Source organism: Anas platyrhynchos, chromosome 2 (genome assembly GCF_047663525.1).
Source record: "Anas platyrhynchos isolate ZD024472 breed Pekin duck chromosome 2, IASCAAS_PekinDuck_T2T, whole genome shotgun sequence".
NCBI lineage: Eukaryota > Metazoa > Chordata > Aves > Anseriformes > Anatidae > Anas > Anas platyrhynchos.
The window spans coordinates 14,936,425-15,080,603 of record NC_092588.1 but is presented as its reverse complement, the minus strand read 5'-3'; the positions used below and the strand labels follow the sequence as shown (position 1 = coordinate 15,080,603).

The following is a 144,179-nucleotide window of genomic DNA, read 5'->3' as shown; positions in this document are numbered from 1 at the left end:
CTTACTGCCAAGGAAGTTATACAGTGTTTTCATGTTACCCCTTATATCTCTTTATCTTATTCTGTGTGCTGGCCTTTCTCATTTTGTCCTACATACTTGTGCTATTCTCTTGTACTCATCCTTAATTTCTTGACCTGGATTTCACTTTTTGAGTATTTACTTTCAGGTTTTACAGTTGCTACAGAATTTCTGACTTAGCCAGACTGGTGTGTTACTAGACATTGTACCTTTTCCTTCCACTGAGTGAATTTGAAATATAGGCTTAATTTCTTTAACTAATGCCAATTCTTCTGTTCAAATCAAGAACTATAGACATTTTTCTCTTGGTTGTCTGTGCTCATATCTATCAATTTTATGAGTGTGTTCAGACTTTCTTAACACTTTCTCTTATTAGTTCACAAAGATTATGAATTCTCCCCTAAAAGACACTACTGTTAAAAATATATATATATATATATATATATATATATATATATAAATTTGGGTCATCTTTGAATATGCATTGGCATATGACTTTGCAGGAATCCAAGTCAAATGAGCACAGTCTTGCCTTCAGTCTTGAACTATTAATATATATGATTCATCCACAAAAAAGACAGCCCAAGAAAGGTGATTCAGAGAACTTCAGTAATGATGTAAATGAAACAGTTAATGATCTTATTAGATCTAAATGCTGGAGCAAGGTTAGATATGCCTGATGGATTTGTTAATGATAATGATTTGGCTGATGGTTATACATGGGACCCTAATGAAGATCTATTGCTTTCTGGTTTTCCCTTTTTTATTTAGAGAGGTTAAGAAAGCATTACTTCAAATGGGTTTGAGTAAAAGTGCAGTGGCAAGCAACCTTGACCACAAATTATTTAAAATAATTGCTTCATCCACAGTAAAATTAGTAGTTGATTTATATCACGTCTTTCTTCATTGCAAAATATTATAGTGTCACTGTAAACTGTAGCAATTTCTACAGAGGTGGCATAAAAGCAAATGCGCTCTGTTCCTCAGCTGTCAAAGATTCTGAGGCAGGCCCCAGTTTATACTTTATCAAAAGAGTTTTGAATTAGCAGAATGAAGGCTTTAAGGCATTCTGCTACTCCACTTGCAATAAGAACACAGAGGGAACTCTTTATCTGTTGAGGAAATTTAGGTTGATTGCAGCTGTTTGGAGCAGGCCAGTTGCATGAATTGGGTGCAGGTAGTACCTTACCACATTCATTTGGATATCTGTAGAGTCATCTTTGTACCCAAAACAGACATTTTCAGTGGGCAAGTCAAATCTTGGGAAGGTTGAACCTTTTCTGAGAGTAAAGAGGGAGTTTAAGGTTCTAACCTGCCTGAGGCATCTCTGTCAAGGGTCTTAAACAGACCCTTCCTGGAGGCCAGTGTTGGATCTGTGCTGTTTTGTGAAAATCAGCCTTATTACCTGGTGTTCAGGCCTGGAGAAACTGGTGGTGCATGGATAAAGACCTCTCTTGAGAACTCAGATCCGTGGCCTAACTGGTATGGCTGTAAGAGTCAACAGCAAAGCTCCACTGGCTTCACTTTTGCACTGCTGAATAAAAATAAAGGAGATGCTGGAAGGGGAAAAGGAGTGACACCCAAGATCATGGACACCATCAACTGTCCCCAGGAGGAGAGGCTGGTACCCAAGTCTCGGTTTTGTAGACTACACCAGTTTCCCTACCATGTGCCTGTTGTAGTCTGTAGGACTCATACTGATAGCAGAGCTTTTTCCTGTGCATTTATCCAAAAATAGCTAGAGTTCTTTCCCAGGAGATACTGACTTTGGCATAAATTGCAACAAATGCCATCACTGCTTAAGACTTTTAAAACTCTGAAAAATAATATGCTGCATGTTTTTCCCCTGTTGAAAAAGAAGCTTGAGATATAATAGCTATGGAATAACAGACAGAATTATTTTTGTCTCTTTAACGGTCTGTGGGTAGTTTGCATATATATATTTGTATTTGTGTGGGTCTGTGTGTGTGTTTGTGTGTACATGCCCATATGTTGTTAGTTTTCAGTTCCTTATCTTTGTAGAAAATGACCATGAAAACTCGTTAAGTTGGTCTATGCATGCTTCATAGCTAACAGGGAGGACTGATTTCCTTATCACAAGCTAAATAACAAAACCTCTCACACTTTATTAACATTGACAGGAAAGTGAGAATCCCTCACGTCACCTTACTATTAAACAGCTAGCAACATTTGTGGTACTCAGTATTAATCTAAAGGGATATTAGACTTATCTGATGTTTAATTCTCACTTAGTATTAAAATAAGCATCTATTCGTGTTCAGCATTGCAATAAGGGAGCAAGGGGGGCTATTCCTGCAGATGGGAATCAGATTTCTCCCCAGGTTTTGTAGCTGCAATAAGACTGTGGTTTTGCAGTTCAGCCCTTAAGCCCAGGATGCCATGTAAACCAGTACAATATCTGCCACCTTGCTTGAGGCTGCATGCGCCAGCTCAGAAATGGAGCCGATTCTTCCCAGGAAATCAAACCCGTCCATACCTCATTGTGCAACTGAACAGTGTTATTCATTGTATACGGAGATATTACACAGCAACATCCTGAATCTCCATGATGCAAGGCATGAGTGACGCTGAGATGCTGCTCAGTTCCCACCAAGGTGAACAGGAGCAGAGGATATTCAGGACATCCCAGGAAGACATCCAATGCCTTCGAGATTTTATCTGAATCTTGATGTGCATTAGAAAGCTTCGTTGACAGAGTGTATTGTGGGCAGATGTGAGCTTGCTCAGCTGGTATGTGGAGCCAAGAAAGCTGTGTGACCATGTTAGTACAGAACCATCCAGTGTGGGTAAGCCCTGATGAGAGGCTAGGGGTGTTACTTCAGGCTTAGCACCCTGCTACCACTATCACCTTTTTTTTCCTTCAGCTCAAAGGACAGGCACCAGGAAGCCCCATTCCACACCGAGCAGCAGCAAGGGCAATCTCACATCTGCAGATTTCCTTTTTCTTCCAGGCTCTGTGTGATCACACACTTCTAGCTTATAAGAAAGAGAAACATGCACTAAACCCTCATCCCTGTGTGTACTCTGACAGAAGTGCCAGTCTGCACACCATGGGCAAATAGGGACTGGGCAAATCCTACTGCTACAGACAGAATCCTCCTCATACGCTTGTGCTGTGCACACATACATGAGTTGTGGGAGGACAGACTATACCAAAGGCTGCACATACCTGACATCACCTGCACCAAGGCCCTGAGAGCTGCTTCTGGCCAGTTTTAGCTGAAATAGTTGCTCAGCAAATATCTCCCCCAGTGCTGTGCATTGCCTGCTGCAGCCACAATTTTGAGTCTGCTCACTGAGATTTAGTTGATCACTGGCCGCACTTCCCCATACCTTTTTAAAATCCCATTTTGAGTTGGAAGAAATATTTTCCTGAGAGGCTCTGGATGTTAGCAGGTACATTCATCGTACAACAAAGAGAAAACACACGAAACCCTTGCTCCTCTCCAGAGTCAGGAAGAAGCAGCACTTTTTAGACCCTGAGGGATTAGGGGTTGGATAAATCCCACTCTCCTGAACCTGCAGGGATAAAAATACACTTCAAGAAACAGGAGGAGGCATGGGCTTCAGAGGAGTGAAGCAATATGAGACCAGGTCAGCTCAGGACCAAGTGTTTTTACCACAGTAACAAGGGGAGGAAAGGATGCAAGACATGGACTCCTGATGGCTCTTGAACAGGAGATATTTATTGCCCTTTTTCACTACTACATATACTTTCCCCATAGCCCTACATTGTGTACACACGCCTGAATTTGTCATACAAGTGGTTAGAGACCCTCAGACATGGGCCTCAAGCCAGACAGCAATTGGCCACTGCCCTAAAGCTCATCTTTAACACTGTACCCAGTTTTCTTTATCTCGACCTTGCTCAAGTTTTTGCTTCTACCACTTGTTTCCTCATTAACTCTAATCCAGGGACATGTGAAACAGTGCGGAGCACCTGAAAATTCCTTTCCCACAGGGGAAAGATATAGTTGAATAAAATTTGTGAATCCATCGTAATCATATGCCCTCACCACAAGAAGTCCCTCCTGACTGTGACCACCCTGAGGGTGCCTCCAGGCTCTAAAGAGAAGAGAGCACCCTTCTGGGGTGAAAAAAAAAAAAAAAAAAAAAAAAAAAAAAAAAAAAAGATTACAAAGATCCTTTTGCTGTGAAGGTCCCAAGCAGAAGAGTCAAAGCCATGACTGTGGTCAAATCCAGTATGCAGCGTGCAAAGGGGGAAAAGAAGACAAAAAAAATATCTCCTTTCCCTCATACCATGAGATTTCCTTCAGTCAGCAATGTCAGTAAACTATTTATTTGAAAGTAAGTCCTTTCTTAGACACAGCACAAATTTTCTGTTAAAACCTTCTCAAAAATCTGCCTCAAGTGTGTGCCTCTGAGCACCTTCCTCTGTAAATCACATCACTGCTTGTCAGCCATTGCCAAAGGTGCCAGCGTCTGCATTGCAGGAAGTAAGGATCCTTCTTCTTCATGAACTCGGGAACATTTTGGGAGTTATAGGGGAGCGGAGCATGTGTCCTGACATTTGCCCATACACATACTCAGGGAACTCCATCATCTCAAACTTCTCCAACATTTCCTCCATGTTTTTCAGAGCCCCAGCTTTGCCCAGGATGGGATGTCCTGGGCTATTGTGGAACTTCCTGACCTCAGCTGGTTTCCACAAAGTGTCAGCAGTCAATGGAGTCAGTATTTCCACAGCAGAGCAGCACCAGCTTCTTAGCAAACACATCTGGTCCCATGCTTGTGGCAGTGGCAATGGTGTATGCTTCCAGAGAAGTTGCTTTCATCATTTCAAAGTTTTTCATCCATGTATCATAATAGATGCGTCTCCATTGCATGGCAGATGTTTTTCCCACTTTGTGTTGCAATCCTAGTTATCCAGCCCAACAGACCTGCTGGGACACAGCACATGTCTCTCTTTCCTTTCTCAGGCAGATGGGTTACCGTCCGATAGAGAAGCGGTGCTTTGCAAGATCCCATTGCAACACTCATGCCACCAGGGTGAGACTGGATGGTGCAGCTGCACCCTGGACCTGGGAGGTCAGACATACCCGTGCTATTTCCACGAGCCTAAAAGCGATGTCAACTGGGGATGTTTCAGTCACATCCAGTTCTGCACAGTAAAGAGTTGGAGAGGCAGAGAGAATTGCACAATGGCAAAGATGTCCCCAAGCACCCACAAACCCTTCATGCAACTGTACCTCCCATAAAGCAATATGCTATATACCAGAACGTATGGCATCTAATATTGCCATGAAAGTCCCTGGAATATGGATATGCTTTGTAGTCCATCTTCATTTAGTTTGCCAGTGATGAAGATGCACAGTGTCCTCACATATGCATGCTGACAGCTCAGTGCTAATGGCAGTGACACATTTTTGGATGAAATTGTGAAATATAAATGTATTTGAATTTTCAAAGTTTTACATCACACTGCCTTGAGCCTTTGGGATTCTGGGTGCATCTCTCCAGATTTCTTTAAGCTGAGAGGGGAGAGCTTCCCAGCCTCCCCTGTACTATCTCAGTCCTACAGCCAGACGCAGACTGGCTCTGCCCATGCTCCGTCCCACAGCTGCCCCAGTTACACCACTAGGAACGACCAGCAGCCATCTACCAGGAGGGAATTGCCAGAGTCTGGCATGCACAAGCCATGCCTCCTGCATATGGGGTGGTGGGAGCCAGTGCTGGGGAACGTACGTCTGGAAAGCAGGAGGGGTGCCTACATGGTATGGCACAGCGCTGTGCAGGCAGCCTGGAGAGGTCCTACGCGTGTAAACTTAAACACATACCAGCAGTGGATGGCTTCAGAGAGCAATCACTTATTCTTTTGAAAGTACCCTACCAACTTGTTTTAATTGTGGAGAAATAATCAGAGGGAACGAGTTTGAGAGAGTTAGTCTATTAATCATTTATTGTGTTATTTTTATATGGCATTGTGCTGCTGCTATGATATGTTAAATATTGCAGCTTGATGTGTGGTCCCCAGGCCCAAGGAGTCCTATAAATTAGATGGATTTTTCTAAAGTTCTCTCAGTGAGAAAAGTTCCAGAAAAAGTGAGAATAGCTCCATATTGTTCTATCTCCTTAGATGCAAAATAACCCTGGTTGACTGTGTATTATCCTAACTACGCAATATTCCCATGGGAATTGTATCCATCGTCTTGTATCCAAAGTCTTTTTTTTTAATGGGGTTTAGAGCAGGAAAACTAATCTGCATGGCTATTGTGAGGTACAGCATCAAAATGAAAGAAAAGCTTCTCAGGCCATTGTAAAAATCTGTTAAAAACAGAGCAAAAATTAACTTTGTCTTTCCCAGAGTGAGGTCTGAGAAAAGCTAGCAATGTTCCTGGCCTCAACCTTCTTTATTAATGAGTTGGAATCAATGTGTATTTTTTCCTACAAAACATACGAGGGGAGAATCCTTCATCCACCCAGGTAGGTCAGAAGGAAAGCTCCAACCTTCTGTGCACTTCAGATGTGTCATCTGAGGGACCCCAAGCCCTGCCACTGCTTTTGCAGAGCTTATAAACGTCTGACCCGCTGCATAGGTATCCATCTCCAGCCAAAGTCATGAAGAATCAAGTTTCCTCCTGTCCAATCTGGGGACTAATTTTGGCCCAAGGAAGCCATTCTCTGTGCAAAATGATTATGTCACTGTCCTGACAGCAGCAAATGCAGCTGTACGCCTGAAACAGCTGCTGCTGGAGTGGGGTGAAAAATAGGTTTGCCATTTGCTGAGAAACAGAGCTTTCCCCATGTCTTTTTCTCTTTAGTTTTTATCCAGAACAACATCAGGTCCCAATGTATTAACAAATCAAAACTGATTGCACTCAGCACCTCTCAGGAAAGCCCCAAGTTACAGGAAACACCCTTGGAAGAGATGTCAGAATTACCAAGCCTCATATGAATGGGTAATACTGGAACTTGCAAAAAGATTAACAAAAATCAGTTTCCGTATTTAAAAATAAACCTGCTTCACTCCAGAGTCCATGAAAAAAAAAAAAAAAAAGATACATGGAACTCTATACAAAGTTTGTAGGGTTTGCTGCCCTATAAATCAGTACTATATTTTTTCTTTAAAAAAAAAAAAAAAAAAAAAAAGAAGGAAGAAAAAGAAGGAAGAGAAGAGAAGAGAAGAGAAGAGAAGAGAAGAGAAGAGAAGAGAAGAGAAGAGAAGAGAAGAGAAGAGAAGAGAAGAGAAGAGAAGAGAAGAGAAGAGAAGAAAAGAAAAGAAAAGAAAAGAAAAGAAAAGAAAAGAAAAGAAAAGAAAAGAAAAGAAAAGAAAAGAAAAGAAAAGAAAAGAAAAGAAAAGAAAAGAAAAGAAAAGAAAAGAAAAGAAAAGAAAAGAAAAGAAAAGAAAAGAAAAGAAAAGAAAAGAAAAGAAAAGAAAAAAGAAAATCTGGGCTTGCAATCTTTACGCCAAGTTTTCACTCAGACAATCGGAAGAATCAGAGTTTGAAGGAGTATAATGAAGTATAATTTGGTGCAGTAAATTATCAATATTAAAAATACTATGAGAAATAGCTGCTAAAAATACTATCACAAGAATGGGATGATTCCAATGGCTTTTTCTCTGGTAAATCTCTCAGTTGATTTACAGTGAAAGATTTGCCTGAAAATGGGCCGACACTGCAAGATTTTGATGGCTGCTTTTAGTTGTATGGAAAAAAAATGAATGAATATGATCCAACTTTCATCGAAGTCAACGGAAAACTCCTATTTGAGGAACAGGCTTACTGTGGCCAAAGAGTAAACCCTAAAATCCATCAGTACAATCATTCATAGAGCATCTTCAGCCAAATTGAATAGATGTAACTTGGGAAAAAAAAAATGGTTATTATTCTCTACAGAGGTGTGTCATGTTCTCATTAGTCACAGTTTCAAGATGACCACAGTGTTGTTTTTTTTTTGGCTGAGGCCACAATGGGTGCCCTTCAGTCACTTGAACCCATCTTGTGATGCTTGTTAAGGTCTGAATTGGAGCATCCTTGAGTACACCCACAAAAAATACTATGCAGTGCTTCCTGATTGCTCCTCAGAAAATAAGTAAACAATAAATAAAAGGAAAAATAAAAAAAAAGTCTAGATTTACGTGATGGCATGTTCCTGACTGGAGTGTTGCTACACAATTAGGCAAAACTGACATAATGGCTTGTGTGTACAGCAGAAGTTGTCACACTTGAGTCCCCCTGCCTGGCCTTGGAGCTGGTAGGATGCTTGCCAGCTTCATGCAGACACTGCACAGTCCCGTCAGTGCAGTATGGCTCTCCCGCTAATGTTTCCTGCCTCTCCACGGGGCTTAATGCACTACACACGAGGCAGATGCGCAGACTGCCTGGGTTCTGGCACTTAGCAGGGCTTGACATGCATTTTAACTTAAAGCATGACTCCCAGGGCAAGCAGAACATATGGCTTCCCAAGACGGGTTACATCTATCAACTCAGAGCATGGGTAGAGCAAGCTCAGGTCTTGCTGCATTAATTAGGCTACAGGGCCAAGCCCATGAAGAAGAGAAGATTAAGGCTGTCTGAGCTGCTGCTTCAGTGCAAGCATTACCATACTATTTTAAAGGAAGGGACCATTTGGAAGCTGGATACCTGCTCAGGTTTGCTTAGGTGTCTTGATGTGGTTCTATTTGATGTTGGTTGGTGAAAAGTGTTAATTACCATCCAGAGTCAGAGTTGTCAAAGGCTGGCTCATTTCAGTCCTTCTTCCCTCTGCCGCCCATGTGCTCCCCACACCTGGAACTGAACAAAGAATGAAATGTAATTTCTAGTCTATGCTAGGAACATGTTTCTCCTCTCAGAGGACTGAGGACATATTCGTCCTTTATTGGTTCCCTTCGGTAGACAGAGGCTACAGACGTGGTAGGAAATTAAACCATGCCACGATGCATGCCTGGGTATACAATGCTGCCATTGCTGCTGTCGCTTTGCTGGAACGGTCCCTGGCACGGATAGGGGATGGGGCAAGGAGCATATTCCCAAGCCATTCCCAGGCATGGTTTGGAGAGGCCAAAGATCAGGAGCCACTCTCAGTTGGCAGTTTGCATCCAACCTTTCACATTTTTGGAGGCTACAAGCTCAAAGACATGGACAAAAGCCCCTTGTGCAAGCTGGCATCAGAGAACAGTGCCAGAACTGTCTAATTTATTGTTGTAGATGTAGCCAGAGCATCCGTGTGAAGTAGGGAAGCTAACTTTATAACCATACTATTGTGCAGAAGGCAAATGAGGTTAGAAAATGGAGGGCTACCCTCAGATTGTTAGCACTACTGTTTACCTTTGGCAAGGCAATTGCAGTAGCATCTCAAGTCAAAAGGGAAGTGATGTTCAGGTCTCTGCCCTCAGCTCTGCTAGATCCTAGCTCCCCATGCTGGTGAGGGAGACAAACATGCTCAGGGCTCTCCAAATGTGGCTCTTGCTGTCTTGGGCAAAATGAAACAGAAAGTCTGAAAAAAATCTAGTGGAACCTGAATTCGGATCTTTTTTAAGACCTTTCTTCACTCTGGTGCTTGATGTACAACATCAACCACCCAAGACCTCAAACTCCCAGAGTGGCCCCACATCTGCAGGTTTTATTGACTACAGCTGCTTTCGTGAAAATCAGACTCCAATGCCCTACATGGAATTTGCCAAAAATAATGAAGAAAATGCTAGCAGCTACTTCCAAAAATTTGAGGGGAAACTTAAGTTCAAATTCCCACAGGAACTTTATGACAGAAACAGAGATAAAAGCTGCTTCTAGATCACAGCCAATTACCTTAACCACAAGACTATCCCATTTCTTCCTGCTTCATGCATGACACAGGTCTGCTTCATTCTCTATCCATCACAGATACACTGGAAGAATCAGGGGTTCTGTGGAAAAATGGAGTAAGATAAAATAAATAGAGTGCCACATCCTGTGTGTACTGAAGGTCGGGCAGTGAAAGGTCTGTAGGCAATGTGTCAGCTTTGTCCAGCCTAGAGGAAAAGCCATGCAAAGGGTATATTTAATTAGCAAGGCCTAATTCAGGATAAGACAATACATCCTACATACACATGAAGAAATGGGATGAATTTAAGTCCACCTCTCCCAGTTCACATTAACTACAGCATGACCATTTTTCTAATCCAGGCAAGACTCCTGTTCCCTGCAAAGCAATGAAGGACTCTCTGCCTCTTGGTGCATGAGCCGCCCTCAATTTAATGCAAATAGAAACCAGTGGTATTAGAATAGAGTATTAGTACTGCTCCAGCAGAGCACAGCTGTCAGTTCTCTGGCTGCACTCATAGTGATGCGCGTGTTGATGGAAATGGAGATATTAATGTTGCAGACAATGAAAAGAGAAAAAAAAAAAAAAAAAGACAGTAGCAAAACAAAGCAAACAGGGATTATTGACTTAATTTTGACCTCAGTTTCACCTACAGAAAAAGAGTGATGCCAAAGCAGGTCGTTAGAGTTGCTACGGTGATGGAAGACTTTCACCTGAAAGGCTCTGTTAAAAACACGCCACTGCCCCAAGGTAAGGGCACCTTCCCTGCAATACTGTGCCTGAAATAAAATCTGAGCAGGGACATTCAGCAGCTTAAACTGTCTATAATGAAATGTAGGGGGATTAGTCAGGAGTGGCCCTGCAGGTGGCCATGGGGTCAGTAATGCCCACAGGACTTTTTCACCCCGTTGCCACCTTTTGCAAGAGACCCCATGAACGCACCATTGGCACCCATGTGCCCCTGCTGCCATGCCCAGCCAGGCCCTCAGTGCCCATGCAGGTGGAAAGGGAACAAGAATTACAGCAGCATGATCCCGAGAGGATCCCCAGCATTGGCTCTGGGCCCTGTGGTTGGTTCGTCTACCACAGTAAGCATACACATGTGTCCCGTGCCCTTCCTGATCTTCCAGCCACAGCTGCATGGCATTGGTGAGAGCCCTGTGCCACCTCCTGCCTTCACACACACTCTCAGGTCCTTAGCTCTGCACAGGAGCTGCCTTGGGAGAAATATTGCATTAGTCCAGCTGAGGTCTGCAGCCTGCTGTTAATATGGCATGGGTATGAAAACAAATAAAAAAATAAATAGTCTGAACTTGCATTAACCTACCTGTACACTCTGCAGATGCTAAAAGGGCCCAGAAACCTAGGACCTGCCTCACCTATGGCCTACATGTGCCAAGAACAAAGGGGAGTGATGGCTTTCACTTTGAGAGGTTTTTTTAAAGAACAACCACAGGTGACAGGCACTTTCCCTTTTGAATGGTCTCCATACTGTGGCTGGGTTATTGACTGGAATCTAGGAGCCCCTCCTCAAAAATACAGTTGCAACTGCAGGCCTGATCATCACCTATGCCTATATAATCAATACTTGTACATACACATTTGCATGTGTGAATGGCCTGATAAGTCTGTACAATAGATGTTTGGTAACCAAACTGTTTATACCTGAAGTGTTTCCACTGCTTTGGCTTCTCTGCTACACAGACCACACAACCTTCCAGGCTGGAACCTCTCTGGGGCACTGCTCCTTTACTTTAGCATCCTAGAGGATTTGCAACGTTTAGTAACATAAGCACAAGAAACAGCATTTTCTTTTGAGATCATACTTAGTTTCCTATCATATTTTGCATGAACAATTGGAAAAATTTGGAAGAAAAGCTGTTTCAGACTGATTTGTCAACCACACAAAGTTCAAAGCTCTAGTTATCTCTTGTATTAAAATGTTCTGTTGTTCCCTAAGGAAGAATTTTTCATTTCTGATAGGGCCCTTGTCAAATAAAAAATTGCCAGTGAGGGTAAGCCTTTGAAAAAATATGTTTTATTCATTAATTATTTTCTCTCATAACCTCTCTAAGGAAAATCAAAGAGGGAAAATCTGTGTTATGAAACTGCAACTTTGCTCTTTCTAACAGAGGTAAAAATGTTGTAATACAGCACATTTCTTCTTCCTACACCAAACCAGTCTTTATCTTGAAGGAAACAAAGTAACTCATAGAAGATACCGTGCCTCAAAACTATATTATTCCAAAAGTATTTTCCTTATTTATCTGATTAAAGGATCATGTGTACAGTAATGCCTACCCCACGATTCACATTAAGTTAGTTTTAAAATAATTTGCCATTTACATATGTTTTCACTAGATTGAAAATTAAAAACCCACATTTTATGTAATTCCAGAAATAAACAATAGAAAGAGTCACATATATCTCCCGGGTTTAGTTCAGCAGGCCTGTGCTAGATCCTTGTGCCTCGGAAAGTGATATGTTTTCAATGGTGAAGGGTTAAAAGAGGATACCAAACTATCTTCTGGAAATCATTAACTTACAAAGCCCCAAGAAGATAAAAGTTTCCATTTTCTAAAATGTAAATCTAAAACATATTCATTAGTATTGCAAAACAAACATGCAAATCTTCACCACTTGAAAAGCTCAGCTAAATATGTACAAGGGCAATACCCAAAAATACATCTGGTCCTTGGTTAGAAAACTTGCCTTTTTGGTTTTATCTAAAGAGCTTGTCTGTCTTCCATGGTTGGCTTCTTGGATTATTGCAATTCATAATAAGCCTTTTAGCTAAGGATGAAATAAACAAAGATAAAGTCTACGTCCTCGTTTTAAATGGTCCAGATGGGATGATTTTTCCATATGTTTAGCACACCAAATGTTTATTAATCATTACGAGCAGAACTCAGAAAATTGCAACAGTTTATTAAAGAGGGCAGGGGATAACATTTACAGTTTGTATAATTTCTGCCCACCTTCCTAATCCTCCATTAGCACGGGTTTTCACTTAGTACTCACTCAGGTTGGGGTGGGGGTGAGCATGTGCATGTGCGTGTGCAGTTGTTGTTACAAGGCAGGGAATTTCGGTTAACTGATCAAGAGAAGGTTTTGTGCCCTAATTTGGATACAATATCAGTCATGAGGAATGTGTTACATCATAACAATGACAGTGTGGGTAAAACTGGCAGTACTTGACTCGTTCCTCATCAGAGTGATTTACTTAGTGTCTGGCAATCTGTTTTTCACATGATGTTTGTTTCCCATAAACAGTTTCAACATGGGAGAGTATGGTGTCAAGATAACAGTCATATCATCCGTCATCGCAGAACATCTACGTGGGCTGCCAAGAAAATGAGACTCTTTTATCTCTGGCTTCTCTAAGTGCTTGCGTTTTAGCGATTGTTTCTCATAACGTGCTTGATTGTTTTCTGAAACCTGACCGTCAGCAGCTCCATTATGTTGTCACCTCAACCTAAAGTGAATTGAAGGCTCTCAAGGAAGCAGGGCTGCCTGGAGAAACCAGGGGAAGGCAGCGGAGGGAGTGTCTTCCAGAGGCACTGGGGAAGTGGTGCTTAGAAAGTAGCACAACAATAGAGAGGCTGGAAACGAAACCGCAGGCGGACAGTGAAGAATCTGCGAGAGGTGCATTGCACCACACTGCTCCTCTGTGACCTTTTGATTCAAAAGGTTTGGGGCATTAGTCAGATAGGATGTGAAATTTTCCATGGCATTAGGTATTCCTTGCACTTAAAAACATTCTACATTTGTTAGAAGCAGGATGAATGTGACTTTAAATAGCAAGTAGGCAGCTAACGACTGCATCTCAAGGCATGTTTTGATGGAACATAGCCATGACTTGAACTATAAACAAGAGAAAATAAGGGCACAATCCTACTATTTCAATGAAATAACTCACCCTTTTATTGGGGATAATTTACATAAGCTTTGAGGGAGATTTATCTCATCCAAGCAGAACTGACACATAGCTAGATATAGAAGACGCAATGTGTACTTCTGATTTTAAAGAAAGGTATTGTGATCCCTGCACACGGCTGTGAAAATGAGTCTCCTGCAAACAGAGAGTTGTCAGTAAACTCAACACCTGATGAACACACATCTGTTCAGGACAATTAACCTGCCCAGATCTGAGTTTCTGACTTAACAAAGGGAACCACTGACTGCAAATGAGATTTCAGTGCTTCTGAAGATGTTACTGCTCATGGACCACATAGCCACTGTGGCCCAAGGCAGGAAATAACTGAGTCATATCCCTTTCAGTCCTTTTTCCTTAAAATGCTGATTTCCACTACACCTCTGCTGCAACAGCAGAACATGGCCGGCATGTCATTTTTAAGAAAGAGCAAGCCTTTAAAGCGTCCAGTCATGTCCTGGCACCTGCAGAAGAGCTGGCTGGATAAGAACCTCTGAGTGGATCTTAATCTTGGCAAAAGAAAAAAATAAAACTTTGGACAAAATCAGTGTAGCTCTGGTATGAAATCTCCACCCCATATGCCAGATGAAATGGAAAGTCCTCAGGACAGCCTATTCAGAACTGTCTGCTCAGGCTCGAGGAAAGCAGCAGCTGCAGTTGTCCAAAAGAGAAGCTTTTGGCTTGGCTTCTGATTCATTTCTATAGCCTCTACTTCTGGGGCTTAGAAATATCTTGGCATCTTCTGGCTCCTCAATGTCCAAGAAGAACAGGACCTAATTTCCTATCCCAAAACATAGAAGTGCTGATACAAATCTCAAGAAAAAAATTACTATCATCTCTGGCATTGAAGCCAGCGATGAAATTCCTGTCAGCAAACAAAAGTATGGCCATGATCGAGGTTTTCTCCAGGCCATTATCTAACAATTGTATATAAATTATTGCATATAAATATTATGGTCAGCTTGCAAAACCCACAGCTCTTTACCTCTAGCATCAGTATATGCAGAGCCTAGATGTCATGGCACTTCAGTGGGCATGCTATGTTGAGGTCCTCTCACCAAAAGTAGGACCACGAAGGGTGCAAGCAGAGAAGAGTGAAAACTCCAGCACAGGCCTGTCCACTTCGCCTGTCAGTGACTGGTGGCAGAGCTTTGCCACCTTGTGCACAAGCCTGCCACCACTGTGAGCATTTGACAATTTTGCTAGCAACTTCCCAGTTTGTGCCTACTGGGGCAGGGTTGGGCTGTTTGGGATGCGAGAGCTGCATGCTCTGCTGCTGCCACAGAGGAGGCAGAGGACCACATGCAGATGGCCTACACTATCCTCATCCCACTGTCCCCCTCATTCATCTCATGAGTTCTCCCACCTCCATCCTCACTCCAGTCATCCCTCACACCCTCAGCCCTAAAAGCTTTGGACCTCCATCTTCCTTTCTCTACCCCATCATTTTCCAACCCAGCTCTTACACTGATCCCTTCATCTCTTCCTGCCCAAGAGGATCAGCATTGCTCCACCTGGAGTTAAGGGCAGGTCATTTTCTCATTCTCATCCATTTTAATCCTCGGTGCCAGTAGTAGGAAGAGTAAGGACCCAATGGAGAATATCTCCATGTTTTCAGCTCCAAATATCACAGTAGGCCCTGGAGATAACAGGAGTAATTGCCTGGAAAGTCCTACTCCATCCAGGAATGGAATATGCCCAATACATAATTTACATAGTGAAACAATCCTAGTTTGAAATTTCATTATAATCTACAAGGCCAAGTGCAACAACATTTGCAAAGAAGCCAAGATTCGAGTGAAACTGGACCAATTTACCATCTGGGGTGGAAAACTCATTTTTTTCTGCTGAGTTTTGCTCTGCATCATGGGATTTCTTTGAAGCCAAAACAGAAGGTAAACTCATATGATAGGGACCCTCATCAGTTGAAACATAAGAAAAATTTGCATGATCTTATAGAGATTATCTACAGCTCAGTGTCTCTCTCCATTTCCAGAAAGAACTTTTGCAGGTGAAGACAGAATAGGTGAAGGCAGAGGAATGTATTAATTCTGACGTATTTTACAAAGGACTCATACATGGGACGCAGCAAACTGGCCATTGAGTAACATGTGTGCACAAAATTTTCATTAATAAAAGCAAAATGTTACAAAAGAACAGAATACCCAATCATTTGGGGATTTTGTCATTCCTTCCTGTGATTCTCTATAACAGCATGTTACAATTATTTGTCAAGACCTCCTAATTTTTCCCAGAGATGAAACCTCTGAGCCCCAGGCAAGTCTTGGCATTGCAGGCAGCGCAGAGATCCACCAAGCCTTTGGACGTGGTTGCCTCCTTACAATTTCACCTGGATGCCAGCAGAGAACCAGCTGCTGCTCTTCAGTCAGCCGTGAAAAACAGGAATGTCAGAGGAGCCGCAGAGCCACCTTCCTCTCCGCACACCAGTCTTAAACTGAAATAGCTGTTTCCAGGGAAAGATGAAGAATTATCTCCAGCTGTTTCTGGTGAAAACTATCTCAAAGTAGTGATTTTGTAAGGCCCGTTTCCAGTCTCTGTTGCGTAGTGTCACTAGTGCCGTCAGCCTGAGAGCTTATAAACCTTCAGTGAGGGCTCCCCAAAAGCACAATGTGAAAAGCCTTGTGCTTTTAATTCCTTTTATGTGATTTACAGTACTGCAAGCGTGGTGTTTTCTGTTCACATTCCCCAGCCTTTCCCCACATGCAGGCGTGAGATGATCCCTGTACCAAGGGACTCCAGAAAAGCCAAATATCAAATACCCTGTAGACTTGCCACGATGCTTCTTGTCTCTGTTGCCCCCTCAGACCCTGATAAGAGTTGGGCATTTACATCAACTAATGTGGTACCCCCTGTCCTCGCTGTGAATAATTTCATTACCACTTGAACTCCCTGGCTATCAAAAATCTTGTATTTGCTCAAAAGCCCCCTGCTTCAGGATCTCCGTGTGTCTCTTTTTCCTAACCCCAGCTGGTATCCTGCTATTGTATTATATCACCTGGGCTATGTCCCTTGCCATGGCCAGTTTAATGGGAATGCTCTGAACATACACCTGAGCTTGAAACAGCATGCTGTAGCTTTTGGCATAAAACCAGAACAAAAGAGGAAGAGGAGAGTTGTGGAATCTTTTTTTTTTTTTTTTTTTTCTTCTTTTTTTTTCTTTCAATAACTCTCTTGTTAAAAGAGACCTGGGCTGCACAGAGGAACAAAAGCAGCTCAGGTTGAGCTGACTTGAGCCATCCTATTTTACATGCATCGAAGTGTTACTTTTTAATCAACAGCAAGGACTTATTCCCACATTGGGAACGATTTCACATAACCAAACCATACTCCTTCTGCCTCAGACTCACAACATACAAAAAATGTATTGCTGAAACAGAAGAATGACTAATACAAGGATGTAAGTAATTTGTGTGCAAATAGCATGCAAAGAGCAGGACTGAGACTGCGTCTGAAGCCAAGTGTTCCATAAGTCAAGTCATACGGAGTGGGAAGTGATAAAGGGTGTGACCCATGAGAGAAAAGTCTAAATTAATTAGGAGGATCTCCTGCTGAATGATATATTGAAGACTTGACATTTAAAAAGAGGGAATGATGTTTCAAATTTCAAGTTCAGTGTTTCAAGTACCACTACTGTGCGAGGGGTGCTTGCAGCCTGTTTGCTCCGAACACACTTTTCAAATACCCATGTCAGATCTATCTCAGCTTTGATCATTTTTGCAGAAACACCCTTTTGCTTTATATCAAATTTGGAAATTGACAGTGTTGGCCTTCATTTCCTGGTATGAGTCTCCTGACGACAGACATCATCATGGCAACACCCCTGTCTTAATGCTCCTGGGGCTGTGACTAACAAAACGGAGGAGAGTAATAGACTTTTTAGGCCAAATAAATTATTAAGATCACCTACCCTGACCTCCTCTGTGCTGCATGCCACAGAGTCCAAGCAGGGACTGAGCCCAGCACAAGAACACCTCTTTAGGAAGGAGTGAGTGGTGAGTTTCCACCAGAGATGACCCAGCACTGGCCACGGAAGCACTTGGCCGTGCTCCCTCCCCTGTAGTTGCCTGCAGGGACATGGTGGGCAGGAGGAGGGAGCGGCTGCAACGAGCAGCAATGAAGCACCAGTGTCAGTGGGTGACACACATGGTGGTGTACAACATGTTGGTTGGGATGCAGTTGTTATCAGGCAACAAAGGCAGTCTGTGGTGAAAGGTCAGATGTTGTGGCTCTCCAGGATAGATGTCTTCCAAATGGTGTATCCATGTCAGATGTGCACCTCGGGTAATTGCAAATCTGTGATCCCTGGATGCTACAAATGATGCTCAGAGTCCAGAGTTGCTCCATGCCAGTAATGGGGGCTGACAAAGAAAATCTGGACTCAGGAAAGAAAATCACAGAGGAGAACCAAGAGAGATCCTTCTTTACTTACATTACTCCGTGTTACAATAAGACGTTTTTATTTTTCATTCTTCAGAAAGACTTTTAGGAGATAAACCTTAAAAAGAGAATCAAAGTCACCTATGACATGGTGGCCCTCAGTTCAATAACCTCTCATGTCCCAGAAATATTGTATATATTGCATGGCGTTTCTAACTGCTAATATTTTTCTAGAAGCACTGGAAATCATGCATGAAAAATGAGATGGAAGTACGAAACATTGCTGTCAGATGCATGGTGTTTGCAGTCATATCTGATCCATTTGCTGAGCACAGCCTGCCTGAGCAGCTCTCAGCACTGGTAGGAGGTTGGACCTTCAGAGATGGCTGCAGATCCGTTTCTGACACTGACTCCAGACACCATGCATTGTACTGAGCAGGATACAGATCAGTATGCTATAGGTGAATGAGGCTGTGATCTTTCTTAAGAGACTTGATCTGGATTTCAGGAAAACATCACCATCATTTTCCTTAAAAAGTATATAAAAAGAAGAAGAAAATGCTTAGCATTTAAAACTCAAAAAAGTAAATACAAAAGGCTGTTTAAAACCCTAGTCATTACCAGAATAGAAGCATAATCTTTAAAATTACAAATATGTACATAATTGCTCAGACCTGATTATAGCTTTCTCTGTTTGCCTGGCTACAGATCTGACAACTTTGGGAGACCTTGAGCACTCAGATTGCTTTTTTTTAATCAAATCACTGAGTTAAGTGTCTACATATAAACTCCTTGGAGCCTAAGTTTAGTGACCTATTTTTGAAAATCTTGTTCTATTTGCACCCAAACAAAATTACCATCAGCGTAGCACAAAAAGCTGTTATAGTTGGCCCAAACAGAGAAAAACACGAATTCTCATCACAGCTACTCAGTGGTGATGAACTGCCCCGAGCTGAGCAGCCTGTAGGAGATGCTCCTCTGAAGTCAGAGAGGCAGGCGTTTCCCCCATTTTATTACCAATCAGCTGATGCTACCTTATGTGGGCTGGCTACTGCTTCTTTTTCCTCCTCGTTATGGCCCCTACCATCTCCTTTTGACTGTCTTCAGCTATCACCAGACTCGGAGCATCCTAAGGTGAGGTGGGATCCCCACCTGTGATCTTCAGACAAAAGTTCCTCAACAGAGGTGAAGAGGACCCCAGAGGCTTTCTGAGTCCTGGGCAGCTCTTTACAAAAGTTTCTCTCTGCCCTCTCCAGGACTTTCCAGAGGGCTGCTGTGAAGGTGGCAGAGCCAGCATCTGCAGCCTCCCCAACCACACGAGGTCCAGGGGTCCGTGAGCTATTCCTGCTTAATCCTCACTGAAGGGGGAAGAACAATTTTAGTGCATAGTAAAGCATTTGTTTAATTCCTCTTAGGTGCATGGTGCATTTTAATGAATAAAATATTGGATTACCTCATATAAACAAAGTTTAACACGATCATGAATCGAGGCCTGAGAGTACTCTCTGCAAGCTCTGAAATTGCCTTTGGGAAACTGGCAATGTTTGGCATTTCCTGACTGTATATATTTTATGGAGTATATTATTCACAAACATAAAATGTGCATTAAATAAATGTAAAACTGTGTCCAAAGCAGTGGGGTCATTAAAGATCCCATGGCACTTTATACTTATTGTGGGTGTTAGCCCTGGTCTTCTGGCCAAAATCAATTTGGCCATTACAGGCTGTTTAACTAAATTCCCAAGCAGTTTCAGTCAGATGCCATATTCCTCACTTCCTCCTGAGACCATTGAGTAGCAGCATTGTGTGCTGCTCAACTGTTTCTGTGTTTCATCTTCTAAATTGCTGTAGTGACCATGTCAGAAATGGGTGCTTAAAAGCTAGGAAAGATTAGTGGACACTTGGAAGGTTTTATTTGTTTTGGGTGTGGCTTTTTTGTTTGTTTGTTTTTGTTTTTTAATTATTATTTATCTGGTTTAAAAGTAAAACCAAATAGAATGAAGGCATCCTCAAAATAAGGATCCAACTACTCTGCAGCCACATTGGAAAAATATGGTTACAAAATGTTCTTCAGCCTTGACCCAGTTACAACCTGAATTTCATTTGCTGCCTACATTGCCCATGGCTGTAATACATCTCAGGAGCATGTTATTCACATGATAGGGTCCAATCCAACACCCGTTCCTTTCTGTGAGAGTCAGGCTGCCGCTGCTAATAAGGATGGCATAATTCTCTCCTCGTCGTTATGGCTGCTATCGTGTGCCAGAGTTTACATGTTCCCTTTAGGCACATGCTTTTAAAGAAAGAGTTTATTGTGCACTTCAGTGGAATCTGGAGCTGAAGCACAGAAGCCATATGTCAGGGTCTAGCTGTTTTTATATGGAGGTTTGCCATAGTTACAGCTGTAGGTAATTATTACAAATAATAATGACTAACATTTATGTAACAGCTTTCTCCAAGCATCTCAGATCACTCAGTAAGCCTTGTATATTGATTACAAATCCTGAGCCAAATTCTGCTTTCATTCATATATGTGCAACATTGATGGAAATCTCCACTGGGATTTATTTACGTAGCTGAGGGCAGAAGTTGGTCCTACGCATACATGTATGTACACATGCAACATATAGACTGGTTCACTTACTGGCTGAAATTGGAGAATGATACATTTTAAGCAACATTCAGCAAGAGGAAAAACAAGTTGGTATTAATAAACATTTTCCACAGAAGAGTTTTCTTTTAAAAATTGGGCTTCATTTTAATCAAAAATGTCACTGGGACAAATAAGCCAATCTACAAAGAAACCAGAAAAAGTTCAGCTTGCCTTTTTGATTTTTTCTGAAAAACAAAACATCTCCACCATATCAAAACAAGATATTTCCATATTACCAAAACAAAACACTTTTACTATAATTAAAAAAAAAAAAAACATTTTCTATTCTAGATTTTGTATACTTTCCCCTGACTAGATGACGTGTGAGAAAATGGAGAACTAACTTTCTCATTGACAACAAAAACAATCTAGAAGAGTAAAATTTCCCATGAAAAGAAATTCAGTTTTCCAACCAGACCTACTCAGCAAAGAGATCGGGACAAAGATAATGAGCCTGAAGCCTTTGTTCTCTGCTGTTTACATAACCCAGGAGGAATGGACAGAGAAGATTTTGCATCATCTTTGAACTCCCCACCTCTTTTAACCTTAGTTTAGCTAAAGTTTGCACTTGCGGGTTGCTCTAATACCTGCTGGCTGGTAAGAGAGAGGAAAACCAACTGTTTTTAAGTGAAGCGCCTATACAGGAGAATTTTGGATGAGCAGAGCATAATCACCATAATTATGAGTTAATCAAGAAGCTGGAATAAGCAGTGCAGCTACTGAGAAAAGTCCAGCAGTGAAAATTTTCCCCAGCATTACAAGAGGCTTTCAGTTCCAGGATAAACCGGGGAGAAGAGAGTCAGGACCTGAATATATGACACTGTTTCCTACCACATATGTTTTCGGAGATTTCCCATAGATGCATTGAGCAGGCCCAAGTCTGCTTAATGGAAAGAAAAAGATGAGTGCTTGAGGCAACATGGCAGCAGACAAGCGTGACAAATCTCAAGATTCTGGACAGCTTCAGAAACCAAAACCAAACAACACAAATCCGCGAGACAAAAAGTGCAGAGTATTTACTCTGATACAATGATAAGAACATTTGGATTCCGAAACAACAGCCGCCTCCTGCAATATCTATTAAAATGAATGGCACTAAATTATTTATTTTAGAAATTAAAAAACACCCTAGTGAATTATTCATCTCTTTCTGTGACTTGAGAGGAGATGGCATGGTACAGCACAGCTTGTTATAATACACAGCAGCATTTTGATTTGCAGATTTAAAGAATTTCAGATTGCTTAGAGATACATGAGGCTCCATGGTGGTATGTAACATAATTTCTCACACAGTCTACCCATTGGAACAACTCTTGCCTTAGAGGAGGTAAGTGGTAATGTGAAACATGTTGTTTCCTATTGTGAAGTTTTAAAGAAATGCATTAACCACAAATACTTAGACTTTTCCCTTCATTAATATTCTAGTTCAATATATGCTACTAACGGGCAATTCTGGGACAGCTCAGACAGCCTGGCTGATACATAATAAAAACAAGGGCCCTTGCTAACTCAAGCATTGAAGTTTTTCAGCAGAATAATTCCAGTGATTTCAGAAGAATTCCTCCTCACTTACCGAGGTACATGTGACAAGAAAGTCAAACTCAAAGCAATTGTATTGACAGTTTGACAAACCTCACTTTAATCTCCACAGAGAAACAAAATACTTGAGATTTCCATTTAAAATATATCTGTTTTGATGAAATATAAAAGAATATGCTTTAACAAGTTGCTGTACCGTTTTCAATCAACACAAAAGCACAGATCACATTTTAGAGAAGTATTGTGAAATATTTTTAATGAAACTTGCACAGAAGTCCTCCCTCTGAGAAAACTCAACCTACCAGACTAATACATCAATAGAAAAGGAAAATGAGACATGAAAACAAACTCTGGTTAGATGACAATAGGAAATGTTAGCTGGCCTAGAGGAAAGGAAAGGTTTGAAATGTAATGCAAAATTTGACTCTTCTTTTTACACAGGCAATTTTCAATGCTTCTTTAGTTGCAAACTCTATGGATGTGAAGACTATTTGTTGAGGAGTTGGGGGTAAAATAAATGATTCTAGGAAAGCTCTCAGGCCTGAAAAATCAAGTCAATTATTAAGGACTGTAAAGAGAGGCCTATCTCCAAGTTTGATCTTTTTCCAACATTCTTGATCTCAAATCATCCATGAAAAAATAAATTTTCTTCCTGCAACATTTTTACTTGTCCAGTTAGTGTCTGAGTCATCAGCTGCATTTGTGATGGGAGAACATATACAAGGAATTTTATGCTACCATGTCCTCATTTGAGTTATTTCATGAAAGCAGTCTGCCATAAGAAGGGATGAGGTGGGACTGGTGCAGAGGTCTCAGGCCTCATACTGATAATCTGCAAGAGCATGTCAGGGACTGATCTGGAGCAGAACTTGCTGTCAGGTTGGGCTAAGCACCTCTGCTCCCACATGACCACCACACACAGGAAAAAGACCCTTCATCCTGCAGAGCCTCAGATCCTCAGCCATGAAATGGAGATAGTAAACCTTCCCTTATTACTGACCTAGTCCTCTCCTACCAGTTTTAATATAAAATATTTTGTGGGAATTGATTCTTACAGAATAACTGAGCTGCACTTCACACAGTGAAGTCCCCAGTCTCCAGTGGTGCCTCTTGTAATACAAATAAACTATAGTGATAAATACGTCTCCTGAGGAACAAGTTTCCCTGAGCCAATGGAGCTCTGAGCAGCCCCTTAGGCAAATTCACCCTTTCATGCTTAGCATTTAAAACTCATTTTATGAGCTGGTTATAAGCTTATAATGTTTAATCTTTGCCTAATACTTTTTATGGGGTCCTTGTGGATGAAGGGTACACTTAGAGGAAAAGTCAGGCTATGTGAAAACTGCTGAATGCAAGAGCTAGGAGGACTGGTTAGATGAGAATTTGGGAATAATCCTGCAGGTCCTTAACACCAGAACTTGAAAATGAGCAAATTAAGACTTTTTATGGCCATTCTGCATTTTTTTCCCAGCTTCTGTTTTGGGCCACGAACATTTCCCTATAGCCAAGGTAGACAGATATGCTAATGGCTGGATGGTCCATTCAGTTATTATACTGTTTCAGAATAAAAGCAACATTAACTTGCCTTATCAAAGCTTTAACTTTGTTAAGTGAGGATATTCAGACCTTAAAACTCCCACTGACTGCTCCTAGAGGGACCCACACAGGAGGCTGACCTTTAGTCCTATTGCATCATTTGCAAGGTGACTGTGTTCACCTCTTTGTAGTGGCTGGTTCTCACGGGAAGCATCACTATAATGCTTACCCACTATGAAAAGCTCCTTGTTTTAGCTCAAAGGAAAGAAGTTTGTGCTTTTTGCAGTGGTGGGGTACAACCCTGTCTCAGTCCCTACTGATGACCCACAGTGGGATCACTCCACTCATCTGCAGAAAGGTCCTTTCTTCCCCCCTCATCCAGTCCTTTCTGGATTGCCTCTGTGAGCTTGTAACGGGTAAGACCCCCAGGAAAAAAGCAGAGCTCATGTCCTTTCAAAAAGGAAGGCACTGCTGACTTCCAGAGACTTTGCATCACGGCCTTTGCACTCCTGTCCTTCACTTCTGCTCATTGTTCCCTGTATGTAAATGCATTTGTTCCCACACTCTGGGTGGCATACAGTGCACGCACCCATGGGCATCCTCTACACACCTTCACAGAAAAGCAATCACTTGCTGCTTTCTGCACCTATACAAGCATCTTCCTGCAACACCACCTCTTCACAGCACTTTGTAAACACCAGTAAATCCATGTGGCAGACTCTGCCAACCCACCAAAGACTGAGAGCTCACAAAACAGAGCTCTGTGAGATGAGCCTTCACAGAGGACTCCAAGCCTTCTATAAATCCATTATCACCACACAGGGAAAGCCCTCTGGCTTCTCCAGCATTACTCTGAGCTAACATTGGAGCCTTCAGTCCCAACCACAGCTCTCACACATAAGGGGAACCAAGACATTCAGCCACATGAACCCAAATCCCTCATCCATCATGGCTTTCTATTCAACATTGCTGCTTCTGGTGATCACACAAACACTGCAAGACCCTCTACCCTTTGTTCTGTCCAAGTACAGCCCACTTTCAGAAAAAAAAAAAAAAAGAAGAAAAAAAAAAAGAAAAAAAATATACTTTTGGAAACATGAGCTAAATCTGGCTCTCTTTTATGGAAAACAACACATTATTTCAATGCCTCTGGCTCTTCGTGTATCAAGCTCATCTAATGTTTTGATCACAAATAAATATCTGCCTTTGTTTTTAACTCATTTGTGCTGACTACTCCCCATAGCCATCTGCAGCACAATGCAGTGTGAAGGTGTCCATGTGAATAGGAAATCTTAACTTTTACTTTTATAGGTTTCAGTGAATATTGCAGGCTCTTAGTTCAGACCAAAATGACACTTGTGACGGACAAAAACACAATGCACTAGTATAGGTCTGCTACAGTGACAGAGCAGAAAGCCTCTGGATACTCACTCAAGATGTCTACCTGGGTGAAAATAAGCAGGAATTACTTGGATGATTCAGATCAAATGCTGAAAAAAAAAAAAAAAAAAAAAAAAAAAAAAAAGCAGAGATTATTTACACGGCAAAGAAAAACTTTGGCTCATACAATACTTTTAAGCAATTTTCCTCATACCATAGTCACAGGTTTGCAATACACAGTAATTATTCCAGTCTTTAATACAGACTTTATTCCCCCTCCTTCTTCTCCTCCCGCAGAGAAAAAAAAAAATAATATAGGTAGTAATTTTCTTTCATTGGCCAACACACGGCTGTGTGTGAAGAATACTCTCTGGATATCCAGCACGATGTAGGCTTTGATGGATGGAAATAAAAGATCATTCTCTGCAAGCTGGAGCTGAAATGTTAGCCTTTGAGAGCAAAGGTTATTTTATCAGGAAATAAATCAGAGCCCTCTTTCATTACTGTTTTTTTCCGAGCTCATCTCAGTGATGACTAGGGTGTGTGTTCAGACCACAGGAATCTGAAGAACCACCCAGTCGCTTCATCAGTCCTAGAAGACGACAGGGCTCAGAGTCAAAGCAGCACCATCCTGGATTATTTTTTTTTTTCTCCTTCGGTCTTATTCCTGTTTGTTTGTTTGGATGTTCTCATTTATAGGCTGGTGGTTACAGTTCATTTTGTGGATCCCGAGCCAAGAAGTGCTGGGTTTTGCTCCCAGCAGCCGGTCCCCTGTGCCGCTGCGCCGCGAGATGCCATCCCGGAGCTCTTCCTGATGGGTCCCCAGGGAGCCACTGGCCCCCAGGCATCCGAGGCCCTTTCTGCAGATTAATATTCACGGCTCTCCAGTGCTTGTCTTCAAAGGAGAGGCTGTGCCCTATTGTCTGACACAGCTTCTCCCCTTGGCATGCAGCTCGCTCATGTGTGACACAGAGATAGCGTGCAGGCCACAGAGGTGGCTGCCCCACCAGCAGTAGGCCCTGGGGACATGGCTTTGGAGCCTACAGACCCCCACAGAAGAAGAAGACATGCTTTAGGCCTTTCCTCCTCATGGGAGGAGGAAGGACACCAGTGGGAGAGGAAATGGGAAAGAGGGCACAGCAGGGAGACATCGCTCCCTGTCTGTGTGCCTAAAGCTGGGGAAAGGGAGGGTCCAAAGGCAGCAGCAAGTGAGGAGAGGAAATGGGAAGAATATGGGGAGGAACACGTTGATGGCAGAGATGCCACCACGACCAGCCAGCTCCTACACTGACATCTTGGAGGGTGGTGGAACATCGGCACAAGCACACTCTGGCAGCCAGCAGAACAAAACAGTCCAGGGGTGGCCTTGGAAGGATAGGATCTGGGTACGTGAGCAAGCAAGGAGGGTAAATAAAGTGCTTGGCCAGGGAGCCAGGCCCATGAAGCTTCCACAGCCCGTGGCCTGTAGCGCTTTCCTACCTCAAAACCTGAAATAAACTTGGACACCACACCTTCAAGAAAAGATACAACTATTTATAAACATTCCAGCTATGCCTTTGATGCTATTTCAAAACCCTAAGATATAATTTAGTTTAAAAAAAAAATGAAAGTATGAGAGAAGAGGGGAAAAAAAGAGTTTAAAAACAGCAATAAAGTCCTACCATCACATTTCACTGCTGACCTACAGGCCTCACTCAGCCCCAGTTTCTCAGCAATCAGATTTTTTAATTCACTGATTTATCACTGAATTTTTATACAATTAAATGTGTATTTTTTCAGATATAAATTTTACACTTATCAGCTTTTAAACATGCATCCCCCTTGCCCTTTTGGGAAAGAGAATAGATATCACCATTTTACACATGGCAAAACTAAAGCATCAACACCCTAGATGACATGTCAAGTCTGCCAAGGCAAGCCAATGTCAGAGATAAGACAAGAGCACATGACTGCTTCATTTTCAGCTCTGATGCTAAATGTCAAGCTTTTCTTTTTAATCTATTTTACTGCAACCTGGCAATGATTGTAAGTCTGACTGGAGAAATAAGATCTTCAAACTGAATGTCTCTCGGTGAGTTCTCCGAGAGACTCCTACATTTATCTCACTCCAATATCCTGCCAGAAATGGAGCTTTTGCCTGATCTTGACAAGACTGTAGATTAAATAATGTCTTAATTATTAGACATATCTATATCTTTTTGTAGGTCTCCTTGTTACATCACAAAGGTCACAAAGGAGCTGCAACATCCAAGATTTAGAAGTGCCATTGATCGAGATCCATGCAATGATATTAGCCACCAAAGAAGGCTCCTTTGGATGAGCTATGAAGAATTTGTGTGGGTGCAAATGGGTCATCACATTAGGACCTCTTCTGTTTACCCGTATTTTGCACAGCTTGTAGACATTCTGTTTGGTGAAGTCCTCTGACTATCTCCTTATACACGAATACACATAGGAACTCATTAGCACCCTCCCTGTCATAAGCAATACTCGGTATTTGAAAGCTCTCTGAAATGACACACTGCAGCTATCCAAATGTCATTAAAGAAAGGATAGCAACAACTTTGAGACTCACTGGCTTAAAAATTACAGAAGATGGATGCACATGCTCTGAGTATTCCCATCTGTCCTGAAAACTCTCTGATTAAATTTCTCTGGTGCAGGAAACAACCTGTTTGGGACTGATCTTCCCCAGCCTCTTTAGTTGAGGTGAGAGGAGAATCTGACCCAGCATGTCACTGTCCTGAGGAAACACATCAGATCTGGTACATTTTAGAAGATGGCATTTTAACCACAGCTTTGACCTTTTCTGGTCCTGGCCTTGTGCCTGCTATATCAATCACATGCTATGAGAACAGCAGCTGGGTTTATCACAGCATACATTTTCCTCTATCTAATTACAGTCCTGCAGCCTAAATTATCTGCACAGCTTTGTTTGAAGTTTATAATGCATGCTTTTGAGCATCCCTTAAATTCCCGCCGGTCTTGGAAACTTTCCTTTGATTGCTCTGGAAGGCTTCTGGAGCACCCATGATACTGAGCAGGAAATAACAAAATCAGCATCCTCAGTGAAGTGTAAGAGACAGAGACTAATATGCCAAAACTCAGCAGTTGCATCTATGTGATGCATATTACATTATGTTACATTTGTACCCATTCACTCCAGACGTACAGTCTCAATTATTCTTTTCCTTTAAGGCCTGTATACTGCACTGCTTATACAAAATATAATCTTCCAGGCATCAGAGCCCTGGGAAATGCAGATGTGGCTCCACAGCTTCATGGAGGGTCCCCCATCCATCCCATGCTCCTGCATGGGGCTGCCTCCATACCTGCTAAGTTTAACATTTATGATAGACTGAGTGCATGTGTAACTGTGGGATGGAGGGGTGGGAAGAGACACCAAAATACACTGTGAGCAGACATCTCTTAAACACCATTTTCAAAATGCCTCAAGGATTATTCACCTCATTTTAAATACACACTGTATTTTAGACCTGCTTAAATATATCTTTCACTGAGGACTGGACAAGTTCCAACAAAGTCATCCGTGTAGTTGAGGTAAATGATACGCAATTTATGACTGTCTGTTATTTTATTAAATAAGGAGAAAAAAAAAAAAAAAAAAAAAAAAAAGGAAAAAAACCTGTCATTGACAGAAAAAAAAAATCTTCCCAGAAGAAAACATGTATTTATTTAATATTATGGCTGCAATACAAGTAAAGAGAAGCCAAGAGATTCAAAGTGAAGGCTACCCTTTATGCTTTTGCCCCAGCAGCTATATGAGGTAAGAGCCAAGTGCCAGCCATAACTTGCATTTCTTGTCCAGTGCTGGTTAATGTACCAATTTGTTCATTATGGAAACAGGCTTCCTCTGTTCAGCCAAACCCTTTCCTGCTTTGGCAGTGCCCACAATAAGCACCCAGCAGTATCCTTTTCCTGATTCTTTTATCTATCACCCTTTTTAAGCATATTCCTGCAGATTTGGACAACTCTGGGCACCAGCTCCATCCCCTGACATCTCTGGACTCAGGTACGTGGGCTCAGAGATCCTCTCAGTGCACAGTCCTGGCCCTACAGACACTAATATGAAGCCCTACCCTGTCCTGAACCAGTTAAGGGCTTTCCTGGCCATTTTACAAAGGGCCCAGCAGGAATGAGAGCAATATATGGTCATACTGGTGTCAGCAGAATGGTATTTTTCCTGTTTGCTCTGATTTCTCTCTTCCCCCATAGCCCAGATGAATCTCAGCATTTCACAGGTCCTGCCCAACCTGAACACTTGACACAGCAGCAGCTTTCAAGCCCCCATCCACAAACTCAACTATTATTTACCATAATATTTGATAGTATGTGATATTTCATGAAATTAACACCTGGACAATGGACCAGGACCCTGCTGTGCTAGGTGCCATACAACCTCAGAAATGGTGGATGATTCCTACTCTGACAAGCATACTGGGAGGAAAGGCTGACCCTGCAGCTGCAAATGAACATCGCTCATTGCCCTCAACCAGTATCACCACGTACCAGCAAATATTTCCCGATAAATTTTCCAGAGCCCTGTCCAGGGAATTTGTTCTCACAGCAGCACAAGGGGAGGTGAGAAGGGTATGTGCAGGGGGTGAGAGGAGGTGCCCCTGTTAAGGGTTTGTGGGAGTAATGGCTTGCACTTGAATTCAGTGCATGCTGGCTGACAGGCAAGAGGATTAAAGGGTTGCATACCAAGTGGAATTAAGAAGTGCTAGTTTTCCTAGCTCCTATAATTTGTAAAGAACGGAAAGAAAAAAAAAATCTCGTGGAATTAATCTATTTCTTATGCTCATTCCAGCTGTGTTTAATTTACCCTCTGCTATTTCTCCCCTCTGATCGAGGAATGCTGTATCCTTACATTCATATTTCCCCTCAAAATCCCCGCGTTGAGCAGAGCTTTTCTTAATTGCTTTAATATGCTGTGTTCTGGGACAGGAGAAGCTGATCCGGAGCGACAAGGGCTGCCTCTGCCCTGCTCCCTGGCCAGCACCAGGCTCCTTGCCCTCTCCCCTCACCGTCCCGCTCGACCTAGTGCTGCACGTGCGGAGAAGAAGCGATGCCCAGTGCTTGACACGGCCACACCAAGCAGCCTTCAGCAAAGCCAGAATACTCCCCTCCGCCTGGCTTGCTTTTACTCATGGATTAAAAGGCAAGCGAGAGGCCTCCGGGCAGCCCACCACTGATGTAGCAACCTACATGCCAGATGGACCAAGCCTGGAAGAGCAGAGATTGGGGCAATGCTGAGCCAGAGAGGCAAGGGAATTGCGAAAGAGAGAAGCCAGGGAAGAGTTGTTTTTTTCATTTGTGTGTGTGTGTGTTCACCATGATGCAGCTTGCAGTGGGTTTCTGGCCAGAGCCCCCCGGGTAAGCTGGGCTTTGCACCCTGCATGGCCTTGCACGTGTCCCAAGGGCTGCCAAAGGAGCATCAGTAGCAGCCTGAGCACTAGCCACTAGCACTGATGTCACAGGGAGACCTCCCTGCAGACCAAACAAGGCTCTGCCACCATCAGTTAGTGCTAGGTGGAGAAATGATGCTTGTATCCCAGCCCAGAAGAAGGGCAAGGACAAATCCTCCAGCGCTTCCATCAGCCAGCCACCTACCAACCCATCCGGCAGATGGGGCATTGCAAGGCCACTGTTCCCAAGAGCCCCCATCTGCTGACATCCATGGTTTGACTTTTTTCTCATGGGCCAAACATCTGGCTGTGTAACAGGATCCTGTACCTTGTCTGATGTGTTATTCCCCCCAGCAGGATGGGGTGTCCATGCAGGGGGCACAGACCTCACCTAAGGATGAGCCACCAAGGGGTGATGTATCTGTCCCTCTCCATAATGACCATGCTAAACATAACACAGCACTTTGCCAAAATAATCACTCCCACTGTAGCCACGCTCTCACACTCTGTGCAAGTCATTAGGCCTAACTTATGTGGCAGAACTGCGCAGGAAAATGGGAATTGTGTAGCAATTTATGGGGGCTAGGATGAATACTCTGGCCAACAACTTCCTCCTCAGGAAGCTTCCCTGCAGATATTTCTCCCTCTGCCCCAATTCTGTCCCTGCCTATGCTCCTATCCCTGCTCAGCCTTACTCGTGTGCCTCTTGCCTGGAGTCTGCAGAGAGAGCCCCTCTGCAGGCTTCGGGGTACATTGATCCCACATTTGGGAGCAGCTCCAGGGAAGCTTGGGGCACAACGTGTGGCAGGACCCTCATTTATTTTTTTCCCCTTAGTTTCCCATTCTGGCCTATTCCAGAGACAGCCAAACAACTGTAAATAGACCAAACTCTTGGAAGGGAAGAAAAATAAAGAAGAAAGGCAAGCGAGTGAGATGATGACGTGAAGTTATGCGGCACAACCGGGAAGCTGACAAAGAGGTAAATTATGTAGCCTGCTGCAGGGACGGCTCAGAGAAGCGTGCACACAGCGCCCTGCCTTCAGCTTTGAGATGACCAGCATGGAGGAGACCCGTTGTCTGCAGCAAGCCGGACTGTCTCCAGGATGCCAGGGGACACCGGCACCACCGTGCCCACTAACAGGCCGACCTGGGGTTTCCTCCTCTTGCAGCCACAGGTATGCTTCACCACCGTCTGGCTGGCTGCTGCTATTTATGCCACGATTTTCTAAAAATGTGCCTCGGCCTAGAAGCACAGACTGCTGCCAACCTCCTTCTTTAATAAAAGTAACAACAGCAAGGTATTGAAAATCACAAGGCATTTAGAAATATACAGACTCCTTTATGGGTGAAATAATCTAATAGACAAGCTGTTGTTAATTTACAGCCTCAATTTTCAGACACACTTCTTGAGTCAAAAGTACTTCCTGCTCCATAATTCCTACAGGGACACAGGTGGCCCAAATTGCAGTATACATCTACTGTACATTAAAATGTATTTCGGACTTAGCTTAAACATTTCTGAAATCTCAAGTTTATGTCTAGACTATTTTAATCAGCTAAATGTCATAATAAGCCATATGTTGGGCTTGATAGGTTACATATACCAGCCCCGCTCATAAAGTATCAAAAGGTGTTTTTAAAAAGGAGTCTGTGTTTGTTTTACCAGGAAAATGGTGCTTTTAGTCAGTCGTATCAAACCTACTGGCAAAGTGCACGGGCTCTGACGTAACTACTGGGAACGAGGGAGCCGGCGCGGCCGTGGCGCGGGGGAACAGAGATGGCTCAGTGCGTGCCACCACTCTGCTGGCCAGGAGCCGCTTTCCACCACCCTCCAACAGCATTTCCTGGGCTGAAGCAGATGGCTGATGGCCATGCAAGAGCGGAGGACACTGGCAGGTTCCTGAGCACCCTTCACAGCAGCCCTTCACGGTGCAGAAGGTTTGCTAGGAGAGAGCAGCGCTGACACAGTCTCCCTCACACCAAGAGGGCTTTCGCCCAGAGAACTCTGCCACCACCAAATTAAATTAAGTTAATTAAGCATAGCAGTGCAAAATCAGTCATGCCTTTTCTGGTAGAAAATAGCAAAAATCAAAAGTCTCCCGAGCATTGTTAAGGCACAAGCCGAAACGCCCAGCCTGGGAAGCGCCCCGTGACCCAGGGACGCCTCATGCCAGGAGGACGGTTCCCCACCTCGTCGGCTGAAAGGGATCCTCTGTTTGCTCCAAGCCACGGAGGGCCTATGGCACACAGACACGTAGCCTGGACTGCCTCCAGCAGCGAGCAGGGATATACATGCACATGAATTCATCACACTGTCGTATGAGATTATTTCCTTATGCAGAGCTGGCTCCCTTCTGGACGCAGAAATTCCCTCTGCTTCCAGCCACTGCCACCAGGAGGTCTAGCAGCCCCTACTCGGGCACCCTGGCCACCAGAAATACTTGGCAGCTGTGGCCTGCATCCTTCTCATCCCATCCCCTGGACAGTCTCAGCTCAGAGCACTTCTTACCTGAAAAACCACATGTGGCCCCAGAAGAAATACGTGCGCCTGGTCCAGTGTAGGAGGTCCCAGGAGTTTTACGGTCAGGCACTTACACTTGGAAGCTCCCCAGAGACTCAAGGTACATATAGCAGAGCTTAAAGTGTGTTTTAATTATAGACTTTTCCTTAGGAAAAACAGTCCACGCAGTGCACAGGGATCCCCAGGGGCAACACTTGAACTATGACTAAAAGTAGGGTATCCTTCTGGTCACCGTATCGTAACTCCGTGGGTTGAGCGATTTGAGGTTCCAGTCAGAGTAACCCACACGCTATACTTCAACCCCCACACACAGCCCCCAATTCTTGAGCTCCTGGGTAATTTCACCAGTCCCTTTCCAAACGTTTTTATTCTTCCTCCTTTTAACAAGCCTCAAGGGCAGAGGGTGAGAGAGAAGCTGTCGGGCTCACACTCTGCAAATAAAGCATACTGCCTCTGCAGAGTACGAAATACAGTCCAGCGAGGTGAAACCATGAAGCAGCACAGCCTGCCCATGGTATCAGGTAAGAATACTGGCTTTTTTAAAAACATATTTTCCTGTCAGTGTCTCCACCACAAAACATAAATCCTTACGTGATCCTTTTTTTTCAGGATCCCCCTGTTTGCCAGCAGTAAACATCTGAGAGCTGTTTTTATTTCCAAAGCAGTTTATTGCTGTGCAAATACCATAATTTTCAGTTTCTACAAACAAAGAGAGATCCTCATCCACCCAGTTCGTTACTATACTTGCTGGGCAGAGGGATGTAGTAAAAGTCATGATTCCCCTCTATTTCCAAAGTGGAATTCCAGTTTTTAACTCTTTCCCTGCCTACGCAGGCTCAGGGTTATTCTCCCTAACCCTGACTAGTCTATTTGAACTCCAGTCTGAAAATCCATCCTGTGTTCCCTTCTCATGTTTACCATCTGCAGACACCAGGGGAAGCAACAGCTAGACAGTTACTGCCCTACATCATCAACCCACAGAAATGGGTATGTCTTCATTGAAGGTGCCATGCTGAAGACATGAATTATCCGCGTTTATGGCCCTAAGCCCAAAACAACAATAAGTCCACTTTCAGGAGCCAAAAATGGCTATTTCACTTTCTTAGTTCCCAATTTCGTGTGCATAGATCCAAGACTCTGTATTGCTGCAGTGTAGGTTGGCCCGGCATCTCCCAGTCTGTCTGTATATGCCTGGCCTTGAGGAGCAAGCTCATCACCCCAGCAAGTGTCCTAATGGTGTGTACCATAGCAGGAAGGGGCAAATCCAGATGGATTTAGATGGCTTCCCAAGGAGTTATTGGTAAAGATGGATCAGCTCCTGTAATGCAAGCAACTATCATAATTCCACAATTCCAGATTACTTTGATTCCTAGTCTGGGTGACTGGGTACCAAGAAAGAAGAGCATGAGGCAACTAGGAATAAGTTGGGAAGAGGAAACTATCAAAGGAATTGATTTTCTCAATTGATTTTCTCGTGGTTCATCTGAGCTGGGGACTTCTACTTCTCTGTAGAAGCAAACAGTGATGTCAGAACAAGGGTAAAGAAAGGGGTAGGGAACAAAATGCCATTAATTTCATCAATAAATACGGGCCAAATTTTGTTGTTATATCAGTGTATATACTTAGTGGTGCCACCTCAGTCACTATGATTATGGGTGAGTTTTCAGTCCCTTCTACTTGCTAATGCTTTTCTTGCCTAAAGAGTTCACAGTGGCACGGAGGCGAAGGTTGGTCCAGGAGGGATAAAACCCACTTAATTAAGGCTTCTCAAGTGCTTGACATAACAGTCTGCCAAAGCTCCTAATATATTAATTATGGAAATGAAGTGCGTAAGAGACCTCTGGGGGTGAATCCTGGCTATATCCATAACAGGGACCTAGCAAGTTTCCAGGTCCCAGGTCCAGATGTGTATCTCAGCCACAATATTTTATTTTTTCTGAAAGGAAATCTGGGTGTGGAGGCTGGGAACAGCAGTACCCCATCTCATCTAGCTGGAGGGAAAATCAGTGCTGTGAGGTACCTGCTCTACCTGCCTAAATGAAGCTCTATGGGGAAACCAGACACTTGTTTAGGGAAACCCAGATCCATTTAGCTATACATCCATCTTTCCTGTCACATAGATGTACCACTTTGCTTCCAGATGAAGGGATTTGAGTGCAGATGTTACCTTGAAGATCAAACCTGGAGTTCAGTCTTGCACCTGAACAGACAAAGGACACTTCTCAATGCAAACCTACAGTTATACTGAGACATTTTCTCCTAACCATTTTAATGCACTTTCTTGACAGAAAATATTTTAATAAACAGATACATTTCTTTTATCATTGAAATAACCTACATGTTGTGCTTGTTGGTTGGTTTGTTGTGGTTTTGTGCTTTTGGGTTGTTTTTCTTCAAATCAAATCCTTGTGCGAAGTATTCTCATTTTTAATTTATTTCTCATAACAAGCTTTTTTCTAAAAGTAGCTCTGCTTTCATTTTTTGAGGGTCTTTTGAGATTTCCTTTTTTAAACTTCCATCTAAGATGATATTTTTAACAAGCAGCAATTATAAAACACAATACCTGATAGCTTCCCAGACAGATGGATCACAAGAGAATGTAATTGGAGGTGGGTAGGAAATTACACTCCTACCATTCACAGATGCCTCTGTTCCTTAGACAGAGACATGTCTTCTGATCCTTGAGAGCTCTTTAATCTAACAAGCACACAGGGAAGAAAATATCCTGCTTATTTCGACATTGAATGTTTTTGACTACGACTCTGTCAATCAGCACAACCCATTTCAATTAGGTTTTACATAGTGGATTTTGACAAATCACCGTCTGTTAGAACAAAGTTGCTATTGGAACACGTTGCTAAATGGTGTGATGCATTTTCCATTATTTATCCGGTCCTGACTCAAAGTCTCTATCTGTCTAAAATATGTGCTGCAGTTTCACCATAAATTGTTACGTTGGGAGCAGTTTTCATAGTACAAAATCTATGGCTTGTGCAATACTAGTCAAAACAGGAGTAAATATTGCAGGAAAAAAGCTTCAGCCCCCCCTGCTCTGAAGCAGCTTGGGACCACAAGCAGCAACCATTTTGTGGTAAGTTTTATGTTCCTAAGTATCAAGAAAAGACACAAGGCTGCTGCATCACTCAGGCATTTCTGGACATGCTGAAGCCATGGCTGACCTGGGGGTAATCTCTGCAGTTTCTGGACAATTTCTTGTTCCAGAAACAACCTGTTAAGCCACATGATGAAAAACAAGGCTCACCCCCACCTGCGCTGAAGAGCACTGGGGGGCCCCAGAGCCCCTGTCAGAGACAGGAGCCCCCGCACCAGCCTCCGCAGCCTGCCCCAGGAGAGCACCAGCCCCACAGGCCGGGTGAGACCCAGCCCCTTGGGGAACCCCCTGGGACCCTACTGTGGGAGATGGGGCTTATTATGGGATGCCAAGAAAGAGGATCCTAGGATTGCACACAGTACTTATTATGGGATGTTTAGGGAAGGAATCAAAGGCTGGGAAAGGATTTGTGGAGAGCAGGCGTTCAGTCTTGCTGGGAGACACGGAGCCGCAGCAACCTCCCCTCTACAGGGCTACCGGTTTTGGCAACTTCTAGCATAAGCTTTGTGGATATTTCCAGGCAAAGTTTGAAATTAAGCATCCATTAGTCTTAAATGAATTGTCAAATGTCAAACTGAAATAAAACATGAGCTGCAGTGAGCATTAGCATAGGAAACAGGGGAAAGTAAATAACAATACCAGATCCCCTCTGTAAAGCCACACTACCTCCGCTTCCAGCTCAGCCTTGAGCTCTCCTAGCAGCGACAAAGATAGCCGTGGTATGGAAAACGATGGAGGGAAAGCCAAAAAGCAGGGGAGGGGACATCCTGGGAGGTCTGACGGCTGTCAGGGCAGAGGACAATTAGATCGATGTAAGGCATATTTGTAAAATACGTCCCGGCCAAGCAGACCAGCCTTACGAGGACCTGGCGCCCTCCCAAGCCACTGACACCCGCTGACCCAGAACAGAGGCGATCAGGGAGCTCGGCACGGGTCGGGTCGGATGGCAGCGCTCCTCCTGACGGCCCTCGTCACCAGCACCAAGCCCGTCCAAGAAGCAACATTTATAAAAACGCCGCTCACAAAATTAGAAGAAAAGGGGGAGGAGGAGGAGGAGGATTGACAACGTCAGTGTAACAACAGACAGCACTGCCAGCCCTGCTCAGGAGCATTCTGCGTTTGTCAGGTTGGTTGGCTTGTTTGTCTTCGTAATAATACCCTGTGGGTTTCTCCTTCTTCACCTTTTGGATCTCAAGCCTTGAAGTTTTTCTTTCAGGCTTTTCTTCAACAAACACTAAGTGATGCTTAGAAAATTACTTTCTTTAATACAAATTGAAACCTGAGATTTTTCTGTGCTCGCAGGAAATGACACTTAAAGAAAATAATCAGCAGGCACCAAGAGCCACAAAAGAAAATCATTGCACCACCACTTTCCACACTGTTAAGGTCAATGTAGGAGAGAGAGTTCACGTTTCACATAGGGCAGGTACATATGTTCCTCTTCATCATCTCCTTTGGCCAAAGAATACCCTAATTGCTCATCTGTGAGGGCATATCTAGTTTTCCTCAGCTATGGGACAGGTAAGGTGTGAAGAGAGCAAAGAGGCTGAATGTCTGCAGCAGCTCGGCTGCAAGTGGTGTACTTGGCAGGGCAGAAGGTATTGCTGCTCCTCGACTAGATTTGCTGTTGCTATAACCAGGAATGGGCTGTGAAGTGCCTAAGGCAAAATAGCAGGATCCCTCTATTTTAAGGAATGTGTGTGTACACTGAGTATATAAACCAGATCTGACATCCAACGCGGCAGACAAAATTAAAAGAAAATGAAAAGAATGCTATTTATGACTGAAAAAAATCACTTTAAGATTAGGAACAAGCAAAAGAGAGACAGAGAACTCTATAATCCTGTTGCCTTGTCTCTTCCAGTGTTTTGCAACAGCAACAAAAACAGCCACGACAACGGTGCTTAAAATGCAGCACATGCCCCAAATGTTTTTACAGTGGCTGTTCACAGGCAGGGTTAAGCTTTACTGCAGAGTAGCCAGATTTATCACTTCAGCCTGTTACCCACAAAACAAGCTGTATTTACCCAGAAGATCAAGCACTGTAGCCTATCAGTCACTTCTGAAAAAAAATGGCCTGAGCAAACAGGTTGAAAGCCCAGCTGCTAAACATCACCTGCTCACTAATTACCCTTTTCACACACAGTAATTGATTTACCTTGTCATTACCATACCATTACCCACCTTTCCTAGGCTCCTTGCACCCCCTGTTTCTCTGGGGACAGCCCCAGATGGAGATGGAGGACCAAGAAACCACGGCTGCTTGAGACCACCAGGGCTCAGCTTGAAGCCACCCCATGGGGTGGGTGACTCCTCCCTGAGCTGTGTATTAGCACAGTGCAGGCTGGTGACCACCAAGAAACACCCACCGAGCCTCGATAATTTGACACAACAGAAATAGGTGTCCCCAAGAAGGACCCCAGCTGATTAGCACATGAGGCAGCAGCACACAGCTCTCTTCCTCAGGACAAAGTCCCACAGGGGTGCTTGCCAGCCTCCTGTGGGATTTTAATCTCACCAAGGACCTCGTGCTTGTTGTGAAACAGCGAGCTCAGTAAACCAAAACCACCCCAAGCTGGTCTTAAAGCTCCTCTGCAACTTTATTTCTATGTTCAGATGGGTTGAGAAGAGAGCATCCATCTTCCAATTTCCCATCTTCAGCCATTTTGAAGCTGACCCTTATTAATTTTTTTAAAGTAAAAAAAAAAAAAAAAAAAAAGAAAAAACTCCATTTAAAATACAAAGATCATTACAGATACTGGGAAGTCTCTAACATTTGACCTGAAATGCACACATTACGTTAAACTCTTGGATGTAATGCTTGAATTAATATAGATCATTGCAAAGAAATAATTGCTAAATTTAACCCTATAAGAAGAAACTATTGAGTGAAGCTGGATAATTGCAAAACAAGGCATGTAAGACTAGATAGGAACACAGATTCTACTTCAGTCACTTATCAGTATCAAAGTACTCGAGACAGGCGATTATTTCGGTGAATATATGTAACAGCACATAAATCCTTCATCTGTAATGCCTCCAGTGCAGCCCATGTGAGCTAATAAGAGTCATCCAGCCAGCACTGCTCCGTGGGGCCCATGGGCAACAGGCAATCCATAAGACACCAGAAGGTGGTCCGTGAACTGATTGCAGAAAAATAATTAAGAAACTAAACCAAAACACACACACACACCATCCCACGCAGTTGGCAGGCACTTGTGTCAGCGCCTGCCCACAGGCAGAGCTCGCTCCCTGGCTGCTTATGCTCAGATCAAAAAGGCTTGTTGGTCCTTTGATTTTGAAAGATTGAGAAACACTCATTTAGCTTCTGTGAGAGAGGGCAGAGCTGTCACTTCAGCTCCCAAAGCCTGCATCTTCTTGACTGCACGCCACTTCCTCCCCACTGTCCATCCCTCACGCAGAAGCTACCAGCAGGGATCTCCCTGGCTGGCAGCAGAAAAAAGGTTCAGGCTAAAAAATCTGCATCTTGAGTCAAACTTCCTAAAAAAAAAATCTTTCCCACCCTGCTCCCAAATCCTTTAGTGGGCAGCATCAGTAGGGTTCAGGACCAGACCCCACTGAGCTGAGCAGCCCGATGGGCAGTGTTACTGCTCCAGTAGTGCTGCTGCAGCATTCATCTCCCTCAGCATCATCCCAATCCCTGTCCCCTGCCTGGGAGCAAGGCGAGGAATGTCCTGGCTTCCCTGGAAAACAGAGTTAATAGCTGGGAGACTGAAGCCAGGGGCACAAGGCTTGTCCAGTAGTTAACTACGAGGTGAAAGGATCCCATTATGTATAAATTTGGCACGCTGACATCACCAAATGAAAACAAATATGCAGAAATTATAACATGTATTTTTATAAATATTACAAACCCCAAGGGTTTTCCAGGGAACAATTACCGTGACCTACTGCAAGTTATTGGGCACGCATGTTTAGCTGATTGATAGATTTTATTAGTAAAGTAGATTTTTATGTTTCAAGATCTGTTCCAGTCTGCAATTAGGGATGTGAGAATGTTGTTTCTTCCTGATAAAGAAGCCATCTCGCATATAAGAACAATGCAGGTCAGGGTAGTCGTTTTTAAAATAACCCTTTATTTGAAGAGATGTGCCTTTTTCCCCGATGCTTGTGTCCAGAACCAGGACCAGCAAGCTCCCTGTTTCTCCTTGTTTGGGGATAACATCAAAAATTGCCTGAAAGTTTTTCCTAAGAGCCAAGAAAGTCAGCCAGTAATCATGTGGGGCTGTGTGGCCAAAGGTACATAAACTGACTGCACATGGGACCCACAGTAGATCAGGTTGCATTGGGCGGAATGAAATAAAAAAATCCCAGAAGTCTAGTTTCTTTGGAAACATACCAAAACTGTCTCGCTATACCAACCTGGCACATCATATGTAAGAAAGTGACTATTTCCTAGTACAGTATATGGGGTGTTTTATAGAAGTCAAAAAATCAGAATGGCCTTAGTTTGACATCGTAAACACAATATACTGTAATGTCATTGAGAGACTACTTGTTAACCTACTTGTCCCGAGATTAAATGCTGAAATTGAGCATACAGACCTACCTACAGTTTCCCTCTGAGCATAGACACACCAGAAAAATCTCATTGCCATACAGCTTGGAAATAATTACAATAGCTATGTAATAGTAGAAACCACTTCTGTTTAATTCACCAATATTATTTACGTCTGCCCAGAGACTGCAGCGCTGGAAAGCAGCTCTGTGAGAATGGCACCTACCTATCCAGCAGATCTTCCCCCTGGTCTGCCTCTCCTGCTTGCTCTGAAAGTCCTCCCCTCCCTGCAGAGCTGCACCCCCAGCTTGGTGTGTGCTCCCCCAAGGCCTCTGGGTCAGGGTCCCACCACAACTGGTGTAGGGCAACCAGGGCTGCAATGGGGCTGCTCGGCAGCTTGGGTAGCATCAGGTGTGCAAAGCCAAGATCAGTATTTTTATTTTTTCTTTCTCAAGACCAAGACTGCAATGACAAGTCCGTAGGTGAAAGAGTTGCAGAGGATTAACAGATGTCTCTTCCACTCAGCTGATTTTGTTTTAGCTTTTGGTGAGAATGAACTGAAACAATCTGCTGCGCGTGAGGTGCAGTTGTGGGCTTGGCGATGGGGCAGGAGTGGGAGAGCTGTCACTGAAGCCCACGAGGCAAAGTCGAACGGCAACTGTTACTACATTCTTAATCTATTAATATGTTTATTAACACAAATCTAATCTAATGCAAGATTAGATTATCTTTTCTGACAAGCTGCATCACGTATCGGAGCTGGAGCATCATTCTTGCTAAATTAGATATATCGCCTACAATGTAATTTATAGATCACCAACAGCCTGGGGGCAGGGATTACAACACTTTCAGGAATAGGAAACAGGGATAATTAAAAGGTGTTGTGGAAAAAAAAAAAAAAAAAACTAATATGATTTTATGCTAATCAAGGTTGTTGCATTTTTTTAAGTAAACTGGTATTTGTTAAGTTTATTTTCTCATAGATTATCTTGTAAACTTCCCTCACCCTCCCTCCTCCTCTCCCCCTCCCCAAAAAAATGATATTTTCACCACCTCGTGCAAAATGCCTAGCCTTTCACAGCTATGAAATGTCAGACAAAGGAATGGCAGCTACACCTGATAACAGCAGCTCCAGCACTAAGAAAGCCAGGCAAACAGCTGACTTTTTAAGCAGCACAGGACCTGGACCCAGAAATTTCTGCCCACAGCTCCTTTTATGCCTTGCTTTCTAAATAAGTTTCTGTGGCTGCATCCAAGCGATGGCAAATCCATCATGCCCGCAGGAGAGCTGCTCCCGCAGTCAGTGGCTAATAGATGAAGTGGCCTTGCTTGCAGAAGCGATTCAGGCAGCGAGGAGTCTCAACTCTACTTACAACATTCGCTCCTAAAGTCTGAAGGTGTTTCCAAAAATGTGTCAGACATGAAGATTTAATTTTTCTCTCTATTTTTTTTGCCTTGTATGGCTATTAACATGTAGCAATTAGCTCGGCCGCGTTCTCGTTGCTGCTGACTATCCACAGTGAGTGTGATCGGGTCCAGCAGCTTGCTCTCGCTGCTGCATTCCTCAGCTGGACCAGATGTCAGCCCCTGCATTTCAGAAGGGCTGAAAGCTGATTCCAGGAGAAAGTCCCCAGCCTTTTTTAACCTCTCCACGCCTGTTTTGCTACTTTTTTGTTGCTTTCTTTTTCCTTCTCTTGTCATGAAAGGACAGGGCTGATGAGCCGAACCCAGCACAAGGGTATCCAAGTTATCTGCTTGCCATTAGGTATCCAGTGAGCAGCACTGAATTATTTATTCCAGCTTTCTAGGCAGGTGTGTGGCAAATTTCCATAGAGCTTTAATGGGAATCAGATTGCCAGCTTCAAACCCAAATTCTTCATCTGCACCACAGCATGACTGTGAAGTGTTGCTGAGCAAGGGCGGGGTGAGCAGCTATGTAGAAACAGACCGCGCGGTCACAGCTGGAAGAAGTATGTGGGTCTCACTTAATAAAACTCGATAGAAAATATTTGTAGCTATTCAAAAACATCGAGAAAGCCGGCAACGTGATACACTCCATGTAAGCAACATGAAGCTCTCCCCAGGACGGGTGCACGCTGCACTTTGAAGGCTGATTATCAGCGGAGACTTGGTTTTCAGGGCAGGTATCAGCACACATGCACAGCACCTGCTGGTGGCACACAGCTGAGGGTGGCAACGCTCAGCAAGGACACTCCTTGTGTGCAGGGTCACACATTTCCAAGTAGAAATTCAGAGTAGTACACATGGATGAAGATATGGACTTGTCTATACATAACAGTGGGGCTCAGAGCACAAACATCTCATCCAAAAGTAGGTGCTGACATTGGTCCCCCAACCACCACACATTCTCTGAGCCGCCCAGATGATTGTGTCCAGCACAGGCAGCAGGAGGCAGTTGAGATGAATGTCACCATGGGCCAGTGATCCACCAGAGCCCTTTGCAGGTGGTGGAAGCTTGTGTGACCCCATCAAAAGGTTTGCTGTGGACAGCAACCAGCAAGCTGGGTGGCACAGCAGCCACAACCCCAGTGGCACCAGCTTTGCAGGATCTGGTCTAGGAGGTGGCTCCTGGCAGTGCTTCCCCATCAGGTGAATTCCTAATGTTGGGCTAGGTAGGATCAATGTTCAGCAAAGTTTCACAAGGAGCTGTGGGATACACTCTCCATGGAGCACAGTACACACCTAAAATCCTGGACAAAAAATAATTGCACAGAGAAACAATAATTGCACAGAGAAACAATAGAATGCTTATATTTATTCCTTGCCAATGTGAAACATGACTCAAAGCCAGATATTAAAAAAAAAAAAAAAAAAAAAAGCCTGATTTCTACCACCACTACAACTTTGTGCTGATTTGGTCAAAAATAAAAAGCCTTTGCAAACAACATAAAAACTGCACAGCTCTGGAGCAACAAAGCAGATGAGCACAGAAGAACAGAAAGTAGGTACAAACCAGTGTCTGAATTTGTTTCTTTTAATAGATAAATATCTGTGATTATCACAAAAGGGGTAGAGACAGCAGTTTCACTGAAGGGTCCTCAACTCAAGGGCCCTCACTCTCTCCCTAGGCCTGCACAAATGGAATGACTGCAAGGACGGCTTCTCTGCTCGCCGTGCCAGCAGGGCACCAGGGGATGGTTAAGAAATGATGGTCTCAATTAGGGATGGGGAAAGGGAACGCTGTGCCTGGATGCTGCCTGTGTTTGAGATGCTGGAGCCTGAGCAAGTGCCAGCGGTAGGCATACCTTTATCAGAGCAGAGCAGACAAATACCTTCAGTACACCCCAAATCTCAAAGCTGTCTCCAATAACCAAGCCTCAAAACCAATAAAAACACATCTAAGGTCACTGCGATGTGTTCAGCTGCCCAGGGTACCATGCACCCGCAGGTGAAACGGGTACTTGTGGGCACCCTGAATATCAATTATCCACTTAAATGATCAAGGGAACAAAATGGAAGTGGAAGGAACAGGGGGAAGAAGTTCCAGTTTGGTTATAATTTCATTGCACAACGTGGAGCTCGATAGCTGCTGCTGCCTCATCTGGATCCATCTCCAAATGAGGTGTTTCAAACTGTGCTAAATACCTTTGTGAATTAACTCCACGAGTTACATATTGAAAATCGAATGTGAAAGTGAAGTGGAAGCTGTGCAATGCTGTTAAAGTTTACCGAGAGACTTGGACATGCAAACAGAAGAGGCAATCACTGGGCAGCACAGAATAGTGCAGGGAGATACAATGAAAATGGGGCTTTGGTAAAGGGGTTGGGCTCTGTTTTGCAGACCTAACTTGTAGGGACACACTCTGATTCTCCAAAATAAGGTGTCTGTGAACTAAATAACTACAACCTGGGGAAAAAAAAAATCTATTCCACCAATTTCATCTCCATTTAGTGTTACCTCTGCTCAGATCTCTACTCTCTCCTCGCAGCTCGCCAACACTGGCCAACCGCTTGCAGCAGCTTGCTCATCATTGCCTCCAGTCTGCTCACATTTGTGATTTTCTACCTAACTTCAGCTTCCTCCATGCAACACTCTTCCCAACACAGTAAGAAGAAAATCCACACTTGCATCTTCCTCACATCTTGCATCTTTCACATCTTCCTCATATATGGGCATTTCTTGAAGCCAGCAATAATTTGCCAGGGTGGGAATTAAACTCTGCACCTCTCATCCTCCCATTTCCTCTCACCTACCAGAGGGTTTCTTAAATGACCCACCCTTTGCTTATAATTTTAGCTAGCATCTTCCCACCTGTGTGTTTGAAGCAGCCTGCCTGCAGGATGGCTTCTTCACCCCCGCCTCTGCTGCCCCGGACACACCGCCCTGGCCAAAGCACAGGCACTCGCTTCCCCATGCTCCCTGCAGCCTCAGCACTCACTGCTGAGAGCACGATGGTCATGAAAATCCCACTGCCTAAAGCAGATTTTTTATTTTTCCTTTAACACTTCCATGTCAGAAAAGACCAATACTCCAATACTCTCAAATGACCATTAACCTTGATACATCCCCCCCTCCCCCCCCCCAACTTACAATGTTCAGACTTCGTTTAATTTCTTTGGCAAGCCAGGCTTTTGGGGTCAAATTGTAACAGCCACAAAGCTTACTAACACCTGTACAAAGTCCTGGCTTGGAGATGGGAAATCTTTCCATGAACAGTACAAACAAAATCATCGCTGCTGCAAAAATAAAGTTCAAAACAAAAGTTTTTAGAATAAAACACTTTTTTTTTTTTTGTCATCCTTTATTTGTGATATCTTAAAAACACCCTGCTGTTCTTGTATATAGCACCAACAGGATTCAGGGCAGAGAAGGCCACAAGAACATGACCAAGGGCTCCATCTTCACAAGACTTAAGCCTAGTTTTGACACTCAGGAAACATCTCCCCTCTTCAGTTCTGCCAGCCTGAGCCCTCTTCTGGCTTTCCCACTGTCACTTTTCCCCTTCTGTTACTTCAGAGCCTTTTCCCACCCCACTACATGCCACGGCAGCTCACTCCTTGGTGCACCCCTGCACCTTCTCCAGCTCCAGCCCAGCTGCTGCTGCACCCGGCGCCACTGCCCATGGGAAAGCACCGAGTACAGCTACGTCCCCAAAAGCTGTGATAAATACTGCTGAGAAACAGCATAGCCTAGCAGCAACCTCCAGCACTCATAATCTCTCTGCATCGTGCTCCCAGTAACTCTCTGGAGATGGCTCCTGGTTGTTTTGACGTGCTGCACAATAGAGGTGGGGAAAAGTATGAGCGGTCATCTCAGGGCACCGCACAGAAGAGGCAGTTATAGTCTTGAGACGCGGAGGCTTTATTCAAAGGGACAAATAAAGTCATGAATTAAGGTATCCTGGTGGCAAAGGGGCTATTACACGTGAAATAAACAACTTTAATGAGGTTGTAACCCTAGATTTATGGTCTCATCTCCATACACAGGATTTCAGGTGCAGAACTCCATTAGCACTAATGGGATGTGCACAATTAAAGCCCCCCACAACAAGATGAGAATGCTGCTATTAAAACCAGCGATGAGCAAGCTCCAGAGAGGTTCTCCCATTTAGCTCAGCAGAGCGCTCCAGAACGGAGAGGCTCATTTGTAGCAGGCCTGACTGTTTTGCAGGGTGGGCATTTCTGAGCTGTGAATCCTCTGTGTGACAGACACAAGCATGTGGACACCCTGTCTGATTTGGGTCAGATGTTACCCCTGTCCCCCCACATTTGCTGGGATGTCAGCTCTCCTCTGCTGGGACTGTGCTCTGGCTTTCCACAGTTAGCAAAACCCTTGAATCCAGTCTCTAGGCTTAGATGGGGACAAAAAAGTGTCTAGTGCATACAAAATACAAAACAATGCATCTCAATATTTTAAATCCATAAATGTCTCCCCTCTGCTTAGGGGTACCACATATATTACTATGCCAGAGTGGCATTATGCTGGCTGAGACCCTGGGATGCAACTTGCTTACCCTCTATTTCACCAGGCAACGATCACCAGTTGAAAAGGGCAGCAGCTTACATTATCATGTTTTTTAGCAAGCAGCGCAGACAATATCCCTGAAATGGCTTTCTTGCCAGGGAATGGTAAAAGCTGTTTAAATCTGAATAACACTACGGCATATATGAGAGTGATGGAATAAGGTGCAGAGGCCGCAAGCAGAACTACAATGATAAAACATTAAATACTAATATGACTTTAGATGTGATATTATGCTCTCCCAAGAGTTGTAATTTTTCAGATATATGAAGCATTCAGAAAAATGGAATTGAACCCTTCATCACACAGGTTTTTTTTCCTACAATATTAAAAATGTAATTTTACCACAAGCCATGGGGACTCCTGTATTCTTAATACACTTAAAGAATTTTACAAGCTAATGTTAATACTGACTGAAGTGCCATATACATCCTCATTCTCACTTAGAATTAGTCTGAAAGTTGTTCACTTTAATTTTGCACTGTAGTGTTCGTATTCTTGTATTGTTCACACTCACCAATTTCAGCAGTGCGAAATTCTGACATCATTCCTGAAAAGTCGGCGTTCACACAGAATCCAGCAGAGTTTTACCATCAGCTTTAGTGGCAATAGGCTTAAGCCCAGAAGTCTTAAATCTGATAGACATTAAAGATGGAGAAAATTTACTGGTTAATCTAATTTAGCCAGCACAAGAACATTCTCTACAAGGCCAAGGTTATTAATGGCAGCACAAGTAGCCGCATTTATGCGGAGGCTACTTAACATTTTCCATTGTAATACTCTGCTTCAGGATAACTTTGAACAATTCAGGCTAAGCATTCCTGATGTTAGCTGTCTGACTAATGGGATCTTTTTTGGGAAGCTTTTGCTCAAGGGATTCAGCTATTTCCAAGACTGAGGTTACAGAAAAACTGAGGTTACAGAAGAGAAAAAAAAAAAAGAAAAAAAAAGACGAAAACAAACTACAGTTTCACATGAAAAGCTCTGGTGCTTCCATGAAGTACAACAAGAGTTTGGGTAATCACTCTGCTGAAAATTCAAGCGATGACTGAGGTGTAAGGTTGAAAAAGCACAGGGCACAGCTGAAAATAAAGTGACGTGCTAATTGGAGAATGAAGAGACATAAGAAATTAAAAGCAGGTGCTAGGAAGAGATTAGGCAGCATGACCTTGCATGGCTGGTACGGTTGCAAAGCTAGGGGTGTCCGCGCCTACACGTGTTGGCCTCAGCACCACTTTGCTGTTCAGCAAGTAACAAAGAAACCTTTAACACCTCCTCGCTGTCCGGTCCATACGGCATTGTGCTGATGCTTTAGGCTCTTCAGCTCTAAGAGTGGATAACTGCACACCCAGGGCAGCCTCAAAACAGCCAGCTTGGCAGGCTACATAGCTTTGTACAACAAATTCTGCTTTGCTAAACTTTGGAAATGTGAGTCGTCAAGAGAGTGGAAAAATTTGAATTGTCAGTACAATCTCCATCCAGTTACTCAGCATACAACCTTTTAATGGCATAATCATGTATTATTTTCTCCATAGGATGTGATAATCAGGCAATTACACTTAAATTCACCAAATGATATCAAGGACCTGCTGAGCACGGACTGGATCGAGCACATTAAGCACTTCAAGTGAATATGACAGACACGGCATCAATCTTAAGGAGCTTACACTCTAAAATACAAAAGAGCAAGAGTCGGTTCTCACTGTGCAGGCCTGAAGAAGCACAGGGCCTGGAGGGCCCGCTCGGGTCATTAACCCAGATCTGTCGGATCCCGGCTCAGACACAGGGTTCCCCGCTAGGCTCATGCCTCCATTGTCAGGCAGGTGCAAGTTACGAAGCAGCCCGGATGTTTTGCATCAGGAAGAGCTGCTATTTACATAAATTATTCACCTGTTTCTACCAACACCGTAACTTATGATGCTCCAGTAACTAGCGAAAACTTCACAGCCAGTGTCTGGGAGGCAGGCGGAGATGGTGATGAGGAAGGCTTGTGGCTGGTAGGCCACGAGACAGGGACAAGCTTCTCTCCAGGACTGGTGCTTTCCTCCTTTGGGATTGCTCAGCCCACAGCCCAAGTCCTCTTTTGCCCCCTGTGATGAGGAAAGCCCTCCTACTTTGGGTCAGAGAAAAGCAGATTCAGTTGTCCAAGCACAGACAGCAGCAGCTGCACATGGAGTGGATGAGAAATTTCAGATAAATGCTCGACTACCACCACTTTAGTAATTTATTTTTAAAATAACATAAATATACAAAAGAGGTTTCTTCTAATAGTGTTGTGATTAAGAAACATTCACACCAAGAAATGCTATGGGATGTACGTACATAATTTGTAGATGGCCACAATCCAGCCACTTCCTGAGTGTGTTACTGGTTTAGTGCCTGATCCAGAAGCCCCTTTTCTCCTCGATGATCCCCTTACTTCCCTTGCACAGACACATGAAGTTAAAATGTCTAAGGATCCTTCCCATAAAGAAAATTTTCCTTTCAGAGTGAGGATTCATTAAAGGCTTACGGAAACCAATTAGTGACTGAGAGCCTTTCCCTTGCAAGTAGCTGCTTGCACTGCAGTCTGTTATCCAGCCCCTGATGGATGCTGGTGGCCTGCGTGACCCCAGGTCCCCTGGCAGGCTTCCCCTGCTTTGCCCACCTCACATGTCCACCACGATACGTGTAGCTGCTGATATCAGCGCAAGTAAGGGCTTACGCCGAGCTTTTCCGGAGAAATTGTTCACATGCAGTTATGCTGTCTCAACTCCACTCTGACAACTTGTGAACTCAATGGCCAAATTCAGTGGAATCTGGACTCACACACGCTCAAGAGAGGGAGAAGCAGCAGCTCCTGGAGTGAGCTGCAGATAGCGTGGCGGTCGTGTGTGGGAGTCATTGTGAACAGCTTTTTGTGGTCGAACTAGGAAGACCAAAAAGCCACAAGAAACCAAGTCCATGAATGCTTGTGCTCATATATATAACTGCAGAAAGTCAGAAAGTGCTCTTCTATAAACAGCAAGCTTTTTTTTTTTTTTTTTTTTGATTGAAAGCCTAATAGCACTAGAAACCTAGATAGTCTTAGAACATGACATCAGGAGTCATGTTAAAAATTATTAAATCAAATAAGACCTTGTAGTCCGTATCAACAAGTTGTTAACATTTGTGGACCTCGTAATTGCTAATCCTTTTGGAAACGAGATTTTTCACAGCTAGTAACACTGGATGTGCCTGACTACAGTGTTAAATGTCATAGCGATTAATATGACTGTGCTTTTTGCCTAAGGTAAACTAAAATAATCCATATGGAAGTGACACAGTTAGTCAAAAGCAGAAAGTGCTCAAGTGTTACAATCTGGTGTAGTACAGGCTAGCCTTGATCATCATATTGTTTACTTCTTGTCCTAAAATATATAAATTGGTCTTTATTATTTAGACTATTTTCAGGCATGTTTTTCAGCACAGCTTGAAACAGCCAAGAATACTGCCACTGCTACATTCCAGTTACATATTTTCCTGCCTTATCTGCAATCTGCAAGCTAAAAACAAAATTGACTAACATTAAAAGCCAAGTGAAAGATTTGAGAAAAACATCAAAAAAATGGTGACAGACATCCTTCAGTGACTTGCTTTCAAATGTCAGGATACGAAAGCACGTAAACACTGGCTGGGGTATGAGACCCCCGAAATCTTTCCATCAGGTTTCAGCTTTTTGACCTGTTGGGTACGACTCTCACTCCATCAGTTTTATTGAAATAGACATTAAAATAGAAATCATACATTGCATTGCTCAAATCAAGACAAAAAGAAATTGGAAGCTTGATGTATCTCTTCTGTATTTAAGGAACACTGCCCTCAATAATGGTAACAGATTAATAGGTTGATCATTTAAAACGGAATGGAGATCCTCATTGCACGCACTCTTTTCATCTTATAATGCTTTTGAGGTCTTTAGCAGTTTCTGCTGGATAAATGCATTGCTACCCTTCCTTGTTTATTTTACTGACACTCTAATGCCTTTTAATATCATTGTAAAATGGATCTGGCTATTTTTCCCACATATAAATGTTCTCTTTAATTGAAATAAGACATTAAGTTTTCTCTCACTAAGTGCCTTTTGCCAAAGCTGTTTTTAAAGACATCTTCTACAGCTCTGCACAATTTGCTACTGCTCAGCATATGATGAGTTGTGTCAACAGCAATCTGTTCTGTCAATTAAAAGATTAAAAAAAAAAAAATCAGGCCCAACTTTGTATAAACTGCCTTTCAGTTGTAAAGCTGGTATGAGAATCACTTACTAGGGACAAGTCCCAGGTGGCAATGCCACCATCTTCTGAGCAATGCCAATACGTTTAGCCCCCTAACACTGAACTCAGGAGCATATCTGACACCTGAGCATGAAAACTTCCACTGTGAATTTGATATGCTGCTCAAAAAAAAAAAAAAAAAAAAAAAAAAAAAAGTATCTCCCCAGTTGCAGACAAAGCTTTCCAGAAGAATTCGTGCAAAAAAGCAGCCATCAGTGGATTTAGAGCAGCATGCTCTTTTTACTTAAAAATCAACAAGCTGTGGGCAAAATCTAAAGAAAATTAAAAGCAAGTATAAAAGCTAAGGGAAGAAAATGCACAGGCATGGAAAATCACAAGGGACGGTATATCTTTCACCCCAGGGCTGGCAAACTGGCTGAGAAGCAGTTCTGCAGAGAGCAATTCAATTTCTCTCACTGCACACATTGCACATATTTACGCTGGTGATATTATTTGCATCAGCGGCTCCTAATGACTTCTTAACAGAGCACCAAGAGTTTTCTCAGTCCTTTGACTATCAAGTGAGAACCATTATAAAGCCTCTTGCTACTTAAAGATGTTTCGGCTTGTCATTGGTGATTTGTCATAGCAAAGTCATCAGAAGGCAAAAAAATCAGGCAAGAATCACTGAGATTAATGAATGACTCCAGGCTCAGGAATTCACACAGCAAAAGAAGCAAAAACAGAAAGATATCAGATGATGTTTATACGTGTGTTGGTCGCCGCTGCCAACCCCATCCAACATCTTTGCTCGTACAAAATGGGACATCTGCAGCATCCAGTCCTCCTCCACTGTTCACTCCATGCAGATGCAAACATCCCACAAACGCTACCTGTCCTTAGCTGGTAGTAGCTTATAGTAACTCTGTTCAGCTCTGCACAGAAGTCCTAATTTCAACAGGATGCAGAAATGGAGAAATTCAGGTTCTAAAACATTTAGCCATTTGGAAGAATATTGTGTGGAGGTAAGAAGAAAATGGACATGATAATGTGCATAGAATAATTGGGGAAGCCGTGGTTTCCTCCGTGGGAGCACTCTGCTGCAGAATACTTACAACTCAGTGGAAGTTGCTCCAAAAGGAGTGTGGAATAACTTGGGAGTGTGGAATACTGCTTCGTAACTTGATATAGAGATAACAGCGTGCCAATTATGTTTGGATTACAGAAAAGTTCTTCCCCATTTGGTTTAATTTTCCTTAAATATTAATGTTAGGGATTCGTCACTGATAACAACTGTGGAATTAACTAAGGAATTGCATGTATTTTCTTAGTTTACCAAAGGATGATCCGAAGTGCAACATCCTTTCCTACTGCCTGTCCTGACGATAATTTCAGAGCTGTCAATATCATCAGACATTTTGGTGCGTTAGAAAGACTCAGTGATTATCCTGCTCCACTCTGTGCTTGTGTCAGAGCAGGAGCACAGAGTCCATTACGTCAGTCCTCGGAGAGGGCGTTACCTCTAACTACAGGAACAGGAACTTTCTATTTATGCGATACCAAACTGCACCCACCCTACCTTACACCAGCAAAACCTTGGGGCCTCGGAGCACACCCCGTTAGCAGGCAGACCCAGCGATGTGACCAAGCTAGAGCTGCCACTTTGGGCGAAGGCACTCCCCACATAGGCTCAATTAAGCACAATTAGTGCATCGTGACAGCTGCAGTGGGACAGAGGCAGTGAATGTCACAGTAAATTGGGAGAAGAACCCAAATATCAGCCAACCAGACGAAAGATGGCACATTTTGTTCTCCACGTGCATATGCAGTACCTGAAGACGGGGGACGGAGATGGGACCTCTGTGCAGAGGCCTTGCTGGCCAGGTTCACTGATGGAAAAAAAGTCAGTGCTGACAGTAAACAACTCTGTTACTGTCTCTGTGGAACTACCATGTGCAACACAGAGCAGTTCTCCTATGCAGCTCCTCTCTATGTGACTCTATGTTCATAGGTTTCGATGCATATGTGAGCTACTTTATGCGACAGCAAAAAGATTTTGTACTGCAGCTCACTACAGATATTAGAATTCACCATCTTTTCATTATTAATGTGGAGAATTATAGGCAAAGAGAACAGAGCAGGTACTCTGGGAAAAGAAAGCAGGTGGGTTTGTATTTTTGGTTTTTTAAAGCCTAAACTCTGTATGACTGCTCAAGAAAAAGAAGTTTTAACTTCTTTAAAGGTGAATTATAAAGATTTTAATGTCACTGCATATTTATTAGTATAAAGAAAAGCCTTCCGCAGCCAAGGATGTGGAAAAATTGTGCTGTGATAATTAGAAATGGGAAGGACATGTCTTACAGAGAATGAGCTGCCAAGCTCACTTTAGGTAGAGAGTGTATAAGAGCCAAGTTCCAGGAATCCAGAGATTGTGGGGAAATCTGACACAGAACCCAGCATGGACACACAGCCCCCTTTAATTCTTAACACCCACAACATTTGTAGACTGACAGCTTCAATTGACTCCACCTCTCTGGCTCAGGTAGACTTCCCCTATTATTTTTTTCACCATGACAAATGACCCAAGTATGATTCGGAAGTCAAATCACCTCCAGAAATCTACTTATGCTTTACCTGCCTTTGTATCATTTCCCTACCTGACTCAAATCCCTACCTTGAGAAGCCACAGTTCTCTACTTAGGTCTTCCATATTTCTTCGTAGGCTATAACTGACATCAAGCACACTCAGTTTAGCTGTATTAAACTCACTCATCTTGTTAACCCCCAACACAGCAAATTACTGCACTCTCTCACATTTACATCCACAATTAAAGACCTGATTCACACATGTACTTTGTTTTTAACCTATTCCAAGTATTTATTTTGCTAACACCTTTTTGTGTAGACCTAGTATGTATGTTACTGCTGCTTCCTTCTATAGACAGCCACTACAGAGCCAGTCCTTTATTCCCAGTTATCCAGAAGATAGTTTACTTCTATCTCAAATGTCCCATCTTATTCTAATTGTTCCTACTTCTCTTCCCTAGTATTTTTTTTTTTGGTCCTTCATAAAACTAGAAAATTAACACTGTTTGAATACTATTTGTATAGGAAACAAAACAATCACGTGGCACTGCAGCAGGACACTTAACAGATCTTTGTTTTCAGATAAGTTTACTGTGTGAAAGTCAACACAAGGGTGCCCAAAGTTTCCAAGTCAAAAAAAAAAAAAAAAGAGACTGGAAATTTGCCAGATATTTGAGGGCTGAAAAAAATTTGCATACATATTTACATAAATACCACAATCACTATAGTTAAGACTGACAAAAACAAGGTCCTACTCTAACCCCCAGTTTTCACACATTTCTGACTTTTCAAAACATTCACCTTGGAGGCTGAAATTTCCCATACTGGGTTTGTATTTAGAGGACGTTATTCATTTACAAAGAAAAAAAACCTTCAGCCATTTTAGGCTCTCAGAACTCATCACATCTTGACATGCAAGAACTTTTTTTTTTTCAAAACGACAGTAACATGAGCAATTTGCCACATATTAAACCCTTTAATCAATGTTCTTAAAAAGTAAAGTAGCCTGAGTTCAGGAATAAATACACGTGCAAAGGATCAAGTTAATGCAGAGTGGTGTAAATGGACACAATACCTACACTAGCTACTCCAGGTTAGCTAGTTCTACAAATTCTTTCATGAAGACATCAGTAGCATATCACTGGACAACAGTCCAGTTGGTGGTGACAGTGGAAGTGGGAACACAGCCTAGCGTGATATGGTGGGGATCAATCTCCAGGGAATACTAATTTCATATGCTGCAACCGTGAAGTCTATGAAACACTTGCAACATGGAAGATCCAATGTGCCAGACTGTCCAAACAGATTAAAATAAAAACAAGCAACTGTTCCAAGTGACTGGCTTATTATGGCTGTAAGTTCTCACTCAAAACTGGGAAAATGTAAATTTCTTCTGTGAAGTCAGCTATACTGAACATTTGTAATAACTTATTTTTATTTAAGATTCCAAGTTAAACCTGTATTATTTGCTATGACTAAACACGAATAACCGCCAAGCACTTAGCAAACCTGAGTGACCACAGAACATTCCAGCCCAATATGGCCAACAAATAAGGAAATACTAAAATATCATTAAAATTTGCCTTTTATTTTTCTTACAGGAGAGTTCTGCACAAACCAACATGACTGTTTTACAAGACTTTTTTCCCAATATACCAAATTTTCAAAAGGATTATTAACAGTATAAAACTGTAAATAACTTTTTCTGTTGAGGCTCATAGCAAAGTTTCTTCAGTTGTTGTAATCTTGGAGAGCCTGAGCCATGAAAAGCTTGCCCAAGTTCTGTGCATTGAACTCCTTAATATTCTGACAGTAGGTATTAATTTGACCTGTCAAGAGGAAAGAAGAAAAAACTTTTTCAGTTGTGAAATTCCGGAAAGACATCCTAGAACATGATTTTTAAAATGCCGCCCCCCCCCCCCAAAAAAAAAAAAAATCAGTAATTTATTTTATTTATGTTATATTTATTTATGTTATATTATTATTTATGTTATTTACAATTTCTGAAAAGACATATGACAGTAAAATGTACAAACATTTTTTGTGGCTGTATTAGAAGCTTAATCACATTAACCAACTGTTCAACTTAGTTGCTCTATAAGTACTATAAAGCTGATTTTCAGTTTTGTTCCTATGCATCTGCTGCCCTATTAAAATACTATAACAAATATTTTCCACTAGCAGATTGAAAGCTGTAGTACTCCTGTTTGGCATTATGCTAGCCTTTTTTTTTCCATCTAATATTTCCCTTTATTAGCTATTTCAAAAATCATCAGGGTATGGAGGCTTGTCAGTGCTATACAAATCAAATGCGCCCATCAAAACATTTTTATACAAGAACTGCTACAAGTTATTTCCCTTGTTAGCTAGGAATAGCAAAACATGAAGCCAGTTTAATCAAAATTAAGACTCTTTAGAAGGCCAATAAACTCTCAATCTAACGCTCTTTTTAAAAAGTTTTTTTAATGCCTCAGAGACAAAAGAGCTAAGTTTCATTCTTTATCCACAAACTTTACTTCATCTGAATTGAAGTGAATCCTTCAATTCTTCCCCTGACTACAGTAAAAGAATAAATGAAGCTTTGGCTGACAACTTTTTTTTTTCCTTGAAGTATAATAGTTTTTAATTCCTTCTCTTCTAGGAGATGATTCATCTGAAACATATCAACACTACCATAACACACGTGTAACACACGTGTGCACACAAACCTGTTTTGTATATTCTAAGCTATGCCAAAGCCAAGTGTGTAAATACGTTACTGCTGCTAGGATTCATTCACTGTTAAAAACTATCAAGACAATAGTTTTCTGAAAGACTCTGGATTGAATAATAAATCAAGAACATTACTCCTTTTAAAAGCAGCACTTATTAGCAGTGTGAAAAAATATCAATACTAATCTAATTATTATTTTTTTAATGTCAAATTACTTACTCTTTCAATACTCTAAACTACCAGGACTTCTATTTAATTTTCTCTCAGTGCAAACCGATGGTGATAACTATCTGATCTAAAATGCCTCCTGTAGTTTAAAGAAAGAAAATTGATTTCTCATGACATTTTCCAAACTTAAATTACTTAGCAGGACATCTAAGTTTTCTGCTCTCTGTTGCCACTGTGAAATCCCAGCTACTTTTGCTTTTGTAGATGGTAAGGGGCAAACAACAAGTTTTGGAACGAACTGTGGCTACACAATGCAACACACCAGAAAACTGAAGGAATATGGGGGTAAGACAACCAAAAATACTGCTGCTTTGTTCCCGTTTACATCTTCCTTCACCTTGAGGTCTGTAGAGATGGGGGCTTGTTTCCCTAGAACTCTGTCCATAAAGATTAAAGAAATTAGCTCAATTCTATGGGAACTTAAAAATATAAATTCTCAGCTTTTGCAACAGCCAGTTCAACACCTAGGGATGTCCGTGGTAACTTAGGGCTGCAGAAAATGAGGCAGAGAACTGCTCTGACTCAATAGTTCCAGCCCAAACAGCTTATTCCTGCCTCCCATCTGTACAGCCCCATAGCTTCTGGAGTTGAGGGAGGAGCTGGGCTGAATGCAGAGAGCAGCTTGACTGCAGCATTCACTACACCCATTTGCACAGAGAGCCATGCTCCGTAGGGCATTTCTCTAGCTCTGCTTTCAAATCCTACTTCACCTTCTCAGAACGGAGCAAGGAAGAGGCTCTTGCTGTTGCTCCTGCCCTTTCCCAGCAACCCATGAAGCACATATGGTCAAGCAGGACCTAGCTACAATGTCTGAGTAAGAAATAAAAGGAACAAGGCTCCATACATCAAGTTTAGAGCTTTACACAGCCATTCTGTTTAAAACATGGTGGTCCACTTTTATAAAAACACTTATGTTCTTATCAGTACCTGTAACATGCCTCAGTTACTTCCCTAGATGGTTTAAAATTTTTCTGTGTGGAAGCTCACTTTCTAACAGAGGCAAGGACTTCCTACTAGCAGTAAAGTTATTATTCTTAGCTACCTTTTTTTTTTTGTGAATATTTCAGGCACCAGGACTGTGGATCAGTTTATTGAAACCACTGCCTTTGACCAAATAAAATAGCATTTGGAATGCAATCAATGCCAAATTACCACACCATAATGTCAAAGGTAATGAACAATTAAGATGACTTCTAGGGTAACAACTGCATTTTCCCCCAAGATAACATTCATATACAAAAAGATGATTAAAAGAGCCTGCTCGGACATTACCTGCAATAAGGAGCGATTCCATTCTTGCAGGGGGCTGTGGTGGTTTAAAAAGTTTATTGATGTCCTCTTCAGGAAGAGGGGCTTCCCCTCGACTTTGACGCTGCATGTTTTCTTGCTGACGTCTCTGCTGGTACTGAAAATAAAGCAACAGAAACAGAATGCAACAGGACTTCCAAAGCACTGATAAGTATTTATTTTCAGATGCTTTTTGCCCAACTAGCAAGTGTGTTTTCAAAACTGCATTTATCCATACAGGGTAAAGAGTCAAGTGAACTGCAAATACCCCCTTATTTAAGGAACAAAATGACAAAGTGAAAAAGTAGCCCAAGCTCTAAAAGGTAACCCCAAATGCAATTCAGTTTATTTCAATTCACTGGTAACAGGTTTTTGTTTTGTTTTGTATTTTTTAAATGCCTCCCTTTAAATACCACCCTCAAGTCAGCACCTTTAAGAAGTGAGGCACTAGAAAATTATGCAGTGCTGAAGTGGTATGGATTGCTTTTTTTTAAAATGCTTTTTGTAGATGTAAATACTGTATCTGACTGAAAGATTTCAGCATAGTAGACAAAACCTCCCCAAGAAAAAAAAAGAAAAAAAAAAGGAAAACTAGGTTAGAATATGAAGATATAAGAAGCCATTACCTCAAATAGCTATATAAAGATAGAAATTCCCAGTTTTATGCAAGTTAAAGGTCAAAACAATATTGATGTGAAAGGGGAAGAGAACTTGATTAAACAAGGTATTTAAAGCCAAAAAATATTAACTCTAAACTAAGAACAAATTCATGGCTGCAACAAAGTAAAATGGTTCATTTTTCCATTTGAGTTATTTAGATATTCTGCCACTTCCATGTCATTTCTTTGTAGGTTACCACAGGATATACTAAAAGAGCAGTTTTTAGAAATTAACCTGCTATTAAAAAATACTGAGATTTGTTTTCAGCACTTCCCTTTTCCATGTAGATTATTCAAACAGATTTTATGGCAGCTGATCATTTTTTAAGCTATTAGATAAACATTTATTCTTGCAGAAGAACATAAGTTCAAAAACACGTATGTGAGATTTTGTACTGGATGTCAGAGCCAGGAATTAAAGTTGTAAGCTTTGTCCACCAGAGTCCTCATACTCAACACAAAAAAAAAAAATCCTTAAAATAAACAAACCAAATTGTACAGGGTGTTTTCTCTCACTTAAATGTATCTGTGCACAAGAGTTTTGAGAACAGTTCATACTTGGTGGCGTACTGAAATGAAGTAATTTTTTTTCCAGTAGTAGTGACAAATACATGTTTTTGGACATTGTTAAAAATAAAATCTTAAATGCCCATATTTGTATGTGAATTTCATGCAGCCTCTTCTTTCTTTGCATTACCCCATTCACTTCTCAGCAGTCTGCCTATTATTCTCTATTGAAATGGCTTGCTCTTAATCACAATTGCTCCGTTTTAAAAATGAAGTTAAGACCACTAACTATGCTGCAATGAGCCACTACTAAAGCAGTTATAGTTAGTAAAGCAATGAACTGGGACACCATGGAACCTACTTAGGTCTGCTTTTCCAAATAAATAGAACCTCTTGTTATTCACAAAGCCTTTGAAGTGTATGCCATCTTTCTACTCAAATTAGGCAGAAAAGGAAAATAAATCTTCTGAAGATAACATGCAGGAAGCTTCTATGTCCTCAGGAATCACGATGCCAGGACAGACCACTGATCAAGTACTGCCTCCTTAAAATACTCCCTATTCAAGCTATATCTAAGTGAAAAAAGCCAATTTTGATTTTGAAGTAGTCAGTGATGAAGCATTTCACATGAACCACAGGTACTCTCTTTAATAATTAGCTACTTTCTACAGCAATACCTGCAATATTTTATCTGCAAACTGGCCTGTCCCAGTTTCAGTTGGCCAATATTGAATCTTGTCATATCTCTGTCTGTTAGATTAAAGAGTTCAAATTTATTTTTCACATAGGTACTTCTTGAGTAAGCAGGTCACTTCGTAACTTCACTTATCACATGAAGCAAATTGCATTCATTAAGATCTGCTTTCAAGGCTTTTAAATCATTCCCATAGAGCTTTTTGCCAATTTACCAGCCTTCTTCTATAATTAGACACAGTATTGCTTTATCAAATGCAGCAACAGCAATTAAAGTCTCAAAATCACAGTATGGTTGAAAGCTGGAAGAGACCTCAGGAGGTTATCTGGTCCAACCCTGCTGTTCAAGCAGGGCCACCTAGAACAGATCTCCACACTCAGTATTCCCTAATCAGATTCTTTTGGGTTTTAAACAGCTCTTTTGGCATTAGGAATTAAAAGCCAACATCACCTGATCAGTATCACTGTCTACTGATACAAACACAACTGAAATGTCATTGCTGATAAGAGGACAGTCCGCTGTCTTTTCCGTCTGGGCTGTTTCTTTACTCCCAAATGCATGACTGTATGTGATGGTATTAAAACACAGAGTTTGCTTTAGAACATTTCACTTGAGATGAAAGAACAGGAACTACACTTACTAATCCACTAATCCTCATGTCCACAGCACATTTATCAATGATTTTGTTTATCATACATCACTAACAAACAAGTAAAATAGCAAAGACAAGCCAATCCACACCACATGTCAACAGAACTGAATCCATTTCATGATTCCCCACTGGCTCTAACATTTTATAACTGCATTTAATGGACATGTTTCTTTAAGAATTTTATCTTGCATAGATCCAGACCCAAACCCATCTGTCTTGGATAATACCCATCAAAACGATCTTTCATGGAAAAAGTCCTTTCATTCAGGTTTTCCGTATTACCAACCTGGTGCTTTTGCTGCTGCTGCTTGCTTACATTCCTCAGGTAGGTATTGTATTTAACAATGTCCTGGCTCATCTCATCCACTCTGTCCATCAGCAGCTGCAGACTCTTCCCAAGGTGATTACTAAAATACAAAAAAAACATTCCTAAAAAACTGAATTTATTAAAAAGCACAAAGTATTGAAATTGAACATTCAAGTCACTTGACAAACTTTTCTGCGCTAATGGCAAAGTTTGCAATTTTTATTTATTTATTTTAGTTCCTTGTTATATTTGTTCATATATATATATATGCGCATATATGATATCTTACCTGGTGTCTCCTCCTCTAGTGTCTTTGCCACATTGAAATTATCACATTTAAATGTTTTGGTCTTTGCAAGGAACCTCATAGCTATGAAAAGCCTTGCTTGAATTCACTGATATTACAGATCCAGGTTAAATGTTTAAAAGAAAACATCTGACGCTTTTGTGGCAACATGCAACACTGAACGACGTTCCAGGAGATGTTTTATTTCAAGTTATTGTTAGGTTTTGTTTTTCTTTTCCCAATATTTCTGACCCGCAGCACGGACAGTTAAATATTCTTCTGAGCTCTATCTCATTCACTAAACTATCAAACTACGCCTGTAGGTTCAGCAGACACCACTTGATTTTCGCTGTTGAGAGGGAGCGTTGCATCCAGCCCAGCCAACTCCACATTCCATACCATAGGCAACATGGAAGCAGCTAGGCTGGGCGCGTCCAGTTCCAGTTATGCGATCTACAGCCTTGGCCAGACAAATGCAGTCTGTTAAACAACTTTTATTGTAACCATTTTTAGCTATTGATTCGGTATTTTGCAGGAACTTAAAGGTATAGCTTCCAAGTCTAAGTTTTGGAACTTCTAAGGTTGGTGCCCATGGAGACAGTATTCACCCTAAATTGTGTTTACAGGGTAGTGCGGTAAAAAGAAGGATACTCACTGCACTGTATTGATCCCTCTGACCAGAACCTAGCTCGTTGGCTCCAGTCTAAGCCTTACCCAGTCCTCCTTGGCTGAAGACCAAGGACTCAAACAGCTAAACTCCATTCTTCTCCTCCTCAACTGCAATCCGCTAGTATTCGTGGAGTTTCTTTCAAATAAAAGCTGTTTGGTGCACTTTTGTTAGAATCCTATCATTCAGTTGTTGCTTTTCCTCATTATCTGAGATTCCTACAGCCTTTTACAATGCATTCCCACCAGCCTACGGACTGGGGTAACTAACTGGAAGAGCCAGTAGGAAATAGGGACATGATGTGAAAGGGAACCACACGTGCAATAGTACACACATCCCTTTTCAAGTGCAAATTACTCACCAAGTCCACAAAATTGACAGCTGTAGACAGACACTGGTAATGTACTGAGGCACTAGAGGATACCTGCTGAGAATATAGCTGAGGACACTTCATCTACAAGTACTGGAACAGCTATTTCACTAGCTGAGCTGCCTGTTCACCCAACAAAACGCTGTATCAGTAGTTTCCAAGCACAATTTATTTACAAGCCAGAGTTTTAAACCTCCAGTTGACTACAGGGGCAGATGGTGACGAGGACTTCAGCTACACACAGCAGAAAGGCGCCACTATAATAATTATTTTTAAACTTAGAGTACTTTTTCCTTTCAGTTCAACATTTCAAGTATTATGATATTTAGAACCGTGGAATATTGCCATGGCCATGGGTGTGCATATTTTCAGGTTTTTATAGAGTTTATGTTATAGCGAGTTAGCGTAAGAACTGGATATTATCAGAAATGCCTATGTAGGTACACACAAATGGCCTTGTAGGGTATGTGGACATCAGGAATACGTAATTATTTTACAGATAGTGTCCGTATGAAATATAGCTGGTTACAAAGAATGATTTTATGTGAATCTCTCTGGGACCAGCTTAGTACAGCAGAATACTGAAACAGGGAGTTATTGTTAGACATTGCAGTAATATAGTGTTTGCTCTCATTGCCAGGGAAACAAAAAGCTAAAAACAGATAACTTAAACAGATGTGAACTGAGACATGAAGTGATAAGTATGCTCCAAATACAGGACAAGCTTTTTCCTCAGTTCTCATGTGCTTGATACGATACCCTTTTTCATTCCATCTCTTAAATAATATATAAAAGCAAATAGAAAGTAATTTGTAAAAATCTCTAGGTGCAATGTTTAGGTAAGTTTTATTTAGCAGAAGTTTATTCTGGTGAGATTTAGAAGGTTAAGTTGTGTTGCTCCAGCCCATAAAACTCACCATACACACAGAGCCCAAAAGCTCTTTTAGGCATCTCCTTACCTTCTGCACTCCTATAGAAAAATCTTTTTTAAAAAATATCACACCGCTCAGTACCTAAACATCTTTAAAGCGATAAAAAAAAAAGTGCACATAACTGTTGTTCACATAACCATAAAGACTCAACTTTGCTACAAGGCTCTGTAATAGTGAAAGGTAGACAACAGTTCTGCACATGCATGTGACAAGTTGTTCTGACAGCACTGGTCACACAGAAACTGCATTTTCAATAGATGCAATTCAGTTAGCTGATTTTGTGAGTCAATTCCATCAAGATTAAATTTAGATTAGCAAGAAGTGACCAATAACAGACCTGCAAAGCAAAAACAGCTGGTGCTGAGAAACCAACATCCATGCTAGATGTGTTTCAGGTGGGATCACCTACCCCTGGTCACCTATCAAACTTCCAGAAATTACCATTTGATACTTATCTGGGTGGTTTGGATGGCATCATCAAAAATGAGGAAAAGAGGCACACACATACAAATTGTCAAAGGGAAGTCTTGTTCTTGTAGGGAAAACAGGCTAGAAAACATGGCCTGCAAAGTAATGCTTGGTGCTGTGCACTTCTGTAACAGCCTAATACTCAATAGGGTATTACCCTTCAACAAAAAGGGCCTTGACACACAGATTACTTCCCATTTCTTATTGAAGGATTATCAAAGATCAAATAATTCTGAGGGTGAGAAGCAAAAACCTGTGACTGTACTACCCTAATCCCTACGTAAGTCACAGTTCTTGTTATTCTGGCTGATGAGCACTGCATTTGGCAGTGTCATGGTCCAGCTTCCATGAGGAAGAAAACATCACCTACGTATTAACTGCACTCGTGTATCACTCACTGCATGAGTGCATCCTGTTAGGATACAGATCTGGCTAAAAGACCTGACTGTAAGCTTCCCTCTGCGTGCGGGAATGCTCGTACCACCAGAGCCTCCCTTTATGGATGCATTTTAAAGAGAGCAAAGGTGTGGTTTGCTCTTGCCAGCACAGCCAGTTTAAGAGGTTCCAGCATCGGCATCTTCCTGCCTCTCCCTCTCCCTTTGCCCAAGGATTACAGCACTCTCAGCTGTATGGATTCAGCTGTTTGCGTGGGCACACTTTAAACTGTTTCAGTGAAATAGTCTACTGTAAATGCAAAAACACCCTCTGTTGGGGTTTCAAAAAAAAAAAAAAAAAAAGAGAGAGAGAGTGAGAGAGACTGAGGGAAAGGCTGGAAGGGAAGAAGAGTGGGAGCCTGACTTTTTCCACCAGACTATTCCACAAAGCTATTTGTGCAGCCATACTCCAAAACAGATGAGGGAATAAAAATCTTTGAGGGTGGGAGGGTTGTAGAGATGAAATGGGGGTAGTGGGGAGGAATGATGCAAGCAGCTGGGGGCTGGAACCTCAACTGGCTCCGCTTCTGTAGGATTCATAGCGTGGAGCTACACATGAAGCCCACATTTCCCTCAGCATCTTTAATCGAGAAAGGACTTCAGATGTACTTGCTGAAGGCCTGAAACATCCAAAACGCAGCCCTCAAGTCAAACACCAAAGCTTAAAAAATAGGCAGCAATTCCCATTGTTTTCAGCTTCCCATGTCCTGCTCATCATTTCAGCTTTCTCTACACACAGGGCCTGTGGGTCTCACAGTTTGCCTTTCTGGAGAAGCCCACTTACCTGCACTGGCCCAGGAGGGAGCAGAGGCACACAGCCTCAGGAATCAATAACCATGCTGCTCCATGGACCTAATTTTGGACTATGGAAACACTGAAGCTGGAGATATCCAAAAAAAGATGACCCTGCAAAACCACCCACAGTCACCCTAAAATAAAGTAGGTGAGCGGGTCCGTTTGTTCTGCTGGCACCCTGGATAAAGATGATGAGAACAGGGAGCACCAAGAACACGCTGTATCTGCTGCTCTCATTTTCCACTTTCCATCAGTCGTGCTGAGGCTCCTCTCAGTCGCTGGTTTTTGGGAAAGGTGCCACCCTGCCCAGCGTTTCTCCTCCTGGGAAGAGCTGCTTTGTGTGGATTAGAGAGGTACTGCTGGGCAAAGCACATCTTTTTGATTAAATATTTCTAAGGAACGTTCCCACCCCACTGCTTAGCAGAAGAACTTGTTTACATCTCAGTGTTTCAGCCTGAATGCAACCTGTGCTCTTTTTAAGAGGATTTTGTTTGAATGAGATATGTAAGTCAGGAGTCTCGAGCTCCATTCCCTTTTCTACTCTGACTTTGATGTGTGCCTTTGGGCAACACATTTACCCTCTCTGTGGCAGCTTCCCCCATCTGCAAATTAGAGATTTTCATAATTATCTTAATAATCCGTTAAGCACACTGCAATTTCTGAATAAGCAGTACAATGTATAAAGGTTATATCGCTTCTGAAAGCCAAAGTAACCCTCCTTATGTCACTTTTGCAAAAATACTGCATCTGATGTTTGAGAAATCTATCTGCCAAGGAGATGTTACTGCAGTAAATGTTCAGCACATGTTTGCTTCTACTGACACACACTATTAGAAAAATTGCTTGAGACAAATTGAGATATTATAGAACAACCCTATTATGAAGCTAGACCACAAAAAAGCTTTTTTTAATTTAAACTAGATCATCAATAGAATAGGGAAGAGATGGATGAGAATGGGAAAGTTGGTTGTAATTATTTCTCTGAAGATCTGGAACATTATCTGACAGGATTTTAATTCTTGAGTCTCTATCAAAAGACTGGCAGTACTCCAAGGTCTTCAAGACATTTTGGTCCTTAAGGGTAGCAGGAGGATAACAGTTTGAGCAAAAGGCCTTTACTTGCTATTACTTGCTGGCTGTATGCTATTCTGCCTCTAACTTCTCTCCCTAGAATATTCCAGTCAATTCACATTTCAGAAGAGAAACACAGATTTATGCTCAAAAAGTAAACTACTGAACTACTACTATACAATTATCACAAATGTACTTCAAAAGGAAAAAGATATTAAGGTGCAGTCAAAGTACCTCAAATAGGTACAGCTTCAAACTCAGACAAGGTGGGTGGCTGAACATGTGAGAATCGTGATGAAACAAACACTCCAGAGGAGAATAACCATGGGTAAATAATTTCATTGCCAAAACCATTGCTTCAGAAGATTATAAAAGGTTCAGGGATGCTCCCAAAGGACCAAAACTCCCACCCCAAACCCTAAAATAAAGTAGCCTTAAAGTTATTGCCAACTAAATCTACAGTGGCAGCGAAGTTCAGTGAAGACCCATATTGACATTAAAAAAAAAAGTTGGTATCTGAGATGGTTCAGCCACAACTAGCCAAAGACAAAAATAAGGAAATACAAAATGAAAATAAGAACTCCAGAAGTGCAGCGGTTTGAACTCCCCTACTTCAGGCAATATATTCTTTGATAGAGAAATCTTGGTAATTGAATTCAAGTAAAAACGAGTTAAATATTTAGGCAAGCAGTATAAGTCACCCTAACAAGAGTAAATGAGCATTTAAATGTTTCTCATTTGCCAGTTGAGTCATACCAATGTAAGATATCATTGAAGGTAACCTGCGTGGTAACTAAAAGCAGCTACAAGGAATTAAAAAAAAAATGCACATACAATAGCCTCCAAACAAACCCACTGGTGTAATTTCCAAAGCTTTAGCCTGCTTCAAATCAAACTAAGCACCTTAAGCTCCTCCAACAGACCAGGTGAGCAAGAAAGAAATGCTGCCAGGAGAGTCCGTTCAAGAGATGTAATTCTGAAAACTGATGAATTGGTTGAACTCCCCGTTATTAGGAAGTTCTAGACTTCGGCAAGCTGAAGAAATTACTGTCAGGATACGGGATAGTAACTGTGTAAGCTCAGAGAAGTACAAAAGGCACTTTCAACCAGATTTATCAATAATCCATTTCCACGGGTGTCCTTGTCAAGAACAGCAAGAACTGGTCTAAGAAAGCACCTATTGAAAAGAAACTCCGATTCAGTAAGAAAAAGCTCCCCTTTTTTCCCTGTTGAGAAGGATTCCTAAGCACAAATGATGGAGAGTTCCCTCTTTCTCTTCGGCTCACGTTTTTCTCTCTCATCTCTGATGCGTGGACCAACACAAAAGCCTGCCTTGTACCTGCTACAATTCCAACACTGTTATTCCAGAAAGAAAAGTAATCTGTACGGTTACTACCTTCTGACTTGAGTCTGGGTAGCCGTACAGCACAGTTCTACAAAAGGTGACGAGCTGCTGAAAAACTACCTGTGGTTTGTGATCTGTTCAAACTCGTTTCCATTTCCAGGATTGTGTTATGTGACTAGTAGCAGCCTGTGTTAGGACCCAGGTCGCTGGGAATGCCAACTCTTTTCCTTATCCTTTCCTGTTCCCAACAGGAACAAACCCCCAGAAGCAATCAAGTCCAAAACTATCTTGTCACCTGGACACCTGGTGCATGCTCAGCGTGGTCCTCCTTTTGCCTGTAAAGTGGTAGATAGAGCCCACTCATCTCCCACATCTAGCACTCACCCTCTCCTCAGATGGCAAAAGTTTTGTGATCTTTGACAAAGCAAAGAGCCTGATAAAGTCTGGAAGTTGGGCAGTTTGGATATCTCAGCAAAAGTACTTTGCCAATCAATTAATTCCAAGGTGCAAAGACGCAACAACTGTACTGAACAAAATTATCAATTAAATATCCTTTGTGACATTAGTAAATTCCCAGGCAGAGTTAGATCCGTTCTCTTGCCCAAGTTCTCTCAGTATCAGACACCTCAAGACGTGCATGTAAGCTCTGGAAAAGGAAACTGAGCAGAAGACTGCTGCCTGAGTTAGCAGTGCATGGGCTGCTAGCAATACCGAACCATTAACAACAGCCTTACGTGGCGAGGTTGCTTGTGTGCAGCTAATCTGGTTGGCAAAGTAAGGAGAGGAGATCAGAACCTTCGCAGATAATACCTTGAGGTAAAAAGTATTACACTCCGAAAACATACTGGTGAATAAATCCAGTTTCCATGCAACAAGATACTGCATCATTTTGTGCATCGGGTTATTTTTATCAGCCCAATAATAACCAAATTAACTATACTGCATCGTGTAAGATTTAAGCACCACCAAATTTCTGATCATACTGCTGGAGGCCACGCCTACCTTGTTATCACAAATAGACTTTTGGAACAAAGTGTTACAAGAACAGAATTATTCTTAGATACAGTTATGAGAAGACCACTCTAAAAACTCTTAATTCCTGACACCATGAATGCTGGTCGTCATAAAAATCAAACTGAGCATGTTTGCCAATTTTTCAGACAGATGATTTTTTTTTTTTTTTAAGTGCAGCCTACAAACTAAAGTAGGACAAATGTGATTTATTTTTTATTAAAATCATATACAGGATTACCTAAGAAATACTTAATAAATTAAATAATATTTAACAGATTAATTTGCCTTAATTTTCTGAAGGCTGGTATTTTCTTGAAGTGAAGAAATATCCGCTACTGGAAGAAATACACTGTTCAAGTAGTACAGGTAAATAGAGATTGCAGACTGATTTTAGTCCTTGAATTTAATGCTATTGTTATACCACGCAGCTTTTCCTTCAGCAAAAACATACGAAGGGTAAAGTCTTAACCCCATTAAAGTCAAGGCAAAGCTTCCATGGACTGTAATGAGACTGGGATTTCACCCAAGGTGTTAAACTGTGGTTTGGGAAAGCGAATAAAAATACATCCATTATTGTAACAAGTACTTACCTGCTAGCCAGACTGAGCAATTCATGTCTATCGGCTACTGCGGATTTCTTTTCCAGTTCCCACAACATCACATTGATCAGGTATGAATTCTTAATTACAATGGGCACTTCTTCAAACATGTTTTCATAAGCAATATTTGCTTTTTTCAAGCTGTGAAACAAGTTAAAAATATTTATTAAAATAACCAGTAACTGCCTTGTTCATTTTGTTGAACTGTTGCTCCAGCTACATTAAATAGGCGATTTTGTTAAAACTCACGATTTTCAGAGTTCCATAATCAAGCAAGAGTCGAGTCTTTTGGTAAGAGACGATTTGCATAGCAAAACCTCACGTTTACAAAGACTAGGAAAAGCTGCTCTAGCAAAAATTCTCAGAAGTCAAGCAGCTGCTTTGCTCGCTAATACATTACTTACATGAAAAAGCCTCCAGCAAGACTGCACTAACAGGATTAACTCTGCCCCTTCCAAAATGCTTTTTTGATTTCCCTACCATCAGGGTTTCTTAAATAGAAGTGAACGGTTAGTTACCACATGACACTGAAACAGCTTTAAAGTTGTAACTGCTACGATGTGCATGTAAAACATTTTTCCCAATACCTAAATAATTAAGAATTTTACTGATCAAAATCAGATTGACAGAATAGTATGTTTTGGAACAATTAAATTCTATGATGGATATTAAAACATAACTTTGTAGAGTATTTTTTAAAAATATATATAAAATACTTTGATTCTTTTACAATGAAGTAGATACTGACAACCTTCCATAAAATCCAGAAATAAAGGCATGATATATAAGTTTCTAAGCAAATATATCCTTAACTTCCGTGTGTGCAGAGGGAATTTTGAAACAAAAACATTTGCCTTTTTTTTTTTTTATAAGCACCAGATTTGTTTGTTCATTATGCTAATTTTATCTTTAGACATAGAAGAATGAAATGATTTAGTTTCTCCTCAACGAATAAAGTTTAACAAGTGCTTGTGATTTTGCTGTTGAACATCAAGCTGTTTGGGGAAAAAGAAGGCAACTCAGTGCTACTCTACTACAAGCAACTACTCTTTTGAAACAGAGTAATTATCCTACTTTTACTCCAGAAGATTGTGTCCACATGGGGGAGTTAATTTGGAATAAATACAGAAGACCAGCTATTCCGGAATACCTGTTCAATTTTCCTTCTGGAAAAAAAGAGCTCAAAGACAGACCAGCTATTTCCCCTTCTTCCCCCTTCCCCAATATTTTTTGACTCTGTTCCCATACACAGCTACCTTCACCATGTTCCTTACAGCTGGCCTGCTGGCCATCTCCAAAATCAGTCCAAGTTCCCCCACTTCTGCCTTTAAATGCCCAAAGACAGACTTTCGTTCCTTCTTGGCACACTGTATCACTACACATAATCTATCCAGTTTCCCCAGCACACGCTATTACATGAGATTTTTAAAATACGGTATTTCATCACCCCATGTACCTTCCTGCCTACCAAATAATCCAGGTAAAGCTATGAGAAAACATTCTTCTCAATTACTTACGCTTCTGGAGAGAAGTCTTTTTCCTTGCAAACTTCCATCAGCTTGGGAGTCAGCCTATATGCCTTCAGTGACAAAGACCCTTGGGCAGTCTTAATAGGATCTGTAAACAAAAATGGAGGAAGATTGTTATAAACCCCAGACTGCTTTTTATTTCAGTATATGAATGACAAACAGGAGGCAAAAAATCTAATTCTTATTTTAAAATTCAGACTACACACAATGGAGACTATAGCAAAAGTATTGTACTGAAATGTAAAATACAGCTGAACTATATACAATGAGGCTAATTAATAAACATAACTTGGCGAACATAGAGGGATATTGACCCATTCTACTTATAACATTATTTCCCCATTAATGGTCTAATTCACGTTTTCTTTTTCCTTCATGTGAACTATCCACATAACTCGTGTAAGAGCTACCCTCATTTAAATATTTTTCCCTCTAGTTATTATGCAGTAAATCAAAATATTCGTTAAGCAGCATTTTACATTAAAAAATCATTTTAGAGTTGCAATAATCCAATTCAGATCAAGTTGCCCCGGTGCTTCACGCACAACAATGTAACCGGTCCATAGAACGATTAATTTTGCCTTGACACACTATACGGAACTTAGGGGGAAATTTTCTAAACAAACTGTTACATTCCTAGGACAAAGAAGCTTAACACTTGCTGCATGATAACGGCTGAAGCATGCCAACATTAGAATAAAAGCTGTGTTAACATTCATGTTGTCTGAAACTTAACACAGTAAAACTTTTAGCAATCGGTGATAAAATGAAAACCAAAATAGACTGAAACAAGTGGAAAATTCATCAAGGTCTGATGATGCAATGTTTCCAGCCAATATAAGTATACTTTAACAACTTGTTCTTTACTGTAATCCAATTGTTAACATACTGAAACAATTTTGGGGCAGCTCATAAGATTGATCGTATTCATTAGTATTTTTTCTGACAGATACTCAGGACGTTACATTTACTTCTCAGCTGGAAACTATATGCAAGTCTGCCAGATATGGCAAACTGTGAGTGTTTGGGGAGGGGGAAGGCTATAAAGCTGTTAAATTGCCTACGGTTCTGATACAGCACAGAACATCTGGTCTGGAGAGCTTGAGGAAACACCATTAAATAGGCAGAAAAGAAAAAAATCTTTGTGCTAAGAAACAGTCCAGGTTTTGTATGCTTCTGTCAGAGGTATAAAAAAACTTGGCAATTCGTGTCATGATTGGTCAGTCACGTACAGAGCCAGACACGCTAGCAATCGGGGTTTGTTAGACATCTGGTCGAGTTCCACCAGCCCCTCCGACGAGGGAGGGGAGATGAAGGAATAAAAATGAAGCAGCTACTCCAGCATTCCAAAACGTACACATCAGGGCTCTGATAGCAAGAAAAATAAACAGAAAGAAGGAAACCCTGTCTAGACTTAGCTGCTGCTGAGGCTGCCGTAGACACAGGGTTGGTATTTACTTGAAAAGGCCTGCCAGGCTACTCTTACAGGCAAAAGACAGAATACAAAAATAGTAGTAATAATATTAAGAGGGGAAAAGAATAATAAAGGAAACCTCATACTAACCGTAAATGAGAACTACAGACTCCTCAATTGCGTGCTGGTAACTGAACTGGGAGTCCAGGAGGGCACGGGTGACAAAAGAGCCATAGTATGTGGACTGGTACCAGCCGACGTGAAGATGATCAATGTTTACGTGGCGAAGGCTTCGCATCATTTCCATCTGGTATTGAACTAGATTAAATACAAAGTACATTTGAAAAGTAAACTTACACAACCCGTACTATTTCTAGAGAGAGTTTAATATTAAATGACTGAACCGTATTTATTTTTTTTTTCATTGTTGCAACTGCATAGAGGTTTGTTTATTCACTACTGGACTATCTGCAGGAGAGTCCAGAGCTTCCTCAGAGAGTAAGACTAGCCTAAGTAAGCAGACTTGTTCTTTTTTCAGCTGTACTTAATTGTTAACATGATCAACAAACTGTTACGTGTCATTTACACTGTCTATTACCTTGCTCATTCATAAAAGAAATTCAGATACTGGGTTTCATTAAGCAGTAGCAATCTACCATTTTGTAAAAAAAAAAAAAAAAAAAAAAAAATCATGAGTTAAGTTATAATGCTGTCAGGGATTAGATAATTTTTAGAATGAAAAGGAAAATCGTTTAATGTATATAAGAAATAGGAGAGAAATCATTTGAGTCTTCACCATAATTGAAAACTGCATTTTCAGTATTGTAGTTTGGGGCACCAGCTATAGTTGTCAGAGAGTTTTGATTCCATTTATTCTCAACTTTTTAACACTGTTTCTTTTTATACACACACACAGAGTATGTAAAACACACATCTTAAACAGTAGAGAAATTTCGTTGATTTTTACACCAATAGCTGTAATATTTTATTTTACCAATGAATAAAATTTTGTTTTTATCACATGCCTCATGAAAACAGATTGCCTTGATGGAAGAGCATTCTATGAAGCAATGCTTAACATGATCCTAACAAGCAGATCCACACACCTTATCACTTATCAGACCTTTTAGACACTGTGCTCGCTGATAAGGGAGCAGATTTCTGTGTGCCCATGCTCACAGCCAACTCCTAGGAAATCAGATGCAACACTACAGAATCCTGAAGTTTTGTCTGCAGCTGCAAATTCACAAATATAAAACCAACTCAATCCTGTGCATTTATTTTTGTTATTTTTTTCCCATGGTTTCTCCTTGCACAGATGAAAATATGATATTCATTATAAAAGAGAGCAACAACTTAATTAGAGGACAGAACGTGCTAAGTGTTCAGACCCCACTTCGTATCATATCCAGGAGAAAAAAAAACAATTATATTCTTTAAAGATATAAAGAGATTTTTCAAGAATGGCCAAACATTTTCCAACCTATCACAGAAAACACAAACTAAATTCTGCAGCCTTCTAGCTCTTTTACATCGCCATATCTTGTTAATTGTATTTTTAAAGAAATCTACATACATCAACATGATCACTTCCAGACTTTTTCCATCAGCACATGTTGGTGCTTGCATTCTGTTTCATAATCTCAACATACATGACTTACAATTTGTGTTTCACCCGGGACACCAATGATAATCTAGCATCCCAAACTAACATGCAAAACCATCCATGCTACAGTCTGAAACCCCACGTGCTGCATGCAGGGAAAAGGCCTGCACCTCTTGGTGTCAGCAAACCAAGGAAGATGTAAGGATGCTCCTACACACCTCTGGACAGACAGCTTAATGGCTTGAATTGATCAAAACAGCTATTCTGAAGTCAGTATGAAAACCTTCCCCCTTGCCAGACTGAAATAAAATAAATTTTAATCCTCCTTTCATCACACAACTTCCAGAAATACTAGCCACTTCCAAAAATCCTCCTTACTCAGCAGCCTGTGCTGCATTAGGTAGTATCTCAAGACATTTCCCACTTTTCTCACAAAAGCAAAGCCAAGATCTAGCTTGTCAGAGAAGCTCCTTCCTTACATTTAAAAGTTTTGTTGTTTTCTCTTGTGTGCATATCAGGGGTGGGGGTGTTAAGTCTACCTTTTAAAATTAGAACTCATTAAACACAAACTTTGCCCAGAACTATAAGATTACTGCAGGGACCATGATTTTGAACAGAAAAAGCATATGATACATTTATTAAAAGTGGAAAATTCAAATGGAATAGGCTTCTTTGGTTAAAAAAAAAATGTTTCTTAAAGTTTATTCTGTGTAGAAAGTGAGTAAGACTTGCTTTTGAAATTACTTGCTAGGACATGCTAAGACATGAAATTATGGTTAAATGCTTTCCAGCTAGATGAAATCATGAAAAGGAAAAAAAATAGATACGGATTTTCAAAAGCAGTTGGGAGAGAGAAAAAGTTTGAGAATTAAATTTAGTGTGGATTAAATTTAATGTGGATTTTTAGATAGCTGAGTTATACTGCTCCTGGCAGTGGAGACTCTCCTATAATTGAGGATACTAAGTACAGGTAGCCACATGGTGATGGAAAAAAGGTATTTTACATACAGATTCCTGTGAAATCATACGGTCAACCCATTCAGATAATTTCTCCCTTAAGAGATCTTGAGGAGATGCTGAAGACCAGGAACACCCTAAGAAAACATCCAAAACTTTAAAAACCTGAATAAGGCATAATCACACTCTTAAAGAAGAGGTAACCTGTAATTAACTTCCAGGACAGCTTCTTTACTAAATGCAGTATAAGCAGCAGCGTGTGACTGAACATAAGTTTGAGAGATATCACGTAGAAGAAAAAGGACTTGCTGAAAAGCATCCAGATTCAAGTCAGCAATTCCTCCTCCGAAGACTGTTAGTAGTTAGATGATAATGAAGGCAATAGCGGAAAAAATCTCAAAGAACCAATAAAGCATCAATAGCTAACATCTCTGCCTTGGGAAAACAACTGCAGAAATTAAAACATGATGCAGTCCCCACCAGAGAGAAATGGAAAAACTCTTTTAACCAAACATATATATTTTGTAACACGTATTAGCTGCTAGATAGCTCCAACAAGCTGCCAACTTGCACAAATGGGTAACAGCTCCCAAGTTGCTTTTGTTGTTATCGTTACCACCTTTTCTTTAATTTTTTTTTCCCAATCTACAGAACATCATCTTTCTGCCTACAAGTTAAGAACAGATTAGGCCACAGGTTTTTTCCTATCCAGTCCCCACTCTGCTAGGACCGGAGAAAGTCGTGCATTTCAGCAGGGAGTCCTCTGGTTCAACTCACAGGATTTGGAAATGTGGGTGCCCTCCTCCTTCCTGAGCCATGCAAAAGAGGAGCCACCAAAAAGTGCCACCAAGACTGAGAACGCCCAGAACTTACATGAGCAAGGAAAAGGACAGGGGAAGGGTCAACCAGACTAGAAGACTGTTTTCATTTAAACAGTGAAACCTGTGTTTGAAGGAAATTATCTGTTCAGAAGCTTCGTTATGATGAGGCAAGCTATCAGTCACGTTTGCACTTCTCATTGCTTCCTGCATTGAGAACAGGAATACCGTAATGCAGGATGCTGCCTCCATCTCCTGAGCACCTGCAGGGGTGGATTTTTTCAACAGAGCTCTTTTTATTATTATTATTATTATTATTTTATTTATAGCACAAAAAAAAAAGTATTCTTCCTCTAAAATTGTATTTTTTGCACATTTGCAAACAAATTTAACAGGTAGGCAGAAGGAAAGAAAAAAAATCAAGGCACCTAGTAAGCATAATTCTAATTTATCTACAGCTGGAAAAGAGAGCACAAAACTCTACAGAATGGGTGCTTTGCTTGAATAGATTCACTGACTGCTACTTGTGTGAATTTGTACTAACAAAATCCCTTAACTGAACACAGCAACAGAAGAGACTATTGAAGTAGTTTGGTGGGTATTTTTTCCCTGATTTATACTAAGTTTTAACAAACCTGTTGTACAGGATTAAAGAAAATATTAAAATAGCATCAACACTTTCTCCTTTTCCAAAAAATACTGGCAACATTAGAAATTACCTAGGATTTAACATAGAAGAGGTATATCCCCTATGTTAACAATAAGAAAACAACATACCCAAATTTATTATATAAACAGACACACAGCCAAGAACTGAGCACTGATGTGGTGACCCATTTAACACTGTGGACAACTCAGCCATATTCCTTAAATATCTTAAAACATCTTTGGTCAACAATTTCACTATTCGAGCCTAAATTCCGAAGAGGAAAAATCAACTGAGATATCAGTGAGATGCATTCCCAGCTGCCCATCTTCTGACTGCTGGCAAATACCAGATGTGCAATCCTGATCAATACATTTGATGGCACCTTAGATGCACAGGACCTCAACTTCCAAAACATATTTCAAGTTGTTACATCTTAGGAAGTCTGGTTTGAAGAGTGGCAACCAGAAGAGAACTTTGTACCAGTGCCATGTGCTGTGGACTGGTTTGACGCCGCTGCTTGTCCTGCTCTCTGCAGCGCCCACTAAACACCCCTGGCATTACCAAAGAAACTAAAAACCTCGACTGTTAGCATAACCTCTGGGCTGGATTTCACACTTCGGCGTCTGTCTTGACTCATACTCAGCAAACTGGTGCTTCAACTACAAATTCAAGCAGCAGAAGCTACATGTGTCTTCACTGGGGCACGTCAAGTGATTTCAGGAACAATTTTGAGACCTTTCCTACACCTTTCACCCCCAAGGGCCTCCTCAAAGACTGCCTGGACTACCTGAGGATGAATATTATTTCCTCGCAGAACCTCGGGAAGTCAAAAGACAGATACAACACTGAAGTCTCTCCAAAGACAGAGGAACTGCCTTCTGCACCAACATGTCTCTGAATTCAACTGACAACATGGGCATGGCCAATTTTAGTTATTCTGGTCAAGCTACATTGAAAACCAGCCAAAACATCCCTTTTGTAGCACCGCTTCTAACATGGCTAGTATTTTTCAGGCAATAATTTGTCTCTTTTGAAGTGCTACCATGTGGTAGCGAGCATTCTAAACAAGTGCTATACACTCCACGGTACTTTTTAGCAGCACAAAAAATTCTGGTTTTTCTATGCATATTAAGCTCTGCCAAACCACATGTATGCTTCAGACAGTATCTTCAATGACTAAAACAAGTTAGCAGATGCTAGTTCAAGGAACTAGCGTATGCATTTGAAAAGAAGGAAAATTGATTTATTTAATTTAATTAAGCGCAGAGAATTATGGAGACAACAGATTAATTCATTTCCCTCCACACATACACTCTCAATTAATTGTCCAAAAAAACGAAGAATCACACGGACTGCCTCCATCGATAACAACTCGGATTGTGAAAATACAAATGTGTCGCAACAGCCAACTTATTCTGGTGAAAAAATAAAGAAATAGGAGGCGCTGGCAAAGAAATAAGAAAACAAGAAAACAGTTAATTCCTGCGATGGCAATATTTTACCTGAAAAAGCCTGCAGATACCACTGAAATGTATTTCTTAAGCTTAGGACTACAACACACATGTATGCATGTATTTGCAGATTTTTATCTATATCCAACCCCCAACTTCTCTCAAGACAAATGCACAAGCTTAGTAACTCAACAATTCACCTATTCAGGGAGAAAAAAAATTAAAAGTAAATATTGCCTTCCTCAATAATATTCATTTCCTCCTCTGAAATATCAAGTCGGTTACAAAACAGTACTCTATTTTATGCATTTTTGCTATAGCAGGCTGAAAGCACCTGATCTCCTCTAGACTTGGAAGCTAAGCAGACCAGGGCCTGTGAATAGCTGGATGGGAAAAAAATCACCTGAAAGCAGGCAAAAGTCCAAGAGTCGTAGTCAATCACAAGACCACAAAAACAAAAGTGAGTCAAAAGACTTAATTCAACTCCACTTCATTTGCTACATTCAGGGATTAAAGAAAGGAGGGCAGAATAAATTTGTCCAAAGTGAATTAATTTTTTTCTTAAGGAATTGTTACATTTTAATAAGTTAGGAATTCTGGTGAAAAAAATGCATGCCCTTGGAAAAGCACGAATGTTTTGGTTTCTTTTATTTTAATAGAGACTACGGGATAAATGGAAACAAATCTGGAACAATCACCTCCATTTATGACATTGATGCTGCTGCTGTATGAAGAGCAATCCCAGCTGTCTTCTGAGTACATGATCATTTGCTAGTTTCTCAACACTTTTTAAGCCTGAAGACCTTCATTTTATGAGAAAGAAGGGGAGAGGAACAAAAGAGGGAAAACTCAATTAACTATTAATTGTGCAGGCTCAGCAAGCTCATTCATTTTTAAGGCCGATCACAATTCAACCTTAGTTTGACCACAGCACAGAGTGATGTCAAGAGCTGTGCAGAAAAAGCGTATGATAGCTAGAGGAGGTACCTTAATCTGTAGGTGAACAGGAACAAGGAACAGGAATGTGATGATGGGAGGCTTGGCAGTACCTGCACATGCAGGGGTGGCTGTCCTGGAGTTTGGGACCACACCAGGAGAGGTGGTGTTCCCCAACCATTAACTTGGTGCTCAACAGAGGCTGCTCCGAGACGCGGCCCAGCACAAGGCCGCGCTTCCTACCAGAGGAAGCAAGGCAGGAAGGGACAGCTGCCAGTGGTGGGAATAAAGGAGGATACGGACGAGTTTTCAGAGGAAAGGAGTAAAACAAGGGAATGGGGAACGTGGGGATGTGCGTGACAGGACAACGTAAAGCAGCAAGTGGAAGCACACCACTTCCTGCACATGTGCTGGCACTCGCCCAGTGCTCACTGACAGCAAGCTTGGGGCTCCACTCTAAGCACATAACCACCGAATAAGGAGGCAATCAAACCAATCAAGCTATCGTGGAATTTTATTAAAACATAAGTGAATGTTTTAATAAGATAAGCCTTTGGAAAAGCTTAATAAATCTTACTGGCCACAAAACTCCCTACGCAACTCAAGGTAAAGGACACTTGTGCTGTTTCTAAACAAACACCCAAACCTCAAGAAGAGCCTAGAAGAGTTGGGCAAGACCATCAAGATGACTTCCAAAACTGTCTTTTGAAATATGCAACAGCATTACAAAGGATAAAAGCATAATACTAACACTTCCAGAAATACTAAGACACTCCAGTCCTCTAAAAAACATTTTTTTAATGCAGAAATCCGTTCTAAACTAACTTTTTGAAGTTGAAGTCAAGCAATACAAATTTTACTAGTTTGTTAACAATGATCTTTAAGAAGGAATTGTCATAAGACAAATGGAACACATTGTGAACGTCTTTTCACTATATATCTGGAATAGTTTTCTTGACATTTATATAGAGAGCTACATCTTCACATACCATACAAACACTCATCACTTAATCCTAAACCTCCTCCTATAAGGCAGGTAAACATATCTGGTATCTAAAATTTCCATTTGGCTTACTACACTACTATTTTTGGCTGTTGGCTGGAGATGCATCTAGTACAATATTGAAATCTCCATCAATAAAAAAAGTTTCAATCAGCACTACATTGTCATGATAGCAGTAAATTATACTACTAAAAACTGCCATCTGGCCAACCTAATTGTTGCTTTCCTTGTAAAAGAGCAAGAAGATGCAATCTGATTTCCTAATAAAAATCAAATTCCTAGGGAAAGCATCAAATGTTTTCTATTAGGAAAGCATTCTCATAAATTTCAGCACCTTGAAGCCTTTACTTATACAATTTCAGTCTAGTGAGTATGATTCTAGGTGCTAAAATGCAAAGATTAAAGGCATGAAAAGGAGCCAGTATGGTCAAAACCCAAGTTACTGTTGGTACAGTAACTTATTTGATTGAACACCTCCTTTACAAAATAAATTTTAAGAACAGCGTAGTTAAGAGTCCAAATTCCCAAAGAAACTTCTTTAGTTTCTCTACTGGCCATTGATTTTTGCTTGTTTACTCACACAAGGCTATGTTAACAGTCAAAGGAGCTCACTCTTTACAAAATATTGTCAACATACCTACCTTGGTGCTACAAATTAGAAAGCAATTACACAATAAAACAAGAAAGTGTTGTGAGAACCTAACTCCAAGTACCAAAAAGATTAGCGGATACAATCCAATGGATTTTTATGAAATTGTCTATCACAAAACTGTTCTAAGATCTTATTAAATTATCTGGGGAAAAAATGAAATGTTTGAAGATTAATGAATTACATGACTTTCACTTTTTTTTAATTTAACACAGATTTTCACGTCCAACAGTTTGAAAGCAAAATCAAGACAGACAGCGTAATGGAAACTACTCAGCAATCCACTGCATTTTAAAAATCTGTGGTGTCATGCAGTATACATCACAAGAAGGACTGTCTCATTTCGTTAATACCTTCTCAGTAAGTGAAGAAAATTGATGGTGACTTCACATGAGAGGTTTTCAGGCTTCTAAATCCCCCCACTCCCCCTTTAAAAACAGAAAGATTCTGTTTTTGTAAAACTTGGTAGTTTGTGAAACTTGTACCATTACATGTTTGCATTGCAAAAAGTTGGGGGATATGGGAAATCGGGGCATCTTCAACAGCCAGATCACCCTTCTCATCTTACCCGATACAGTGAAGCAAGGGGTTTTCTTCTGGCTGGGTATTAAGCATCCACACATCTAGTTTTGAAGAATCTCTTGCACTGTTCTCACGTTTCAAGCTCACAAAATGTGGTCCAGGCACTGGGCAGACACCCCACTCACACAACAATTTTCATGGGTTGTTCTTACCGTAAAACAGGATTTATTAAAAAGAAAAACATTGCTACAGACTATTTCTTCAGTTGGAAATTACACAAGCTATTTGTTTTCTGTGACCTCCATCAGCCCATAATGCAGGGATAACACTGTTGAAACATTTGGCAGGGAGAATCAGTCAAGAAAAGTTCTAATTTTTGGCAAAGCTTAGGAAGAATGTGGTTGATACCCCCTTAAGCACGTCTTTTGAATCAAAATTACACAAGTATCTAGCTTTCAAATGTGTTAAGTGCATTGGGGAGGAAAAAAAGAGACAAGCATGTCTTCAGCCTCAGGCTTACAGCATCTTCCACTGGGGGCCTATTCACACAGGGCAGGATCCCACCACGTGCCAGAAGACCAGAAATAGTTACCAGGTACTGCTGCCATCCGGAAAGGAGGGGCCCAGGGGCCCCACACAAATTCCCCCCCAAATTCACGCTACCTTTATAAAGCCTCCTAGTTTTATATGGTCCACGTGCTGTTACTTGCTGATAATACAGTGTTTATTTCTTTTAAATCAGTAAGTAGGAGCTCTGTATAATACCTCAATGAACAGTCACAAGGACATTCCAACCATACCTCTTACAATACCTGACACCCTTGTAATGCATCCCATACAGCATGTAGACATTCATCTGTCCACCTTGCAGAGAACAACCACGACACCCCATTCAGATGTCTTAAGAGAACGGTGAATAAGAGCCATGAAAGCACCAGAAAAGGTTTTCTTAGTTTGGATCTCAGCTGTACGCTATGAACACTCATCATCTCTACCAGCCAAGCCCTCAAGCCACACACAACTGCCATCCGCAAAAGGTACGAGTCAGCCTGATTCCAAAAAAAGATGCCAAACCACCTCTCCACTATGAGACGTTGGGTCAGCCCCTCACTTTGTCAAGCACTGACTTTCAGATAAAAAATCAACTCTTCCTGCTTGGCATCCCTGCCACAATAAGAACCTTTATTCATCTTTGTACACAGAAAGGTCTGAGAGGGGCTGGTTCCGTTCTCAGACTACAGACCCAACGACTACATGGGAGATGGACACGTTCACCTACATTACTTATTATCACTGGACAAAAACTTGAAATCAAAGGGGAAAGAAATGCTGATTTTTACTATCAAAATGCTAACAAAAATATCTTAATATGTAGGTTTCTGAAAGGATAACTAACCAACCCTCCAGCTACTATTTCTATAGATGAAATGAAAGGCTTGTGTTGCACATGTGGAGGTTGTGGATCCGTACTTAGCTAATGCCTAATGAGAGCCAGAACTGAGAATAAGAAATTTCCTTTTATATATAAATATATAATACAGTAAAATGTTCATAGGGAATATACATTACACTGGTATTTTATTGTAGCATGTTGGTTACCAGGAGCTCTTCACAGTTCTCTCTTCAGATAGATTTTAGTTTGTGAAGCAGTACTACGGGGATTGTTTGTAGGTGGGCTGAACAGTCGAAGACACCAATTAACATGTAGGGAGGTTAAAAAAAAACACAATTTTGCAGGACACGTAGGTAGTGGACAGTGGTCCCAAAATTGTGAAGGTATTTGCCTGGAAGCCTTCTAGATAATTGCAGTTGGACAAGACATTTTCACATCTCATGCAAACCTGTGCTTTTTCGTGTTTTAATCAAGTCCTGCCTGCCAGAAGCCATGGCACAATCGTTTTGGAAGCTGCTGGCTGCACCAAGGAACAGCAGTTGAAATCAAGCTCTGACAGAGGCAATCCCTTCCTGCCTGTGGAAACTAGCCTCCTCCAATTCCCAAAGCCAAATAATATTACACAAATGTTGACATGATGGGCAAATGCATCAGCAGTGAACTGGAGATGCAAAATGCTGTTTAGTGACGACAGATGCTAGCAGGAAGCAGGAGCCTACAGTAATGAGAAAACAGGATATTCTTACCAGAGAACTGTCATACAAAATGATGGCATCCACATTTACTTTTTAAGACACTTCCAACATCATTTCTTAGCACTGATGGGATAAAGAGAAACGTGTTACAGAATCTTGGAGCTGATCAATTGAAGAAATGTTTTCTGTTTCATTAGGTGAAGCCTTGACCTTACGCCAATTCCAACACAGAGACGTTCATGGAGAACATCACTGCTACATCACCGTACTGTTTCCTTATATCACTGCTGCCACAACATCTATTGATTAAGCAGTGTGTGCAACATTTAATTAGTGCATCATCATTAAGGTACTTAAAATGTTAAGTGTAAGCTTTCAGGCATAACAGTACAGATTTCTCCTTACAACACGGATGCCAAGGAAAGCCAGCAGGTAAAGTTTTGAAAGGCTTGCCAGCACTGGAGAACTACACCATTCCACTGCAAGAACCATGGAAACCAATTTTTTCCAGCCCCTGCTGCCTTTCTATGAAAATGCTCTCTCCCTAATTGGGGCACAGAAACATTTTAGCATGCCACACTTGGGAGGGGGAGGGAAAAGGAAGAGCCAGTCCTCATTTTAACATGCAAAAATCGCTGAAGTACTTAAATAAGCATTGTTGAGTCTTCAGAGGCTTTCCACACAGATGTGGAGAAAGTAAAACCTGGTATAACTAAATGACATTTCATCTGGCCACGACAGATCCAGCCCAACTGTGTCGATGCATTAACATTCTCCAAATCCCTGAACTATTTCTGTACCAGACTTCCAATCTCATCTTGGACAACCCAAGTTGTTAACTGTTACAGGTCAAATTTTCTTCCCAAGGAAATCAGATTGCTTATCACTTACTGCTTCCTTGTTTTCACTTGTGTGTGCACATACACATGCATGCACACGAGAGAGAGGGGATGAAGGAAGGAAGGAAGGAAGGAAGGAGAGAGCAAATATACCAAAATACTACATTTTGACAAGCATTAAACCAAGAATCAAGATGAATACTGTAGCAAATGTTAATGCACAAGGTCATATTTTTGTAAGTGTGGAAAAATAGTGTTGTAAAGCAAGTAATTCAGCAAATACCTTCTGCCTTGAAATAAACTGTAAGAATGTATCTATTACTACTGCATTTAAGTTCAACAATGAGTAATGAAAAGGGCACTGCCCAGTAACGAACAAGACAGAGACCTCACTGCAAGTGATCATTTGCAGCATTACATTTACCTCTACTCAAAAGCAAACACGAACAAAAACAAAAAAAATATGATTTCATAGCATTGGCCATATCACAAACTGACAGCTAGGACATTTAAACCAAGGCAACCCAATACTACAAGGAAACTCCACGTCACTGCATGGTATCACTGTATTGAGAAGCTTTCACACAGCAAGGTACGTACTGAGCAGCACTAACATTGGCATTCCTTGGTCCTAAGGCCCAGGCTACCACCAGGAATGCCCTATTATTAGTGCAAATTCTTCAGTGTGTCCTCAAACAATGAATTCATGATGTTACAGACAACGCAGACAAGCTTCAAGAAGCCTTTTCCATAGCACAGCAAGAGGAACAATAAAAACAGGAGTGGCTGGATATTTGAGGTGAGAGACAGTCATGTCTTCTCACAAGCAGCCTTTGGCATCTGACAACTTGAGATCACACACTATAATCAAATGCAAAGATTACCAAATAATTTAAACAAAACTCAGACCTTCAAACGCTGAAGAATATTAAATTTAGAAAAATAAAGCTCTTGGCTTTTAGACTGAGCTGTAAGACAAAGCTAGGGTGAATTTCTCCCCTTTCTAGGGTCTGTAACATCATACAGCACAATTCTGCAAGCCAAAGCTAATATTTCAGCAACATAACACTTGCAACTTTTATATCTAAGTGTGGCTTGTTCTTTTAAAGTAGCCAAGAACTAAACTCACACCCTGTTTAAACAGGCAGAAGACGTACTCTGTGCCAAGGAGGAAGTTATAAACTTCAAGTAGGTTTTGTACACGGGAAACAAGTTGGGAAGTACAAGGATGGATCCACAACAATCAGTTCTCTAATGAGTAAAAGAAAGCATGGTGAAGCTTTGGAGCTCGAGGCAAGAGGCGGCTGTTCCATTACTTGCTCAGCTGACGGACCCTCTGACAGGCACTAGACGAATCAATACCTTCCACTTGTGCTTCTCCTCTGAAGACTTTAAGCTCTTGAGACAGCATTCACCATTTATTCTGACAGCAGCCAAAGAGTGCAACACCCCAGTTAGAGGAAAAAATGAATCACTGCATCACCTGGTGGTTCCTCTACTTTCACAGGCTGCCAAAATGCCTTCATAACTATAATAGCTGGGTTTTTAAGAAGTTCATCAAGATTAATTCAGTCCAAACAGACTCAAGGTAAAAGGCAGAGGGGCTGTAACCAGCAGTACCAGACATGCACGTGGGGAGGAATAATCCCAGGCACCAACATGTTTTGAGGTTGACCAGCTAGGCAGCAGCTCTGCAGAAAAGTCCCTGCGGGACCTGGGCCAGCAGCATGCCCTTGCAGCAAAGGGGGCCGACAGCCTCCTAGGCTGCATCAAGCATCACAAGCAGGGCAAGAGAGGTGATCCTTCCCCTCTGCTCATCCTGGTGAGGACACCCCTGGAGTGCTCGGCTCCTCAGTACGAGGAGGATATGGACAAACTGGAGAGAATCCAACAAAAGGGCATGAAAATGATTAATGGACTGGAGGAAAGGCTGAGAGAGCTGGGATTGTTCAGCCTGGAGAAGTCCCAGGGGAATCTTATCAGTCTAAGTACTTAAGCAGGAAGGGGGCGAGGAGATAAAGAAGGAAAAAAGAATCTTCTCAGAGGTGCCCACCAATAGGATCAACAGTCAAGGGCACAGCAAATTCAACTTAAAAGCCACTTTTCCTAATGTTAGGATGAGTGAATTCTGGAACAGGCTGCTCCAAGAAGATGCGGAGTCTCCATTCTCAGAGGTAACCAAAACCTGAGTGGACAAAACCCTGAGTACCCTGACCTAGCAGACCCTGCTTGAGCAGGGCAATAGGACCAAAGACCTCTGGACATCCCTTCCAACCCCAGCAGTTCAACGCATCAGTGACTGGAAAGATGGCTTAGTAAGTTAGAACCTTATTAAGAGGGAGAAGGAAACATGAAAAACACCAAACACTAATCCAAGTCACAAAATATCATTGTTTGCTGTTTTAAAAAGGGACCAAGTTCACAAAAGTTCTGCTACGCACTAGAGAAAAATTATGGTGATCCAAGTTGTGTTTGAGTAAAATACAGGCTTTTAGAAACAAACAACCATAGTGTGAAATTTCATCAAAGGAGACTTTTTCTGTTTCAAAAGCAGTTATTTTCATTCTGCATTCATCTTTTTGTTAGTTATTGAAAACGTTAAAAGCAATTATGCAGAGCACTATATAATTCTCAAAGGATTCAGCCTAAATACTTTTTCAAATGCAAACAAGACACTCGTTACAATAGGTACAAAATCTTTGGTTAACAGCCACATACTATATTTATTTTATTCACTCTCAATGAATGTCAAAAATGCAACAGAAATGGTTTCAAAAAATTAACATGGCTAAGACAGTCCCAAAATATTTTTTTCACAAACTGTGCTTAGATTTGCAACTGCAGTTCAATATGGCAGGCAAACACGAAAATACAGAACTGTCAAAGGACAGAAAGGAAACAAAGCCAAGGACTGAATAACACTGAACTGCAATGTCAAGTGAACTTGAAAAGAGAGGCCTAGAGAATTCATTTTGTTCAACAGACAGGGAAAAAGGGCAGAAAGAAATATGCTATAACAAATTAAAAAGCATCTCAATACAGTGACCATGAGCACCAATGGCTAAAATTGCATTTAAATCAAGAAACTTGAGGAAGACTGTTGCAGCCATCAATAGCAAAGTCAGTAAATTCCCTTGAAAAATATTATAGTCAGTCTAAAATCTAGATAAACTGCTGAATACCCTTTCTCTGCAAAATATTACAAAGAAAGCTATTTTCTGAAGTAATTCACTGAAAAAATGAACATTTACACGTGTCACAGATATATACACATATCAGAACGCAGCTCAGAATAAAGAAGTTTTATGAGGTGAACAGTGCTAACTGAAGGGTCTGGAAAGGTGATAACTCAGTAAAAATAAGCTCAACTTCTGTTTAATTGAAAATAATTATTTTAAAATTCCCAATTTGGTTTATTTTTATGTATCACAATCATAATACCCGGTGCTAGCAGGAAATATGCAAACTTCATCAGAAGTTCTCTCTGCCTCAGAGGAAGGCGATGTTTATATCGCTCTCAGTCTCCAAACACCTACTCAAAAACTGCAATTTGTGTTTCTAACACCTCCTCCACATTTTATCATAAGAATATACCCAAGGGGACTGCCAAAAAAGTCCTCCTTTCTGTAGGAAGACAGCGAGCCATGGCTCTGCTTGGTAGAGAGCACCGGTGCACGCACACACACAGAGCCCTTCGCCATAAAACACCGACTACATCACACCGGTCGCTGGCATGAGGAAGAGGGATTTTTTTTTCCTGCCTGGTAAATCATGTTTTCCAGTTACTGTTTGGTTTAAGAGTCTAAGACACTCACTCTTTTGACAAATAATCCTTCTTGAGCTTTCACGCATAGGGTAGAGGGGTTGGGGAAACCATGTCCCACCCCTTTGGCAGGTGGATGAGAAGGCCCCATGTGAAGATCACAGAATCACAGAACTGTAGGGGTTGGAAGGGACCTTGAAAGATCATCAGGTCCAACCCCCCTGCCAAAGCAGGTTCCTCAGAGCAGGCTGCCCAGGTAGGCATCCAGACAGGCCTTGAATATCTCCAGAGAAGGAGACTCCACAACCTCCCTGGGCAGCCTGTCCCAGTGCTCCATCACCCTCACCCTGAAGATGTCACCAGGGCCCTCCGGGTTAGAAACATTCGGCCAACTGACAGAAAAACATCAGAAACTCAGGTATGCGAGAGCTGAATCCACAGCAACTTCACAAATTCAGGCTTCATGAGTCTCTCAGCAATGGTAAATGGTTTCGTTTCCTCGATGGACAACCTGTCAGTGAGATTTTCAAACCAAACATTTACCTGTTTCACCACCATCCTTTAAAGCAGGAGCCAAGCCAAGTCTGTTCACTTTCACACTCCTTAGCCCCACATGTTCACACAGCAATTAAAAGCTGTCCTCCCGGCTCATGTCCCTAGGGGTTACTTCGGAAGCGTGAGGAGGAATAGAGGAACCACCCCAGATTCAAAGACACGCCATTGAGCTTTTCCAGCAGACTTCCAAATTCTGTGTTAGGAGGAACTGCTGTTCGCACCACGCTGCCTCTTATTGCCAACTGTTATTTAAAAGACAGCTAAAAATACATTAATTGCTCTCCCAATGTACTTTTCTAGGTGAGCAATTGCAGTGGTTACGGAGAGGTTTTGTAATTAAGTCCCATAGGAGAGAGACATTTGCACGGTCACAAATGAGGAACTGATGAACAAGGGATCGCAGGCACGGAGCAGCCTTCATTAAGATCTGCTCCACGTTACAAAGAAGTTCACAAACTCTTGATCCAAAATGTTATAAAAATGACGGTCTTGTACTTCTCATTTCAAGGACAAGAGCAAAAAAGATCTGCTGTTTTCCAGTGCTGCATTTCTAGAGAATAATTACACTTGATCTGTTTGATTTTGCAAACTAACATTTTATTATTATTTTTCTCCAGAACTTGTCTAATATTCACAGAGTCAGGTTAGAATATTTACTTGGTTCCTCCTTACTTTTTAGTTGGAGTTGACTAATAATTCACTGTGCTTTTTCATTAAGTTTTTAAGTGGGATATTTCTTTTACAGGGATCTAAAACAGCGATGAAAGTAAAGACAGAAGGCAGAGAAAGTGCCTGATGAGCAAAGCTCCTAAATGTGCCTGACTTATAGGCTTGCTGTCCCCTACAACTTTCACCGGTAAGACTTTCCAAAATTTGCTTTTGTTCTACTCTTACTAATCCTGCCTTGCGGCTCAAGTGTTTCATTAAGAGACACCAAACAGACAGCAGCTCTAGGACAACCTCATAACTCAGGGCAAGGATGGCACGTGGTTTAAGGATGTGAGCAGGCGTAGGAACACAGAAGCTGAATTTCTGACCTCACTGAGGCAGTGGCCATTGTGCAAAGACACATAAATGTCCCACAGACAAGTTTCCTTCCATAACCACCAACCGAATCGCCCTTCTCTGTAGTGCCTCTTCTTGAAATTCAAAGTTATTACCGAAAACACTGAGCTTTCTTCAACCTGAAGATTTTTAACTAAACAAATTTTAACAAATATTTAAAATATTAGAACAAGCTATTAATATAGAAATACAGAAGTAGACAATGAGCATTCACAAAACACACTCAGTTTAAGACTACATTTTCTTTACAAGCAAGCTTGGTGTAAAGAAAATTGGATCAATACACGAACTTATAAAGTATCTTATTGAAATACGGTTTAAAAGAAAAATATATTAAATATGAGACATCATAATGCTTCTTTAGGTTATAAAAGGGTTCCTTTATCTCCAATGCCCATAACATGTTTAAAATACATTCTGAATTTTGATTTCTCACAGTGTTTGATATAAAAAACAAACCAGAAGGTTGCCCTAAAGATAAATGAAACATCTGGTGAAACATGTAATAAGCTTCAGGCTCACATCTGCTACTGAAGTTAGTATTCCCGCACCATAGCTACAAGCTCTATGCAAAGCTCTATAAGAATAACTGAGAACAGGGAGGATTATAAGGAACACATTCCTCAATCTAAATTGATATTTCCTCTTCCATCTGAATCAACATTGTGCTTCCATATGTATGCATTAATGTCCAGAGCTAACCCTCAGCGGAAAATAATTCCTACAAGTAAAGTTCTCACTTAAAACCTACCCCAACACTTGATATCACAGGCAGTTTTAGACAGTTTTTACTCCTATGCAGCTATCTAAGCATATTTATATTTATTTATTTATATATGTAATTTTATCTAGGTGCAAATGTCATTTTCTCTACTTTTCACTAGTCTTAGACCACAAGCAAGCATTCAACAGATAGTTCTTCCGTACGCCACTGCATTTGACAAAGTTACTTTCAAAAAGCAGGAGTACACAATAAAAGGCACTACTGTAATTATACAAAACCAAAACCCCAAGGATTTTCAAACAGTAACTGATAAAACTGAATGTAAGATATTTCCTACGAAATAAACTATGTGTAACTCGCATTCTTGTTTCTATAAGAAGGTTGCTCAATATTTATCTTTTTTTACCCATTCCCTCCTAAACTTTCAATTTCTTCCATAAACAACCACAGCAAAATGTTTACATTTAATGCCAACATAAATTGCTTTGTATTTGTGACATTTTAAAAAGACCCTTTTGTGCCACGGAGAGTTTAGAAAAAGGCAGATATCTGCACAGCAGGGAAAAAACCCACTTACATTTTGCAACAGCTGTGAAAGATCAGTCCTCCGGAGTAACCGAAATCAACGGCAAACTGAGAAGTGTTTAGGAAATAAAATGTTTCCATCACCTCATACTATCATTCACTTCCATTAGTACTGATGAAAGAGAGACTGGATTTTACACAGTGTTATAAATGGTAGGAACATTACTGACAGTGGAAACAGAGCTTGGTCACTAAACAATTCTAACATCAAGCCTGGGACAAAAATCAGAAGAATAAATACTCTAGTGGGCATTTTGTTAGTCCAACTTAGACGATGAAGAAACGATATCCAGACCCAAACTTATTTTTCCTGGATAAAAGTTTCACAGTAGAAATGAACATGATTAAAATGTTTAATGCCATCACAGGAACACCAAAACTTTTCCACTGAACAGACCACACGTTAACACAAATTGCTGCAGTGACCTCTCTCCGTACAAGGCCCTCCTCTCCTACTTACCTTTGCATAACAGCCTGCATTATACTAATCGAGAAATTTTACATGTACTTAATGCAAGACAGGAGACAAAAACAAGGAACAGATGAATGTAACGTGATCAACTAGGGAAAACAGAGATTAAGAACTGGCCATGGAAGATATGTGGATAAGCCAGTAGTGTCATGACATAAATCATGCACGATACCAAGAATCTATCATGCAGAAATAGAGCTGTGATACCAAGCATACCAAATTATTAGGTGTTGATATTAGGCTCGTGTCCTGCTCCTTGACACCCTGCAGAAACGTGCTGAAAGGTTCCAGAGGAAGAACGGATAAAGAAAGGGACCACCTCTGACAAAGCAAGCCGGGGGGCAGGAGGAGGGCAGCTTGAGTTTATTTGGCTTTAAAAAAAAGAAAAGCAAGATTCAACTTCTGTTCCAAATAACTGTTGCAAATAGTCTACCTTGCAATGCATCTTTGAAACACTTTGAAGACAAGAGTGATGCAAAAGCCTTTTGTAACTAAGATCAGCTGTTAAAAGTACAAATGAGAAAAATGTTATTCTGACAAAGGCACCCGTATGAAATTGGTACGCTAGGGTCTATAAATCATTATCTGCTTACAGCGCCTTGTCCATGTAGAGCAGTTTGGAGGAATCTCATGGTAAGTATCATATAAGATCCATACTTGGCAAACCTGTCAGCGAGTTCAAATTTAGTTCTCTCCTTAATGACAAACATAACTGCTCAGGTTTTCTGCATGGTCTGACAGATGTGTCTCTGCCTGTGATATAATATTTTGCTCAAACTTATTTCTGAACAACAGTAGTTAATGCATTATCTAGATATTTAGCTAAAAGAAAAACAAGTCACCCCAGTAGCATTTAGATCTCTCAATCCCTTTATGATAAACTCCGCACTGTGTTAACAGACAACAAATAAATAAGCCAGGAACAAAACTGATATTGTTGCATGTTACGCTCAATCCTATTTACCACCAATTACTGCTAAAATGGGTGGTCCCTACTCATTCCGCCTCTTCCTCCAGCTACATGAGCTGCATCAACTTGTTGGATTCCTTCTCCGGCGGATCAACAAACCCATCTGAGTCAGTCTGCGGTCACGCAATCGCCCGATCCTACGCAAGGGAGGAGGCAGGAGCAGGCAGCCAAGTGCGCAGAGGAACGGCAGGGTTCCCACCCTGGGCTGGGAGATGAGATTGCACGTCCTGTGGAAGTTCACCTGCAGACAACAAATCACTCCTTCCAGAATAACAAGTACTGGAACCAGAAACAGCCCGTTTTTATTTTTTTTTGTATACATCAGACAAAACCCCTTGTCCTACTAGAATAACAAAGAAGGGGTAAATTACATGCTATGGTTAATTTACCGTTCTCCAAACCATCCAACTTAATCAATACACTACTGCTTCCAGGCCGCAATATAAACGCCTCTGTTACCTAAGATTTACTTTGCCAGGGAGCGAGCTCTGAATGACAGACGCTTGAATTACAAAATCTAACAGCCCAGAGACTGCTGTAAGAACACATCGAAATTAAACATTACCTACAAAAGCCTCCCTGTAACAACGCTCATTTGCTTCAGAAATGGCAGTGCAATAAAGTGATCTGCTCGACTGGTAATATGAAGCTTAACAAGAACTATAACCAATTTGGGGAAGTCGCAAGAAAAAAAATAGCGTAATTATTTAAAGTAATCCGAAACTTACAGAATTAATCAGATAATATATACGCACGGCCTTAATTTGTTTTGCACATGAGAAATTGAAAAAAGGATTGTAAAACTCAAAACAAAAGGCCTGTGACGTTAACTTAAAACTATAATTCACTACAGTTTAAAATGTAAAGGAGGACAATTCTGTATTCAGTGCCCTACATACAGATGCAGGATTTATGCAGCGAATTATTAAAAAGGAGTGTCAGAATTCTGAAGGAATAAATCTTTTCTGTAAAAATAAAAAACTCTTCTGTGCAAAGAGTAAGCAATTGCTTTGTCAACTAGAGCAGGTATTCTGGGGGTAGTGTGTATTAATACAGAAAGTGCTCTAATGATAAAGGACAGCTCCAATACTGCTTGAAATAGAAACCCATGCACTAGAAGACTTTGTTAGTTCTCCAGGTCTACAGCTTGGAAGTAGCATTTCTGATTTGGGTGTTTTTAGATAAATTAATAGGAAATAGTTGCTCTGAAAATTTAAGCAGCCAAGGAGAATTTCAGGGCTCCAAAACATTGACGTACCTTGCTTTAAGCCATTCTGCCTCTTCTCCTGATCCCTCAGTGCATCCAACCACTCACCCTCATACAGTTTTGTGGTGCTGTCAGCAGGTCAAGTAGGATCAAATTGGGCAGAGAAAATAATGGTGCACATTGTATTTCACCCTATGACCAATCAAGAACTGCATGAAATAAGTCAGGACAGGAATCAAAGAAAACATCCTCCCCTCCTGCAGAAGCCTATGCAGACAAGATGAATCACGAAGATGACTGCTTAAACTGCCGCTGAATTGCATTTCTCATTTTTCCTATTACAGATTTCTATCCTTGGGAGACTGGTAAAATAGCAAAACAATTAAAAGGATTGAAGCATATATATATAATTCTGCAGCAAATGCAGGATCAAGTACCCAAACTGAGTTTGATGGCTTCAGATATGATCGTAACAGCATGAGATTTCCCAGAGCACCAGTCAGCGCTCTGTGCCTTCCTAGAGATGTGACATCTTAAAGCATCTTCCTACTGAACAAACACTACTTCACCAGCTCAGGCCTTATACCAACAGGCTAAATTACTTTTTCTCCTTTTCTCAAAGCCTCTCAATCGTCCCTCAAAATAGCATAGCTGGTAAAAAAAAAAATGGCAAGTATATTTTCTTTTTCTTCCCAGTTGGCCTTCCTCCTCAATCTGACCTGCCCTACTGCTTTTCTTTGCAATCCAAGCAAGCTCTACTTTGCATGAAAACCCCTCGCCTTGGAATACATCTGCCTTTATTGATCCATAAAGCACGTTTCGGTGTGTAATGAAAAGCCTAATCAGATACAGTCCCCTACGTTTCACCAGAACAGTAAGTGCAGTTGCAGTTTAAACTGTGCTTAAAGGAGGATCTCACTGGGTCTTTTGCAAAATGATCAAACTGTGTCAGCTAAAACATAGGAAGAACTTGCTTAAAAGCTAGTACCTTATTTTAACAGAAGTGTTACACTGAAAGTTTGTTATACTTTGAGAAATAATTCCTGTGTCTAGCGAAATACAGGGATATCTCACCTCACCTTCTCGTTGCTTGCACATTTCTGTAAAGGTGCAACGTCGTGCTGCCTTACAAGTTTGGAATGAAAAACAATCGTTCCTCCAGCAATGCTGCGAACATTGAACTGGTTAGTTATGCACTGCATTGAATATTTATTTTTATTATTTGTTGCTCAATTGCATTCAGCGCTATGCCTTTATTAGGGTCAGATCAGATGCTCACATTCTCAGTGTAGGACCACGTTGGAGCTGAGACCTTCCCTGCCACCCCATGAACTATTCAGCTTCTCCCTCTCATACGTGAGGAGCAAGCCTAGGAAGATCTGTCTCCACAGATGAAATGTGGCCTCTAAGATATTGCTGAAGAACATTCACAAGCTACTACCCCATCCTTTCTACTGTTTTGCAAACTTCTCCCTTTGGCTGCAATTCCTCAACACTTCCACGGCAGCAATAGTAGTTACCACATACCCAAAAAGTAAAGGTACCAGAAACACCTACACATCATTTTAATGTAAATTTAAAAAGCTCACAAAGCAGCCTGTGTTATGTAGGAATCCTTCAGTTCACAGCATAAATGTTTAGTGTGACGAGATGAGGGTCAAATCAATTTGTCAGTGTCCTATCCCTCAATTATCTGAGGCTGGTAAAGTTTGCAAAACTGCATAGGTCTTGTTCTTATTCTAAAGAGAAGCACCCAAAGCCCACTCCTCTCCCCCCCCCTCCTTGCCCCCCCAAAAAACTACTTCAATCTGCCCACTGCAAGGACCAGTGCTGTTACCAGACTTAACTCATCTTTTGTGAAATTTTATATAAAATAACTGAAAATCTTTTTTTTCCCTCCCATTAGTTGTAATTACACAAATTATATTAAAAAATAAACCAACTTAGGAGTCATTAATTAATTGCACCTAGAAAAACAACACGTTAAAAAATGTAAGATTTCACTTTGTCCCCCTTCAGTGTCACACAGTAAGAACCACCAGCTTTATTTATTTTGGATTGACTTACAAACCATTATCCTTTAGCTGCTTGTAAGATTGCCTACTGTCTTCTAACAGCTATTAAGTCTCATTTTTTTCCAATAACAAATTATACAATCTATTAGCTGGTCAGCTGTTTTTCTTTCTTTTTCGACTTCCCTGAAGGCCATCCAGGTACCGTAATTTCCAGCAATTTAGTTTCTTCTTACTTGTAAACTTTCACATCAAACCAGATATTCCTACCAAAAACAGCAGGCAGACCAAAATTCAAATGCTGTCCCTCTCCTGTGTTTGGGTCTCATTCTCCAGTGGGTTTTACAATAGTTAAACATCTCAGACACAATTTTTAAAAATCAAGTGTGAGTTGGGGGAAGGGCAGCAGTATTTACATGCCCAGTCTTCAGATAAATTATCTGTTTAAACTAAAAATCTGGCCCGAAGCATCAGACTACTAGTAAGTACGGTGTGCCAAAAACACATACCACCATCTGATGGCACCTCAGACAGATTCATCTAGTCATTAAATTCGTATGTATCCTGAAGTGACAATATTTTGTGTAAACAGCTCTCTTGCTCAAGAAAATAATCTGGTTTTCTTGAGTAGAAGCAAACATCTTTCCTTCACTACCCCAAGTACCTTCACTACCATCTATATGGAGTACAAAACCCTTTGTATTTCATGATAAACACACATAAGGTGCAAGTACACTGTCTTCTATGATGGATCACACAATAATGAAGTGTTTTTAATAATTAAAAAAATCATACAAAGCATGTTCCTCTGAAAGAACAGAGGGGGGAAAACATACTTCTTCACGTGAAAAACTACTTAATGCTCAAGAAATGAGGCATTTCAAAGCTATTAACTTCCCTTTTATAAAAGTAATACACGAAAGGAAAGACATGGTTTAACGTGAAGGGAGATTAGTCTATGAAAACCTGAAAAAATCTTTAACAGAAGATGCACGCCAAATATAGAAATAAGTTATTAAAAAAAGAAGTCACCAAATGTTCCGGAGCAGATGCCCACATTTTGATTTTGTAGTGTTTATGTAACTGAAGAATTAAAAATCAGATTAGGTGACACAAGGCAAAGGATTACTACCCTCTTCTCTCCCGAAGAGCAGATTATTACAGGTTTATGGTGAAACGCGTTCATTGCTCTCAGATGGTCGGCAATTGTGTTACTGGGAGCCGCAGACAGGCCTCTACGAAACATCACGGCTGCGCTGCTGGCATGACTAAAGGAACACGTGTATTAGGTTTCTATATGAAAGTTCTCTCTTTACTTAGGTTAGCAGCAGGAGTTATTTTAAAGAATTACACATTTACCTCAGCGTCAAAAACTGGAGGGCCCACAGGGTCCCTCGCGGAGGTAAAATAATCACTTCCCATGCAGTTCATCAAATTTCTCAAATGCTGTTTTTATGCGCCGAATTAAATCCCTCAGTTTTTTACAATCTAGGAAATCAACTTACCTATTTTTAGCCTTTATCTTTACAAAGGAGACTATGCTCAGAAAGACCATGCTCCAAAAGCCTACTAGTTCGCCTGATAAATTCCACTTCCCGTAATCATTTCCCTCCCAGTAACCCCGAATTACAGCTCGCACCACAGTAAACACATTATTTCTCCACGTATAAATTCTCCTCTTCTCATTGCTGTGATCTCTCTCTGCCAATTAAATCCCTCTGTTTCTTTCCATTGTCCCTGCTGCTTAAGCGTTGCCTGTTTACTTTCCTGGGCAACTCTTCCCGAGTAAACATAAGAGTAGTAAAACATCACCTGCCTTTCCTCAAGTGCTGCTCCTTGGTATGTTCTGCCAGCCCTCCTTTGTCTTTCTATTTCCTGTTGGCTACCTGGGCTAATCCATTTAAGATTTTCTCCAAAAGCCTTCTGAAGACATTCTTTTCCTTCTATAAACTGTAGGTAAACACTGCCTACTAGCCCATTTGCTATTTAAAATTAATATCCTAGCTGGCCTGTTCCAACAGCTTGGACCACATCCAATCCTCAGCAGGACGGGCTTCGTAATACCCACTGACTGCTATGGTACCAATTAATTCCTACATAAAGTCTTCGTGATATAACTCCCATTACATGGCATCAAAATGAATTGTTATCGATAAAAATATGAACATCTATTTCTAGCAGAGGTGCTTCTTAAAGAATGAAAATGTATTGATGTATTTTTAAAGTCTAAATTAATAGCGTATAATCTTCAAATCGATACCGAGCCACTGTGAGCCTACTAGTATTTTACTCTTCTTAGGGGTAAAATCTAATTAACTTGCACTAGAAGTCACCGGTTCGGGGTTTGAAAAAAGCCACCCCCCACACACACACGCTCCTCCAGGGCTGAATCATTAACTACCGAAAACTTCATTTCCAGCCCACTGCGAAGAGAAACAGCAAACGTGCATTTCAACTAGGTCAGATGGATTGTTCCCTGCAAAAACTGTAAAACTACCTACAAAAAGCTGAGTTTTATTGGGCATTATTATTTTCTAAACCCTTTGTAAAAGGGGCAAAGTGAATAAAGCTGTTCTTCAAATGAGCCCTCCAAGCTTTTAAGTGAGCTCTTCATATTTATTTTTTCCCTGTATCTTTTAAAAATAATTGTGTAAAGCATTTGGGAGGCCCTACGACTTAGCATGACACCAATTTAAAAGTAGGAAACAACATATTCTTTTGCCAGATTCCGAATAAACTCGATGTCCAGGCCAGGAACAAAGAACCACCATGCTCTCAGATAACAATTTAATAAAATTTGTGGCATCTGAAGTAGCAATCTTTAACTCAGCATGATACTCACAGGCATCAAATTTAATAAAATGACCCCAATAAAAGTTAATCAGAAGTGTTTAAATGTATTGGCAATAAAACAAATTTTATGGCCAGTAGAGTCAGTTATCTTCTGTGTGACAAATTAACTGAGCACTGAAAATGGGTGATGCATCAGTACCACTGCAGCAGTGAAAAATGCACAAATGGGGGAGAGAAACCCCAAGCAGAAGGAGCATGTAAATGAATAAAAGTCCCACAATGCCATATATTTTGTACTACACAGAGGAAAACAAACAAAGGTGTTATTCTTCAGATGAAGACCATAACTTCACACCAACAGGTGCCCCAATAATGCCTGCTCTTTAATTACATCCTGAATGCAGAAATGCCACGATTAAGCACTAGGAGAAAACAGCTATGATCAAAAGGTCTGCAGGTATAATTACAAGACAAGGGATTAATTCTGCTCAGTTATCACTCATGCAAATTTGAACACGTACCCGTACAAACCTCTAAAATGTGTAACACACCTCATGTGACCCTAATTAGCTGACTTGGAGGTAGGATAAGCTAGAGTGAGCAGGTTAATATTACACGTTTGCAGTACATCACAGGTATCAATGCCTCATTTCCAAAAATGTTGTCAGCAGATGCATCTAGCACAAAACTACTCAGATCATTTTTGAACTCTAAAGCTTTTGAGTTTGCTCCCTGAAAACAACATATTACCTTCCCAATCACAAGTCACCTTTGTACCACCTAAAAAGCTCCTAAAATTGTCTCTAGTAATAGAGACAAGCTCTGTAAATCTCATTTTTTCTTTTTGAAAAGATCTCTAAAAACCTAGTTAAATTATGTTCAGCTCCAGTTGCTCTTATTTCAAGGAGGAGTTACCATATAACTTTACTTAAACAAGATGCAGATGAGAAAAGCAGAACGATTAAACAGTAGGTTTGGGATAAAAAATACATATAAATCACAAAAAAAAAAAACTTTGTCTATCTTGAATACGTGACCTTCTGATTCTGCCTTGCAACATGAGCTGCTTTACTACTTATTAAGTAGTCAAAAAAGAAACGTTCTCTTGTGAGGCAACAGCATCTGAAATGAATGATTAAAACCAATTATCAGGCTTGTCAAGTCCACAGTATCTTAAGGGAAAGTCCTGCTTATTTATTTTTCTTCTCCAATGCCGAGGTCAAAAATATGGTGTTTTTCAAAAATGTGTTTTGCTTATTGAGCGCATGGCTCATACCAGCTTCCTTTCACCACCTCTCACTCCGCGTCTTAAAAATAGAAGAAAATCCCTACTAACAAGAACTGGTACATGGAATAAGGAAATCACGTTCCACGGGGTAGCGGGGCGAGTGGCCAGCTTTTATCCACGTGCACTTCGAACCAAAATAAAAACTGTCACCGCTCCAAACGTTTTTAGGCACTCGTCTATCTTAAGCATTACTGTACTCAGTCACGTTTCTAAAGATAGCGCTCTCTACGTTATTACAAAGGATGCAGCCTGTAGCACAGTTTCCCTACAGGACAAATTTAATTTTCATATTCCAACAACTCTTCAACTTAAATACCCCATATATTATTTCCTGGCACATAGAAGCTTCTCTTCAGTCTTGTCTTTATAACCAGTATAGACGAGGAACTTTATACAAGCGTGGCTAAAACAATTAAAAAGATAGCTCCGATTGCTTTATTCCTCAGGTGGAAAAGGCCAATTAGGAACAAACTAACTGCAAAAATTGTTTTCTTTGGAGCATGGAGAGGTGCGTTCCTATGCTGAATAACGCTGCCATGACTTGATGCCTGCAAGGTCTAGCAGAGACAAAGCCCTGCCTCACCGTCAGCTGCCAGACCCTCGCCCGCAGCCTGGCGAAGGAGCAGGGTAACTCAGGCACCGCTGCTTTCTGTTTGATCACCTCTCAAAGTGGCGAGAACAAGGGGAAACAAACCGGGAGGCTCTGAGCCACCTGTATGCTGAGAAGGGGAAGAAAGCAAAAAGATTCGAAGTTGTTTCATGGCAAAACTCCGCTCTTCAGGGTTTCAAAAAGACTTTTTTAGTGAGCTGCAGTGCTTGTAACTCACGGCTAAAAGCGCGCTTGGTTTCCCCTTCCAGCAGCTCCCTTCAGTTGCCACCTGGAAGACCACAGTTCAAAGGAGCACAGAGGGGGGAAAAAGCATAGAAAAGGAGCCCACACAGCCGAAGAGCTGGAGGAATAAGAAAGTGAGGGTAAGTTATTGCCTTTTGTTTAGGGAAATTAAACACCGTGATGTTTGGCATTCCAGAATTAGCGAGAGAAAAACTTCACGTTTCTCCCCCAACTACCCAGGCATCCTAAAGAAGTTACTTAAATTCTTCTATGCATCAGTTTTCTTTGACTGTAAACTAGTGATAGTTTACCTCACAGAGAGGTTATGAGGCAATTAACTGATCATAAAGTGTGCCAAGATCCTCAAATGAAAGGTGCTATGCAAGTGCAGGGTATTAATCTCACACTCTAGGTACAAATCATTCTCTTATCCCACCTTATACCTCGTGTTGGCAGCTTTACAACCATTTAAACTCCCTACTACACCAGCTGGCGAGGTGCCCCGCAGCAGACATCTTAGACACAGTGCACTTTTGTGGTTCGGCTACCTACCCCTCGCTGCATAAAAGAGGGCATTCGGTTCAGGAGATCTGCAGCTTCGGGTTGAATGCCCCAACACGCAGCCTGCACGCTGCACACAGACAGCAGGGTTTCAGCTGCAAGGCGAGGAGAGCCATGAAACTTCTGTCAGCTGCATGTAAGGGAGATGCTGCCAGATGCCATCAAGCTCGTATAAAAGCTGTAGCGTAGGGGGAGCACAAGGATCACTGGCCATCTTTGTAAGTTTGGCTTTTAATTGCATACTTTCAGGCTGCACCTTGGGTCTAGAACCAGTTTTAACACTTGCACTTCATTCATCGTAATGTTTTTTAAATAATATATTTGAAGATGATTTCCTTCTAAATTAATGAAATGATCTGGAGGTAGGAGCAGGCAAGAAATAAGCACTGGAAAATTCGCAGTCGAGATTCACCAGTGATATGGATCCAGCAGAGGCAGCCAAAGGGACAGTGCAGCAAAAGGAGCTTTTATCAGCCTGGCCAACAGGTCAGGGTATCAGACAGAGAAAACGGTTTCAAAGGAGGAAGTGCAGGGAAAAAAAGAGCAGCAGTGCAAGCGAGGGCAAATCTGCTCTGCGTTAAAGGAGAAGCAGGGGGAAGGAAAGAGAAAGATCAAGGAGAGAGCAGAAGATAGCCGTTAATCAGCTATTACCCTCGTGCCATCATTCGGATGGGAGATGGGAGAGACTTTGGGAAGGAGGTGCCAGTGAAAATGAATTTAGCACAAAGTGGTGTTCTACAGAAAAGACAGAAGAAAAAGCAACTCACTTCAGGAAGTTAAAGAAAATGCAGCATTTTGTAAGGTTCCAGATAGGATGGAAGAGCCACAGTTTCAGAGCCTGCGCGTGTGGGTGACACGATGACAAGGAAGCCGACTCAAAGACAGCCCGATGGGGCACTACCAAGGAAGTGCAAAACAAACCATGGTGATGATCAAAGTTCCACGACACCAGCTAAATACACTTCAGTTCTGCATGCACTAGAGCTCTGACTTCTGATTTAGTTGTATAAACAAAGCCTTCTTTTTTTTTTTTTTCTCTTCCAACAGCTCAGAAACGCTTTGCCATTCCCCAAGCCTGAAGCAGAAGTCCATTTCCATTCTCTTCTTCCAAATCTCTTTTGAATGTTTTTCCCTTTCCATGGAGCCAACAGCAACAGCGTTTTATAGATGTTCAGTGCGCTATACACCTTTCTGCCATGCAGAAACAAAAAGGAACACGCATATACATTTACAGAAGCCCTTACTGCAGAAGAAAAGTATTCTGCAAGAAAAATACTGACTGCATTTCTGAGTATTTAATACATTTTTAATTAAAGGACTGCTGAAGTATTTAAAAACACCTGATCTGTTATGTTGCTCGTGTCACAATACATTAACTCTATTCCTACCTAACATAAGTGATCGTTTGTTAATTTGGAAGGCTTTGAATTGATTTACAGACAAAATACAATTAACATTAGTAAGTAAATTTAATGAAAGCTTCAGTTATTTAGCTGTGCCTACAATTCTTTAAACATTTTAGTGCTTCTTGACAATACCAGGAAAGATGATCGTGTTTTATTGTGGTATGATCGTTACCTTTCACGAGAGTGCAAGATACTTCATTCCCTTAACAGTTTCCTGTCATTTTCAAGAAGTGGGGAAGGGCTTTTATCTGAGCCAAAGATCTGCAAGACTTTACTAGGAAAGCAAATCAAGAAATAGCCTACAAGAAAAAGTCTACCTGAGTCAAAAGACCAAAATTTGGCAGCATGTTTCCTACTAACGGCTTACACAAAAGTGTGCTCGTAAAAGTAACTAATATCCAGTAAATAACCTACCCAGGCTTACAAGAAACAAATCTGTTAAACAACTGGTTTCCATAGCTAAACACACACATGGCAGAAAGGCTTCGAATACAGCACAAGTCTGTGCCTCTTGTGTAGCTGACATAAGACAGTAAAAGGGGACGGGCGTGTGTATTCATACTTGGCTTTGACACGAAGATGAAAGCAAACAGAGGATGATTTTTATTTGCTCAATTTATTTATGTACATAGCGTTAAGCATTGTGTCATGTTTAAGCACTCAGAGAAGCAGAGGCATTGCACGAGTCAGTGCGGGTCCCGCAGTCGGTCACGGACCTCCCCAGGTTTACCTGGGATCTGCCACCCACAGCACGCACTAAGCACAGGCAAGAGGATCTAGGGCCACCAGAGCCAGCCCAGCACCTTCCGTGGACACGTGTGGAAAGAGATTTGCTTAAGCCTTGCAAGCAAATCAGACTATAATAACCACGTGAATTTCTGAAGGAAGGAGACAGGAAATAAACAAGCTGGCTGCATGTACACACTGCATGTGTATGAGCTGAAAATGCTGGGACTGCAGCACTGCTTTGAATGCAAGAAATGACATTCAAACTCATTTAAAAATTAGCCTCAAAACTAAACTTGCTCTGAAAGAAAAAACATGGATTAGTGAAACAGTTGCATGTATTTAATGAACTTGAGTTTTACATTCAAGTTACTAAACACGATAAAGGAAAACTACATACAGCTTTAACTTCTGTGTAAACAGGCAACAGAAAAACAATACATGATCTTTTTTTTTTTTTTAGTAAGGGGGGTGATTTTACCATATTTCCCCCACACATGCTAAAATAATCCTCCCCAAATGACCCATTATTTTCTCATGTACTGTATCTCAAAGTCATTAGGACATTATACTCTATTTACCATGTTCACATCAACTGCATTCCTCTGTGTCAAAAGGGAAAACCCTGCAACATATACAACTGAGTGAAACGCCAAATAAAAAGTGAAGCATTATTTCTTTGTATTATTCAGAGATACTTGAAATATAGCTTGAGAAACTTTCACACTACGCAGAGTTTTCCATTTCAGGACACCAAATATTTTCAGTGAAATCGAGCTACATTCCCATCACTTGCTGTACAAAGGCAGAGGAGCACACGGGGGTGGGAGGGTATGGAAAAGATTACCACACAAGTTGATCACATTACAGATGTTAAAAGGCATAGATTTGAAAAGTTTAAAAGTAATTTAAGATCTTTCAAACTCAGGATAAATAGAATAGAATAGCAAGATCATAGGGACAGAGCTGCAAGTCGTTTGATACCCGTTTCATCCCATTTTGGTACAGCTAACTCTTGTTTCTGGTGAGGGTTTGGCTAACTCTGCCCTACCCACCTCCTTCAGCGCACTGTCATGTTGCACCGTCCTTACAGCGCTCCTCCTTGCAACTCCTCTACCCCTCCCTTAACAAAAATTAAACCCACTGCTTTTTGTTGTTGCTATCTTGGACATGCAGCAGCTTTTTTTTTTTTCCTTTTGTAGAAACCTTTTCCTTACTGGAGCCAACCAAGCATCCTTTCGCTGTCTGCTGCAAAGATCCCAAAGACCCAAGAGAACCAAACCAAATTCCAGTTGAGAATTATCATTATCCTTAGCATGAAACATCAGCTATCATCCTCTTAGCTTTTTTTTTTTTAGTAACAGTGCTGAGTACCTGATCAACAATGCTACTTTTCTTGCTGAGTTTGAGTCTGAATAATATTCTTAGGTATCCATTCCCAAATGTACAGATGCTATCAAACAAGGTGGTTCTCAGAGCTCTGCCAGTCAGCAAAGCCTCAGAAAGTTACAGCCACCTAGGTGTTTAGGGTATAGTGAAGGTTTTATTTCATCTCCCTAAAACTGCATCAAAAAACATTAAGGGAAAGGATAAAGACAGGTATTTCCCATATTCAAGTTGGGAAAATGGATCGTTTTTATGAATTTGTTACCAAATGGACTTAAGCATCCTTTCCTTCATGTTAGACTTAGCTAAATAAGTGAAGGGAAAACAAAGAAAAAGCAACAAGGAGCATGCCAACATCACACAGAGTGCAGAAATAGAACCTGAAGCTGGACCAGGACCCTCAGTGTGTTGATGAGCTGCACAACCACTCGAGACAAAGCTCTGCAGCTACTCTTGTTCACCCCAGCCCCTAAGGGACCGGGCACAGAGTGCCAACACAAGCACACCGCTACGGCCGGCCCCACTAAGCCCTCCACCCAAATGGCAGCACGGAAATCCTGCCTGCTCACAGCCCCCTTGAGCTCTCAGAGCGTATTAGGATGCTCTTCATGGCCTGATGCAGGGGACGCCCAGCTGAAAGCTATCTGCTGCTCCTCCTTCCAATCCCATGTTTTGTCCTACAAATGGCTTTGTTCTGAGGTGGGCACGCTGAAAGAGCATCTTTCCACACCCATTTCTGGTCTGAGTAGTGCCTTGCTTTTTCTAATCCTTCCTATTGTGTGAGATTAAAATAGAAAACACAGCAGCGACAAGGAACACTGACAATATAAATGGATAACTCCAAACAAAGTTGCAATCAAAGCATCAAGTAGCCCATAAAACCCAGGTGGCTCCAGCTTATCGCCCACCGTATTCCTAATTTCAATTGGTCCATTTATTAAACTTCCAGGTGTCAACAGAAGGTTTGCTGCCAATTCCTTCATTTCTGGCTCTGCTTATGTATCTGGTATATTTTGATAAGGAGGTCTCAGAAACAAACTTATTTTAAAGTCATACTTTTTGCCACAGTTGGCAAAATTACAGAAGCCAATGTGGCTTTGTATTATTCACTATCTACATAAAGCTAAGCTAATTGCAAAAGATGTACCAAATGATTCACGCTTGCCATAGCTTTGACGGGCCACTGTGCTTGTCCTGGGAAGTCCCCAAAAAATAATGGCAACTTTGAGACTTCACTTACAAGTTTCATTTTAAACTTTTAAGATTTTAACAGGAAGAATATAACCTCTGACAGCAAGCACACAAAAGAAATAGGACAATCTGAAATTTTTAGCTTTGTGCTTTATGCATCCAAATGCATCGATTAATTTCTCACTTGGAACATCACTGTAAGTGGCTTGGAAGGTTCAAACAGCACAGACTGGAGCACTGAGTAACACGAGCCCATTTGCAAATGTCATTTTGAAAAGCGAAACCAAAAGCTCGAATTTCTACATTTGAGGATGGAGGGACTTTTTGCTTTTAATTCTGCATAATTGTATCAAAGTAAAATTTCACAAAGAACTCCCTCATCCCTCACCCTGCAATTCATTATTTCAAGTAGTGTCTTGCCTTCCTCCCCCCCTTCCATGCACATTTTAATTTCTGACCCACTATTTCAAATCCTTTTCAAACAAGACAGCGAGTAAAATTTTTGTGTGGAAAATGGGTTTAGAAGTCTAACTTTTTTTTTTTTTTTTTAATGCTGTGCCATTTAGCCTTCTAAACCCCCCCATTTACCTGTCAGTACTACTGAAATTTCTGTTTCCGAATTAGCCAGTTACCGACAGGCCAGTATTCCACCAGGAGACCTGGCCACCTCCACTCCCGTGTCATTTCTGAATGGTTTGAGCACGTATGTGTTTGTACAACGTTCAGGACACCCGGAGCCAGCAGATGCCTCCACGCACAAGCACAGTCAGGCATTAATCACGCTGCGCTTCCCAGCTTGAGCTCCACGGCTTTCAGGACAGGAGCTGTAACCTTCTTCCAGTTTACATCTGCACACATCTCCTCACTCCTCTTACCTTTAGCACTTGGTGCTTATTGAAAAGGATCTTTATATGCCCAACCCTAGTTTCTGTAAGCTGATCAACCCCTAACCCATTCTTCACGGTCTCCTTCAATGCAGTTTTCCACCAGCAGCATACCACCTCATGATTGTTTTTAACACTGTACTCTTTTAACAGCAATAAGCCTATGAAAAAAATAACACAAAGATGATAAAATTTGAGGGAGGCATTTCATTCGTACTTTACTTCCAAATTCCTCTTCCTATTTCTGAGGAGAATTGTTGTATTTGGTTTAGTTCCCCTATTCCTGAACACTTGGTGCTGTAATCTTGTCTTTCTTGCACATGATGGAAGCTATGTAACTAGATAGCAAGACATCAAGTCCGGAAAATCATCCCCAGCATGATGACAGAAGAAATAAAAAAAAGCCTTGCCCTTGTAAGCTTTAGTTACTCTTCGCAGGACTGAAGAATATGTTTTTCCAACCAGATGAACCTCTTGGCTCAGAGGACAGAGACCTTCAGAATTTTATGAGCATAAGAGACCTCCATTTTTAAGAGCACTCGTTGTTTCACTGCACGAGGAAGGCTTTCCAGCCTCTGTGTGTACCAGGAGTGGCACCCAGTGTCCAAACTGCATTCTTACAACAGCGTCTTCAATTTCCTTTTCAAGCTGTCTTCCCTCGCTCCTTTCTCCCCAACTGCAGCCGCAGAAAATCAGCAGCTCTGTGAAACGCACAGCTTAAGCAGAAAGCACGCTTTAACTAAAGCAGTTTACACGAAGCTTTTACCAAACTGTTTTTAATCAGCAGTGCATGGATGAATCAAATTTTAAACTATTTCATACAGAGAGTAACTATCAAGTCTGGTAAAATTATTTAATTAAGCTACGTAGCTACGGATTTCGACTCGGAATAAAATCAACATTTGCCTACACCATGGTCTTTCAAGTATACTCAGCAAGTGGCTGAACAGTCACAAGCTGATTTATTTCCAATCACTGTTACTACTTTAATAGCCCAAACCCATTTTATTAAACATGTCTTGTTAAAGCAGAACTAAAAATCACCTAAGGAACTATTAAAAAAAGTACTTTCATGTTTTGCAGCTATGTGGGATTTTAAAAGATGACCTGTTGTGCTTGGCTAAGCCACCTGATTAAAGATGTGTGACAAATCTAGCAAATGAAGTCCTTTTGTTTCCTCCCAAAATCAGAGGGATAAGACTTAAAAAGAGATTCAACACCTGAAGCAAGCTATAAAGAAAGCTTCCCCCAGCTTACTATAAAAGCCCTGATTTCTGCTTTTGTTCCTTCACTATCAAAAACAGTTGAGAGTTACAGAAACTGGATTAAGATAAAACACTCAATAATTAGAAAGATTACCCTAAAGCATCAGGTATTAATTTATCAGTAAGTGAGTCCACAGTACAGAGCAATATGAACCACTAAAAACCAAGATTTTTGCACACACAAAAGAAAAAAATGGTGGGAAGATGTATTTCCATTTACATGGGGAAGTCAAATTGCAAGGACCTCTCAGGAATTTTGCCAGTCTTTCAGCTGGTCCTTTTTTCCTCTTTCACTGATGTTAAAACCTAAAACACAGAAGCCTGCCATAACCTCTCCCCCCCAACAACTCAGCCTCGCGTTGCCCATCTCGCTATTCGTCTTGTGCGTGCAAGCTGGAGGAATATTACCCGCACCTCTTGAGGAGTCAAATGCCTTGCAGCCGAATGCAATTCTGGCTTCATGCAAATGTAAGATTAGATCTCAGTTACAGCACAAAGATCTCCGAACAAGCTTTCCCTTCTAAATCAAAGGCACCGAACTGGCACAATATAACAGGTTATCAAGAACCCTAAATTCCCGAAGTTCAGTGTCTGTTCTGTCTCCCTACCTTACCCCTCTAATTTCTCTCCTGCATAAATGCAAGCTGTAAAAGCTCCAAGATGTATCCAGAGTTATTTGCTTATAAACACACACACTGAATGAAGAGAGAATTCAAATCTTCATTTCCACATTAAGATTTACTTTGTTTCAGTAAGACTTCCACTTGCAAACACACACACACAGTAAGTATCTCTCTGTTAGGTGCCTAATATGGCCAGGGAAACCATTTTGATTATTCTGCGCCCGTTTATGCATTGTCCTCCAAAACAATAAGATAGAACAGCGAGAAACTAGCAATTAAGAGAGTCTGAATGCACATCGGGAATCACTAAAATCCACACCAGCCAAGTCAGGAACAATATGACTGATGAATAGGCCATATTATATTAGGATTGTTAGCAAGTGTTAAAAAAATTATCCTTAGCAGATGTCCCTTATGACCTAAATATATCGCACAAAGAACATGCCTTTTTTTCCCCTAAAAAAAAGTTTTAAGAAATGTTTCCATTTCTATTATTGAATAAAGCTCCACAATGCTGCATGTCAGCTATAAATATCTGCACTGAGGATATCATACTAGACCTACAAAAATGCACGAGCATTTTACTGAAGAGTAAACAATCTATTTTAATGTGGATTTTTCTACTGCATGAATTTATGGTGAACTCAGGCATGTAATCCAATAAAAGAAATCAAACTGTGTATTCAGCAAACAGCGAAACAAAAGACAAGCTGTGTACTATAGAAACTTCTCAACCAACACACCACAAACCAAAACAAAGCAAATGTCTTTAGGTTTGATGGGCAGGAACAACCTTATCTCCAATAAGGGTAATTTTGTACGCACAGCTGATGAGAAGTTATATACATTTACCATTAACTATTATATCTGCAGCTATGCACCCCCAGGTCATTCTTAGTACAGTTTTAAAATAAATTTTTACTTCCCTAATTTTGTCATTATAAAGATTCTGCACATTGACTCAGACTACAGCAGTAAGTAAGATTTGCTAAGTTTGAGCTCTTCCCGTTTCCTCCACATATTTTTGATAGCACCACTGGGTTTAATAGAATTTATTAATCACAAATAATGATAAAATATAGATCTATGCTCTGAGGATTTTTCTCCTTTCTATCAAAGGCTGATATTTCTCCAGAAAATCATTTAAGTTCAGTAATCTTTGAACTGATTTCTTATCCCTTCAAGTCCAGCACGTCAGCAGGTTTCCCATTAGGAAGACAGATTTCAACCAAGTCTATTGCTCAAGGATTCAATTCAAGATTTGGTACTGAACCTTGGGCCAGTAACACATCTTAGTCTATTAAGAAATACAAACACTATACACAGAAATGGCATAATGTGGATTTAATGGAGTTTATACGTTGACAACTTATGATTTTTTTCCAGAAAAGAATAACACTATTTAATTTTTCTAGATTATGCAGTCGTGGAAAATCCATAAAACATTATTAAGCGAGAAACAAGAACTGATGCCATTTCCTGCTCACTAAAACATCCTTGCTGATCTTTAAAAAAAGATTACGATGACTCTGTTGCAATGCAAGATAAAAAGTGTATTCCTCAGGGAAAAAAAAGTTATAGAATAATGAAGTTCATATAAAAAGCTACCATTCTGACAGCCCCCAAACTGGAGGGATTCACGTTGTTTCTGTTCGCCCCGAGTGCTGTTCCCAGCCTCACCGCTCAGCAACCTCTCAGCACCCGTGGGGTTCAAAGCACAGCCACCCACCACCACACACCAGCCTGAGAGCAGGAGAGGGAAGCATCACTGAGTGCACTCCTACCTGCCTGCAGGGACCGCTGCCAGTTTAAGCTGTTGCAAGACGCAACTGTCAGCTCAAAAAAAAAGTTTCATGCAGAAGTTACATGCAATTTCTGCAAGAAATCCACTGTTCAATGCGTTTTTCCATTTTTTTTTTTGAATTATGCAAATTATGTCCCCAACAACGCTCTTGTTTTCAGGAAAAAGCATCTATTTTAGGTAGTAAATTCAGAACATCAGCACTTGTGTCTGGCCACAAAACAGAATACATCTGATAAGGAAGATACCTAAAAAAAGACCTTTTGTTTTATATTTACTGCTAATAATTATTTCAACCCATTTTCATTTATTTTTATTTTTTTTACCCGAGATTTCTTGCTTCGAATGGTTGCTCAAAAGAACTACCTGCGTTTCCTTTATTTTGACTCTTGGAATAAGATCTTGGCACATGGGGTTTGTGCCGTTTGCTGTGCTTTTCTTCAGCTCCCTCAAGTTTATTACAGCATTCTTTGGGGAAGGAAATGGCTAAATACTTGCATTAGCAGAAAAGGAAAGGGGAGGGGGGAATGGAAAGAGGCAAGAAGGTGTTAAAAGATCATTCTCTTCCTTTTGGTCCAGACGCACTGGGAGAAGTGTTACCAAAAGAACAAATGAGCTGAGAGTCAAAATAACTAGCCAAAGGCACATGGCAACACAGGGACCATGAAAATTCAGTCTCTTAAGAAAGGACCTGCTGGAGACCATGCACAAAGTAGAGATAGAGCAATCCAGGCAGTCTAAATGAATGGAAATTTCCACTCCTGAAGCACCTTGTCTAAGACCAAAGATTCATAATCAAAGATGAAGCAGAAAGTTTTACCACAATGGACACCGCTGTCTTCACAGGGTCTGGGTTTTCTTCTGGATGAAGTTCTGTTTCTGTTTCCACCAAACACACAGGTAGCCTAAAACTGCTGCTTTCTTAACTTTTCGGCACCCAGGAAGGCGCCTACCTCTGTTTGATAGATGACTACAAGCCTGTCTACCAGGATTTCTGTATGTTCTAGCAACTGCCTGAAAAAAAATCTCCTAAAAAACAAATGGCTATATCCAGACTTTTTTCATGGTACAGCGAAATTAAAATGTTTGCTAAGAAAAAAAAAGCAAGTTTCACCCTTGCCATATGTTCAGAGTAATATTGTTTCATAAATGGATCTGTAGTAAAGCAGCTACAAGAATTAGCCGGGACTCTGCTTGCAGTAGAAACTAACACAGTAGATATTCTTTACCACAATATTTCAACAAATTAATGATAAAATATAAACATGAGGTCATTTGTATCTGGGTGATCTGAAGCGTGGAAGAATATATGATGCTTTCACATTAAGTTTGCATATACCCAAAACTGAACAAATAATACATTAAATGAATTTGTAGAAATCAAAATAACCTTCAGACTCTATACTCATCAAAAATGAGTTGAAAATACCTTCTGAGTAGTCAGGGAAAATAACCTGTACATTTTTTCTCCCCTAACAAACATGGAGCATAAGGCTGAATATTTTCAAATGACTAACATGAAATTCATAAACTAAACTAATACCTGAAATTAAAAAAAAATATATGTAGATTTTTAATATTTTTATTTGCTTATCCTCTTCTGTACAATTTGATTTCTTTAGTTAGAGTTGAGCCTATTGCATTAGCAAGAAAAATCAAATTCAGAATCTGTCATTTGCAGTATTTTACCTAAATTGAAGAGAATAAGAAAGAGAAATTGGGCTTTCATATTGCTGACTATATCAAAATTGCTGCATTTCTGCAAGTGTTGAAGCTATATGAAATATTCATCTAGCAAACCAAACAATTGTATATCGTGATTATAAATAAAGAACACAGTTAAGAGCACACAAAGCACGAAGAAAAATCTTTTGACTTTAAGTTCAAAACTTGCACCTCGAGAAATACTTGAACGCAAAATTTAGGTGGATACAAATCTTCCAGCTCATTTTAGTGCTGCTAAAAGACAGCTGCCTGCAGCAAGCTCCTAACAAATTACTCGCTTAAAAGAGATGCTTCTCTAACCTCCTTTTTCAGACTACCAAATGAGCATTCGAAAGCTTAATTTTCAGTAAATTTCAGCGTAACTACAAGCAGCTAGAGGTTTTTTTTTTTTTTGGGGTGGTAATAATATCCACCGCGTATGTGGCTTGCAGAAATCAAACCGACTGAAGCTGTCAGGACGTCGGCAGCCGTAAGGTTTGCGTGTTTAAACTCACTCAAGGAAAAGTGTCACGCAGTTTGTGTAAGATCAGATAAAGGATAGCACGGTGCGTCTGTGCTTACAGGCAAAATTGCACTGCCTCCTTTCGCAGGGAAGTCTTAATGGGAGCGGACTGAAAATATAATTTTAACATCTGTGGCTTTAAAGAGTGAAATGATTTCTGTGTTTTGATACAACGCTAGATGTTGAACAGAAGGATTTATGTGCTGCTGAAGCATTAAAAATCAATTTTCAGCCCCAGAAGGGCGACAAACACAGCGTTTCGGGGAGCAAGCCCCAGAACGGCCCCGTCCCAGGGGACGCAGCCCCAGCAGCAGGGAAGCCCCCCGGGGCCCCCCGCTCTCCTCAGCGGGCACCTCCGCACGGGAAAGGGAAAGGAGGGGAAGGGAAAGAAGAGAAAGGAGGGGAAAGGAAAGGGAGAGAAAGGAGGGGAATGGAGGAGAAGGGCAGGGACGGGCAGGGGCGGCCGCCCCGCCGCAGCCCCTCCGGCCGCGGCCCCGACACGAGGCGGGCTCGCAGCGCCCCCTGGCGGCGGCTCCCCTCAGGCCGGCAGCGCGCAACCTCACCGGCCCCTCGCCCGCCCAGCGGCCAAAATCGCCTCAGCTCCTCACCGAGCCCCACACCAAGCCCGCAAACCGCTTCATGGCTCTGTACATCCAAATAATAAAGAAAAAAAAAATCTAACTTGCGGTTCAATATCCTTTTTACATAGAGAACAAACTGAACGTTCATAAATGCATGAGCAAACCTGATGTGCCTTTGCCAGCACTTTAACTGAAAATTCAGTATTTCCGTGGTGTAGCTTTCTGCACAAACTACTATTGGTACTTACAGAAAAATACGGTTGAAGAATCGAGGTAAACAAACAAACAGAGCCAGAACAAAGGTTGTGATTTTCATTTTAGGAGCTTTGGGTTCATCTGTCCTGACCTTAGTAAAATAACATTTAAATTTCATATATTCAGTCATAGATTTATTTTTTATAATCATTCTCTTTTCTTATAAGAAGAGGAAAAATATGAATGACCCTTTCTATTTTGGCCAACTGTTATACCTACACGCAGAAATTTTATCTAAATTATTCCTGCCTATTCAGAACAGCCGTGGCATGTTCACATTTGGTCCTGCCAACAAGGACAGACACAAGACAAAAAGTCTTGTATCTTGGCTATGATTTAATGACATTAGGATTTTTACAGCATTAGTAACAAAAGAAATCCTCCTTCACATCATCCATCAGGTCCCTATAGGTATATATGTACTGTTCGGGAAGATTCTGGCTTGACAGTACAGAGGCTTCAAGCAGCTTAGGGGTTCATACCACCTCTCCAATTGTACACACAAGGCTGTTTGTGGAGCTACACTATTAACTGAGTAAAAAATACAGCCTCAGAAGATGGTAGCTTTTTTGTTAAGACAGTTTTTAAAAACCTGGGCCAGTCCACTGAGCACCACCACATCTGCACGCTGTGACAGTACTCTGGGAAGTGTAAGACCTCTCTCTCACAGCTTTCATCTTGAAGTCCCTACGGTGTCAAACCGCAGGCTTAACTTCAAGAAATGCAACATCAAGTCCTCCAACAAGACAGGAAGGAACTTAATACAGAGAACACTTAGGTCAGCCTCACTACAGTAGGCAACAATTCAGAAGCACCCATTCAGTCCATCTTTTTATCTTAAATTACCTCTTCTAAAGCCATGTTTCTTTTAGCTATGTAAAGTCCTCTACTTCCACAAGGATCATGTTATTGCAGGTCACTGTGCTGGCAACAGTGGAGATAAGGCTCAGTAGTATGAACTGCTGATACCATTGTCTGATTAAAAACCCTGAAAAAAACTCAGTATGGGGGATACACATTTCTCTATATGTAACTGCATTCACTCGAGGCTAAATAAAAGCCATAAAAAGGAAATAGTGCAACATTTCCACAAAACACTCACTGTATTATCTTTAGTTGTTACAGAGTGATAATGCAAGTAAATACAACCTACAGCACAGACTAGATAAATACAAGTACTAGAATCTTTACATACTTCTACTCTGAAAACTGACAAACAAAATTAGCCTTCTCAGGTAAGGATGTAATCATGAGAGTGGAGGAAGGCATTACCTTTCCATCTATGGCATTTCAATAGGATTCTGATGAAAACATTGTACAGTTAGAAAATGAGAAAAATGTATAACCTTCTAGAACTTTTCATTTATAATTATACAATTGTCTCAAAGTTGCTATTGGCACAATTACTATAGCACTTTAAAAGCTAAGATAAATTAAGGTATTAAAATGTATCAGGTTGAAAAAAAAAAATCTGTTTCAAACAATCTTATCAAAATAATGTCTCAAAATTTATAGTGAATTACAAGTTGTATACTACATCATTTTCCTGTCCAATGCTATTCATTGAGTAGCTTTTCTTCCTGTTTAAAGAAAATTTATACTCCTTGCATGAAAAGCAAGAGTTAATAACATTGATTGAACATAACATGCCCCTTAAAGACACAATTTGTAGTCCAGAATAGTATGTATTTTCTTCCTAAGAAATAAATCTCTCATGCATTACACCTTTTGTGTAAACCTTAACTGAAAGAAAAGCAGAACTTCACTCAGACAAAAGCTTTCAAGTGCCCTAAAGTGAAAGGGGTTCTCAGGAAACTAAAGAATCACAAAGACATGCTTGGGTACTGCATCATTTCACTGAAGTGCTTTCACCAAAAATTAGAGCAGAAATCTGATGTTCTCTAAACAGCTGAATCAGGGAGGGGGAAAATCTCACAAACATATGTATCTTTTCAAGCTTAAGGGATCTCTGCTTTGAGAAATCATTTCAATACCTGTGAGCATTTAAGCACATTAGGAATCAGGAAAAAGCTATTTGAAAGTAAATTGCGGAACAAGAGTCTAGACTACAGCCCCAAAACTATGAAAAACTTTGTGCTGAAGCGTATTTTGCTGAAGACTCAACAACATAGAACAGTTCTGCAATTTTCCTCCATTAGCTCACACATCAACTGAACTTCACGTACAGCTTTCTAACACAGGTTGTTGGGCTGAAATTCTCCCTGGAAAATACTATGCTACAGCAGGCCATTGTACGTGTTTAAGACTTCCCTGACAGAAAAATCTAGCAAAAAATATTATACTTCATAAAAAACAATCTCAGGAAGATGACACTACAAAAGAAACTTTCTACAATGAGAAATACCTGTGGATTCATAAGTGTTAGACAGCCTTCCAAATTTATAACAAGAAATTAATCCTTAAAAAAAAAAAAAAAAAAAAACCTCTCCTGCTTTCTGCAGTTTCCAGAATCAGTCCAAACTGCTCTGCAAAATCTTACACAAAAAGTGGTTGTTTTGTTGTTTTGTTTTGTTTTTTGTTTTAAGTCCAAAATTTCATTCTTGAAGGAATTTTGTTGAGGCTAATAGCCAAAACTTAGTAACAGCTCAGGTATTAGCCATAAAAGACAAAATGGCACCATTTTTGAAAAGCATATTTGAAGAAATACACGTAGATTACTAACTGTTAGTAACAGCTATCTTCTTCCAACTGATTCTTAAATATTATATATTTAAGTACCTATTTCAAGTTTAAGTTAAGGGCATTTTCTTAGCACCCTCATAAATGTGCTTCATATTAGGTTTCCTCAGTTTAAAAAACAAATCATTAGCTTTAATGTCTCTTGCCAAATACTCAACAATTTGTTTGCTCAAGTATCACCCTCTCGTGTGCAAGGTTCATACTCCTAACAATGATCACCTCAAGACCAAAAGGTAAACGAGTTATTTTTCAGATGACACATTCCTAGAGCTCCTGCAGAATGATACAGAAGAAAAACTTTAGTGCATTAACTCAGTTCTCACCGTAGCAGATTAGGAGTTTGCCAACACATACCTGCACCCTCAATGCTCTTCCTGCAGGAGGTCAGCTGGGGTAAAGTGTCCCTTCAACCTGTGCTACAGTCCCCAGATTAATACAAGATCAAGTACGGCTGAAGACTGCCAAGAAATGTTTCTCAGGCCCAGAAACATACACTCAACAGGATTGTTTCTATTCCAATATCTTAGATAAAGGAAAAGAGAAAATTCAAAAGATACACTACACAAGAAGGAAGGACAATATTCAGACTAAAGAGAATAAGAAGTTGAGCACCTTCCTGGGTGACGGGGCACTTAAGTGCAAGAATTTTTCTTCTTTCCCTTGGTATCTCTGGCCCTAAATTTGTGCAGACACAAAGCCTGTCGTGGCACTGATTTAACTTACAAGTCTTGAGGGGAGGGAGTTGCTTGTTTGGCTTGGGTTTGAACATCCTGAATTTCAAGGTTCTGGCAGATAAGAGATTTTCCTGCTAGGAAATTTGCACCTAAAAAAACTCTTTTGATCTGGCAGAATGCTTGAATAAGAAAACATAGCTTCAGGGAAAACAAACAAGGCATATTTACAAAACATCGCTGTTTTTCCAGGTTGGCAAGACAGAAGACAACTCTATATTGAGGCTAAAAAGGAACCGAATGCTCAACTGGTTACCTCAAGAGCCATTTTCTTTTGGTTTTCATCTTCCCCAGCCTCTACTACATGGGTCAAAGTGCTGAAGAGGCCCTAAGTAAAGGGAATGCAGAATGAACAAGAGTGATGTGTGAATAGTTAGGTCTGTTTAAGTATTTTACCAAGAAGGCAAAGAACTTCTCTGTACTCTTACAGGGCTCAACACAGGCAAGCCCCATTTGTGGCTGCAAATTCCCTACCGATATCAGACCCATGTATCAGCATTACTGTGATAGCTGCATTTCCTATGCTGGCTCCAGTCTGCTTTTCTTCCCTGTGCCTGTAAAACAGGAACAGAAGTCTGCCAAGCTAAGGCATCCTGGTGAGGGAAGCTCCAAAAGCACTGGCTTTTGCACTTTACTTTATGCCAGGATCATTGCTTACTTACACGATCATAGAATCACTTAGGTTGGAAAAGACCTCCAAGATCATCAAGTCCTACTTGTTGAGAAGAGAAAGACTGGTAATGAGTCACTTTTTTTTTTTTTTCCAAGCAGGAATAGCTGAACCTTGCATGCAAGATCACAGGCATACAGTTTCTGTATGGCAATCATCTTGTGGTGAGATTAATCCATCTCAGAAACTAATTATTTCACTCCTTGCTCATCTATCAGCTACACAGAAACAATTCAGCCTTTTTTTTTCCTCAGGAAGAAAACTGAAGCAGTCTGCAATTAAAAATTTAGCTTACTATAGCTCTTCAAAGGCTTAGAGAAGAGAGAAACAATCTTTTAGGCTTTCATAAAATGTAATTCTGATTCTCACACCATATTACTGTAGAACAATTAATATTCCCTTGTTTTGTTATTCTTGAAGTTGTGAATTGTGCAATCTCACAACAAAAGCAATAATCAACTAACAAACCCTACCAAGCTGTAAGCTTTAAAATATCTGTTTTAAAGGTAGAGTCTAAGATTCTTTTGAAATAAGATATTAATTTAATAATACCTAACCTTATTACAAGCAAGAAAAAGCAGTTTATACTTAAAAATTAAGTAATCTTGCTCAAACTGAATTACCAAAATTAGATAGAATCAAGCTTCCAACCACAACTACTTTTGATTATATTGCCTCTTTAGTTACTCTTGAAGTCAAACTGTCTAAGCTCTAACAAAGAAGCATTTCTACATAGTATCATTAGATAAGCACACACAAAGATTAGAATTGTAAGCCTCTGAAGTTTACTTTATAAATTTTATATCATTCTCTGTCAAGTTGACTATACTGACTGACTTTGACAATAAGGAAATATTGCTGGGCCAGCAGGGAAACGCTGAGCCAGATATAAACAACTGATGCTACTTCTGGGTCACTTAGAAAAGCAAAAAAAAAAAAAAAAAAAAATCACACATTTTAAACAGTGCTTCTTAAACTTACCAAACCCTGCCCTCCAGGCTTTCAGTGAGTACTTAATACATACAAATAAATCCACAGGCAGGAAATCTACATTCATAGGTGCATGTTTGTGTGCATACACACACAAGCACACAGGTATTTCCATAGAAATACGTGAAGTCTGTACAAATTCTGTACTAGAAACTAATGCAATTTCCTGTGTGACAGTCTTACCCTAAAATTTGTGTGTGTATATATAATACGGTAGCACTATCAATTTCCTTATACTGCAGCTGGACACGTAGGATGGGATTTGAAATTTATACCTCAAGCCAGACAAAAACACTCATCATATACAAGCTTCCAGTTGCTGAGGAAAAACAATCCTTATTTTGCACACGTGAAGTTTTTTACCTCAAGTTTTGCAGAACTGTAACCATTACCTTCATCAAAGTCTGCATCATCTTCTGTATGCTGAGGAAAAGGGAAGCAATTGGTGATTTCAAGTCTGTCATCCACCACAAGACCCAGCAGCACTCCCTGGACCACTTCATTCCCCTGTCCTTCTTCTTGGTAATGTTTAATGATCTTTAACACAACCTAAAAACACAAAGACAAGAAAAATCATAATAGGTAACCATTTTTTTCCTCCAACAATTTTTAAATTCCAAATAGAAAGTCTTAAGTGTTGCATAAATTGGAGCTGCACACCAAGTAAGCTACTGGCTAAAATAGCAGCAACTTCAATACAGGTTAAAGAACAGCCATTCTAAAATTACAGGGGAATTTAAAAGACCATTAAATGAACAGTCAAAATGCAGTTCTAAACCAATTTTCTGAAACACCTTCTAAAATGAAATATTGATTTTTTGGGGGGTTGAACTTTACTTTCTTGCTGTATCCGTTAAAAGCTGCTTGCAGGGGCAATAAGCTCCCTCCTGAGGGAAACGTTGCACAAGAAACACCATCAAAACACCTTGAAAATAGTTATGCAGAAACTGGTAGGAAATTTTTACAAGGCAGAAAATGCATGTTTTCAAATTATATCTTCTTGCAATTTTACTTCAGATGCTCAAGTAATTTGGATTTGGTAAACTGTGCATTTTATAGGATATTTAATAATGAATGATAAAAGAAAATAGGAGCACAAATTACTTATATTTTTAATAATGCATTTCTCACTTCCTTTCCTAAATTTGAACTCTATGATGAATGATTCCCAGGAGATGATACTGGGAACTGGAACAGTATGAACAATCATCACTCCAAAAGAGTCATTTGCTAGAAATGCTTTACACAAGTAAAATTTTGTTTAACAAGAACTAGAATAAGATAAGATACACTAACCACAAAACACAGACTTGAAAAAATATATATATATTTGGCCCAGCACAAGTGGATTTTATTTCACTATATCCTAATCCATCCAAGCAAAATGCACCAGAAAATGTCTGATGACCACATTGTTGTTACACTACTGCTCTAACATGCACTGGTAAATGCCCTGGTATAATGGATTCCAGCTCAATCAATTTGAGAACAGATTTGGTGCAAATAGTGGTATTTACTGATGGGGGAGAGTTCATATTTACTTATCAGAAACATGTATTTATCCCTGTAATTTTTTCTCTAGCTTCCTCCTAAGTTAGCTAGCATAATTACGTCACAATTTTAAAAACACCCTTAATGAACCAGAGCCATGGTATAGGTTAAATGGGAGATCAAAAGTGATTACAAAAAAAAACTTTACAAACAGATTTCTTTCTTGGGGCAAAATTGGAAGTGAAATGGAATTTAATGCTGAAAAAAAGAGCAACAAACAAGAGCTAAATCATCTCAACTTACCAAATGTCTTCTATCACTGAGAAGACATAAAAAATATTCAACTTGTGTTTAGCATAGATTAGCTAAGGTTTACCATATATTTGCCACAAGCTCCATCTTCCACAGTCAAGGAATCCATAAAAAAAATATCATCCATAACTAGCCTATTAATTAATTACAACATAGCACGCTCTCAATTTGCTAAATAGCTATTTTCAGTATCTTTATAACCCTATAAGCCTCATGTTTTCCACTGATACCCTCTTCATTCGTTCTCGAGTTCTCTGTGCGCATTGACTGGCCCCATTACTATAATTCCTGTTTTCCCACTGATTCTGCTCCAGAAGCATTATATGATGTCAATTTTATCACAGCATTTCTGATAATAATTGCTCACAGAAAGCGGCAGCAAATTAAAAGCGCATGGGCTGTCACAGAGTATCAATGATTTTTCAGGAAGATAAAACCAGGCATTCAAATGCTAACCAAGTCCTCCCATACGCGATAAAGCTGTTACCTAAATCAGCAGTTTTCCATCTTCAACCTGAAGACCGCAGCAGAGATACAGACCCCAGTTTAGGCTCATCCAGGCAGATACAGACCCCAAATTAGGCTCACTTACAGGGTTGTTTTCTAAAGGAGTCTTTAAGAAAGGTAGCAGAAAAGTAGCTCATGAGCTCACTTCTCTGGATTTCACACCCGTTAACAAGCTGCAGAAGTTACGGTTTATGACTGCCCTGGAAAATACATTAGCTACTGAAATCATTTATGAAACGATAAATGATCGTGAAGTCTGAGAAATGCACCCGATGACACATCATCCTTGTTTTCATTCTGTTCTTTGTTCTGGAGAGTTTCAGTTAGCACATAACACACAAGCCTTTAGTAGAGCATGCTCTTAAACTTGGATTGAAAAACCTGCCATTAAAACACTACCATATGACCGATGTGGAAACAGGCACCAAAATGTTTCAGTCCTAAGAGCAGCCCTCCAAATGCAGAGTTTGCTAATCCAGAGCTGATCGCGGTACAAGCAGCAATGCCACGATCTGACTGCATAAACAAATGCTTCAGACTGAGTAAACCTCAAAGAATGCTAACTCGTACCTAGGTATTTCCCAGAAAGATGCTATGCTTATAAAGCATCAGAACAGGAACAGAACGGTTTGATTGGTCCGAAAAGAATTGCACTGATACAACACACTGAACTACAAATCAGTTCTTCCAAATGACACAAATATCCCAAAGAAATCTAAATGAACACCAGTATCAGCAATCTCTCATCCAATGCTGATTCACTTTCCAAATACTATAATTCCCATCTACATATTCATCCAATAAGACATGCTGCCTCTTTGTACAATCTGTTTTAAATACCCTTAGACCCACCACTGCTTTGCCACAGCCACATGAAACGAAGAGCAACCAAGCCACATCCCTGTCACTGCATCGCAGCGATAGCACGTGCAGGGCCAGCCAGGAACGGCTACGTACTTGAGTAAAAAGCTTATCAATTAATTTGACTTCCTATCAAAATACATGTACTTAAAAAAATTCAGCTGATACCTCTGAACATACAAGTCATGTAACAATCACGTGTGCAACTTCGCAAATACAATTAGCGTGTAAGAAATATTTAGGCGTACAACAGCTCTTTAGAGGAGGTTATACAAATAACTACTAAATAATACTCAAAAGTCCTCCCTGCCTTATGAAGTTAGTCTTCAAAAATACCAAAGCAACTCAATCACTTGGAGCAGCCAACTTGACAGATTTTAACAGTCATTAATCCGTAATTAACCAAAAAAACATGCTTGCAATTCAGCAGTACTTCTAATCTTCAAAGCACTGCTCAACCATTAAAAATGAAGTCATACAACAGAAAAAAAAAAAAAACTCTGAAACTATTAAAATGCTTAAAGACGTATATTTTAGCTGTATGATGCCAAATTTTAACTTTGGATATAATCCGACAGCGCAGCTGTTAATTTCAGAAGTTTGTATCTTCATACAGAAATTACTATACCACGAACTGTCAACCAAAACATCTTAAACCCATGTGGGGATCCTGGGAACCTTCAGTTCAACAAATATGCTAAGAGCTTTGTGTTTCTCCAAAAAGGGAGAACACCAAATCAAAGTGCTGAAGGTCATGGATTCAATGTGGAAACATTAAGATTTCCAGTATCTCTGTAGTGCTTTGCCTTACAAATACACAACAAGAGATAGGACTATAGGAAATGGCCTCGAGCTGCACCAGGGGAAGGTTTAGATTGGATATTAGGAAAAATTTCTTCACAGAAAGGGTTGTGAGGCACTGGAACAGGCTGCCCAGGGAAGTGGTTGAGTCACCATCCCTGAAGGTCTTCAAAAGATGCATGGATGTGGTGCTGAGGGACATGGCTTAGTGGTAGATTTGGCAGTGCTAGGTTAACAGCTGGACTTGGTGATCTTGGAGGTCTTTCCCAACCTAAATGACTATGAAATCAAACAAAACAGAGCTTCTGGACAAATGATGAACCAAGCTGATTTACATTCTTAAATCAAGTATTTAAACCTTTTTGAGTGCTTAACAGTGTTTCCCACCCAAGAAAGCTTTATCAGCACAACCGCTAGCACCGGTTGCCAGTGTCTGGTTGCCAGTATCCGGGAAGGGGATGGCAAGAGGGTGTAAATAACCATTTATTACTTTGCTGTTTTCAAATCAACCGTAACTGAGATGGTCATCAAGTACAGATGGTCCCACAACATGTCCATCCCCTCAATATTTAACACTAGGGAAACTGCAATCAGTATTTAGCCTGGTAAAAAAAAAAAAAAAAAGTCTTGCAAGGTTTTATTGCTAATAGTGTCTGAGTGACTTTGAATGCATTCTGTCACGGTCCTGCAGCCCTCCCCATGGTAATTCCTAAACCTCAAACCACAAACCTTTACATTTAAACAGCACAAAACAGGAATGGCAATCTGACTTAAACTCCTAGTCTGGAAAAAGTTACAGAGCAAAAACATCAACGTATTTTTGTAAATGGATAGGTCTGAACTAACAAAACTAACAACTCACGCAGCTGAGTTTCAACTGTCCTACACTCAAAGATGTTTGCGATGCTGTGAAGCTAAAATTTAGACACCTACCCAACACCTGTTAAATGAATTTATAACACCTCTGGAAGAGTTAGTTGATGTGTTAAATAATGTCCAAATGGAGACATACCAATTTGTACATACCCCTAGCTTCATGGCCCTGCCTGCTTTTTCTGTACGCACCACACCAAAAGCAAATCCACAGTCTGTGTTGTGCTGAAACCAATTAGCTACTCAGAAATGAAGTTTAATTAAGCAGTTCTGAAAGTCCTCAGGTAAGCATGGAATGGCATTGTCTTTAACAAAGACCTGGAGGGTTCAGGGGGTAGAGGAAGATACGGTGAAACATTATCATTTCTGAAGAGCTCCAAGAGGCTTTTCCCCAGGCTATGCAAGTGCTTATCCTACACTTACAAAATACAAGTTCTGGAAGGTGACCAAGCTGAAACTTGCCTCGAGCTGATTGTCTCCCAGCTGTAGCACTGCTTGATAAGACAGTACCAAAGTACTGGCAGGAAAAAAAACTCTGAAGAAATTAAGGATATCACTGCAATGGCTACGAGTAAAAAGACAGACGTGCGTGTGTGTATATTATATATTTTTTATATATGTGTGTGTGTGTGTGTGTGTGTGTGTCTAATACACATACTACCCTCCTAGATGGTTAAGGTGACGGATCTTCACGTGCATACACCAAAAACTCTGAATCTGTGCAGTCCACACAAACTTCTCCTAGAAGGTGTGGACAAACCACGTCAAAAGCACTACTCAACAGGTTGATGTACAGACCTTTTAGTTGGTGTACATGAATCCTCACATGAGACTGCTGCTACAAAGTACTGCCATCAGGTGAACTGAAGGTGAGGTGGAACTACATTTTCCACATAATAACATTGAAAATTTTGTTTATTTGTATTGATAATCAAACCTTGAATTCACTTATGTACATATTATAGACCATTTGATTTTTTTATCTTATTCTATGGTGCAGATTTTTTCAGCATTTCCAACATGAAAGGTTGGAAACCACCCACTCCACCATCTTAATGTTGGAATAAAAAGCTCCTACAACAGTTAGACCACAATTTTAACTCAGAAGAAGTAAAAAAATAAAATAAAAATGATCTGAATAGACTGTACAAAATCTAAGGCCAAAAGGACAAGACTTAGTAGACCTGAAAACCAAGGTAGCTTTAAAACAAAATTATTTCTGAATTTCTGTTCAGCAAGAAGTTCAGATATAATGAGACCAACCCTCACTGCTCTGTACAGTGAAGCATAATAGCTGTCCTTTGATTCGAAGGCCTCAAAAAGCCCACATTTTACCCTTATCTTGACTGACTAAAGCCTTAATACCAACATTTACAAAGCCTTTGAAAATGCAATTCCTGGAATCGTAAGCTTGCATTTTCTGTCACTCAGCAGCTAATAAATACCAGACGTTAAAGCCTCATTTCTGAGCTTGACAGAAATTTGGTGCTTAAAACCAGGAATTCTACAGGAGGCAGAGCAAAGCCACACGTGCCATTTCAAACCATTGCAGTCAGGTGCAAAGATCAAAATCCCTCTTTTGATTGGAGACTGGAAGTTCCCTGGAGCTGAGCTGGAACTCAGCTGCTACGAACAATGCAAATTGATCAGAGGTGGCCCTCCAGCAGGGGGTACTGTGTGGGTTTTCATACTAAAATTATGAATCACAGAACTCCCTGGGTTTTGCCTCACACAGGTCCTCAGTGCCAAATAATCTGATGGAAAAGTGGATGGAAAAATACTGGATCTTGAACTGTAGGTTTTGAAAAACTACCTTCAATGTTCCTGTACTATTTGAATACTTCTGGGTACTGAGAAACATATGAAGAGTATCTAAAATTTATTCCCTGGGCGCATTATTACATCAGTTGGTACCACATCACCTGCTTGGTTTATAAACCTCAAGATCTCAGAAGATTTAACTACAGAAGGGCATCAGCAGTCTTCAAAAAGGAGTGCAGCTTCAGAATAATCCATACATTGGGCTGAAGAAAACTACCAAAACCCTAATGGATTATTGATTTGACATCAGTTATTTCGAGTCACTTCTGCTTAGTTTACGAACCATGCCACCGTGGAATTATAGGGCACCTGAGGAATCTAGATGACTTTCTGTATCATCTCCTGCCTCATATGGTGCTTAAAGCCTCTAACATCGCTTTCCTGTGGGTTTGTTTGTAGGGTTTGTTTTTGCTTGTTTGTTTTTATTTTATTTCTCCCTCAACAGAACAAAAGAGTCGAATACATCCATACACCGCATTAAGTGAGAAGAATGCACCTCGCCACTTGCTCAGTAAGCAGCTGAATCAAAGCACAACTCAAAGGCAGTGGCAGTTCAAGGCCATTATCACTGCTTCCTCTGCATTAACTGGTTATGTGAACTTCTTGAGGCATAGTTGGGAAATTGTATCCTATTTACCCTGTAGCTCAGTCTAGAAAAAGCAGGCCGGGATGTTAACTTTGCCTGCAGCAGCCCATGCAGCGCTGTGCTCTGTGCATGTAGCTCGAGCAGCAGTGGGATCACAGCAGGGTTGTGCCTGCTGCTGAGACCACATCAGGACTCCCTCCAACCCCTCCAGAGCCAGCAGGGGCTGGGCAAGAGGGGTGGAAGGGACATGGGCAGGGCAGCTGGCCTAAACCAGCCAGGGGGATATTCCATACCATGTAGTGTCACACTCAGCAATAAAAGGTGGGTGCTCTCGTTAGGAAGATGCCTGTCCTCCCAAACTGCTACATGTATTGAGGCACTTCAGTACGTGGCTGAACATCGCTCGTTGATGGGAAGTAGAACAATATTTCTTTTTTGTGTATGATTCCATGTGGCCTTTGCTTGTTTTCTCCCTCTCCCTTCTCCCTTTAAATGATTCTTATCTCAACCCATGAGACTTTTTTTTTTTCCTTTCCAGCATCCTTTCTTCTCCTCCTCTTTGTCCGAGGAAGGGCAGTGGGACAGCAGTTGTGGTGGAGTTCAGCTGCCCAGCTGGGTAAAACCAGCACACACATTCATTGAAGACCAAAAGGTTCAACTACCACCAGGCAATGCCCCAAATAAAACACTTAAGCATCCCCTCTTCCAGTTGTTTTATTTCTCCTTTTAGCAGGAACTAATTCCAAACTGCTGCAGTAAAGGAGCTCCGGAATATCCCTGCAAGCACGAGGGGAAACCCACCCCAACAAAACCAGGTCTTCCTCTACAGCAGATAGAGCCTCCTGAAGGCAGCAGCCATTCACACAGAGCAAGTCGGGCTCACTGCAGGCACTGCCAGGTGAATTGACACCCATTTACTAGAAGCACACTCACCCACTGCTCACACACACTAGCTTCTCATCCAGTTACTCAGACACTTCAGAAACTGCAGGCACTTCAGAAACTGCAGGGATTTAAGACTATAAAGCCTATTAAAAAAAAGCTGCTCCAAATTATAAAAATAACTGATTCTATTCAAAACCAGGCGTATAACATGAAACAAAACGTTAGCTAGCAACTAGAAATAAATCTGGTAAATATCTAAAATGTAAAATGAAAAAAAATCACTGCTGACAAACAGGTAGGTGGAATTTGGCTTGCAGAACTGAAATAGTACAGACACAAAGTCTGCTGCTGTGCAAATACAACATGAGAAGGGGAGATCGCTGGGTAGAGGCTTGTCGTTTTGTCACAGGCTGTGGTTTTCTTCAGCTCTCTCAGGAACTTGAGTTAATCAGCTAATGTCTTATAGGCACCATGAAAGACCTGTTTAAGTCATTCACTTAGGTTCAAGTGAGCTGCTTGTTCCTGCAAGGGGAGGAAGTTAAAGGCAAACTGCAACGCACCAAGTGAGACCGTGATTAGACAGTGGAGAAAATAGTATTAAAAGGCAGAAACATACCAAATGTAAATCAAGGCATCTTTTAATTAACAGACCAGTCTCTTCCTGATTTCTGTGTCCCACCACATTTTCATTCATCTTTTTTGACTGCACAATGGTGCGGGTTAACAACCATCCCCATGGTTATCTACAAGCCATTAGTATACTTTAATTATTGCCTCAACATCAGTAAAAATGCACCATTACATCCGTGTATTTAAGCTCTCCATCGCCCTGCTCACACGCTCATGTAAGGCGTTTCTCTGCGATGCAAAGTTTCCTAACAAATTTCACAGTACATGGATCCATCCTCATTTCCATGGAAACCACCAGGGCCATGGGCACTGCAGAATAACTTTCTTGTAGAAACATTTCTCTAACACAGCCCCAGGATTTCAATCGTGCGAGCAGCAGGGCATTAGATGTTATTACCACGCTGTTAGGAGGCAGCGAGAGGGCTGTAATAAGATAAACGGCCCAAATCCTACTAGTTACAAGCGGGACGGAGCATTTCACCAGCACTACTTAGCGTATTATTTCTATTTCACAAGATTCACAGCGCTCTAATCTTTTGAAAGCTGAAAATTTAGCATTTTAGGCAATTTTTCTAAACTGCCACCACAGTTCAGACTCATTATTTTTAATGAATTCAATACACAACCCTCATTTTTAGGGTGAGAGCTGATGAACACGCTCCTGTAGAGCGCACACAGAAATAGTGAAGGCAGGCACAGTTTCAAGGCTTGGTACACCAGAGCCATACACAACATGTATATATTGTGTAGTAGTAAACTGCCGTTGTTGAATTATTGGAGTGTTTATTGAACTAGCAGTGCATTTGCAAGCAGGTTTACTCTTAAGCATCAACTTCCAGCAGTTTCCCATTAAATGATTTCAAGATGACAGCCACAAGCAGCAGCAGCCAATTTTACTAATCAATATTTTCAATCAAATTGTGCAAAACTACTATCATTTTGAAGCTGAAGAGAAACTGCAAGAAAGTCACCCTTATCTATTTGGCCTTCAAAAACTAGTGAAATAGGCTATAACTTGGCAGGGGGAGGGCTGTTTTTTCACCACCAATTGGTCTTTTGCAAAGTCCATCATAACTTGCCCAACACTACAGGAATACACGTACTGTTTGACAGCATGTCTTAAAAAAGATGACCTCCACGTGCATTCAACAGATGCTTTTAAGTAGGCAGTAAAATCCCTGCTAGATGTGACTTGTATGACATTTTAATCATTTATAACCTTTTGCGTGACTTGTTTTCCACATTCAAGCACTTACCCTTTTGGGCAAACTCTTGGTTATGCACTAAAGGACTGAGATCGAAAAAGATTGTCCTAGTAACAGTAGTGCAATTCTGAGAACAGACTGGACAGGGTCTCAGCTTTCCTGGGGACTTAAAACATAAAATTGCAGGAGGAAAGAAAAGCCACCAATAACGAGCTATTGTTGGTAACCTTCAGCTTCCCCATCATTCAGAGAGACTTGCTTTTGTACCTCCATCTGAAAAAGGAGGTGTGAAAACCACTTCTGAAAGAGCTCATTCCTAATAATAGCTAATATTGTTAATATTAGCAGGGAGATTAAACACCATTCTCATTTTCTCACCGGGAGAACCAATGGATAAGGTAGTACAGCCTTCTGTATTATCCCCAAACACTGACTTGATAGCTGAAGTAAATACTGTGTGCCATCTTAAAACAAATTTAAAAGCTTTAACACTGCTGATTTTCAGTATCAATAAGGTAACAATAAAAAAATGGAGTGCTAAGTGCTCAGAACTCAGCCGTATGTTAACAAAGGAGCTTGCTTATTGTCCTCAGACCTGCATATATAAAAAATACAGACAAAAAGCAACTTATACCTCCAACAAAGATACTGAACACGAAACAGACACTTTCTTAACACAAAAAAAATATGTCTACTACATACTGTACAGCTACAGGGCTCTGTGGAACAGGAAGGATGTGCAGCAGGCAGACAGCAAGGCAAGATATAATGTTTAAGAAAAACAGCAGAAACTGCTAAGCTTTATCTGCTCAAAGCAACATCCCAACCCTCCTTTTCCAGTAAAGGACCAAATATTCATAATAGAAAATTAGCCCATTATTGCATATACACAACAAAATTCAGGTGCATCTTCAAACTCCAGTGAACAACAAGTCTTTCTTTATTAACTTTAAAATTAGGTTAAGACATAAAAATGAATAAAATGCTTATCTGAAACAAGCATACACACAAGTAATTCGAGAGTATTCCTACACTTATTCCTGAATAACCTTGTGCATGCATGTTACACAAGACATTATCGAGGTTAAATAACTTATATTGTCTTTGCTTCACATTCTTGATTTTGGATTATTGAATAATCCTACAAAACACTAACAAGACAACTACATAAGCATGAAATTTTCCAATTGCACATAAATATGTTTACTTTCCATTAAGATGATACCATGTAACATGCAGTAACAATTGAACTGCTAAGCACTGGTGTTAAAGCAGATGTGACATCTGTAATCTTAACACTTCCCGAAGATTTAAAAATGCAGCATGCTCAGACTGCCATCACTGAGAATACATTTTGAGAATGCATGTAAACAAGGAAAAATAATATGCACAGGAATCAGATCTAAAAAAAATATCTGGCAAAGAAAGATTAATAGGAAAGAAGCCAGCAGCAATAAATTGAAAATACATTATCTTTTTTCAAAGACCAGAAAAAGAAAATGACTTTCTCCTCTTCCAAAACCTCTCATGAAGTCTCTAAGATTTGTTTAAAGGGTGGAAGAAAAAAACTATTAGATAAGGCATAGAAGACATTTGTTTTATATGTACCACAAAAGGCCTTTCAGCATCTCTATCTCCTGCCAATGTCCTGCTGGATCTTACACTTCCCTGAACTATATCACGCTGCATGACAACTGCAAAGATCTAATTTTATTACAATAAAACAAAAACCAAAGGAACATGTTTAACAATATTTCAGTGTGCAAGAGGGCAATGTACTGCCTCAGCAGCTAACCCAGCTACTGTCTCCTCTCCAGTCTTAGGCAGCTCAGTCAAAACTAACACCTGCAATAAGACAAAGGTAATGTTTACTAGCTCTTTTGTTTCTGATGTGACACTTTCATCATTAAAACGTAGTGAATTATTTGATATTTGGTGGCAATATTCTCCTTAATATTAAGACAGCCCAGTGGGAACCAACAGAGCACAATACACTGTTTTTAAGAGCTATGCATACACAAGTACAAGGTGAGAGAGACCGATGTGCACATAGCAGGAACAGCAAATAACAAGGAGTTTGACTGTAAATGACAGTAGCACAGAGGGCAACATATTATTTCTCCTTGCACACAGGAAAGAAAAGCCTGTTTTGAAATTATATTTTCCCCTTCAAGTCTGAAGCCTAACACTGTTCAACACATTTAAACCACCTCCACGTTTAGATTAACTCCTTTTGTCAGCACACCAGCTTCACAGTACGAAGTGATACCAGATGTTTTAGCTTTAAATGCCTCACTGGAGTATACTTACCGTGACATTTAGTAGATGCTGAGTGCTCCAACGCATTCTTACAAATCATTTAAAGTTTGTGCTTTGTTAGCAAGTATACCTGCTACCCACTGAGAAGAGATGCTGAAATTTTAATCCTCAAACCACCTCAGTGTAGGTGCTTCAGCCATTTTAAATTAAGAAATCTCAAAGAGGATAATGTCTATATTTAGGAGTGAAATTGATGGCAAGAGCAACAGCTTTCAAATAGAAAGTCTCTTCCACACTAAAAGAAACCACTCACAGACCGAGGACTGAAGGAACACTAGGTTAGCAAAACAACAACAACAAAAAGATTGTTTTAAATAGGAATGTGCCAACATAAAAAGGGGAATAAAGAACACAGATCATATTCTTGGCACACTTCATTCAACTCCCTACCACTTGGATTTATACGGCTGTTGCTGTGGTAACAGACAAAGCTGGCTGTTGTGGTTTCACACTGGTAGGCAGCCAAGCACCACGCAGCCGCTCTCACTCCCCCTCCTCAGAAGGATGGGGAGGAAAATACAACAAAAAAAACTCATGGGCTGGGACAGGAGATCACTCACCAATTACCTTCATGGCCGAAACAGACTCAGCATCAGGGAGATTAATTTGATTTATTGCCAATTAATAACAGACTGGAGCAGGGAAAGCTAAAAGCAGACTAAAAACACCTTCCCCTTGCCCCCCATCCATCATCTTCTACCTCCCCCTCAGTGGTGCAGGGGCATGGGGGCTGTGCTCAGTCCCTGACACTTCGTCTCCGCCACTCCCTCAGGGTCCCTCTCTGCCCCTGCTCCCCATGGGGTCCCTCCCACGGGATGCCGTCCTTCCCGAACTGAGCCTGCGGGGGCTGCCCACAGGCAGCAGCTCTTCAGGAACTGCTCCCACACGGCTCCGTCCCACGGGGTCCATCCCCCAGGAGCAAACTGCTCCAGCACGGGTCCCCCATGGGTGCTGGCAGCTCCCCCCAGCCCCCCTGCTCCTGCGTGGGCTCCTCTCCATGGGCTGCAGCTCCAGCCCAGGGCCTGCTCCTGCAGGGGCTCTCCATGGGCCGCAGCCTCCTACAGGCCACATCCACCTGCTCCACCAGGGGCTCCTCCACAGACCGCAGTAGAACTGCTGCTGCGTGCACCTCCTCTGGAGCACCTCCTGCTGCACTCACCTGCTCTCCCAGAGGCCCAACCAGTGTCATTCCCTGGCTCAGCTCTGGCCAGCAGCAGGTCCCTTTGGAGCAGCTGGAGTTGGCCCTGCTCTGACATGGGGCAGCTGCTGGTCTCTGCTCAGAGGCCACCGTGCTCCTCACTACCAAAACCTCACCACTCAAACCCAACGTGCTGATTCTCAAGGCCAACAAGTCAAACACTGCAGAACATTTTCCATAGAGTGCTATTAATCCTACCGAAGTGTCACCAACAAACTTAGCTACCTGGAGAAGGAAGGGGTGAGGAAAAAAGCCTCCAAATTTCACTGACACTTCCACTAAGCCTGAAAAAATTGAAGGTATATTCCAGTGAGGTTCTTTCCTTTACAACTTGGTAGTACACACCAGTACTCTCCCTTCTGAATGGAAGCACTGCTTCATCAGCATGTTCCCTCTAGGTTATATTCATGCAACTCATCATACCTGAATATTAATACAATGTGTGTGTATATAATATGGAGATATGTAAAATCACCCAACCAATACCAAATGTTTGCATGTTCTCCACCATTCAAGTTTCCAGGAAGACATCCAGCTAGAGTTCAGTTCACACTCTCAGTCTCTAAAATGTAGGTCAGATTAAGTAAAGAGACCAAACTTAAATTTAAGATACCATTCAGACTTCTTTGGAAGGACACAGAAAACAACACAGCCTGAAGGACACACAGTCCTAAAATCCCTTTCTTATTACAGCTGTGCAACATCAAGGAGCTGTACAGAAAGCAGCAAGCAGAGCACATAGCTTGGGCATTTTTGCAAAGTCTTCAGATTGGATAAGGAGAGAGGAAGAAACCAGAAGGAAAACTGGAAAAGCACAGTCTTCAAAACTTAAGAAAATGTCAAAGATTTTTAAGGCAATTCAAAACAGGCCTCATTTATTATAAATTTTAAATGAAACGTACTTCAATGCTATGGAAGTGTATTGCTTTCCTTCTGAGCATCTCAAAAGCTCTCCTTAAAAAGGTATTTGAAGATGAGTCTCAAGAACTAATTACCAGGAAATGTGATCTTGTGTTTTCATTTACTGTGATCAGACAAATCATCTTCAAGAGCCCCTTACCCCAGAAGCTACCTAGGCCTTCCTTATCAACAGCTGGGAACGTGATCCTATTTATCATATACTTTCAGGGCAAAAATAGCTGGTAATCAGAAAACAAGGTACAAGCAACTTAAATACCATGACTGCAAGTAAAGTAACTATGGAAAAAACAGCTCAATTTTATTTTCTTTAAGGCAGGCTCACAAGCTTTTATGTAGATTAGAACATAAAAACAAAGCTCTTCATACCACAAGCAAGAACACAAACCATTAAGCACACTACATCACCAACCTAGGGATAATGTAATGAAGCTTAAAGTAACAACCTTGGAGTAAATCAGTCAAATCTCGTATCTACACTATAGCCACACTAGTGCAAATGTAAAGCCTATGAGTATCTCTAGACAATGGCTAGAAGTTACATTTAGGCCAACGTGTGTTTATATTTTATTTAACTAGACAAGGATATCTTAAGATTTAGCTTGAGTTCTAAGCAAATCTTAAAAAATGTGCCTCAATACATATTCAGAGAATTAAGTAGATGGAATATTACCTGACACTGGAACATCATCTGGAGTATTAATAGTGCCTCAATACTTCACCTCCAAGTTTGATGGCCTAAAGATTTAGGCATGCTGCTATCCACAAAGGCTTCTGCTGAAAGCTTGGGCAATACTCACTAACTCCAGACTAGCAATTTGTTACAAGTATTAAGGTTTTCCACATTAACAACTACGAAGATAAAGGAACAGCAACCTACAGTAGTTTCAAGAAGTCTATATAAGTTTTACTACTTCCTACAACATGTAAAATTTATGCATAATGGCCATAAATGTGAAAATGACTCCTACACAATGGTTTAATAAAACAGGAAATATCATTTCTTTTAATGAAGTAATAAGAGCAGCTAGCATTTTAATGCATTATCATGTTGTTATGGTTGTAATTACATCGCTACGCAGGAGCAATAAATGAGGAAGCCTTATTGTCCAGTCAATGTTCCAAAAGTATCTCTGAATATAGTTTTTGAATGCATATATTCAACAGAGGTTAGAATTAGATAAAAAGTCATATATTGGTGTTTAAGGATTTACTTGGTTGAGAAGCTGTTTTTCTGCAAAAGACATCTCTGCTGTTACTCATTTTATGTTTATTCCTGGAATAGCCTCACATAATGCAGGATATGCAAAAAATGAAACAGCTTCCCAATAACAATGTATTTCTGTGTGACTACTCAGGAGATAAACATGATAAATAAAAAGCACTTAGCTGGTCTGACAGCCAGGACACTTGCCTTACTAAAAGATCCCCATTGTCCAACCCACAACTGTTATTTTTGCAGAAGAAAGCTTCCATGTGTCCATTATCCTCATACTAGTGGTCTGACATGGCACATGGCCAGATACAGTAACTATGTTGTTTAATATTAGTTCAATTTCTACATGACATCAGCTTTCATGCTTACCTAGCAAAAATGTTATTCACCCTACCTGATCTCATGTCTCCAAGAGACACAGCAGCTCGTCCCTGTTTTTACAGCTTTACACCTTGCCTGACACTACCACTGAAATTGTGAGATGTGCAGAAATGCAGAGGAGGACCTTGGTGCAATCCTAGTTGAACAGGATTAGAAATTTCACTACAAAAAGCATTCTAGAAAAGTCTCCAAACCTTGGTGGAAATTCAGAAGCTCTTATTAAAGCTACAGCACACTTCAAGAAAAATTTAAAAACTGGACGATCTGTGAACTTTTTCATGTCATGCCTGGAAGTTGCACTTTGTATAAGCTTACCCAAGACTGCAAGTTCACAAGATGAGGCTATGAAGCGATGGGAAACCAGCACACAAACGAAGAAACACAGGGTCACCCAACAGCCTGCTGCAGGCAGGAACACAATGTTATGCTGAGCCTAAATAATATTAGCATTCATATGATTACTTTATTTAAAAAAAAAAAAAGGAATACTGCAAAAATTAAATGCTGAAGAGTTACTACAAACTTGAAACAAGGTTTGGCTGCAGACTCCCATTGCAGTGATGCGCCCAAGTGGAACACAGAGCTTCTTAAGGACAAACTTGCTCCAGTTACTCTCACAGTCACAGTGCAGTTGTTTTAGTATCTGAGTTTGTCCTCTTTGCCTCATTTACTCACTTTGTGTGAGATACACGATGCAAAGGGCCCTGTAGAGCAAACAGCTGGCACTTGCACAGTTAAGGGCTATATTCTAGTGCATGCGTAAAAGACCCCAAATAAAACTGCAAGAGCAAAACACCCATTCTGAGAAAGACTTAAAGGGACAACGAATCCAGCAAAAGCAGTATTCACAATATTTTTTGTGATGGCTCTTATTTAAAATGTCAAGAAAAACTAAAGTACCTCAATCATTAACCCAGTGGGTACAACAATAATTTCCTTGTCAACCTCTCTCATTTTAAATTCTCACCTGAAGATTAGACAGTAACAGCATTCTGAAGAAGCCAGCAACATCCCACAAGTGTACTTACATCTGAAACCCTACACCACACAGGAGCATCTCATGGTATGGTCCTAACACTGATCACAAACAGAATTTTGGCATGGAGATAATATAACAAGAAGTCAGATCCCATATGAGTACAGGACTTAACGGAAAAAGAGGAAAGATGGTGTTTGTTAGCATTAAGGAAACAAACATGAAGATTTGGAAAAAAAAATCAGAACATTTAGGTTGGAAATGAGCTTTAGGATCATCAAGTCCAACCATCACCTAACACTACAAGTCCACCACTACACCACATCCCTAAGCCCCACATCCACATATCTCATATAGGTCACTTAATTGCACAGGTGAATAATAGAACTACTGCCAGCTCTACTCAGCTAGTCCCAAAACCTCTTTCAACAAAGGAATCAGTTCTACCAATATTCCAAAACTCATCAGCTTACAGTTTGAAGTTTACTGAACCTCATGGAAGCAAAGAATAACAGGTCAGTGAAAACAAGCCAAATTACAGCAGCTGAACTCTAAAAATTCAGACCAGCACCCCCAAAGAATCTGAATAACTGCGATAAACAGGAGACCAACAGCATCTCTTTGGGGGGGAAAGCAAATTATCGAATTATGGCATTGCTTTACATTTATTCCAGATAGGGTAAAATAATGACTACACCACTGGGGTCAAATCACAAGTGACACCTGAGGTGTTTGCTACTAAGAGCCACCCACCCATGGAACTGAAAAGCTGGCAAACTTAGAAGCATGGAAGAAATACAAGTTCCCAAGGTCAGGCACAACCTTCTCTACACTACACCCATAAATTCTGTCAGAAACACTCAAGCATTCAAGCTCCAATATGGTGCTCGTGCATCTGGACACCACTATCTACACAAAAATTCAGAGGCTTCCAGCAAACATACAAAGCTACACACTGCTGCTACTTCTCTATTCAGCAGGGAAAAAAGGGATCAAAACCTGTTGAAAACAATTAACTGGGCAGAAAGCCTTTGTCCTTTCCTTCCATGCATCCTTCCCTCGCCCACATGTGCACCCCACCCCCCAGGTCTGTGCTTCTCTTCCTCCTCCATGCCTGAAGCTTAGGAAAAGCATGCTATAATCCCTGCTTCCCGTGAACCAGTGAGCAGAGACAACATTTAATTACCTACAAGGCGCAGAACATCCTTGGTGTCTGGTCACAACCACATCTCCTTCCATCTCTAAGCAATGCCCCTGCCATTAAAGGCAGTTACAAGCAGCTATGAATGCAGCTGGACATCTGGAACCAGCTGCCCTGAGCCACCACCAGGCAGGTGCCTGTGCACAAGTGCCAGAGACAATCAGAAATCTAGGCAACTTATAGTCTTCCCAGGTCTGAGTTGTTTAACATCCCATTCTCAAGTGGCAAAAGGTGATTATAAGGTGACCTTAACTCTGTCACAAAGAAAAACTAAACCAGATCTGCTCAAGCTAATAAAACAGAATACGATATTTTAAATCTCCTCATCTTGCAGCAGAGCAGCTAGTCATATATAAGCATCACTTGACACTTGAGTTCTCAGCTGTAGTAGCAGAAAAGGGTACAGACTTGTGCTCTTCTTCTTCCTGTCAAATTGTGAAGGCTGATAAATTACATCCACATTTCATTTCAGAACCACTTCATAAGAAAAAGCACTCAGGTGCTTCATTCAAGTTACCAAGCGTCTATAATGTGACACCTTCCTGAATCTTCCTAAGCTTTTGTACTATTATTTTGTGGAGCACACTAATAGACTGCTAACATTTTTTTTAAAGTTACACGGACTTAGCCAATCTTAACAGTCAGGATTTCTTTGTTCACTTTTACTTCCACCATAACAGTGGTTTTTAATTTACTCTTGCACTACCTGAAACAAAAATGCACGCGATCTAAATCCAAATGGCACCACTGCACAATAAAAATAAGGAAATCATCAGATTAAAATGAGAAAGAAGTTAAATTAGGCACAAGTAGAGTATTTTGTAGTTAAGAGGAAGCCAGAAAAGTAGTTTTTTCTGCATGATTCTGTATTATATTTTACGGTAACACACTGACATTTAGAAATTCTCCAGTACCAATATTATTTTCTTTTACTGTTCCGCTGAAATCCTTCTTTCTGGAAGTACTTCTGTATTCTCACACACACAGAAGACTGATGCATCTTCCATTTTTTATAAGCAAATCCAAACCAACCTACGTGTCTGTGCCTTTGTTTTCAGAGCAGCTCCATCTGACAGCTTTACTGATGTCACCAGCAGGACATGTGGCGCCAGCAGAGGGAAACAGATCACTGACTGCCTGACTCCCACCACTTCATCCCCAGTTGTGGAATGTCATTACTCTGGGCATGGCTAATTAAGGCCCATTAGCTTGTGAGAGCACAGATGAGACATTTAAATCAGCAGGAGGCTAGAAAAATTTTTAGCAGAATTTGAGTAGAACAAGCTTAGGACTTGCAAAGGGAGCCACTTTAGTTACAAGGCAAGTAGATTTATGCTTCTCTTCACCCCAGGCACCACAGCAGGTTGTGAATCTCACTGCTAGCATCCTGAGAGAGCTCTGTGTAAGATCCATTGAGATCATCTGCAGGTGGAAGGGTGAAAGCTTTCCAGTGCTTTCAGTAAGCCACCTTCACCTCTAGACAAGATACACCACCACAGTGTATCTGAGTAAGAAACAAAGACAAGATTAAAAAAATAAAGCAGAAAGATTTGATGAACATGTGCTGGACAGTCAGAAGTAGACCACCAGGGCCACCTGCACCTGATGTGAATAGGCTGTAGTTCACAACGTAAATTACACATCTGAGGGAGAACAGTTTTGAAACATCTGTTCTCCTTAGTTAAGATAGAGACAATAGAAATCAAATCTAACAGTTTAAGATGTTGCTACACTCAGAGAAATGGAATTACAGGTACCAACCTGTGTTCTGCTCACTTTTTTTTCTTTCCAATGTTCCCTCAAGCTTGTTAACAAAAAGCTACATGCATATACACTGGGGTCCATCCTGTTTGTAACGGCAGTTGATGATTTTAACCCACTGATGAGCCCACTGTCAGTTGATGATTTTAGGACTAAACATAGCAACTGGCCAGTATTCACTACCCCTTTGGATAAGCCATGTGCACCAAAGCCGTAAACAACTGGACACTGTGCTGCAGAAATACTCAGCCATTACTTCAAACGTTCTCTTTCCAATCATAAGAACCTGTATAGAGACATACATTATTATTTATCTTCCCAAACATTTACTGAAGTGTAACTCTGGGATAACAAGGGAGTCTATCCCTAATTAATGACAAGCAGGCTTTTGAATGCTTGTCCCAAAATGGTGAGCTGCTCCCATTACTATTATATCAACCTTACACAGTGCTCCAGTGACACCTGGCAAAGGTAATGAAAAAGTAAACAACATTTATTCTCTTAAACACTCAATAAATTATTTACTTTCCCCACTCTGTGATATTTCTGAGTACTGCCAACTGCAGATAGTAGCTGACACAGAAAGCGCCAGCTGTATGACTGAGAACCAACTTCAGCAGACACTTCTGCTCAAGGTCCGGGTGGTCAGTTCAGAAACAGCCCCGCTAGAACAGCTTCACTCTGGCTTTTTGTCTCTTACTAATAAGACACGGTGAGTTGCGGCCAGACGGACAAAGAAGGTTAAAGGCACAAGGGATGAAGGCAAACCCAGCACGCTTGCCGACACCTCCCACACCTCCCCGCAGCGCTGGGCACGCACGGAGGAAGCACCAAGCGAGGGCCCTGGAGCAGAGCAGGGGCAGGGACAGAGGCAGAGGCTGACAGCCGCCGAGGCGCTGCGGGAACGAGCCCGGGCCGCGAGGCCGCCGCTGCTCCCCAGGGCCGCCGGGGCGGGCACTCACCAGCCCGTCGATCTGCACTTGCTTCACTGCCGCGTCCCCGGCGGCGGCGGCCTTGCCTTTGCCCTTGGAGGCGCCGAAGCCGCCGCCGGCCGCGCCGGAGCCCTCCTTGCGCGCAGCCATCCCCGCCGCCACCCCGCCGGAAAGAGAGAAGCGAAACCCCGGAAGCGGCGCTTTAAGGCGCGGCGGTGCGCGACGAAAAGGCTCCGGGCGGAAACACATCGGGAGGGGGGGAGGGGGGCGCGCATGCGCGGGGTGTGGAGGTGGGGGGGAGGAAAGGGCTTTGGGAGCCTTGGATTTGAGGTTTAAAAAAATTAAAAATAAAAAAATAAATGGAGTTACGTGAATAGCTGTCTTGAGCGTGAATAACAGCCCATGTTCAGAGGCAGGATGCAAAAACACGACATTACGTACAAAGCCCCGAAATACCAGCCTCTCACCTCAGTCTCAAGAGAGGGTTTAAGGGATACGTGAACCACCAACTCTCGATATTTGCTTTTTTTTCACCCTCATTTTAAGTACTCCAAACCCCACTTTCCAACTTTTCAGTTGAAAAATTAAATGGTCTGTGAAAGGTAGGTGTACCAAGCACCCCAGCGCTCTCCAGATGCTCTGCCGAGTATGTAACCTCATAAAAATCCACCGTGAACCTTTTCAGCAGTGTGATTGACGCCAACTTCTAGCTGGGGAGGGGGAACATACCAACGCCAATACCGAAATTATCTGCGTTTTCCAGCAGACAGGCTCAGCACTTGTCTGTTCTAATAAAGTGGACTTAGCATCACTGAGAAGGCTCCCTACCAGCTGCCCGCATGAGGGCTAGGAGAGATTCAAGCAAAGAATTTTGTATAATAAACATACCCAGCGGGGAAATCAAAACCTAAATGCCACTGATATCACTGACAAGATCTGTATTGACTATAACAACAGACGCAGATGCCTGGCTTAGCCATGAACACCTCACCACAGATGTCTGAAGATAGGTGAGATGAAGCCCACTTCAGATTTCCCACTGGGGGATACCCATCAAGTGGAGTTTGAGGGTGAAGTTCAGAATTTGCAGCATCAAGGAGGTCAAATGTGCCCCACAGAGACTGAAGTGTGCATGTGCAGCGGGATTAGGGTGCTGTTCTGAAACAAAAAAATGCTTTGCACAAAGGCTGATGCAATACCAACCTGGAGTTTCACAGCGGCGTTGTGTGGCCAATGAGCTCAACCATCATGTAGGTGTTGCAAATTGGAGTCCTACCCTTAGCAGCTTTCCATGACTTGCACACCCACTGGCACTGCCTTTTGAAGTTTTTCTAGAGAACAAAGTCACTTGATTCAATATTAATGCTTCACGGTGCTGTTATATACACATGCATACCCAGATTTAATTTACAAATATAATCAAATAGCTTTAATTGAAGAAAACTAAGATTAAGAAGCAATATTATGGTAATGTAGTGGTTCTCAACTACAGCCTTCGGACTCCTGGAGATCTGTGGGCTACTTCAAAGATGTTGGTGAAAGGTATCTACAAAGAAAAAACACGCAAATGCTTTTTATCGGTATATCGGTAAACACACAGAGCTTTACCACCGGCAAATTCCTAGGGATCTGAAAAGGAAATGAAAACCCCTCGGATAACATAAATGTGATTCATTATTCATGCCTATCAGTTTTTAAACAGAAAGTCCACATAATTAAAAAAAAAAATAGTATCTACAGCACAGAACATCAGCATGTTCAAAGCCATTGTTGTGGGCACATAAGAAAGCCATATTCTATGGACTTGCACATTATTTAGTGCACTGCCAGAACAGGCCAGTCAATTTGGTTAATTATGATTAACATGAAAAATGAAACAAAAATATCAACTTCCTACTATATAGAACTCATCACATCACTGGAGGCAAGAGGTCATAGAAAATTTCACCACTGGAAATACCGATTTTTTGAAAAAGAGAACATAAAAAGGATGTCAAACTGGAAAAAAAAAATGAGTAGCATCACCCAAGCAGCTCAGGAAAACCACAAACATAAGACTTCCATCACAAAATAGTTGAGAAAACTCAAGTGGTGCCTGAACTCCATTAGTCATTTTTAAATGATAGTCCGAGTCAGAAGGCAGATGGAACCAAACAAAGCCCCTTTATTCCTCACTCCTGCATAAGTAAGCACCTTGATAGAATTCAGATGTGTCATCTCCCTGCACAGCCTCACCGCACCGTATCAGTGCAATGAGCAGGAAGAGCGCTGCTAAATGGAAATTATCTGATTAAGGCTTCAAAGATGTAATCCCTTCCAAATCGGCAGACTGGCTTTACCTTAAGGGCTAAAACAACCTGAATTACTTTTGTACATGCTGCAGGCTAAGACCATCCACATGAATAGTTACCAGAGATCGGCTAACCTGCAATGACTTGTTACCAGTTGGTTAATGAGTTGTGTCTGAATTCTGTGTTGTTTTTTTTTTTTTTTCTCCCTACCCTCAGCAATTCCAAATATTTCTGAGCATAATGAATGCCTTAATTTCATTATCACAAAGTGTACAGGAATACAAAAGAATCACTTGGGATACGCAGATAGCAGTCTGTACTTGCATTGAGACACAACAGCACCCCAAATACAAAGCAGCATTAATAGCTCCAATTGCCTAAAACAACATTAATTATCTACAAACAGAAACCATGTGCATTAAAGTAATCTCCACTGCTCAGTGGCAAGAGATCCTCCTAACACCGAGTTAAAATTGCCTTGTAATATCTTGTACCCTCGCAGAAGTTTCCAGTTCAGTTATCTGGAGGAGATGAGGTATTCGGGCCTCTTCTTTTAAGCGCAGTGGAATGCAGGCACCTGGCACGTCCCAGCAGAGCTGCCCCTCTTCAATGTGCCATTACATGTAACACTGACGCTGCCTTAGGTCGGGCGTACATCGCTTGAAAGAGAAGTCAGCATCTAACATCTTCCCTTTGTGGAGCAGGGTTTGTATCTGGGAGCGAACCATACGGCTGTCCTTAATGGCTGCATAAAACAGCAGAGCTCATTCCACATAACTCTGCCCGTGCTAAATGGCACGGTCTCTTCTCTCCTTTTAAAATCCCTTTTGTATTCACAGCCTGCCTTTTAATACTATCCTCTCTGTTACTCACCACTCCCATATCCCATAGGATACCCACCCAGCCTCTTGCTCCCCTCTGCCATGGGATGGGAGAAAACAGACAGCAGCAAGAAAGGGTTAGAAAAAAATATGGTAGTGGCCTGGGCTCTCCAGTGGTCACAGCTTTGCCAAGTGCCCGTCCATTAACTGCAGCTGTGCTCAGAAGCATGGAGCGCCACGTGAAGGCAATTTCAGAAACTCACAGCTCCTGGAAGCAGAGCCATGTGTAAACCCTCTGTAATTCAGGGTTTTCAGCCATTTATGTTCTGCTGACCTCAGCATTTCCATTCTAAGGAAATATTCCCTGGCACACCAGCTCCAGGGTGACAAAGGCTCTCGCTGATAAATAAGGTAGCGCTCTCCACCCTCTTTGTTCAGATATAAATCCCTTCACCGAAGTCAGGCCCTTTGCATACTTCTGTCTACAGCATTTACAACTGCCTGTCTCACTGATAAATAATAAACTTCTACAACTGCCTGTCTCAATGATAAATAATAAACTTCGGAAGGGTCAGGTATTCATCCAGTGCTTACTGCTGCCCACAGAGGAGCTCAATGCGAAAATTTAACGTCACGTTATATAGTTGTATAGGCATTTTGCCCAAAGAATAATACTTCTAAATACTAGGACTTGTCACGGGGCCGATTGTGATTTTAGACATTATTGGTGCCCATACTGAAATCCATTCCTTACTTTTTTCCTAATTTTCTCCAAGAGAATCAAAGTGAAGAAATTGGTTTTATTGGATTTTTTTTTTTTTTTTTTTTTTTTTTTTTGAAATAAGAAATGGAAAGTAATAAGGTTCAGCAGTGATAGAACAATGGTGAAGGTGGGAGCTACAGCCACATGGAAACCCCTGGAGACAAACATCAAATGCAATAAAGAAACTCCAGGGCCAGAATGTGAGCTCTGAAAATTCAATTTCTTTTCAAGAAGAATGGAGGTTTCAGAGGTCATACGTGATTTCAGCCATGCTCTTAAACAGATAACCTTTTAGCATTTGTTTGAATAAATGTAAAAGCATTACGTTAAAAAAATAATAATGGAGCAGCTATTCTGGGCAGTAGCATAATAAGATATTTCTGCCCATGAAGGAAACATTTAAAAAATATGAGCTCTTCTCTTGGAACACTTTTTTTTACTGCTCAACTTTTTCTCTGCCTTTTTTTTTTTTTTCAGTAACTGTTTTCCAATAACTGTTTTCAGTTACCTTCTATCCTTACCCACTCTTTTCACATTCAAGTTGTTCATAGCTACTTTGTGTTATTACTAATGGATCATCACTATAGCACCTCAAAACCTTTAGCATGCAACTAACAGAAACAAAAAATGACACAGAATCTAACAGTAAAATAACATAATCTAGCTGATGAAAAAGACTTTTTGACATTTTAACTGCTAATTTGGGTCTGCAAATCAAAGAAAATAGTTATTTGCACAAACTTATGGGAAATTTCTAAGCAGATCCAAACTCTTACTGTAGTAGAAGGTTCAAGTTAGAAGATTGTGTAAGTACGGGGAATATGTATCATTTCTCTCCACATTTAAAGAGTCCATTTTTCTGTTTCTATTTCTACCTGAAATCAATGAAAGGGTGAAAAGATATGTTCAATATCTCATGCAGCAGAATGGAATTCTCTCCGACAAATCAGAATTTTGGCTATAAAATTAAATTCTCATCTCAAGTAAGAAATTAAAGAAATTAACCACGTAATTTCACTTCTGATGTCAATTTGTTTAGCCTTATCTTTGTAATCAGCTAATGTACCTTCTGATTGCTGATGACACGCTTGCTATCACATGCAGAAGATAACAAACTTCAAGAAGAACAAGAAATCAGGAAACAGATGGAAGTAAGCATATAAAAAATATAAAATATTTTGTCTTCCAACTTCCTCCAGTCTCCAAAGTACAACAGTGAAGTCATCCAAAAGAACTAAAGTGGACCAGATATATTTATTTTCTATCACAAAAAATGAAAGAAGGAGAGGGATGCTCTTCTGAAAAAGAAATAATGGGTACTTTCATAGGCATAATAGGAGACAAAGCATAAAGCAGCATAAAGACATTCTTCCCCTCCATCTACCTTTCACATCAGCTACCACACAGTGTTAAATACCAGTCCTGTGTACTCCACAGACCTGTTATTTTTATAGATTATGGCACTTTGATATCACACTTTAGCTCAAGTTTGTCTACAGGCTCTGCAAGTGCAGAGGGAGCGGTGCTGCAATGTCATGCGTGGAGCAGAATGGCAACCAAGGAGTGCACGTCTTGATGAACGGTGCAGGAGGAAAGGCTGCTCTCAGTGGGTGCCCCTGTGTGTACTTGCAGCAGCATGAAGATTTTTGTTTGTATGTACATGCACATCTTAACAAGCTCCGTCAAACAAAAATGCTGCATAACCCAAGTGATGTGTGTTAGTGTATCTATTCTGAAAGATAAAAGATTTAGTTAGCTGATGTAACCCATTTTGTTTAGCACCCATAGAAATTTAGCTCAAGGTCAAAAAGAGGGAGAGAGAGATAAAAAGGTTGGGATAACATTTGAGAATCTGTCAAGAATTCCACTGGTTATTTTCAGCCCTCTAATTTCTTTCTGCCCCAGTAGGAAATCTAAAGTTTCCTGTGAAATCTTTGTTCTCCAGAGCATTCTCCACATATTTGCTACTAAGCAGCCACTTAAAGGCCCACATAGATGTCTGCTGGATTCTTTTTCTTACCCATGGAAGCCACCAGTATGTAGTGAAACTAA

At 41.0% G+C, this 144,179-nt stretch overlaps 1 protein-coding gene and 1 long non-coding RNA gene across 3 annotated transcripts; both read right to left on the bottom strand.

Annotated features, from left to right (window-relative positions):
- Window positions 1-55,193: 55,193 nt before the first annotated feature.
- EIF3H (eukaryotic translation initiation factor 3 subunit H) lies at window positions 55,194-138,454 on the bottom strand. The gene is made up of 8 exons (XM_027452628.3): window positions 138,283-138,454; window positions 117,771-117,927; window positions 71,748-71,915; window positions 70,172-70,271; window positions 68,646-68,795; window positions 60,653-60,773; window positions 57,840-57,972; window positions 55,194-55,455 (listed from the first exon to the last, which is right to left on the bottom strand). Exons 1-8 carry the CDS (start codon window positions 138,400-138,402, stop codon window positions 55,358-55,360), a joined length of 1,047 nt encoding a protein of 348 aa, XP_027308429.1. The 5' UTR covers window positions 138,403-138,454; the 3' UTR covers window positions 55,194-55,357.
- LOC119715930 (uncharacterized) lies at window positions 83,237-117,751 on the bottom strand. 2 transcript variants are annotated; one of them, XR_011807365.1, is made up of 3 exons: window positions 92,508-117,751; window positions 91,244-91,490; window positions 83,237-90,650 (listed from the first exon to the last, which is right to left on the bottom strand). It is a non-coding gene; the product is annotated as an uncharacterized lncRNA (long non-coding RNA). The 2 variants fall into 2 exon arrangements; XR_011807366.1 differs by having other exon boundaries at window positions 91,276-91,490; window positions 92,508-117,750.
- Window positions 138,455-144,179: the final 5,725 nt, after the last annotated feature.

What these genes read in the sequence shown, in the direction of transcription:
- EIF3H (XM_027452628.3), bottom strand. Translation starts at nt 138,402, where the DNA reads ATGGCTGCGCGCAAGGAGGGCTCCGGCGCGGCCGGCGGCGGCTTCGGC. An exon ending in AAAGACTTCTCTCCAGAAGC is followed by an intron (nt 68,796 to 70,171) that starts GTAAGTAATTGA and finishes CTTGTTTCACAG; the next exon opens with CTTGAAAAAAGCAAATATTG. An exon ending in GGAATCGCTCCTTATTGCAG is followed by an intron (nt 55,456 to 57,839) that starts GTAATGTCCGAG and finishes TCCTCTTGACAG; the next exon opens with GTCAAATTAATACCTACTGT.